General features: G+C 37.5%; 1 protein-coding gene across 1 annotated transcript; it reads left to right on the plus strand.

Annotated features, from left to right (window-relative positions):
* The first annotated feature begins 16,251 nt into the window (after positions 1-16,251).
* LOC131076287 (NADH dehydrogenase [ubiquinone] 1 alpha subcomplex subunit 8-A) lies at positions 16,252-93,514 on the plus strand. The gene is made up of 2 exons (XM_058013403.2): positions 16,252-16,773; positions 92,954-93,514. The coding sequence occupies exons 1-2, from the start codon at positions 16,583-16,585 to the stop codon at positions 93,087-93,089; spliced, it is 327 nt and encodes a 108-aa protein (XP_057869386.1). The 5' UTR covers positions 16,252-16,582; the 3' UTR covers positions 93,090-93,514.
* The last annotated feature ends 50,665 nt before the right edge of the window (positions 93,515-144,179 follow it).

Below are 144,179 nucleotides of genomic sequence, written 5' to 3' on the forward strand. Positions count from 1 at the left end.
TTTGGGAACAATTCATATGAAATCCAATCACCTTCAGACATAGGTATATACCCAATGTTTAATGTTGCATATCTGACACCATTCAAAGGTGCAAGACCAGAAGATGGTACATTCCCAGTGGAAGATGTTGCAAACATCCTGAAGGACATTCCAAGTCAGAGGCCACCCAAACTTGAAAGGATCTTGGATACAAAGGTTATGAAGAAAATTAGGAATAAGGTCTACAAACAATAACTTGTCAAGTGGCAAGGACTCCCTAAGATAGATGCAGTATGGATGGATGAAGACCAAATGAAGAAACATGGGACTACATTGCAGGAACTCGTCTCAAGTGGACTTGAGATTCAACCACCCAGGGAGTATGATGCAGGAGCACCCAAAGACACAAATGAAGCCTAAAGAGTCTAATATCACCCATGAGGTGAAAATATAATGACCTTTTCACATGGGCATCATATGTAGTAGGTTGATAGGTTTGTGAGTCAATAAGACCCGATTGATGTAAGGCATTGTCATGGTTGCATTTTATAAGCCACCATGGACAAATGACCATGTGGGTTAGTAGGATTCTAGGCGTGAGTCGGGCAATAAATAATGGTCTTAGAAACATTATACCAATCCTTGGAATAGGCCAAATATGCCTTGGAGTCGCCAAATTGGAAAGTTGCAAGTAGACAACTTTTGTTGTCATTGGAAAATGTTGTAAAAAGGGGTAACTAATACTCCAATGGTTCCAAAGTTTGAAAAGTGGTTGGAAACCATTAGGGAGGATATATTAGGCCCACTTGGATCGATTCTAGGGTTGTAATTTTTTTTGAATTCATTAAATTTGGTGATGTTTTAGAGTTTTGGAGTAATACAATATAATTGGAGTTTCCTGAAAATCTGTGTGTTCGATGTTCATTTCTAATCTCTATGGATTGGTAGATTCCTAAACCCAATTGGATAAGTTAGGGAATTCTCTTACCTTTCATTTAAATCAATTTTTAGGTCTTGTAACAATCAGGTTGTAGAGATCCATCAAAACCTATCCGGACTAGTCACAAACCTTGGCAGCACCCAGGGTTTTACTATAAAATGTCCTCAATCTGACATTTTCACCAAGGGACCATACAACTTGTGGGGAAATGTTAGAGGGTACATTTTACCATAATATTTTGGTGTTGGTTTTCAAGGAGGCTCCAAACCCGAGGAGATTGAATTGACCCTAGGCAGGCATCTCTATGTGATCGCTTGAACTATAGAAGTCAAAATCACTTACAGTAGGCAAAGGAGATGGGATCAAGTCTTGAAAACTTGGATTTGGTGGTTTTAAATCTTACCCCACCTTGTAGAAGTGTTTTTTTAGTCAGGGGACTAATACAAGGGGCACTTGCTTTGTAAATTAGACCTAATTGGCTTAATTAGGCCTGTAAGGACAGTAAGGGCACAAACCTTTAAAATTGGGGTTAGAACCTAAGCCTTTGGGGAATTGTGTAACTTAATAAAGGGTATCTGAATCTTCCCTTATTTTTTCTTTTCTTTTTGAATTTATTTAGTTGTGTGGGAAAAATTCAACCAGTAGGGCTACTAGACGAATAGGACAGTTGCAAGACAAGTACCCTTGGCGCATTTGACCGTCAGACCTGATGGATGTTTTGAGTTGGTTGGACCACAAATAGACAAAATACAATAGGTTTCCATCCCAACGGTACCAGAAGAACCATTCACACAAGGGTTGAGTGTTCCCATCCCATCGGTACCAGAAGATACAATTCCTTTGTGGATCTTGTCACACAATTTATTGTGTGAGTTGAGAAATTGGTAGGTATATTGTTTGACACCTTGAACCAAAAAAAAAACTTGGTTTGGATATATTAGTTGTGGGTGAGAGAAGATTATCACCCAGCTTGTTGCCTAGCTCTGCATCAAAGAGTTTTATGGAAAGGTTGAGAGTTGGCACAGTCCAAAATATCAAAACACAGAATAAAATTAGTAAAGTCTAAATAACATCAAAATCTACTCTAAATGGTGAACCTCCTGAAATAACCACCAAAATTCTCTTTTAAAGCCCCCTTGAATGTGGATGCAAATCTCGAGGTAATTGCCTTCCACTCCTAATCATGTGACTCATGATACTTTCTATTTTTTCTTTTTTTGCTCATGAGAAGTCATGGTGGCTTTATAATCGTTTCCACCAATGAATAGTTTCCCAAATGATCTCTGTCCCCAAAATTAATCTTCACAGTCAGTGGCCATCTCATATTTTTTGCATTCTTTGGCATCTTTCTCCCAAATATCTTTCATCACCGCGTGGCCACTAAATGATTCTTCAACTCCCCATTTCTTTCCTTTCTCAAATAGATTTTTTGGCTTAACACATGGTACCTGAGCAAGGCTATGGGCTTTGTCTTTCATTTTTCTAAAGGAATACCTGCTTGACGTGTGGCAACCCCGATCGACAATGAATAGGCCCATCACAATTAAAATACCGATGAAGAACACATGGCAACAAGATGGAGATTGACGCACATAAGAGGAAAGTGACTCCTCAAAAGTCCACCTGCTTGACGTGTGGCAGTATAGGAAAAGGATATGAGAATCATAAAAAAGGGGCTTGACAAAACAAGAGGGATCCACAGGAAAATAAGGGACTTATTCATAGTTTTTTGGTGATTCCTTAGGGTGATCTGCCTACAAATTAAGAACTCCATAACTTTGGTTCCATAGACTAGCTCTTGAACCCGTTGAGCAATTTAAAGTTGAGAAAGAGCTTTTTGCAAAGGAGCCCACTCCTCTAGTGATAGATGTGCTTGAGCACGAAAAAAATGCAAAAGCCTGATCCAAATAAAACATTTATCTGAAGGTAAGATTGCCCAACAATCCAAATGCCCACTCTAAAGAGAAGTTTAGATGTACCAAAGGATGAACAACATTTTCGATATCCGCAGTGTTAGGTACATCTCCTAGCATTTGAAGATACACTTGATCTTGTTGAATTTTCTCCATGAGTTGCAACATCTATTCTTCTGTTGTTGTTGATCCATCTACAAAAAATGGAGATGACAGACCAATCTGCACAAAATATTCAAACTATCTTTTCAGCTGAGAGGTGGCAATTGTTAATACACCCAGACAATCTTTGGTATGAGTGACTGCCATATTACAATTTATGAATTCATATGCTTTCTGAGTTGCAATTCTTCAGTTTGCCATACTTGTTGTAAGTATATCATCAGATGTCATGTACAATTTCTCAAGCAATTATTCAAACTCAGGTACACTATACACAATATCCTATAGTGTTTGTTCAATAGAAGCTTCTACCTCTAAACTCAAAAACTATGCAACTAACATAAACTTTAAAGATGGCGAAAGAGAAGTAACGACAACTTTAATCTTTTACCAATATGATAAGTGTAATTGTTGGATAATGGGAATTAGATCAGTTCCAGAAGCAACTGTCATGTTTGATGCTTGGAGCATACTGATCTGAGTATCCTTTGATCTCCCCTCAATGATTAAACCCTTGATCTTTCCTTCAAGGTTTAGTTTCTATTGTTGCAGCTTAGAAATTGTCTTCTGAAGGGTCTGCTCAGTTGCTACCTTGGCTTCCCGCTCCTTTTCAAATGCCATTCGAGCCTCATGGAGCTCCTTATCAAATTGAGATTGTTTATAGATCAGGTCCTATTATAACTGAACTTGAGCAACCAAAGAGGCAAAATGTTCTTGATGAACTCGAGAAATCTCAACCATCTGGTCACGTAGTTGGTCATCTAGCATTTGTTTGGCTTGCTTTTCCTCCGTTAGCCATATCTGATGTTTGTTAAATTCAACCTTGAACAAGTTCTTCTCGACTGTGACACTTTACAGTTCATTTTGGATGCGTGTTACATCCATGAGATTAGCTTTCAATAGGGAAATCTCCAGATCTTTGCTTTGTAATTCCTTGGTTAAATTTTCCCTCTCCAGTTGAATGTCCCTAAGCTAAGCTACTGAGTTATTAAGTTACTCTTGTAATCTGGCCTTTTCATCTTGACTTTGTTGAGATAAGGTTAGAGTCTTTTCTTGCAATTCCTTTGTTAACCAAGTAATATCCTTAGATAATTGAGTAATTCCCAGGTCTTTTTATTTTTCTTTCATTCTCAAGAGCTCCATGGTGTTTTTCATATTCTTTAATTTTGCCTCTTTTCTCAAGATGATGATAAATCTTCAAGAAATCTTGTCATTATCTCCGACGTTTCTTCCATAAACTCCGCCTTGTCTTGAGCATGAGCTTGACTCAGATTAATGCCCATAGTGTGAACTATATAATCTTCAGGCTACATCTAGCCCTCTAGCTTGATCACATTGGGCATTTTAGCAGCAAACATGATGGATCAATGAGTTTCATCATAAACAGTCTCAAATGTAGCTCTACGCATCTGACAACATCCTGATCTCTCCTCTTTTGCATGCACTTTTCTTGGGCCATTCTAGTAGCTTCCGCTTGAATCTTGAAATCAACAAGAGATGGAATATATTATGTTATGATGGGATATCTAGGGGGAAAAGCAAAAGGGATTGGAACCGCAAAGGGACTCAAATTGAGCATGTCCCAATAAGTTCAACACATATGGAAAAAAAGGACGGACACTTTGCATTTTCTCGGAAAATATAGATGGTGGCACAAGGCTTTGTTGAGATATAAAAAGCATTGGGTTAGATTGTTGGGTTTGAAAGGGTGCAGTAGGGGTATTTACATCTATAGAGGCGAGTGAAGAAATTGGGAGGGTGAAAGAAGGGATTGTCCTAGGAGTTATAAAAGATATACCTGTGATTGGGGTTGATGTTAGTGTTTGAGTAGTGGCCGCCATGGCAATAGGGGCTTGAGAAGGGGGCAGGAGATTGCACTGCAGGAATGTTATCTACTTGGGAAACAACAGGGCTTGGTATCGGGAACCCGACTAGAGACTAAGAAGGAAGGAAGGACGAAGTGACACATACTTGAGCTTCTACTATGGTCGGAGCTAGACTAGAGTCCACTATTTGTTTTGAAATCACATCATGTGGATCACTTGTCTTTTGTCTCTTATCTCTTGTTTGGTATCGAGTTACCAGTCTTGAAAATCTATTGAGAAGGTTGTGTGTCCCAGGAATTGCTTTTCGGTGCAAGAGTACATGGCTTGCAGACTGCAAGAAACTCCCCTTCAAAGCCGAGAGTAATACCAAATTCTATTACAATTTTCTTTCCTTCCACCTCCCAAAGCTCACTAGCCAGGTGTTCCTCTTCTTCTTCATCTTCTTCAGTATCACTATGTTAATGATTCTAGATGTCATCAAGCATATCATCTAGTGGATTGGCCTGAAACTCAGGAGTAAGATCCTTTATCTCCTACGGGAAGGTCCAAAAATCTGCAATTTTATTCTCCTGCCAACCATTCTACTCTAACTGTTTCGTAAGGGTTGCATTAATTTTCTTTTTAGGGTTCATTCATCTCATTATATCATAAAAAAGATAGCCACCTAGGCCTTACAAGGTGGGAAATGGTACTATTGGTAGGATCTATATGAACATCTGAGGAATCTACTAGTGGACTACAACACTCTTCCTAATAAGGTCTGGAAATATGGGTAACCTCGGTTTTCCTATCTGATAAATAGTCATCCAGGTCATAATGCCATTCATTCTTAATGCAGACTAAACCCAAATGTGCCAACTTAGCTATCAATACATATTCAACATTATCATTTCGCCTTGGGAGAGCGATAGTGCCCAAAGACTTAGGGACATCATACAAAATAGTTTGATGTTTACCTGACCCATATGCCTTATCGACAATTGCAAGTTGAGTGACTAATTCTATGGAAAGCATTCTCTCAGTTGGGTGGGTTGGAAGTTGGAAAGGTTGGTCATCAAATCCATGCACTCTTATCAATAGAAAGTTCACTCCCAAAAACTAGTCACAAGGGTTTTTTGACTTGGACATCCATTCCACTTGCTTAGGGGAAAAATGAGTATAAGGCTTATCATGACTCAAATCCTCTAAAATGGGGGCTAAAAAATAGTCACAAAAGGTATAATAGTCATAAGTGAAAGATAAAATGTGAGTCTGGGCTGACACCGTCTTTCTTCGCCTTTGCTCATCTATTACATACAATTGCATATGTTGGCTAAAGAAGTTCGGGTTTTGATATAAAAACACGTGGGCCAGAAAAGAAAGATGCCTGAATTTTCCTTGTGATTTATAGTCCCTGAACTCTTTAAGCATGCCCTTCTGTATGATGCATGTGAAATCAAAATGGAAAGGAACCTTTTGCTTCCTTAACTTAAAAGCTAATGTCATCTAGAATTCTTGGACATGTGGGTCCGTGTCAAGTCCAAACACAAAAGATAGCATAGAGAAAACATCATGTGCATCTCAATTAAAAGATCTAATGTTCAAAGGAAAATTTGGCAATTCCATTGATGTTGTATGCAACTCACCATTGTAGAACTTAAGACCATCCTTTCTCAAATCCCAATACTCTTCCATCTTTCTTTTCTTGAACCGCTCTACTCCTACTCCTTGAGTTGAGATACATAGCATTTCATTTATGCTGGCAGTATTAATAACCACTCACAGGGTCTTTCCTTGAATTACTCTAGTATCCACATGGAAATTCATGACACTTGCATGTAATAATTCCAGACAATAATGAACAAATGACACCATGTACTATGGGAGACCACAAAACCACAATGGATGCCCCAGGATTTCTAAGTCCTCTTCTTTTCTTTCTCTTGCATTCTTGTACAAGCACCTTCGTGGAGAGACTTTGGGTTTTCTTGCAATTTTGGGTCATGCACATTATCAAACTCATCATTTACGAGAGTTGCGTTCACTATGTTATTGTGGGTCACCTTTGAAACCATTTTGGTATGTGGGTATGTTGGTTTCTGCAGTATTCTTGCACAGGCATAAGAAATGGACCTGAATACATCCACAACAATTGTGGGAGTGCAAAGTCCTTCCCCTCCAGTTGAAGTTCTTTCTAACGCAATGACACCTTCTCATTGTAAATTATCCAGGTAAATTTTGCTCTGTTATACTCCGGCTACAATTAAACCTTGCTTGCAACGCTACACCAATTTCAAACACTTCTTATTTTTCATTAAACTCTTTTACCCTAGATATAACCTTGAATTAACCATGCAGTAAAGCATTACATCCAAAGCATTTTGATATTTAGGATTTTTGTGCAAAATTAATTCATGGTTGATGCAAGTATGCCACCTCACACTAGCACTTGATTAATTTCTATTCTTGGAAAGCTGATATTTGGAAATGAGAATTGCAAGTGGAGAGTATGACATTCATCCCAAACCTTTCATTTATTTTGGACAAATGAGTGATGAAAATCATTTATTACCTGATTTCTTGCAGATTTAAAACTTTATAGCAAGACGCGTGGCTTATGTTAGGACGACTTACGTTTTCCAAGGATGTCGCCACCGGCTCACAATCTTTCCTCCACCTTGGCTTTGCATGCGACCTCTCAACCTGAGTTGGATTTATTCTAACATGAACCTTGTACCATTGCAATTTGCAATTTTAGGCCTAACCTATAAATCAATTGTGTGTTTTAACCGAAAAACCAACAAAGGCAAGCTTTTAGGTAGAATACTTAATCAATTATCAACTTCTACTAGCTCTCTTCTTCTATAAGTAAAATGTTTCTAGATATGCCCATTAGGTTGGTTAGCTCCAAGCCACAATTGGCCTTTCTGGGGGAGATTATAGACAATAGGTTAATACACATGACCAAGCTGAAGCACACCCTAAGGATAGTTGCCATCAAGTGGGTTTTGGGTGATGACTTGATCACCGAGGAGGACAAGTATAAAGTAAATACTGAGATTGCTTCTTGATTTGTGGCCTCTTTATTGGACTTAGGGGAACAAAAGGATAAGATAATTTTGCTAACTAGGGAAATGTTCCCAATGCACTTGCTTGGTGGCTTAGAGGATGTTGTTCATTCCTTAATTATAGGTCTTGGAATTCCCACGACTATGGACTTGAGGCTCTACAATGACCTTGGAGAGGTTCTTTCGTGGCTTCAGTTTCCAGGAGGTGTTCGCACCACCAAAATAGAGTAGCATTGCGAAAAATCTGCTAGTGTTTGTCATTTTCTGATGTGGTATATGGGTGTAGAGCCCATCTTTAGCTTTATTGGTATGCAAATCTTCAGAGACTCATTGTGCCATATGCTCTTGTCGCTGCTTGTGCAAAATTTCCCCCACTCGAACCAATACCTCCTATAGTTGCTATGTCTTCTTCCAACAAAGATGAAGAGGAAGTGATAGATTAGGTTAATTTATTTTCATCTTCTGCTAGTATACTTACACTCGTAGGCCTAAGAGCCATTTTAGATTGTAATATGTAAATATTACCATACAGATAAATACAAATACTACTCTTTTGGCTTGCATTTTTCTTTGTTGTATCAAATGTATGGGGACTTTCCTTTTCTTTCAACTCAAGCTTAAGCACCACAATTGTACACAAATCTACATTTTACACACTATTTATAAAGTTAATTAAGTCACATTCTAATAGAAGGGTTTGAGATAAACCCCATTCACTGGGATTCCTAATGGTTTGCCTTCTAAGGTTTCCAATTCAAATGCATTTGATTGTTTACACATACTAATACGGTACAAGCACTCTCATAAAGAGTAAATTTTTGGGTGTTGTCCTAGCTTGGCATCAAGTTCATTGTACTTTAACACTAGATCTTTGCATTTAAAACCTGGGTCAGAACATTTCTTGTCAAACCATCTTTTAATCACTTGCTTCTTAGCATCAATCGCTTCTTGGACAATCTCTCTATGTTCTTGCAATTCAAGTAATTGTGTCATTCGGACTTCCATCACTCCATTCTCTTCTACTTCCAAAGCTTTAAGAAATTGTATCACTGAAATTTCTATGGAAATAGGGAGAATGACTTGCTTTTTCAGGATTTGCTTGGGTGTGATTTGGTCAGCCCAAAGTACGTCTGTGAGATGCTTGTGCCATTCTCTTTTATGCTTAGAGCCTATTCTTTTAATTAGCCTTATTGGGTTTTTGTTTGTTGATTTAGCAAGACCATTTCCCTGAGGATAATAATTTGAAGAAGTTTTGAGGAATATCCCATTATCCAGTGCAAGCTGGAAATTTTTAGAGCCTAAAAAGGTTCGAGCATTATCATAGATAATAGTTTTTGGGGAGCCGAACATTGCAATTGACTCTTTCAAGAATCTTAGGATCTCTGTTTCGGTAGCATTCTTTAAGGAGATCGCCTCTGCCCATCTAGTGAAATAATCAGTTGTTATTAAAATCCATTTATGCCTAACACTAGATGAGGGGTGAATCATGCCTATAAAATCTAATCTCCATTGTGCAAAAGGCTCATCCACTATGATAGGGCTAAGAGGCATAACTGAGTTTTTTCTTTTACCTACAAAGTATTGGCACTCCTTGCAGGTTCTAACCAGCGAATGGGCCCGATAAAACATGTTAGGCCAAAAATAACCAGCACACATAATTTGGGTAGTAGTAGTCTTTGCAAAAAAATGTCCGCTTGTCAGACCTTCATGAAATTCATTAGGAATCTTTTTAGCTTGCTTCTGGTTTACACACATTAAGAGGGCTCCATTGAAATTTCTCTTAAAAAGTACACCTTCCACCAGTGCATAACTGTTATTTTGTAACTTGTAGAATCTCCTTTTGTAAGGAGGGAGATTAGGAGGGTATCTCTCGATTTGCATAAATGTGATCCTATCTTGGACCCAATAATCTTTTGATTCTACTTCATTAATCAGAACATATTTATATTGCTCCTCCTCTTCTCTGGATAGGAGTTCCTACACCATATATTCACACAACCCCCATCCTCGGACTACCCTGGTGGGCCTAACTTCAATATTGTACTCTAAAATTTTAGTAATCCAATTTGCTCTTTTCTCTGTTATCTCCCCTTCCATGATATATTCGCACACACTAGGGTGTGCAACATAAACTATAGTTTTGTTACACGCGATTAAATGCTAGAATTTCTTTAATCCTTTGACAATGAAAAGGGCTTGTCTCTTTATGAAGTTGTACTTAACTTCAAAACTCTTTAGTGTGTGGGACTGAAATGCTATTGGGTGTTCCCCTTTTCCTTGATCATCTTTTTGGGCTAAAACCATGGCTATGCTAAACTCGCTACTGTAAACATACATAATGAAATCTTTAGAAAGATCCAGATTGATTAAAAGTGGGGTGGAGGATATAGCTTCCTTTACTTTCTCAAAGGCTTGCCTTGCTTGATCATTCCATTTAAAAGGTTGAACTTTCTTCAACATGAGGGTGATAGGTCAGATCATCCCAACAAAGTTAGGTATAAATCTACTGACAAAGTTTATCTTTCCTAAGAAAGATTAAATGCCTTTCTTGTTTATAGGTAGGGGTAGTCCTCTAATGGCCTCCACATGATCAGGGTCAATTGAAACTCCCTCCTTGGACACTACTTGTCCTAATAGTTTTCCCTGCGGAACCCCAAAGATACACTTCTTGGGATTTAAGGAGATGGAAAACTCCAAACATTTCTGAAAGACCAACTCTAGATGGTCAAAGTGATTCTCCTTATTCTTAGAAAATATAGTTAAATCATCAAGATAAATAAGGATAATCTTATTTATTAACTCCTGAAAGGCTATGTCCATGACTCTTTGAAAAGCAGCCCCTGCATTGGACAATCTGAAAGGCATTTTAGCATAACCAAATGTTCCCCACTTAGTGGTGAACGTGGTTTTGTGATGATCTTCTTCTTTAACAAACACTTTATTATATCTGGAGAAACCATCAAGCATGAGAACATCTTTGACCCAATCAGTTTTTGCAGGATCTACTCCATGGATGGGATAAGATAGTGGTCTTTTAAAGAAGCTCTATTCACGTCCTTTAAATCTATTCAGAGGTGGATGTCTCTATTCTTCTTGTGAACTGGAACCAAGCTAGAGACCCAGGTGCTATGTTTAATTGGGTACACTATTCGGGAGACAACTAAATTTTTCAACTCTTGAGCCATAATGGATTCAATCTTGGGATTGACCAGACTCTGTTTCTATCTGACAGGTTTGGCCCCTTCTGCTAGCTCAATTGTATGATGAATGATTGAGGGATTATATCCCCTGAGATCATCATATGACCATGCAATGACTCCTTTATACTTATCACATAAATGAATCAACCCTTATTTTTCTTGCTGAGAAACATTATTTCCCACTTTTAGTTTCTTCCCTTCACCTACTTTTAGCTCAGTATAATCTCCCCTGTTCGTCATAAACTTCCTCTTATCATTTCAGGCATCATCACAGTCAAATAAGTTCTCTAGAGTAATGAGCCCCCTTGGGAGCTTATTGGTCTTGAGTTGAATAATCTGATCTTCATATGCCTTAGACAATTTGGGTTGCAATTGTTCAACAAATTTACATGATTGTTGGATAAACATGTCTATTTGCTCATCATTTTCGAACACTTTCCAATTTTGATCATTGCTTGGAATTGCTAGTCTAATGATCACTCGAATGAAATGTTTATTTTCTAGCAACTCAAAAGCTGGATCAAACTAGGACCCTACCGTAGCCAGCTAGTTGGCCACCGTATTCTATTGTCTAGGGATTCCTATAATATTGAAAGTGTCAAAACTCTCTATAAGATCCCATTCTCTATGTTTGTATGAGCGCATGCAAATGTGCTTCGCTATGGATTGACCTCAGACTTGCTTAACCACAAGCTCAAAATCTCCAAGGACTCTCAACTGTTTGACACCCATACGTTTGGAAAGGCTCAACCCGTGCACTAATCCTTCATACTTCACTTCGTTATTAGAGCAGGGAAACTGAAAATAGAAAGATCTCAGGGTTTTCTCTTTAGGTGGGGAGGTTAGGAAAATGATAGCTCTGGATCCTAATTTACATCTCGCTCGATAAAAATGCAAGGTCTAGTGCTTAGAATCCAAGTCCTCTTCTTTTTTCTTATCATTCGACGGATCTTTGGAAACTTTAGGGATAACTTGATCTTTGTCGAAGATCACATATGTTCCAATGCCAATGGCATGATAATTACCAAAAGGATCTGAGTCGATAAAATTATTTAAGATAACTTCTTGCTCAGGTGTTTGATCACCAATTACTTCTTCATCTTCCAACAATTCTACACATCGCATCTCATCCTTAGTAATGGAAGTATGGGTCACCTCAAATTTCATCAAGGCTTTATCAACTATGTGCTTGGAATGCAATGGCTTAGACACAATCTTCAATTTAGCTCCATGCTTGGTTCTCAGTATGAGATGTGACCAGTCTAGAGAAAGGTATCTGCCAATCTTGGCTGTGAAATCCCTTGACAAGCAAAGACCAAAAATGGGAGGAATATCAATTATTACGACTTCCTGGGGAACCGTAAAGCTAGGGCAGGCATACTAGGTCAATAAAAGTTTCCTAAATTTGCCTATAACTTGGAATTTATTTCCATCTAGCTACATAACACCTCTATATAAAGGTTCATATTGTAGTTTTAGAACTTCTGCGCTTTGTTTTGGCATCACTGTGGTGCTAGCCCCAGAATCGATCATTGAATTATGGAGTAGTTTATCCCCAACAATTAGAGTTAAAAAGAAAGGAGTTGGCTTGGATTTATCCACATTTTCATCTATGGGTGCTTCTCCTTGATTTGTGAGTATTGTAGCTGAATGTGCCTAATCCCCAGAATCAGATGCTTTGTCTTTTAAATAGATACTAACTCGATTGCAAGTTTAGTTGGATTCTTCTTCATTTCGCCAAGCGCTTCTCGCAACAAAGATCTCTGTTTTGGAATTACGAGAATATCCCATAAGGACATGCTCATAAGAGCCTTTTTCAGCTTCTCTCTGCAACATTAAGGGTCATAGGGATATACACATTTAACTCCTTGGGTTTGTAGGATGTGAATTACTTAGGCTTTTGATAAGGAGGAACTGTGGTAGGGTGTTCTTGAGCCTTGTTCGAACTTGTCTTAGGCTATTGCAAGATCGACTCACCTATGAATATGTGTTTTGAGCAAAGGTTATAGTCAGACTACACCAGAGGAGTCTTTGAGGTGGAGGCGGTAACATCATTAGCAAATATTGCTTCTTTGCCTTCCATCCAAGAGAAAAGCGCATGGTTTGGGGCGATTTCACACTCTTTCTTTAAAGACATACCTTGCATCTGTGCAATGAGCACAACATTGTCCATCCTTGGGGATGCATATACCCCAACTTTAGGATTAATTACTTGCCTTCATTGCTTTGCCACCTTTTGCTGCAAATTTCCCTACGAGCAATTTCCTTGGCATATGAGCTTCATTCTAGGGAAAGAACCAAGAATTAGTATCGCCCACCAAGTTATTTTGTCCTATGACTAGCTCCTTACTTTGACTTGGCGTTATAGCTTGTAAAGGGGTTGGGACTGGAACAATCTAGATATTTGGTTGCGACTGAGTAGCTTTAGCACCTCCTTGGTACTGATTATGTTGATATGAAGGCTTCCTGACTTGATAATTTTGGAATGGGGGCCTTACGGGAACTGCTTGTTGCCACTTTATATTAATTATTTTATTTGAAAAGGTCCGCAATAAGTTCTTCTTGTCATTCACCTTAGCTGCTAAAGAAGATGATGCAACAACGTGGCTTTGTTGGGCACTAGGATATATATACATGGACTGTAGCTAAGATGATGTGTTTGGAGGTGCTTGCTCTGAGACTTGCCTTGATAATTCGAAGAAGACTAAGATGGGAGGTCTCAGAGGGAATTTCTCCGCATCGGGACTGCCAATTCATTTGCATCTGGGAGTGTGTTCCCGTCGAGGGATTGTATCATGATGGAAATATCATAATTGAATGCCTTGAGATAAAAGACAAAAGCCATATCCACAGGAGAACGAGTAGTGACAAGAATTCTTTGCCAAGTTCTATGGAACCTGGTATTGAAGTCAATAACAACCTCTTGAGGAGCTAGCTTTATGGTTATCAACTATTGCAACAAGGAAGTTCTATAACCTTTTTCCATGAATTGCATAAAAAAATGATCTCCCAGTTGATCCCAATCAACAATTGAATTAGATTGCAGGGATCAGTACCAATCCTGGGTTTCCTTTAAAGGAAGCCGCTGGTAGCCTTAACACCACATTCTATTGGGTGATGTTGTGCATGATACACACATCAGCTGCATCCTGTAAGTGTTCCACGAGAGTCTTGGAATCTTCTCCAGTGAATTTCGGCAAGGCTTTGAGTTTTGAGGATGGAATGAGATCCCATTGGTTTGGGGGAACATATGAAATAAGAGGACTCCCACTATTCCTTGTGACAAAATTTTGAGGAGGAATGACCATTTGCATAGGGATTTGGACTGGGATTTGTGCACCTCCTCTCAAGACTCTAGGTTGGACTGCTACCAGAGGTGGTACCAATAGACTCAGATTCAATGTAGTTTGACTTCTAGTAACATGCCTATGACTCATACACTCGCTTTATATAGAGGAAATTTCTAGTCCCACTTGACATGCCAAAAAAAGAACTGTTGATGCCTGAAATTACTTCCAAGACAACAACCTTATGGGAAATTCATTAAGCAGGGGACCTAATGCACCTTAATGAATGACCTCCGAGAGTTTTACTTTATTTTCATATTTTATTTTTCAATAAATAATTCTTATCTCTTATTTAATCTAAGAATTTTTCTTTCTACAAAAATAATAATTATTTTTACTTATAGTAAATGTATATTGACCTAAGAGTAATACCTAATGTTTATGTAACTATTCTTTTGTAAAAAAAGAAAAAAAGAAAAGAAAAAAGAAGATGAATAATTATATGATGATATAATGTATACTTTTGTGTATATAAATAAATATATATGTCATCGCATATGCTTTAGTCTTAAGATTTATTTATCTTATATTAAGGTTCTATATTTATTTATTTTTTCTTTACCTTCTCTCCAAGATATGATTAGGGTTTTATTTCCTCTTTCATTTTATATGTGTATCTCTTTCTAAGATTTAAAAAGTTAAATTTCAAATATCTTAAATAAAAAGATTGCGAGTCAAATGTTTTTACAATAAAATAAATATAAATATTATATTTTAAAAAGCTTGTTTTTATCTTAGTGCTTTAAAAGTGTTTGCCTCAAATGAACTGAAAAATGAAAGAATGTATTTTTATTTTTAAATATAAACATTTTTCTCCAATAGTTGATTCATTTAGAGGTAAGTATTCTTATTAAACTCTCATTTAATATTATTTTTTTAATTTGTTACCATTATCAATCTAATTAATAAATCTAGATTAATTGTGACAATAGATTTAAAAACTTGTTTTTATCTTAATGAACTTAAAAATAAAAGAATGTATTTTTTTATTTTTTAATGCTAATAATTGGTGCATTATTTGCTCTACTTGTGTACTAAACATTCATTCACAAATAGTTGGTGCATTTAGAGATGAATATCCCCTTTAAACTTTCTCATTTATTTTTTAATATCTATTACAATTATCAACCCAACTAATAAATCTAGATTAGTTGTGATTATAGATTGCATATATTTAATTAGTTTAGATTATTCAATGTAAAAAATTCTATTTTCTTACATAAAGTGGTGAACCTAATATGTCATTGAACCTAATATGTCATTTGTCATCACATAGGTTTGACCTTAAGATTTATTTATTCTATGTTAGGATTTTATATTTATTTTTTCTTCTTTACCTTCTCCAAGATTTGATTAGGGTTTTATTTCCTCTTTCATTTCATATATTTATTAGTTTCCAAGATTTGTAGCTTATAGAGTGACCTTACTTTCATCCATCCTATCCACCAGTGATTTGACTCTTAGGTTTTATTATATGTTTGATTATTATCTAAATTTGTGATTTATGTCAATCCCTACCTCACTCTTATATAAGCTCTTCATCTTTAGTAGGATTTAGACTTTCATTCTTAACATTCATCGAACCCCTTCATAATTTGTAATTACTAGACTTGTCTTTATCACCTTCTTCCTCTATCTCTAAACTAACAAAGTATTTTTCTATTTTCATGTTATGATTTATTTGAGTTTTTTCCTTATATAGCCATGCCTCCTTTATGATGACTGGTGATTTATTTGAGCTTTTTCCTTATATAGCCATGCCTGCGTTGTGATTTATTAGAAAATATTAGCCAAACAGACCAAATAAAAAGAGGAGGGTGAGGGGGTGCGGAAACCAAGGTGACACCAAAGAGGGTGGGTAAGGTGCCGATGCCATGTTCACCCTGCTCCCTAGATGCAACGTTTCTCTCTCGACAAATTAGTCGAATTAAAGTGTGAGTTAAGAAGTCGTTGGCATATCTGGGCACGAGGACAGTTTTGGGGCAAAGAAAAACGACGGAAAATATCGTGCACCTCTGATGATGTTAGGTGTGATCCGCGGTTCTCATAGCGAGACAAGGAGAGCAAAATCCTTAAAGGAATAGGAACGGATTTTACCAGCAGGTCTTCAAATTTAACAGTAGATTTTTTGTAAGAGCGATTTGGGTTATCGAATCAAATAATTTTCAATGGCAACTGAAATCAAGAATGCCACTGAAGAACCCATTCCAACATCTTCGCTTTTAATGGCGGCCTCAAAGCACATTGCTGCCAGCTGCAGGGCACAGAATAAAGCATTTTTAGATTGCAAGAAAGCTGATTCCAATCCCGAGAAGTGTTTGGATAAAGGACGGGACGTTACCAAATGCGTGTTCAGCCTGTGAGTCTCTTCAAGCATCATGGTTCTTTTTTGAGTTACTTGGATTAGTGCAAATCTGATTATAGATTATGCGTTGCCTTTCTAGTTAGAGCCCAGATAGAAATTTTACAGTAAGTGAAAGACAAGTTCCAGTTATGAATCCTTCATTTTATTTGATGTAAACCTATTTGGAAAATGTGCCCTTTCCCTTGTTCTCTTCAATGTTGTTTGTGCTGGTTTGGGGCTACGATTCTAGACATAAGTCTTTAAAAAAATGTTGCTTTGGATAATTTAAGCGAGGGCATAAACCGTAGATAACGTGATGTAGAGGAAACTTGTATCGCATTATGAAGATTTGTAAATGTGGGTTAAACTTATAACTCTTACACCACAGCTTATTACATGCCCCTGGAGTTATCCGACCCTTTATTGCTGGGAACCAGGCCATGGTTTTATGAGTTTCTTCTGGCCATTACTCTCCAATTCCTTTGATCCTACAAAAAAGTTTATTGAGCAATAGTTCATCCGGTGACACATTTTATTCCATTAATGAAATTAAATGAGTCATAGAGAAGCCAAGTCATCAGCCCTTAGAAATCTTTGGGATTATGTCAAATTATCTTGATTTGGTTCAATCCTGCCATTCACATTTCCATCAACTAGACAATGGTAAAAACAGTAGCTTTGAACATCTTGTTTGAGGGGGTTAATTTCTGCCCAATTTTGTGTAGATGTTTCAACCAGCCTTGCTAGATTTTGACCTATTTTAACATAGCTTTTGGAGATTATGCCCAGAAATGTAAAGAATATTTTGTTAAAATGAAACCGAGGTGTTTCATTTTATATCATTACTGAATGTTGATGAATCATTGCAGTTCAGGCAAATCAGGTTTTATAAACTGTTGGGATTATATGCTCGATTTTGTTTTGTTGGTTGTTGACTGTTTGAGAGGTTTCCATTTTCCTGAAATTCTTTCCGGGTTGAATTGGTTGGGGTCCACGGGTGCTTGGATCATGCATCCGGGTTTCTTTCCTGTTATATGGTTGATGCCCAAAGATAGCTGTTGATTTGCAATGCAAGAGTGTTTAGAAAAGGATTCCAACAAAAACAAAGTCGTACGGATTTTATTCCCACCATAATTTGGCGGGACCTGTAACCAGCCTCATCTAGGCATACCCCACTATAGCATCTGTGTTACAACATTGGGATCATGCTCATTTGGGCTTGAACATAGGTCATCATTATGACATTTGTTCCTCCTTTCCAGTAAACCATGACCTGTGACCTTGGGTTGTGAGTTCAAATTGATATTCTCAGAATTTTAATTTTTTTTTTTTTAACTAAGATTGTCAGTCTACATCAACATCCCACTTTTAAGGTATTCTTGATATAAGTGTCTAGGTTAAAATAAATGTTGGTAGCATGGCATTGACATATAATGTAATTGATACCTTGAATTTTTTGAGCTGTTTGTTATAACTGCTCATAAAGGATTTAGCTGTAGGATACGCAACTGTGGTAACTTCTTCAAAGTTTGAAAGACAATTCGGGCGATTCTCATGTTAAATTTGACACTTTTATGTTGTCTTTGTACTGTATGGGAAACAAGCCATAACGTATAAACTACTTTTTGTCTCAGATGGCAGGGTTTCAATACTGTCATTTGTCGGGGACTTATCCATTTTCATCTGAGTGTTGACCATATTAATGCCATGGCTTTAACACAAGGAGCATGCACACTGTGGATCTGAGTCATCATCAAAGCAATTGCTCTGCTTTGTCACTAGATCATTGTCCATTGATCTAGCAAGTCTGATTTTTGCTTCTAGTAGGGAGTTTTATTGATTTATGGCATTTTGAGGGCATTCCTACAATTTGTAATTTCTTTTAATGGGGGTTAATACATTGGCTATTTGATTTCCCTTGTTAAATTAGTTTTTGTTTCAGTTTAGAGTTGGAAATGAATTGATTGATACATATACTTTTTTCACATAAGGCATCTATTTCTAGCATGATTTGGAAGTTGTCCATTGGTTGGGTAACCTGTGGTAGCATTCTATTTACATGGTATCATAAAAGTATTAATGGAATTCAATCACCTAGGTTTTAGAATGGGGAAAACTTGGCTAAGACTCATGAATTGAATAGCAATGTATTAGTTATAAAAACAAACAAAAAAACGAATTTTGTTGTTTCATGTCAATTATGGTATGTATAGATAAAAAAAAATGTTATACCATTGTTCCACAGTGTCAAAATTATGGTATGTATAGATAAAAAAATACGTTATACCATTGTTCCACATAGTCTCAAAATGGTGGGAGGGGGTGGGTTTCAGGTATGGAGGTAACAAGGGCCTAGATTTGGGAATAGCAGCACAAATACATATAGTACTTAATTCTTTAAAAAAAAAAAAATAGGCAAGGAATAATATATGAAACTTTGAAGTAGTCAAACATATTTGATATTGGATTGAATGAACAATGAAAATGCCGAATGTCTATATATTTATATTATATTGAAAAGGATGATTACATTAAAAAATACAATTGGCCAATGGCTTAATGCCTCAAATCATCGTTCGTCCTTGAATTTTGTAGTAAAATCTTCATCTCTCATATTGCCAATCTCCTCAAGCTCAAGATCCTCCAAAGCAACACCAACCAACTTTGTTTGTGCTACATCTTCATCAACTTGCATTGGCTTCTTTGGTTGTACATCCCATTGGGGTGCTAGACTTACCTTGTGTTAAATATCCAGGCAACTGAGAGGGGGGTGAATCAGTTGACAACTTAAACTTTTTCTTCCATTCTTTTACTAGCTCTGTAGTTGCTACATATTCCTACACAGAAGGTATTGCAGGCATCAACTAGGAACTAATTCTTTCTTGATCATGTGAAGAAGGCTAGTCTCATTGATGATGCAATAAAGGTGATACATGAGGGCTTATCGAAGGTAAATTGATACAATAAATAATCTTGGTATATATATGTGAAGAGAGCTAAATATGAGATTAATGTTGTTGCAATCTATGTAGATGATTTACTTATTGCTGGGCCAAATATTGGGATGATCAGTGATTTAAAATCTGATCTTAAGGAGGCATTTAATATGAGTGATTTAAGAGAACTCAATTATTTTTTTTGACTACAATCATGTAGACTTCATGGTGGATTATTTAACTCACAATCAAAGTATCCTTTGAATATTTTAGAAAAAATAAACATGCTTGAATTTAAGTTGGCCACTACTCACTTTCAATCAAGATTCAAGTTTACTAAAGAATGTACTTCTAAAAGTGTAGATGCCACTTTATATAGATAGCTTGTTGGAAGCTTGGTGTATTTGAATCATTCAATATAGTATCTAAATTTATGCAAGCACCTAAAGAAAGTCATTGGTTGGCTACTAAGAGGATTTTGTGATACATTCGAGGAACTCTAGACTTTGACATCCACTATAGCTATATGTCCCCAATTTCACTGGTCGGATATACAGATTTAGATTGGTGAGGTGATATAGATGATAGAAAATTTACTAGTGGTTATATTTTTCAGCTTGGATGTCCAATTACATCGAGTAGCAAAAAGAAAACAACTACATCATTGTCTTCATGCGAAACCAAATATAGAGCAGCATAAGAAGTACGAAAAGAAGCAGCTGTTGCTGGAATATTTCTAGATCTGTTTGGTTTTCTTTTGCAGGCATTCAGTTCAGGTCTTTACATTGTTCTGGTTGCTTCTTCTCTTCCATTGGCAGATGAGTACATGCTTACAGCAGCAATCAAATAACGTTTTCTTGAAGTTTCAGGGCCAATGAGAAATGGAAAATAAAGTCAGCCCTGGAAAGTAAAGTTGCATAGCCTGTGGAACCAGCAGTTCCAGAACAATCTAAATAAATTCCATAACATAAATTGCTCAGGGTGTTAATTTAGTTGGTTCTTCTCTTCTATCGACAGATGACTGCATGCCTTATGACAGTGATCAAAGAATGTTTTCTTGTAGTTTTGGGGCCACCAAGAAATAAAATATTATATATATATTTGGCTCTGGAAAGTAAAGTCGAATTACATGTTTTATGGCAGCAGTCAAAGAATGTTTTTTAAAGTTTTGGGGCTACTCAGAAATAGAAAATATATTTGGCCCTGGAAAGTAAAGTCGCAAACCTCCTGGAATTAGGAGTTCCATAACATGGTTTTCTGAGTATTGATTTAGTTGATGGTTCTCTTCTATTGGCAGATGATTGCATGGATTATAACAGTAGTCAAAGAATGTTTTCTTGTAGTTTTGAGGCAATTGAGAAATGGTAAATAAATTCACTCCGGGTAAGTAAAGTTGCATAGCTACTGGACCTAGCAGTTCCAGAACAATCTGAATGAATTTCATAACATACCTGTTGAGCATAGGCATTGGCTAAAGCACAATATACACTCGCTGAAGGCTTCAGGCCTGCTATTTTCATAGCTTCCAAGATCTCTACAGCATCCTGAAACTTTCCAGCTTGGCCATATATATCCACTAGTGTTGTGTACAGTGTAAGTAATAATATTAGGCAGCAAACCCTCACTTCGCATTTTAGCGAGAGTGATTTTGATCTGGTCCCATTGTCCCTGCTGCCCCAATGATTTAAGCGTGATATTGTAAGTTTCTGCACAGGGAGAACACCCATGTTCCTGCATCAGCTGAAATATGTCCATTGCATGCTCATGTTGGCCAGCCCTGCAGTGACAGTCTATGAGGGTATTCCATGTGACGTCGTTTGGCTCAAAGCCCTCTGCCATCATTCTCTCGAATGCCTTCACTGCATGTTCCAGGTGGTTGTGCTTGCCAAAGGTGTCAATGATCACATTATAGACATGCCTATCAGGAGAAATTCCTGCATTCTTCATATCCTTGAGTAGCGGGAAAGCTTTCTGGCATTCGCCACAATCACGAAAAATAGTCAAGAGTTTCGCATAAATGAAAGCATTGGGTTTAATCTGAAGAGACTCCATTTCCTCCATCACCGCTCGGGCACTCTCAAGGCGCCCGGTGCTGGCGTATGCCCCCATCAGAAGACTGTAAGCAGAGTTGCTGGAAACTCCTTTGTCCCTCCCTAGGAACGCGTTTACCCGTATCCGTTCCCGTTTCTGAAACGGATACGTATCCGATACAGCCCAGATACACGTCGAATATTGTACCCACACATGCCCAAAAATACTTAATTTCCAACCATGCTAAATATTAATGTTATTTGATTTTTAAACAAAATTGACGTAAATCTTCCTAAATTTAATTTAAAAAAACTTCATTAACGCATTTAAAAAAAAAAGGGTATTAACAAAACGTACACCAAATGAGAAAGACAAATGAAATGTTTTTCTATTTTAGTGACCCATTTTTTGGGTTATCTCCCAATGCAACTCTTCTATTTTTGCATATTGTAAAATGTTAAATTTGTAATTTTATACCCTAGGTTTGTTAATCAGACTTATATCTTTTATTTATGCCCTAGATTGTAATTAGATTTGTCACAAATAAGCTAACATTCAGTAAAATCAGAAAATAAGTAATCAGTAGACAAACACACATACCTTGGGAAAACCTCCAAGGAGGAAAAACCCAGCATGAAAGACCCACAGGTCAGATTATATATTCTGCTCTTAAATGCACAAATACAATACTTAGCTTCTCTGTCAGATCTGATCTTTTTGTATAGCAGATTTGCTCTTTCTAAGTTCTCCAAGTTTGTACAACACCACCTATGTCCTCTTGAACAAATTCGCACAAGTCTGGATGAATTCGCTTTCTTCCTTATGAATTCGCACCTTATTAGCAGAGCTGTTTTCGCATTTGCTTGCAGAATGGATGAGTGTGTATTGACTTGCAAAATGTCTCTTATTTATATACATCTTTAATCCTTGATTGCAAGTCCGCCTCCTTTGAGTTTTGGCGCCAATATATTAGGTGGCGTGTATTTAGCATAGCGTGGATATTGGGCTGGGCATGTATTAGGGCCACTTTACCCTAGGATAGGGCCCGGACCTAAAGGGGTTCGGATGTTGCCTTAAGGCAATCTGAACCCATACATAACCCTAGTTACAAACAATACTCCCTCTTAACTAGGGAAGAGGAGAATACATAATCTGAACCTTTAAGTTCCATCTAGCACACAAGCATAGAATGGATCTAGCACACAAGCATAGAATTACATCTTCCACCTAGCATACAAGCATAGGATGGTTCTAGCACACAAGCATAGAAAGTGTAATACACCAGTGGGTCTTTACATTATTACAATTATCCATCTAGCACACAAGCATAGAATGGATATAATTCATTCTTGCACACAAGCAAAGAATGATTCAAAGTGCTACAGATAGAGTCACTGAGATTGAAGCTCCCTCTCAATCAGGGTTCCGTTTTCCACAACACCAAGTCTGTCTCTGAAGTATTCGAACTTCACTTTGGATAAAGGTTTGGTGAGGATGTCAGCAATCTGTTCATCTGTGTTGATAGACTTTAGATGAATGGCGCCTCTTTGCACCATATCCCGAATGAAATGATAGTGTGTTTCCACATGTTTGGACCGATCATGAAATATAGGATTTACCGACATCTTTATACAACTTTGATTATCGCAAGGAATGGTGGTAGGACCACTAGCTTGACCAAATAGTCCAACAAGGAGCTTACGAAGCCATACTGCTTCTCTGGATGCAACAGATGCAGCAATGTACTCAGCTTCTGCAGTGCTTAATGCTACCGAAGATTGCTTTCTACATGCCCAAGAGATCACTGCAGAGCCCAAGTTGAAGTAGATACCTGAAGTACTTTTCCTGTCCTTGACACTTCCTGCCCAATCTGAATCTGAGTAGCCTTCCAAGAGGATTGGGGTATTCAGTGAATACTTCAGCCCATAGCCAATCGTGCCACGCAGGTATCTTAGAATGTGCTTGGCAGCAACCAGGTGAACAAGTTTAGGTAAGCTCATGAACTGACTGAGAGCATTCATAGCATAACAGATATCTGGCCTAGTATTGACTAGGTACATCAGGGATCCAATCAATTGCCTGTACTTAGATGTATCTGCAAAACCAGAGTTAGTTGCAGAAACACTTAACTTCTTTAAGTTAGACTCCATAGGAGTATGCATAGGTTTACAATCTATCATCCTAAATCTTTTCAAAATATCAATAGTATATTTTCCTTGACTTAAAAAAATTTCATTGGATCTTTGCCATACTTCTAACCCTAGGAAGTAATGCATTAAACCGAAGTCCTTCATTTCAAATTCTGAGGCTAATTCCATCTTACATCTTATGATTAATTTACTTTCACCAGTGAGAGATAAATCATCCACATATAGAACTAAAATAAGCATCTCACCATTATAAACTTTCAAGTAAATGTTAGCATCAACATCATTCTTGCAAAATCCTAAGCTTATTAAGTATTTATCAATTCTTTCATACCAAGCACGAGGAGCCTGTTTGAGCCCATATAAGGCTTTCTTCAACCTGCAAACATGAGAATCTCTTTTATGGATTACATAACCTTTTGGTTGCTCAATATAGACTTCCTCTTCAATAACTCCATTGAGGAATGCTGTCTTAAAGTCCATTTGGTGCAGCTCCCAACCTTTGGCTGCAACAATAGCTATTACAGATCTAATAGAAGTATATCTAGCAACAGGGGCAAAGGTTTCTTCATAATCTATTCCTTCCTTTTGAGAAAATCCACAAGCTACAAACCTAGCTTTATATTTTTCAATACTACCATCAGCATTATGTTTAATTTTAAATAACCATTTAGAGGAAACAACAGACTTACCTTTGGGTCTGGGTACAATGTCCCAGACATCATTTTTGATGATAAACCCATACTCTTCATCCATGGCTAGTTTCCAAGCATGATGAGACATAGCTTCTTCGACATTGTGAGGTTCAAACTCAATGATATGGCACATCACAGAGATGTAGTTGGCGTGATTTTGGAATCTCTTGTAATCTCTAAAGGTTCCTCTGGGAGCAGCAAACCCTTCAACATCTTGAATTGTGTTTCTAACCCAAAGTGGTCTCTTCTTGGGGACCACAATATCCTGAGGTATATCGGTAGAGTGCATAGGTTCTGATGGGTCATTCTGAACTTCTTGATCTGAAAGGTCAACTGACTCCTCCTGTGTCTTAGGGTTAGCATTAACTATTGAATCTTGATTTTCAATCATCATATCATTATTGATGGTTAATGAACCTTTAGATCTTTTGAAAGCAATATCTTCTTCAAAAGTTACATCTCTGCTTACCTCAACATACCTTTGACCCGAAATGTAGATCCTGAAGGCTTTGGAAGATTCGCTGTAACCCACTAAGATGCCTTTCTTTCCAGATGGATCCAACTTGGTTCGTTTTTCTTTAGGTACATGAACATACACCGGACTCCCGAGAATCCTCAAGTGACTGATGTCAGGTTTGATTCCTGTAAAGGCTTCTTCAGGAGTCACATCCTTTAGGGTACGATGAGGACATCTATTCTGAATGTAAACTGCAGTTTTGGATGCTTCCGCCCATAGAAAAGGTTGTAGGTCTTGATCATGGATCATGGCCCTTGCAGCTTCAACAATGGTTCTGTTCTTTCTTTAGCAACTCCATTTTGCTGAGGATTGTAGGGAACGCAGAACGCCCTCTTAATTCTTGCTTTAACACAAAAGTCATAGAAACTACCTGAGGTGTATTCACCTCCATTGTCAGATCTCAAACATTTAATTCGATTTCCTGTAGTATTTTCAACTAAGGATTTGAATTCTTTAAATCTGTTTAGGACTTCTTCAAACTCTTTAGATTTAAGAAAATAGATCCATGTTTTTCTAGAAAAATCATCTATGAAGATAACATAATATAGGAAACCGCTAGGGGATGCTATAGACATAGGACCACATAAATCTGAATGAATAAGTTTTAACCTTTCTTTAGCCCTACTATTGCTTTTATGAAAGGGATTCTTTATATTTTTACCCATTGCACAACCTTTACAAGCATCATCATGAGATAAACTGAGTTTAGGCATACCTTTAACCATTTTACCGAGAGTGGGAAGAGCTTGGAAGTGTAAGTGACCCAATCTTCTATGCCATAGTTCGCATGATTCAGGGGTCTCATGAATGAGAGCTTGGATTGGGTTAGCTGCAAGCTTATATAAACTATCACATCTATTTCCAATAATACGAGCAGATTTGAAATTAGATTTCTTAGGCCAAGCGAGTACTTTCCCTTCAGAAAATGCTATTTGTAACCCCTTATCTTCTAAGGCAGAAATGGAAATCAGATTTCGTTTAATACTAGGTACAAAGAGAATATCACAGAGTTGTAAGGAAATACCAGAATCTAGATTTAAGGAGGTAGTGCCAGAACCTTTTACCGAGTATCGAGCATCATCACCGATTACTACATGAAGGTTGGTGTCTTTTTCAATCAGATCTGAGAGATGCTCACGAAATCCTGAGATGTGTCTGGATGCACCACTATCTGTTAGGGTTTCAAGCAGATCCGAAGCAAATATGAACTAACAATTATATGCAGATTTAAATACAAAAGATAAAGAAATAAAACAGGACACAGAGATTTAACGTGGTTCACCCATAATGGGTTACGTCCACCATACATAGCCGTCCAATCTTTCTTATTATCTAGCAAAAACAGTACATCAACCTTACAATGCCTTAAGCATCCCAGCTGCTTATAACATGCGTTTTTAGGGCAACAAACAAAGTCGGCCTTTTTAGGGTTTTATTACAATGTCGGTTTTCATCAACGAAAAATGGCAAAAAAAAAAAAAAAAATTTCTCGAGGGCTGCCGCCCCCGAACCCCTGCTCGGGGCCCAGCCTGGCCCTAGACCCCGGTGAGGATACATGCTGAGTGTACAATACTTTACTGATCAGTCGCCACATTTCAACACTATCAAGTATCCACGTATTGCTGTCCGTAGGAACATTGCTAGATAGAGCAGAGATAAGAAGATAATCTTCACTTTGTTCGGCAACTTCATTTAAGTTGGCTTCCCTTTCCTTTGGGTCATTCTGACAATCTCTGGCATAGTGACCATACTTATCACATCTGAAGCAGTGAATGTGAGAGGAATCTCTTGACTTTTTCCTTGGATCATAGGATGAGGATCTAAAATCTTTGCTTCTCTTTTCTTTCTTCCAATGTCCACTTTTCCTAGATTTAGCCAAGAGAACATGATTATCTTTGTGAGAGTTCTTGAGTTTTCCTCTTACCTCAGTTCGAGATTCCTCTTCGATGCAATCAGATTGAAGACGTTCAAAGTTGGGACGATTGGCTCTTCCACCAATGCTACGAATGAATGGTTCCCATTCATCAGGTAGACCATTTAATGCAATCATAACAAGATCTTTATCCGAGATTTGGCAATCAAGAGTGCTTAGCTTGTCCTTTAGTTTATTAATCTTCATGAAGTAGGCTATGATTGAGTCGTCTTCTTTCATTTTCATATGAAGAAGCTGTTGTCTTAGAGCAAGAGCCCTGTTGAGGTTGTTGACCTCATACATCCCTTCCAAGTGTTTGATCATTTCCCTGGCAGATACGAACTTTGATATGACAGCGACAAGATGATTCTTGACAGACTCAATTATGATTCTTCTAGCCTTGAGGGAATCTTTCTTGAACTGTTTCAGCTCTTCAGCATCTTTTGGAGGAGACAGACTTTCTTCTTCTACAAATTTCAGCATATCATTCTCTTCAAGGATCAATAGAATACGGACTTTCCAAGCAGCAAAATCAATGGCTCCCTCAAGTCTATCTTCAGCCTTCAAACCTGACATTTTAATCTGAAAACAAATAGCAGCTATATGCAACAATTGATTTGCTAAAAATCAGATGTTAGTGAAACCTTAGCTCTGATACCATGTAATTTTATACCCTAGGTTTGTTAATCAGACTCATATCTTTTATTTATGCCCTAGATTGTAATTAGATTTGTCACAAATAAGTTAACATTCAGTAAAATCAGAAAATAAGTAATTAGTAGACAAACACACATACCCTGGGAAAACCTCCAAGGAGGAAAAAACCAGCATGAAAGACCCACAGGTCAGATTATTTATTCTCCTCTTAAATGCACAAATACAATACTTAGCTTCTCTGTCAGATCTGATCTTTTTGTATAGCAGATCTGCTCTTTCTAAGTTCTCCAAGTTTGTACAACACCACCTATGTCCTCTTGAACAAATTCGCACAAGTCTGGATGAATTCGCTTTCTTCCTTATGAATTCGCACCTTATTAGCAGAGCTGTTTTCGCATTTGCTTGCAGAATGGATGAGTGTGTATTGACCTGCAAAATGTCTCTTATTTATACACATCTTTAATCCTTGATTGCAAGTCGACCTCCTTTGAGTTTTGGTGCCAATATATTAGGTGGTGTGTATTTAGCATAGCGTGGATATTGGGCTAGGCATATATTAGGGTCACTTTACCCTAAGATAGGGCCCGGACCTAAAGGGGTTCGGATGTTGCCTTAAGGCAATCCGAACCCATACATAACCCTAGTTACAAACAACAAAATCTACTTATCATTATTTATGTAGCAACTATGTGTCTATATTGCTTTTGAAGTAATGAAAATCTCCTCTAATAACTTAGAAAATTGTGTTAAATATATGTGTATGTGTTTTTTATGAATGACATGTCCAGCCGTATCCATATTAGGGGTCTTAAAAAATAGCCGTATCCGTATCCGATACCATATCCATATCGGATACCGTATCCGTGTCCATGCAACTTTGATTGTAAGTTGTCTCATCCACCTTTACTCCATTCTTTTCCATTTCTACTAAAATTGCCTTTGCTTCATCCAAAGTGCCCACTTTTAAATATCCTTTTAGCAAAGCATTATAGGTTTTCACTTTCGGCTGCAACCCAGTCCTCTTCATTTCCTCAAAAATGGCGTCTGCTTCGGCTATTTTTCCACTTTGCCCCAAAGCAGATATAACATGAGTGTAAATACTACTGCTTGGCCTTAACCCCTACTTCTATTTAAAGAGGGGACATTACAGTCCACCCCGCCCAAGATTGCTTGTCTTCAAGCAATGTCCATTTTTATTTTCTCAAACTGAGTCATCTACCAATATGAGGATCCCCCAAATCAACCTTTGGGAATTTGTAATCTTTCTTGTAATGTAATTGGCTTCTTTTGTACACTCTAAGATAATTTAGGAATTGGATGTTCTACACCAAGTGATGTTTCTTTCATTATCTTAGTTATGCCAACTTGTGCTAACATGCTAGACATGCTGGAAATACATCAAGTCTAAACTAAACACAAATCATACACATGAAAACTCAAAGCATACACTGGATATATCCAAACACGGAGCATACACACAAATACACATATTGTTAGATTCATTCTCATTAACTAGAATGATTCCTTGATTCATCTTTACCTTGCAAGATGGTAGGATCATGCTCTAATACCATTTGTAATGTCCCCTTCCTAATTTTGCCCTAGAATTTGTGCTAGAATCACAATTGCAACAAATTAGGGATAGGGTTACATCTTACCAAGTAAATATTTCTTTAAATAATGTGATCCTGGATTTGAATCCTGCAATCGTAACATAAGCAACATATATATATATATATATATATATATATATATATATATATATACAATTGATATTTTCCAAGATTATGACCAAATATTGGGACGGTTAGTGATTTAAAATTTGATCTTAAGGAGGCATTTTATGCAGATGTAACATGAAAGCACACACAAAATTATTTAATGCAGATATAACATGAAAGCACACACAAAAATAGAGCACACAATGAACACCAGATATGACATGGAAAATCCAAGAACGGAAAAATCACGGAGAATGTTAGTTTTCAATATATAACATCGATTAAGGTGATTTTTACAAAAGGTGGCTCATTGCCGGAGGGCTCACTGTCGAGGAAAGAAGAAAAAAGAGAATCCACCACATAATTTGCAAAGCCAGAACTGCTTTTGGTGTTGCTCAGCAACAACACATTTCACACATCAACAACAATCCTTTTCAGTCTCGCACATCTTCCATATATCAAAATTTCTTCTTCTATCATCATATCTTTCATTCGAAGTCAACCTCTTACTTATATTGTCTCCAAAGAACATAATCTTCTAAGTCAGTCAAACAGAGATCCAAAAATAGGTCAGCACTAAACATTTCAGTGGTGGGAAGGAATGAGAAGTAGACCATACCACAATGCACATCATCGGGTAGATCAACACGTTACATCCATCACAAATATCAGACCCAAATCATGACACATCCGCTACACAAATGTGGTTACATATCCTCGAGTTTTGGATCGAACTGGACCCAAAATAGCATTACCCAACTAAGCAAAAATAAGAATGGAACCAAGATACTCATGAATATAATCAATCAATACTATATCAAATAAGAAGAGAAATCCGGATCACTATCAACTCAATCAAGTGCACTGAATATTAACTGTAACACATCTTTCGGAGCACCATTCAAACATAAGAAACCAATCTTAGAACAATATGTTGACATCAATGACAACCATTAGGCTCATGCATATTCTATTATAGAATTGGATCCTTGTGTGCAAGTCTTGCTATCCATCTTGCCTCTTTTGAATATCCCCTGAGAGTAATAAATTTTGTCCACCCAATATATGATGTTGGCATATGTAGAATTATGCATCTTTTGAATGTCCATGAACCCTACCTTCACCTTAGCATGTGGAAGGGAGAAATTCTGTCTAGCTTTGCATGTACCATTTAGGTTCAATGTATGGGCAATTGTGTGCAAGGGAGTGTTGAACTTCTCCAATTGGTGATTAATGATTGCTTGAATGTGTTTGTTGTAGAACGTTAATGTGGGTTCTGGGTTCTTTCTCTTCTATGATGGCTTATATCTGGCCAAGCATGCTACCAATGCACTCATACTCCTCTCCAAGGTTAGAAGCATTTGTGTCCCTATAATATCTAATGACCCTAAAAAGTGGAGTAATAATGGCAACATTGTCTTTTGCATTAACTCAAAAAGTAGCACCCTTCACCACCTTCTTCACCCTTCCCTACTCTGACTTAGATTTGGGCCACCAATTCCACTTTGCTGTCATGAGCATTAGTTGTAATACCTCTTGCGATCCATGCGTCCTCTCCAAGAGAATGAACTATCATGCATAGCTCAAACTCTTTAGAGAAGTTCCTAAAGAGTGCAAGTGAAGTATGGTTGTTGCAAATAAATAATTTCACATCTCTAGCATCACTAACCAAATTTTTGATCCATCTAATTTTGCCTATGCCCTTGAGTGCATTATTCATGGCATGTACACAACAAGGAGTCCACTAAATATCCTTGTAGGCTGCCTCATTTGATTTCTCTACAACTTTGCACATGTATGCAACATTTGTCACTCCATGCATCACATTGTACGACCAATCCCCACAATGAAGTCTATAAGGATTTGGAATTGAAAATCAACATAAATAATCAATAGTCCTAAGGAAGCAAGGGTCCTTTATACATGTCACCATAATGCTGATTAGTGGATGAAGCCTATTATCTATCCACTCATCCATAATAATGGTGCATCCACTAGTGACCTAGGTGGTTTTCATTAACTAATTAGTGTATTAATCTTGGAATAGTTCTTGTCCAAGGTTGGTGCCCTCAAATTTGTCTCCCTTGATGGCATGTATGATGGTCTTGCTTTGATTTTTTTTGCTACAAACCCCTTATAGTAAGGAGAGAAAGCCACATGGAATAGAATACCATTGGCAAAGAAGAATCTGCAAATGGCATCATTTGCCTCATCTCTATTCTACACATTTTGCCATTGTGTTTGCAACATTACTAGTGGTCATTTTATGTTTCCCCTTAGGCTCTCTTATGGCTGCTTGTGAACTAGATGGAAATGTTTATTGCTCTATCCAATAAAAATTAAAATAAATACATGAATTAATAATTGAGATGACAATGTATACTAGATATAGGAGTAAAATATATCTTTATTTGCACATAGAATGATTACAAAAGAAGACCAGAGATTGTTAGCCAAGGATCAGAGTTGATTCGACCAGATCATCTTGCTTTCCTTGATGATACACGATCTATTTAAAAGACTTAACGATTGCCAAGAGGACCACAATTGTCAACCAATCAACTCTTATAATACTTGAAGGCGACAAACATTTAATACGAACAATTAATACGTAGCCGGATAACTAATATTATTGAAACATACTAATAGACATCATACACTGACTATATCACCCCCTGGATAAACAATTATTATTTACACAATTAGGGAAGACTTTCCAAATTGATGACAATATTGTAGACAAGGATCTATAAACAAGCTTGGAAGTGAAGGAGCAATGCCCCTAGCAGAGTTGAGGGGCACATCTTTAGCCACCCATATCTTCACGGTGCACCTCATTTTTGTGATTTTTGAAGAGGTAAAAGAAATGTTGACAAAGCTAGAAAATAGAGATTTTGGAGTGTTTAGCCAACATATGATGTCAACCAGGAATTGAATCGCTTGTTGTATGCTCTCCCCCAATATGATGTATGGTGTGATTGACCACCTATGAACGTTGTGTTAATGTGTGTGAATGTCTGTGTAATGAAGGATTGTAGTTGCTTGATGATGCCACCAAGTTGTGCGATGTAAACAATTTGTCTTTTGAAAACAATGAGGAAATTATGATGTATGCTATGAGGATGTAGATGTTGTACGCTGAAAAGGGATGCCCACTATTGTATGCTTTGCTGAATATTGTCGATGTAATTAGGCCGCAAAATAAAGGAATGCCGCCGTTATACTGTGAGAAGAAATGTTGGTTGTATGGTGAAACAAAATGCCTAATGCCTAATTCTGTGAGGAGGGTGATGCCATATAGTGAAATAATGTTGCCATTGAAAAACTCATCTCAAGTGTCATACTGTTTGTAGGGGATATTATGCGATTTGCAATTGGTGCTTGGCAATCTCCCTTGCTTGTCGTGTGTTGATCTTTTATTGATGTATGCTAGTAGTTGCCCTTCGCTTAATGGTGAGGAAATTACAATGTTGTTGTATGTGACGAAAAAGATTAGGTCATGCGGTGATCCCTTGTCGTACAATGTGTTGTGGAGGGAATCTTTGCTGTATGATGAATAAAATTTGCCACCAAGTTGTATACAGTTGTACATTTTGAGGGTTGAGACTCGCTAGCCCTATGGTAGGGAGTAGAGGCCATATGTTGTGAATAAAATGCTACCAAGGGCAAGAAGGCTATATTGTGTGAATAATAATTATAGCCATTGTATGATGGAGGAATAAAAGTGCCCTATGGTGTGCCATATGGTGAAGGGAAACACTTGATGTCATATGCTATGACCAACCAATCTCACTAGCTGCACGACAAATTTATAAACACAAGGTTGTACGATGTGAAAAATTGTTGCTTTAACTTTCGTATGATATCAAGAGAATGCCAATCATTACATTGCTATACTGCAAAAGAGACTTGCCACATGACAAGAAGAGAAGTTGGCTGTATGATGTAAAAAGTGGCTTGTTGTATGATGTATTCTAAAGGAGACAAATGGTTTGGCCATACAATATGTTGAGGGAGTAATTGTTTTGGCTGTATGAATTGAAAGTTGTACAATGTGGAGCAAGATGCTAGCCGTATGATGCACATTGATTGAAAATGATTGCTGCTGTAGTACTAAGCTTGGCCATACGACATAATGTACCATTCAATATTATTGTCCCCTTCATTTGTTGAATAATATTTTTGCCTCTTCCTTAACACTGTTTCTTTATTTTCTAATTTTCTTTTTCTTTTTCTATAATTTTTTTGCGAAGTTGATTTGACTTGATCGATATTTGTATGCTCCACATTAATATTTTACTCTTTGTACTCTTAGATGTACCATTGTAGTTTTAGATGCTTTCATTATATTTGTAGATTCGAGAAATTGACAAGCCAATGGATATACTTCATGATCCTCCATTTGCTAATGAAATATGCCATGGAGAGAATTTGTTCAATCCTTCAAACATGATCGTAACTCTAGAATTCCCTCATCATTTGGTTCCATCGGACCTTGATTCTCCATCCTTCTATAGAATCTAAATCTGACGAATCCGAGGAAGCTGCTTTCTGATTGACTATTTGTTTCTTCAAATCAATTATGTATTGCCGACCCTTGTTCTCAATTGAGATTTTTTTTTTCCAGCTATGATTGGCATTAGTTGGTCTTGACCCAATGATGCACTGTAAGAATTTTTTTTTCCTTAAACAATTCAACAAAAATGCTTGGGTTCTAGTAATTACCTCTTGTCCCATCAAAACTCAAAGTACCTTAATAACTTGTCAATTTGCACCCACTATTTGAAAAGTTGGGGTCGAAACGCTCGGTTTACCAAGACTTCTTCAAGTGTTCTTTGGAAGTGTGTTCATGCCAGACCCGCCATCAACAATTGTATTTGTGAGATTCCTTCCAAGGATTTAAAATGGCAAAGGTCTCCTGATAGTCAATGCCCTCTCTCTATGAGAACCCTTTAGTCACCAATTGAGCTTTGTAAATATCCAAAGTTCCATCATCTTCGTATTTCACTTTGTAGACCCATTTGTAGCCAATGGGTTTCTTCCCTGGTGGAAGATTTGACAAAACCCAAGTGTTGTTTTCAAAAGACTATGATGTTCAAGTTTTGTAGCCTTCTCCCAGTTAGGTTTATCTCTTACCTTTGAATAATCTTAAGGCTCATAAATATTTCAAAAGTTTGCTATAAGAGAAAGTTCACAGTATTATTTTTGCTCTTGCCTCTAATTGATCTACCCTCGACAAGTTCACTATCTTGAACATCACTGATAAGCTTCTCCCGCCACTTAGGTCGGAGAGTAGAACCATCTTCTTCCAAATCAAGATGATCACCATGACTTGTGTTGCCTGGAATGAAGTCATCTGGATGCTGATCCAGGTTATCCTTAGGGAAATGTGCAGGTATAGGATCATGCCTAAGAGATTCCACAATTGCAGTTGCATCAGAATCCTCCCTTTAGGTGAAGCCAATGGAAGCTTAACACCCAAATCCTTAACCTTTAGAGGTTGATCTTCAAGGCTCATGATGGGAGAAGAGAGCTGAAAGGGCCCACCTTCTTCATCAAACACAACATCTCTATTGAATGTGAGATGGTCAGTGTCCACATCAATCAGTTGATAGGCCTTTATCATTGTCATTGTAGCCTGTAAACAACAATTTTTTGCTCTTGGAATCCAGTTTGGTCTTTTTGGCATCAGAAATCCATGTTAGTTTATTGTAACTTAGTGAGGAAAATAAATAAGGATTTGAATCCTTATAGGGCTGGGCCCTTCTTCTTAATGTAACGTGAAGACTCAGCTGGGCCCTTCTTCTAGATGTAACGTGGAGACTCAGCTGTTTCCTATTCCCATGTAACGTGTAGATTAAGCAATTGATGTCTATAGGGCTGGGTCCTATTCCCATGTAATGTGTAGATTAAGCAATTGATGCCTATAGGGCTGGGCCCAAATGTAACGTGTGGACAAGCAATAGTGTTGGGTCCAAAAGGTAACGTGGCACATATTGCAAGTTATGTAGGCCCCAAATTGGGCGCCAAAGTGCAAAGTAGAATATGTAAAATAAAGAGAATTGGTTAAGGCCAACTTAGAAGACTTAAACATGAATCTTGTATATAAACAAGATTCATTCTACACAATGGACATATATATTATTCATTGCTAGCCTTATGTGAGTCAGCCTTAAAAAAGGCAGCGAACTATCCTCTTGTGTCAGCGATTCAGTCCTAGGAACAGCGAACTATCTTCCTGTGTCAGCGATTCATTCCTAGGAACAGCGAATTGTCTCAGTGGCAGCGAATCATATCCACAGTCAGCAAATTCACTCCTATGCTTTGTGAATGATCTGCATGACAGCAAACAGCAAATCTCGATAGTGCAGATAAGTCTATCAAGCTATTCCTTGTGCCCTAGTTTGGAATCTTCAGTCTGCTGTTCCTATTTATATGTTGCTTCAAGTGCAGTAAGCAAAGTTGTATGCTGATATTGTCTAATATAAACTTGGATCTTGTTGCTGGGTTTTTCACCTCCAAGAGGGAGGTTTTCCTAGGGTAAACTTGTGTTGTGTGCCCTTCCTATTTGTGTGCTTTGATTCTTGTGACTGCATTATTATTTCCTGCTCATTATTGTTAATCTGATCACGAAAATCAACACCAAACATATGTTGTCAAACCAAAAACCTTCAGGTTGTTGATTTTTGGTTTCCTTTGAGACCATGCTTCCTTGGGGGTCATCTTCTTGACGACTTGTGATGGAGACCGGTTCAAAAGGTACACTGTCTCAGCTCAAAACTTCTTAGGAACATTGCTATGCTCCAACGTAGATCGGGCCATCTTCGTGATTGTACGGTTCCTCTGCTCAACAACACCGTTCTATTAAGGGGTATAGGGTGTAGTAAGCTGACGCTTAATGCTGTGTTTAGCACAAAATTTGGCGAATTCATTTGAACAAAATTCCCCCCATTATCTGACCTAAGAGTTAGAATCTGACATCTTTACTCCTTTTCAACATGCTTTAAAATTCTAAACACATCTAATTTTGCTTTTAGAAAAAGCACCCACATTTTCTTACTAGAATCATCTATAGAAAGATTTACATGGCGCCAATGATCAATGCAGTATTCATTGGTCCACATACATTCGCATGATTTACGTGGCACAAGTGACCAATGCAATATTCATTGGTCCACATACATTTGAATGAACTAGTTGCAAGAGCTTGGATGCTCTCTAAGTGTCTCCATTTGATAAAGGAGTGCAATGCTGCTTCCCTACCCAACAAACTCCACATACACCATGTGACTATGACTGAATCTTGAAAAATAAATTGAATGAATGATTCAATAATCGGATGATTACATTGAATGATATACACACGTATATATAGAGGTTACAAGACGATAGAACTAGAACATAACGTTAAAGTAAAAGATTAAAGAGCTAAATGCTAAATTAAGCGTGAAAGCTAAATTAAGCTTAAAAGCTAATTAACTAAAAAGAAAAAGCTAAATGTTAAATAAAGCTCAAAAGCTAATTAACTAAAAAGAAAAAGCTAAAGGCTAAATAAAGCTTAAAAGCTAATTAACTAAAAAGCTAAATGACCATTAAACAAGGAACTAAATATAGGTGACCAAAATATAATTAAATATTCTAATACCCTCCCTTAATGGTCATGCTATCTATCTCACCAAGCTGCCCTCTAAAATTGAGAAGCTTTGCCGGGCTCAAGGACTTGGTGAGGATATCTGCAGTTTGATCTTCTGTAGGAATGTACTGTAGTATCACTGATCCATCTTCAACATGCTGGCGGATGAAATGACAATGAAGCTCCACATGCTTTGTCTGCTCATGGAAGACTGGATTTTTGGCTACTTTTAGAACCCCTTGATTATCACAAAACAAGGGAGTAGGTCCTGGTTGAGACATTTGCATGTTTGCAAGCATCCTACGTAGCCAAATTGCCTCACATGCTGCCTTAACAGTTCCCCGATACTCTGCTTCAGTCAAGGAAAGAGCTATTGCTTGTTGCTTCTTGTTGGTCCATGTGACTGCACCTGTACCGAAGCTGAAAACATACCCTGAAGTTGACTTTCTGTCATCAACACAACCTGCCCAATCTGAGTCGATGAAACCAACCAGCCTAGGATCGTTGCTTCTGCTGTATAGAATGCCAAAATTAGGAGTGCCCTTTACATATCTAAGCACACGCTTCGCTGCAACCCAATGTTCAACTTTTGGGGCTGACATGAAGCGAGAAATATAGCTCACAGCATAACTGATGTCAGGTCTAGTGGCGGTGAGATAGATGAGGTTGCCCACTAGTTGCCTGAATGAAGACTCATCCACTACAGGTGAATCTGATTTGGCTGATAATTTGAGCCCTATCTCCATAGGTGTAGATGCAAGTTTACAATCTTGCATTCAAAACTTATCTAGTAGGCTCTTGGCATACTTTGACTGAGAAATGAATATGTGGCTATCAGTCTGCCAAACTTCTACACCGAGACAATAATGGAGAAGTCCCAAATCTGTCATGTCAAAATGCTAACACAAATTCTGTTTGACCTGCATGATCAGATGTGCCGAATTGCCAGTAATGATGAGATCATCAATATAGGCTACTAGAAATAGAATATCATCACTAGTATGTTTGACATACAAATTGGGATCTGAAGGACTCCTCTGAAAGCCTTGATCAATCAAGTACTTATCAATTTTGATGTACCATGCACGAGGAGCCTATTTGAGGCCATAGAGTGCTTTGACTAGTCTACATACCTGGTGTTCCTTACCGACAACCTTGAAACTTGGAGGCTACCTCATGTAGACTTCTTCTTGCAAATCACCATTGAGAAAGGCACTCTTGACGTCCATTTGATGGACTTTCCATCCAAATTGAGCCGAGGGAGCAAGGACAAGCCTAATGGTACTCATCTTGGTTGTGGGAGCAAATGTCTCCTCATAGTCGATGTCCTCCTTGTGTGAAAACCCTTTTGCCACCAACCAAGCCTTGTACTTATCAAGACTTCCATCAGCTTTATACTTGACTTTAAACACCCATTTGCAGCCAATGGGCTTCTTTCCTGGAGGAAGATTGGACAACCCAAGTGTTGTTTTTTAAAAGACTATGTTGCTCCGCTGCCATAGCCTTTTCCCATCCAGGTACACCTTTAGCCTCTGTATATGTTTGAGGCTCATAAATACTGTGAATGTTGGCCATAAGAGCAAAATTAACTGTGTGTTGCTGGCTCTTACCTCTAACGGATCTACCCTCAATGAGCTCATCATCATGAAGATCACCAATGGTCTTGGCCCACCACTTAGGCCGGAGAGTAGAAGTACCAACATCTGCTGCATGATGAAGAGTGCCTGGAATATCTGGAGCAAGCTCCTCTGGATGTGGATCGAGAAGATCCTGAGGAAAGTTAGGGGGTGCAATGTCATGCTTGGGAGACCCCACAACTTCAGAGTCAACTAAATCCCTCCCATCAGGTGGAGCTAAGGGAAGACGAATACCCATACTTACAGCTTTTGGAGGGTGATCCTCAGTGCTCAAATCAGGAGAGGAAGGCTGAAAAGGCCCTCTTTCGTCATCAAATACTACATCTCGACCGAATATGAGGTGATTAGTGTCTATATCAACCAGCCAATATGCCTTGTGGTTGTCACTGTAGCCGATGAACATCAATCTCTGACTCTTTGGATCCAGTTTGGTGCGTTTGGCATCTGGAATCCAAACATAAGCTGTAGAGCCAAAAACTTTCAAATGATTGATTTTGGGATTCTTCCAGACCAAGCTTCCTCTGGAGCCATCTTCTTAACGGCCTTTGTGGGAGACCGGTTCAGAAGGTAGACTGCAGTGAAGACTGCTTCCGCCCAAAAGTGTTTTGGAACATTTCTATGCTCCAACATAGACCGAGCCATCTCAGTGACTGTACGGTTCCTGCGCTCAACAACACCGTTCTGCTGTGGGGTGTAAGGTGTGGTAAGCTGGTGCTTAATGCCATGTGATGCACAAAAGTTGGTGAACTCTGTAGAACAAAATTCCCCTCCATTGTCGAACCGAAGAGTGACTATCTGACAGCTAGACTCTTTTTCCACTAAGGCCTTAAACGTTTGAAACATGGTGAACACCTCTGATTTCTGCTTAAGCAAATAAACCCACATGTGTCTGCTGAAATTATCAACAAATAATAGGAAATACCTGCATCCAGTGACTGATGGATTGTTCATGGGACCACAAATGTCTGCATGAACGAGTTGCAAGACCTTGGATGCTCTCCTAGCGTCTCCATCTGAAAACTGAGTCCTATGCTGCTTTCTAGCTTGACACGCTCCGCAAACTCCATGATTCTGAGTTTGAATCTCAGGTAATCCTACGACTAGATCCTCTCGAACCAACTGAGAGAGATAGTGGACATTGAGATGCCCATATCGCTGATGCCAAAGAGTGCTGATGGAAGTACTCCTAGCTGCCATGGTGAGCTCCTGAGAACTAGTAGAATCAACAAGTCTATAAAGACCATGATCCTCAATACCAACTGCAACTGTAGTGTGAGTCTCCCTATCAACAATGTGTTGAGACATGGACCAGCTAGGACTCAAACCTAGGACCTTCCATATGCTGTTGGAGTGCTCTACCACTGAGCTACTGGCCCCTCTTGGACCAGTCCATCGTCAGTCCGGGTGTGGCTTATTTCCAACACCAACACCCCCCTTTAAGCCACACCTCTCGTGTGCTTGGGGCTTCTAGCCTGGAGCTGGCTCTGATACCATGTTGAGACATGGACCAGCTAGGACTCGAACCTAGGACCTTCCATATGCTGCTGGAGTGCTCTACCATTGAGCTACTGGCCCCTCTTGGACCAGTCCATCGTCAGTCCGGGTGTGGCTTATTTCCAACACCAACACAATGCTGCACTTGTGCAACCCAAAGATGACATCCAGTTGTGGTGAATGCTGCATAATCTGACTGATTGACAGTAGATTGGGCTTCATACCAGGTACAAAGTATACATTGAGGAATATTAAATCCCTCAAAAAGCCTTCAAAAAAGCAAAATCGTTTTTTTATAAAAAAAAAACAAAAAAAATCTAGAAAATATTCCAGAAAGAAGGCCATGAATTTTTATTAAAAAATTCGCCAAACTTTGAAGAATCCCATCAACCCGCTTTGATACCATGAAAAATAAATTGAATGAATGATTCAATAATCGGATGATTACATTGAACGATATACACACGTATATATAAAGGTTACAAGATGATGTTCTATAATTAGAACATAATGTTAAAATAAAAGATTAAAGAGCTAAACGCTAAATTAAGTGTGAAAGCTAAATTAAGCTTAAAAGCTAATTGACTAAAAAGAAAAAGCTAAATGTTAAACAAAGCTTAAAAGCTAATTAACTAAAAAGAAAAAGCTAAATGCTAAATAAAGCTTAAAAGCTAATTAACTAAAAAGCTAAATGACCATTAAACAAGGAACTAAATATAGTTGACTAAAATATAATTAAATATTCTAATAAATCTTAGGTGAATTTCTACCAGATTCTCTCGACCCAACTAAGAGAGATAGGATAGGTTGAGATGCCCATACCAAAGAAGCAAACATTTGGAAAAAATCGCGGTTATACTCGATTAATTGGGAGTCGGGGGTTTTGCCAATTTCCCCCCCCCAAAAACTGGAATTAATCGGTAAACGATTTTTCCAAAAAAAAGTCAAAAAACGTGAAAAAATGCGATTTAAACGCGTAAAAAATTGCGGAAAAACACACATAACTTAAACGGCACAAATACCCTAAACAACGCTTGTTTTTTTGTTTAACAGAGTTGAGGGCAGACGGAAATTTCTCTGTGCAAGTCGAGGGCAGACGGAAATTTCTCTGTGCAAGTCAAGGGCAGACGCAGGGATTCACAAATTTACCAGAGCTGACTGCAAGCTACGATTCTCAAATTTCCCGAGTAGAGCTGCATTTACTTGGAGCCAAGCCAGGTATTTGCTGGGTTACCCTATATTATAGACTAAATTCATTTTTTGTAATATAGTCTCACATTTTTTGTGACATTACAGAAAATGAATATAGTCTATCACAAATAAAATATATATTTACAAATTAATAACTAAATTAATTTTCTGTAATATATGTATTATTTATTACAGTATCATTATCAATATAATAGATAATACATATATTACAGAAAATTAATAGTTTTTGATTGTTTTTCAGCAATTTTTTATGTTTTTTTGTAAATCTGATTTTTTCCCGACTTTTTCAAAAAATCTTATACTTTTGTTTTGTCGATTAATTCCCCAAACGATTAATGCTTCCTTGGTCCATACCACTAATGCCAAAGAGAATTGATGGATGAACTCTTCGTAGCCATTGCATGCATTGGAGAATCTTTGGTGTCAACTAGTCTATATAATCCCTGATCTTCGAGGCCAACAACAGTTGTCTTCTTAGACTCTTTGTCAACAATGTTGCACTTGTGTGCATTGAAGATGACATCGAACTTCGAACAGTGTCGCATAATCTAACTTACAGACGATGGATTGACTGCTTTGCCTAGAACATAGTAGACGTTGAGAAATATGAAAATTTTCCCATTAGATGTAATTTGAATGTTGCCCTTGTCGACAATTGTATACTCTTCACCTCCTCGAAAGATCATAGAATCAAAGCAAGCCTTGTACTTTGTGAACTAATCTCTGTGTATAAAATGACGCAAAGCGCTAGAATCAATGTACCACGTAGATGATTTGACATGATATGTTGGTCTTTTGGACATAACATATGCCAACCTGTTGTGACGTTCTCACACATCGCTCCATTGCAAATGGGGACCCCTAGTTTTTGCTTGCTAGTCCTAGGTGTTTTTGTTAGGCTTTGTGTTTTGTTATCTTGGCGATTGGTGATGGTTTTTGTCTCCCAATCCTGGCAATTGAGGAAAGGTAAATCGTCCTGACAAACCTAGGAATGCGATGGTCAATGCATAAAATGGTGACAGTCTAGAGATTTTTCAACAAAAGAGTGATCAATTTGAGAATCTAATTCATGAGTGAGCTCTGTAATTGAATTGAAGGTGAAATTGTAAGTGAGTTTGCTTGGAATGTCAAAATTGTAAAAATTGTAAAATGTTGTCAAAATTGCACAAGTTGTCAAAATGTCAATGTTGTCAAAATTTGTCAAGGTGGTAAAACATTGTCAAGATATTGGTATGATGTTTATGTGTGATGAGGTTGAATTTCCGCCTTGTATGGGGTAATCTATTTGTGAGTGAGGTGAATTTCCACAATTGAAGGTGAAGTTTGGATGAAGAATGTATGGGCAAGTGTAAGTTTGTTTGTTCAATGCATGCATAAGGTGAATTTCCGCCTTGCATTAGTCCATTTATGTATGCACTATGAGAATTTTCGCTATTCAATGCGTAGGCACTCTCAATCTTTACTATGCTATGCATGTGCACTTGAAAATTCTGCCATGTATTGCATGCATTGGGTGTATGTTCACAAGGTTGTGCAAGGCGAGCCTCAAGTTCCGATAGGCAATACATAAGCTCTTTGAATTTTCAATTTCTAATGCATGAATGTGGGAGAATTTTGATTTGTAATGCACAAGGTTAGCTTCAGCTTGAAATTCTAATGATGAGTTTGGATTTTACTTGGAAATATGGACTAGGGATCGAAGTTCTCTTGAAAATAATGTTAAAATCCTTGTGATTTCCAATTCAAAATAGTGCAATATTGTAAACTCTGCCTAAAGGATGCGATTATAAGATCAAGTTTGCTTGACAATGCAAGGAAAGAGGTAATATCTACCCCTTAAATGCATGCACAATACAAATCTCTGCCCTTGCAATGCAATACACAAGCATAAGGAATATCCGCTTATCAATGCACAAGCATAAGGAATCTTCGCTCATTAATGCATAAGCATAAGCAATTTCTGCCCATCCATACATAGGCACTATCAAAACCCGTTTTTGTGCATGATTAGGTGGAAGTCTGATTTGATGGCATGATGAGGTGTTTAAGACATGAGAAAGGGAGTAAAAGGCTTTCTTTGTTTGTCATGAATCTTTCTTAAATTATCAATTTCCTTGCAATTTGCTTAATTAAGGCTTATTTATCATGATTCATTAAGTTTCCTTTTCCTTGTCACGGGATACTCGAAAGGATGATGGAGAAGGAAGGTATCAAGTTAGGAAGTTAACAATGAAGGTGGAGGAAGAGCTACTCGATGAAGGACCTGACAACTCCAATGTTTCAACCACAACAACAAGGAGGCTACATTTGCAACAACTATACATGAAGATTGAGCATTGACACAATGAAGGCGATGAAGGAAGAAGATGAATAGCAAGGAATGCATCTTTCAAGCAGATAGTTTCAGAAGAATTAATCAAAGATGATGCAATTTGGGAATATGAACTATCACAATTAGTCAAAAACCACTTGATGATGTTGAGTATCAAGAGATAGTGACGAGGTATCAAGTCTACATGGTGTGCAAGTAGCTGAGGTGGTGACGACTCACTTTCATCCACCAATCAAATGATTCCAAGTGAAAGCATCCAAATTCATTGAACTGGACTCATCCCAAGAAGACAACTGTACATGTGAAAGGCACAAACTTTGATGTAACAACTCCTATTTTCCAATTGGTCCACATTCAATGTAGGACATTATCCAAAATGTTGTAATGATCTTATTGGTTGAAGAGGATTTAGTTATAACTAACCTTGATTAGGGTTTTATTGTCAAATCTTGGCCATTGAGTTCAAATCAATCTTGGCCCTTAAATTGTAATTGGGATCTCTATAAAAGGCTTTGCCTTTTCATTTGTAAGGTTTAATAGTTCAGAGTTAGAGAATAGAATAGTTAGCAATAGAGTAGGAGGGAAGATAGAAATTGTTACCAAGACTTGATGGAATAAACATACCATTTTCATTGAAGATATGATGGACTTTGTGTGTCATTTCAACATGTTGCATGGTTTCTACTTCTCAAGTTTCGATTCAAGTTTTAGTTAAAGTTCATTGATCTTAATGGAGAAATGCTATGATATATGATAAATTCCTTGGTTCATACTTTTTGTGGTTTGTTGATTGTAAGCTACAATGTAAAGTTAGCCCGAACCTTGTTATTGCGGTTAAGTTCGATTGTGAATACTTGTTCAAGTTCCGTTGTGGTTTTTTGGATAAATGTTTGCAATAATGAAAATCATTCACTTCCTTAGGAGATGCATCAATTTTGTGTAGTTGTTGTTATCATGATTTAGCAAAGCTTGGTTTGAAGGAGTTTGTCTATCAAAGCATTATTTGTTATTATCATTGTCCTTAGGATTAGATTAGTTTCTTTCCCTTTTGATATTTCTTTGTTTGAGTAAGTTAGTTTGCAAGTTCCAACTACGATTCATAAACATAAGCCCCTTTGTGATACTAGCATATCACATCATACAATTGAGTGTATCCATTGCAAAGTACAATGTATTGAGTACAAATCGCTAGGCGTTGCTCAAGAAATGAATACCCTCAATTTTATTTCAAAAAATTGGTCAAAAAGCCAAAACCCAACAATTTTTTAAAAAATCGTAAAAAACAGGTCTGCTAAAAATTAAAATGCTTGCAAATACCATAGACCATGATTTTGAAAACCCTAGGCATGAAAACAGACCCCATGATTTTGAAACAAAAATCTTCAAAAATTTGCCTAGAAAATTGGTGCCAAAATCCTAGTTTTGGCTAAAGGTAGACTCAAATAATTGCGTTTTGCAGTTTCAATAGAATTAGATGAAACTCGTCAAAAACCACAATTTCTAACAAATATCTGCAACCTGCACAGAAGAAGAAAGGTGCACAGAAAACAACCTTGATTGCATGGAAAAACGCTTGAAAATCCCAGCCATTTTCAAGTAGAAAGAAATCACAATTCTCTGAAACACAAGCACTAGGAAGAAATCACAAATTCTAGCCTGCAATTTTTCACCTCAAAAACCCTTCTGCAAATTTACCTTAACGGCGATTACTAGCATTAAAAAATCTCCGATTTGTAGAAATATAGAATCCTAGTTGTGATTATAATTGCAAAAAAAACTAACATTTTTTCCATTAAAAAAATGATTAAAAAAACTTTTGGAAAAAAATTTCAGGTAAAAAAAAGTCCATCAAAAAATCTTTCCCTTCTTTGATACCATAAAATGGTAATTCATTATTTACAAAGGAGCGAGGGACTTCTTAAATAAAGATTACAAACGATGTTTCTAAAATGGAAACAATTCTGAATGAAAGATAGAAAGGAAACTAAAATACATAAATGACCATTATATGCTTAATATTAACAATATTTCTTTAATATGATCTCCATGTTCACCATTGCTAATTTCTTTGCCATTTTAAACGTCAATAACATTGGATAAATCACTTCATCCCCCAATAGTGGAGGTTCGGTTTTTGAATCTTCATTCTCACTAGATTCCAATTGGGTCATAGCATGCACCATCTCATTCTCCCTCAATACAATAGCATTTTGAAGTTAAGGAACACTTTGTAATAAATCCACCTTCTTTAACTGGTATGGTAATTTGAAGTGCTTGCCTTGTAATATTTTTTTAGATTTTAGTTGACTTGTTACCTTGCATTTGCATTTGAGTGGTGGCATTTGTTATCCATAGCATTCTCCACTTTGGCCCTTGCTTCATGGAGCCTTTCTTTCTTTATATGTGGGCTTGGATACATAGCCTTCTTTGCTTGGGCACAAATAATGGCTAAAACTTCATTTTTCCTGTCGACATCAATTAGATTGATGCTAGCCTTTTGCTTTGGACGTCCCATGTCTTCATGGTCTCTAGAGCCACACCATTTGCACAAGAATTTTAATTTGTCTTGCTTGTTTCAACAATCTCTTACAAAGTGTCTCCATTCACTAGATTTTCGGCATTGCATGATAGGATGTCCTTTGGAGTCTTACCGTATTTAATTTTTCCCTCCACTTTGATTTCAATAACCACTTGGAGATGCATTAGTGGTTTCAATGGAGTGGAGTGCTCTCATTGTGTAAAGAGTACTTGTGTACTTTTCAAATTGTATGGGCACTTATTTATTGAATGATTAATAACCTGGCAAATCTCACAAAACATCTTTTTAGGACAGTTATCTTTTGTGTGCTTTTCAATTTTGTACTCAATACACCATAGTTTGTTAATTTCTTTCTTTGCCCTTAATTCTTTCATCATTTGGTGCATGTCTTTTCGGAGTGCTTGTATTGTTCTTTATTCATTGTCATTGTTGTCATCTGAACTTCCATCTTTCTCTGTTTTCTTTTACTGTGTGACTACATTTTATCTTCACTTTCCATGTCCATTTCTCAATTCTAGGCTTCAGAATAGGATGAGGGTGGTACTACCTTCATCTTTTTTCTTAATTATAGAAGCAAACCTTCAATGAACCACAGTTTTTTTAGACTGTCAATTGGTTTTGTTTCCAACTTTACAAGCAATTCTTTAAGCTTATGATTTTAAGCTAGTATGTTTTCATTCTTACCTAGTTTTGTATTGTAAATTTCTGCTACTATTTCATTATCATCAAGAAGCAATTTAAACTCTTCTTCGAAGGCCTTCGATAATCTTTTCGATGTATTTATGGAGGCTTGGTCAATTTTTGTAGGCTAGTCAATTGCAACACCTCGTGAGGTAGGTGGCTGGAAAAGATCGTAGCCAAATTGTTTTATCATGTTGCCCATTTGTTGTCCAAATTGTTTCACAAGTCTAATAGTGTCTAATGGGATCTTTTGATCCATTGCTTGCAAACTTGGGCAACTTTTTCTTTTCTCCACAAGGGGTTGCTATGGTTTTATTTTGATGCAAACCTAGCGCTTGGAATTTGTTTTCTTGGGAGTTTTGATTCAGACATTTTGGTGCTTCTCTCACACTCTTGGCCACGTAAGAATCCTCAACTCTTCCCCTGGATTCAACCTTCGTTGCACTTGTTTCGTCTTCAAATTTTCTTTAATACAACCGTGGCTTGACTTCTTCTCCTTTGATTGACAACCTTCTAATGCTTCGAAGGATATTCTCGTACAATTTTGTTAAGGAACGTGACTTCGTCTCTCAACTGCCCTCGTCTAAAGAAGGTTGTCTTGACTTTCCAACTTGATTACCTTCTTGGGAAGGGCTTCGACTTAGGAATTAGTCAGTTGTATTTTCCTCAAATGTTTCTTGTAATCTTCTCCTTCATTCCCCTTGCTCAATTATCCTTTAAGATCACTCGAGCTTATGGTCTTAACCACCTTGTGGCTTCTTCTTGCCTTTATTGGGATCTAAGGGCATGAATCGCTCAAATCTGATCTGATTTATTTTAAAGAAACAACACCAAATGTTTACTGCTCTTAGTGCTCTATTTGATAAAATAATAACATGAATTAATGATAGAGATGACGGTGCATTCTAGAGACATGAGTAAAATATATCCTTTTTTGCACATGAAATTATCATAGAAGAAGACTAGAGATGGTCAGCCAGGAAGCGGAGTTGTTGCAACTAGATCATCCTGCTTTCCTTGATGGTACACAATCTATTTAAAAGACTCGACTGTTGCCAAGAGGAACACACCTGCTAACCAAGTAACACTTATAACTACTCGACACTTACAAACACTTAATACGAACAATTAATACATAGTTGGATAACAAATATTATTGAAACATAATAATAGACATTGTACGCTGATTATAGAAAAATCATAAGTAGAACAATTTGAAACTCATGGATTTGGGGTATTCCTAGTACTACTAAGAATCGGAGTAGAAGCCCTCAATGTCAAAGTGGTAGTACAGGACTTTGGTCGCCAACACGAGCCCACAATTTATTATTTCAATTCTTTTCTCAAGTTACGATCTTGCTCAAGCTTCTACACCTTTTCCAGTGACATAAAGGAGGTGTGCATTAACTCTTAAAATGCTGTCTTGAAATTCAAGTTGACAAAAATAACATCTCCATAGACTAGTGTCTCCCCATTGATGACCTAGGTTTTGCTTGCAATTTAGTGGCAATTGTTTTAATAGGTGACTTCTTATTAAGGGAAGGACTCATGGCAAAATCCTTTAGTAATTTGGAAGGGCAACCAAAATGTGCTCTACTAATAAAATTAATTGCCTCCCCCCCTCCCTCTCCCCACAACATTTGTACTCGAAGTATATGATGAAATGAGGCTTATGAATGACAAAAGAGTTTTTTGTGGATTGGTAAGAATTGTGGACTCTTAGTCAAATCAGTCACCTCCATCCAAGTCTGCCATTTCGCAACAGAATGAATCAACTCATTTTTAATGGTTTATGAAAACATGCTAGCCACCTTTGGAGAGGTTTAGAACAAGTTTAAGACAGCACCCAAAGGGAGATAATTAATATTATGCAAAAGTGGAATTAATTAAATATTAAGCTGTTAAGAATGGTCAACCAGCATATGTGGGGTTGTCTTTTGAGCAAGACAAGATTTATAAGGAAGGTAGATCTAGAAGGTTAGACATCAATTGGAAGAAACATGAAGTGACTTTGCAATTAAATAATTACAGCCAAAGAGGATGTAAACCCTTCAAGGAAAAATAAGAGATTTAAGGAGAAAAGCCCTTAATTTCTCCTATGAAGTAATTGGACAAAAACCCATAACTTGTCTAGTTATGAAGGACAAACATTTAAGGAAATAGCTGCAAGTTGGAATAAGAAACATAGCAGAAAATCAAGATAAGATTATTTTCAGAATTATTTGAATATTATAATCAAACTCATGATTTTTATTTAAGTTATATTTATAAATATAAATACAATTATCATTGTATAATTAGAAGTATTGTTTTAAGGCTAAAATAAGAAATGTTCTAGAAACAGGACATTACAAAACCAAATCAATTTCCCTCCTCAAACTAAGTTTCTGCAAAAAATGCGCATTGAGTTTATGTATGACCTGGACATTGTATAATTGACTTAATAGCCACTCTAGAATTAGGCAGAACATATCTGAATAGAGAATCCTTTCTTCTTGTTATTCATGTTGTAAAATTTAATCTTTTTGCCTTTTTAAGAGAGTAATGACACATAGACTAAGCATGAAGTCATGTTAAATTTCTTTGTTTTCCAGACCTGTTGCAGTTTCTTGTCAAGGATGCTCCTCATAACAAGAGAATATCCTGCTCTGAGTCTGACTCCCAACCACCATAAATTTGCAGCAAAAGCTTTTCCTGCTTGGAAGTGGTTACTAAAGCACCAAATTGATCCAAGAAAGCCATATCACACAGTATAAGATACTGCACTATTTTGCAATGCTTTTTTGACTGTTCTTATGCATTGAATTCCCAAATGTCTGACTTGTGGATGTTTTGTGGATTTTGGGATTTAGTAGCACTTAAGTATTTAGACATTTTATCTATCGTTTTAGTTTATTTGGGGAATTGGGACTCAAGATTTGTGGTGCATGTAGTTGGGCTTGCAATTCAAGTTTTATTCATTGGCTGGACTATGGTGACTTGGTCATTTTGGTTCACATGAGACTTTTGGACATGTTGTGACCTTTTTCACACATCGCCCCATTGCAAATGGGGACCCTCTCTTTTCCTGCTTCTAGGTTTTTTGTTAGTGTCCTATGACCTTTTGCTGCAGTTTCACCAAGCCTTGTCCAGTTCAGAGCATTTTAGGCCTGACGATTGAAAGTTAGTTTTTGCAAGTTATGTGATTCCGAAATGCGAACACCACCAGAGTGCTTAGAGAGGCCAAAGGACGAAGATCGCAATTGATTTGGACGAATTTGGACAACTTTCTATTTTGCTTTTTTGCTTTTTCCTATTTTTTAGGAAGTTTCGTTTTTGGCCTTTTTAGCCCAATCCCCGGTATAGCTATTTTTAGAAAGTTTTTCCTATTTTTTAGGGATGTCTGCTTTTTTACTTTTTCGGGATGCAAACCTAGGGTTTACACTTACACCACTGACCTGCTTCGACCGGAACTCGAAAATTCCAAGTTTTGATGTAAAAAGCTAAATCCCTAGATTTTAGGCTTTTTGCTTTTTTGGGATGCAAACCTAGGGTTTACACTTGCACCACTGACCTCCTTCGACTGGAACTCGAAAATTCCAAGTTTTGATCTAAAAAAGCTAAATCCCTAGATTTTAGGCTTTTTGCTTTTTCGGGATGCAAACCTAGGGTTTACACTTGCACAACTGACCTGCTTCGATCGGAACTCGAAAATTCCAAGTTTTGATCTAAAAAAGCTAAATCCCTAGATTTTAGGCTTTTTGCTTTTTCGGGATGCAAACCTAGGGTTTACACTTGTACCACTGACCTGCTTCGACTGTGATCCAAAATTTTCAAGTTTTGACCCAAAAAGCTAAGTTCCTATATTTTAGGGGGTCATGGCACCTTCAAAGGATAATCAGCTCGAAAAATCATCCTGATCCTCAAATGTCCTGAAATTTGGCTGTCTGGAATGTTATCTTGATTCTGAAATTTGACTAAGTCTGGAAAATTGGAGAATCCTCCAAAAACTATATTTTGCATTATTAGTCCTAGAGGCCCGAAACCACTCTCAAACATCTTGACAATATATATGAAATATAACTTAAAGTATAAGAAAGAGACTTATACTTAAATGTTATATTTCATATATAGTCCGCCCTCTTGAGAGCCTCCAAAAGTCTGCCTTGAAGAGCAAAGGTCTAGACGTCCGCCCATGTTGGAGATGTCTAAAAGTCCGCAATGTTGGGAGGTAGACCAAAACTCCGCCAAGATGGGAGAGATGCTTGAAGTCCACCCAAGAGGAGGGATGCCTAAAGTCCGCCCTAGGAGGTGTCTCCAAAGTTCACTCAAGGTGGGAGAGATGCCTAAAGTCCGCCCTAGGAGGTGTCTCCAAAGTCCGCTCAAGGTGGGAGTGTTACCTAAAGTCCGCCTTGCATGGAGCAACTCCAAAGTCCGCCATAGGTTGAAGAGGCCATGGTGGCCAACACTCAAAGTCCGCCATGCCTAAGGGAGCCTATGTGGGAGCCTTGCCTAAAGTCCGCCCCACCTAAAGAGGTCATGGAAGAGCATGGGTTGAAGTCCGCCCAAGGCTTAGGAGACCAAGGAGGAGCAAGGGTTAAAGTCCGCCCCACCTAAAGAGGTCATGGAAGAACATGGGTTGAAGTCCGCCCAAGGTTTAGGAGATCAAGGAGGAGCAAGGGTTGAAGTCCGCCCAAGATCAAAGGAGGTCACATGGGTGCAAGGCTTGAAGTCCGCCCAAGGCATAAGGGAGGTCACATGTGGGTGCCTTACTCCAAAGTCCGCCATAAGTTTGAAGAGGCCATGAAGAGACCAAGCCAAAGTCCGCCAAAGGATGAAGAGGCCATCAAAGGAGGTCACATGGGTGCCAAGGCTTGAAGTCTGCGCAAGGAGGAAGGAGACCATGAAGGTGTCAAGGCCCAAGTCCGCCAAAGGTAAAGGAGCCATCAAGGAGGTCATGTGGGTGCTAGGCCCAAAGTCCGCCCCACCTAGAGAAACCATGGAGGAGTCAACACCAAAGTCCGCCAAGGTGAAGGAGACCTTGAAGGTGCTAAGGCTAAAGTCTGCCAAGGTGAAGAGGTCATGTGGGAGCAAAGGTTCAAAGTCTGCCCCAATGCCTTAGCCAAAATTTTTGCCATAATGGAGGCCAAGGAAGAGCTCTAGCCAAAGTCCGCCATACCTTGGAGGAAAATATCTAAAAGTGCCCCAAAATTGAAGTAAATTGGAAATTCAAAATTCAAAATTTCACCAAGGCATTGAAAAGTCAGAAATGATCAATATGATGTCATAAAAAACTTATCTAAAATTTCGAATTCGAAGACCAAAATAGAAAGTTTTTCAAAATGGAATATTGGAAGATTAATAAGGTTTTCGAACTCCAAAGCCAGAATAGAAAGCTTCTAAAAAGAAAATTCATGGATTGTCAGATATTTTCCAACCTCAACCAAAATAGAAAGTTTCCAAAGAAGAATATTGGAGGATTAATTAATATTTCGAACTTATAAACCAAAATAGAAACTTTTGGAAGATATTTTCAAAATTGGAAACATGGCAAAAAAACTTTCTGAAAGAACTGGAGATGAGATTAGAAGTATTATCTTAAAGATTTCTACTTGAGAATTTGACCTTGCTTACAAATACTTCATTTTAACTTCATTATAACTTCATTATTACATCAAAGAGTTCGAAATTACTAAGGAAAGCTTGGTAAAAGTTCAGTTCGAAGAACATTTGGACAAGAATTTTGACATTTTTTGGAAGCTGGATAATCGCTTTAGACCAGATTTTTCGCGGATTTTTGGAAAATAATCAAGCGCGAGAAGATTATAAAACCTTCGTAAAATTTTCTGAATATTTTCGAGAGGATTTCTAGCCTTGTTTCTGCACATTCAAAGGTAAAATCCAATTCAAAATGCAGATTTAATGGATTTTTCTGAATATTTTCAAGAACTTGGGAAATTTTTCAAAAAAAAATATTTTTTTTTGGTTAAGTATGAAAATTTTCAAAAGTTTTAACACTTGATGGTGACTTCAACCAGCCTCAAGGCTGAGGGTCTTGAGGTGAAAATTCAATTTTTATGGCTAAGTATGAGAGTGAAAAATGGAAAATTTTCCAACACTTAGCCATTTCGTGGCCCCGATATTTTTTTCGAAATTTTGTGGAAATTTTTTAACTTAATTTTTTTTTTTTTTGGTTTTATAGGTCGCAAGAGGAAGTAGAGGCGGGATCATCATCATAGAGATTGCAGCCGGATAAATTTCAACATGGGCTTGCCCATCATTCCTCCTCAACCAGGTAGGGAACCTCAGCCAGTGCTTCAGCCTGACTTGGATTTCAGCGATGAACAAGAACACGTTATGATTGAGCTATATAGCCTGGCCTGGTCTGTGAGAAGAAACACTCCTGATTGGTATCGCATGAGTTTTATCCTTGACGAGGAGTTAGACATCGCCGCACGTATTGATGCACAAAATTAGAGGGAACAACAAGAAGTTAATCCACCTCCCATACCCGCTCCTGCACCGCCTCAGCAAGATTAGGAGTGGCTTATGTTGAGATGGCGTCTCGTCATCTTTTCCAGCCAATCAGATCGCTCCAAGTTAGCATGTCCAGATTCAATGAACCTGACTCATCCAGAAGCTTCTAGAAGGGCACACGTCACAATGTAACAACCTTCTATTTTCATAAAAGATTTATTTTTAGCAAGAAGGACAAGTGTCCCAAATGTAATTGGTCGAAAGTAGTATTTTGGGGAAACCCTAATTAGGGTTTGTGATTATCGATCTTGGCCCTTGATCATTGTTCGATCTCGACCATTCATTGATTTTCAAGAAACTATATAAGGTTGCCTCCTCTCATTTGAAAAGGGTGAGGTTTTTGATGTATTGTTGCTTAAGGTCATTTCCAGATAATATATTGCATGTGCGCTGTTTTGTAATCTCTATTATTTGAATGATTTGCATGGTTTCAATTGCCTCAACACTTAGTTAGAATTAATTTAGATTTGCTTTCATTGTTGTTAATTTGAATGAAGGATTTGATAAGTGTCAACTGATGGTGTATTTCCGCTCATACTTTTGGTAAATGGATGATTTCCATTCTACCATGCAAAGTTAGTTTGAGCCCATCCCCTGTGCATCCCAACATCTCGATCATAAGCACAACCCATTGAAGATTGCACCGGCCTTGTGTAGTTGTCCCTAGTGTGGCGAAGCAAGGTTTGGTTTCTCAGAAGCATTCAGTTGATACCGTCTCCAGAATTCGTAGGATTAGGTTAGCCTTCCTGAACCCTATCTCTTTTTCCCTTTCTTTTGAAAGTCTAAATCCCAGAAAATCCCCCCCCCAAAAAAGAAGAGCCTAAAATTGCTAAATCCATCTAAGTCCAGCAATTCAAGATACTTGTCAAATGTAAGTCCCCCTTGAAATTTCAGCATACACTACCCAAGAAGCTATTCCACTAAAGTCGCTTGTTCGCACATATAGACCTTGGAATCAGTAGTGATTTTTTAGGAGAGGATAGGATACCTGAATGTTTGGTAGATGATAAAATAGACACCAACAGGATACTAGGCCACTTTTGTGGATTTAGCCATTAGTTGCTTGTTTGGGACTTCACACAATTTACAATCTTGACATGCTCATGTAGCTTTGTGGGGACTTAAAAAAATAATACTTAGCGGTCTTTGGGATTATGAGACACTGGGACGTTTTGCTACTTAAGCATCTTCATTTCTGGCACATTTATCCATTGTGGCATTTTGAAAGTATGCAAACTCAGTTCAACTTCCCTCATTGCCAAGCTTGGTATTTAATTACTTTCTTTAAAATTCATTTGGTGCAACCCTGACTTCCTCAAATCTAGGTATCTATCTTTTTAGCTCATTTTCGGGGTTCAAAACTGGTATTATGTGTAATTGCTGACTTGGTTTGCTTTAAGTGAGTGGCTTGTGGAATCCTTGGGATTGAATAAACTCAAAAGTCAACTTTTATTGGCTTTAAGTAGTGACTAGATAATAAAAATTATATGTATTCACAGGGATATCTCATACCCCAAATAAAATAATAATAGTCTAGTGGAGAAATAGAATCAATAGTGAGCGAGTAGATTATACCCTATTCTATATGTTGGATTATAATTGGTTAATGTTTGATTTTAAATTTTTAATGTTCAATGCCAAGTAACCAGTTCACCCCCTAGGATGCTTAGATCCGGGTATGATTCTTACTTGGAATGGATTCAGGGCTGATTTGTTAGGGGATTCCATTAGGGTGAATGCAGATGACTATGGGTTCATGTTGGACACTCCTGCACAAACCCATGGAGAACCCAACAGAAAATTGCATGCCCTACCCCCTCTGCAAATTGCTTTTTAAAAATAAAATAAAATTCAGATTTTTGTTTTTGTTTTGACATTTCATGAAAGAATAATGACAGCGGCTGGTTACTCAACATTCACACCATTGAGCAGGGCAGGCAAGTGGAAGGTACAATCTGCACAACTACTTTTCATCCATGTAGCTTCTCCTTTCTATCCATCTACTTGATTTGCTGCCAGACCCATTACCTTCATTCTATTAGAATAACATCTTTCTCTTTGTGTTATTAATGGTCATTTAAGTTGTTTCTAACTTCGCCTCTAATTAACGATTGTTTCTTTTAGAAACATCATCTTTGTAACTCTATTTAAATGAGTTTTGTCTCCTTGATTAATTGAACAACATCGATTCTTTGAAATCCATATGCTTTTGCATCTGTATTATGGTATCAGAGCAGAGAATTAATTTTTTTGAAATTTCTTTGTTATTCTAAAAATTTTTGAAAGGAATTTTTTAGAAAAAATTTGAAAAGTTTTTGAAGTGGTTTGCTTCCAGTTCATGGATTTTTTGCTGCAATTTGCGTCACTTGTCTTTGCCCTTGATCCACATCTATTCTTCGCGTGTTTTTGCTCAATCTGGTTCATTCATGGGTGCCTAAGGGTTTTGCAATTTTCGACTAGGGTTTTGACCCTTCAGTTCAAGTCGAAAATTTATTCTGGTTGCAGATTCTTGGTGGGTCTTTTGAGACCTCAAATAGGTCGTCGTCAAATTTTTCTGGGTGCATCGTTTTCTGTGCCTCGATTTTTGAGCCGTCAAGTCTGCATTTTGATTTCAGATTTTTGGTGGGTTTTTCAAGAGCTTTTTTGGGTGCCTCATTTTCAGTGCCAACGAATTTGCCTTGGAATTTGTGCTTGTACTTATTTCAGTGCATTGATCTTCGTACCTTGGGTTTTGTTCATTCAACATCTTCTTAGTATCTCGTTTTTCGTGCATCGAAAAGCGTGAAGATGGCTTATGGGCATCAATGTTTGTTTCGGTTTTTAATATTTTTTTACCTAAAACAATTCTGATGGGTCTTGATATTTTTTTCCCTTAAAAAAACTTGTGGGTTTTAATAAGTTTGTCCTCAAAAATTATCTGTGGGTTTTTAAATATTGTCCCTAAAAAAATTCATGGGAGGGTTTATGATTTTTCCTCAAAAATTGTACTTTGCTACAGTCTGTTTTTAGTCGCACCTGGAGTTGTTGTGCGAACATCTGCACTAGTCTTTTGTTTGCAGTCTATTTTCAAGCATCTTGCTCATCTGCGATAGTTTGGAGTGTTTGCCGATTTTTTCCTCAAAATCGTGACAACTGTTCTTGGTGTGTCTTTGGTTACAGGGAGGGACAGTTCTCCAAGATCAGGTTGGTGTTGTTTTGGGTACCTCCAGAAGTTCTGCAGTTTCTGGGAGGGTTGGTGGCAGAGTCAGTGGCGGGCTCTTGTCTTCTGTTCCAGCGTGTTCTGAGAAGAAGGGGGCAACCTTCTCTGTTATTTCTCTTGGTTGTTAGAACGATGACCATTAAGGGAGAGTATTAGAATAATATCTTTCTCATTGTGTTATTAATGGTCATTTAAGTTATTTCTAACTTCGCCTCTAGTTAACGATTGTTTCTTTTAGAAAGATTGTCTTTGTAACTCTATTTAAAGGAGCTTTGTCTCCTTGATTAATTGAACAATATCGATTCTTTGAAATCCATATGCTTTTGCATCTGTATTCCATTATATTTGTTAGGATAACCGATGGACAACGGAGAGGAGAGGGGGGGGGGGGGGTAAATCACTTGTCAATAGATTATAAAACTTTAAGCACACAAAACCTTTTACCAGAATGCATAAACAACATACCAGAATAGCAGGTATATCAATTAAGTATAAACATAAACCATAAACCAAATACCATGGATTCACAACACATAACACCAAGATTTGTACGTGGAAAACCCAGTAAAGGGAAAAACCATGGTGGGAAGCCTACCCATAGTCAGATGATACTTCTGTAGAAGTATGTGATTACAATAAAGGGGCCTGCACATGCAGGAAGGCCAACAACCTAGAGCGCATTGTTCATCACAAAGGAGCCTCACTGACTACAAAAGAAATCAAGACTACAATCCGGAAATAAGATTTAACTGCAAGAATAACATCTCCTATGCCTGAGTACAGTTCCGGTTAAGCTCAATACTAGAGGTCTTAAACCTCTTACACAAACCCAATTTGATCACCTATGATCGACCAAAACCTCTGCATATGATTACAACCTTATTCGCACACAAATAATTCCATAACCCATGACCATCCATGATCTACAAAGAGATCTTACATCATATATATACCAACCCGGGACTTAAACAATTAGGTTGGCCACCAAAAAGATGATACAATAAGTCCGTTACATAAACCCGAAAACCAATGATAAACCAAGTCGGCCTGAGACGGAAACAACATTAACCAATGAATAAATCCAACCGGTAATGCATCGGGAGCATCCACCAACACATTACATAAACCGGTCCATAACCTAGCAAAATAGCGCTGGACCTAAAATAGGTCGCCATAAGACAAATGCAACACCACCGATCAATTGGAACACAAACTTGATAACCATCAGCATCCTGATAACCTTCTAGAAGCCGCACCAACACCACTTATCGAATCCATCAAAAGATCTTCAATAAATCTTTGCCGGTAACAAAAAAGCTTACTAGAACATATGATAGCTTCCGGATCATCAAATCCCAAACCAACTGAATGAGATACGCATTTGAATGACATGAATAACCAAACCAAACCATTTCCACCAAACAAAACATACCGGAGAATACCAGAGACAAATCTCCTGATCATTATCAAAGTCCAACCACTCTACTGGAACCCGGTAGACAACCAAAGAAGCTAGTGTTGACATCAATGACAAACATCAATGCAACACATAATCAATTCCTCCAAATTGCCAACAATCTCCCCCTTTGGCATTGATGGCAACATTAGATGTGAAAAACATCCAAGTGCCAAGAGATGCCAAACAAGTCCTCCCCAATGGAAGACATCCAACCAAATGATATAACAATGAAGTTCTTAACCAATAGACCGAACTCCCCCTGTGAAAGATATCTCTGTTAAGCTCTGTTTTTCACATAAATATCTCTCCCCCTTTAACATCAATGCCAGAAATCTGACATAAACATCAAAGAAAAATCTTCTGAACCGCACAACTGACTACTCCCACTAAGTAGTAGCACCAACACATCAATCCAGAATGAATAATAGCTCCGATAAATGCATACTGGACTAATGCCAATCAACATCACTCAAGTTTCTACCAAAGGGGTAGAGACCCCCAATCTGTCTCTAAAGTACTCAAATGATTCCTTGGGCAAAGGTTTAGTGAAGATATTTGCAATTTGCTCTTTAGTGTTCACATAAACCAATTTCACTTCATTTGCTTCCACCTTTTCCTTCAAAAAGTTATACTTGATTGATATGTGCTTTGTCTTAGAATGAAATACTAGATTCTTTGATATGTCAATAGCAACAAAGTTATCACAGTGAATAACTACCGGTTCATTACAATCTACCCTTATATCCTTCAACATTTGCTTCATCCATAGCACTTGTGTACAATTAGCAGCAACAACAACATACTCAGCTTCAGCAGTAGATAAAAAAGTACATGACTGCTTCTTGCTGACCCATGAAACAAGTTTCTTTCCAAAAAAGAAAGCTCCACCGGATGTGCTTTTTCAGTCATCAACATCTCCAACGCAATCTGCATTTGTATATGCACATAGTGTAAAGTCATCATCTTTAGGATACCACAAACCATACTCAATTGTTCCTTGTAAATATTTGAAAATTCTTTTCACTACACTCATGATTCTCTCTAGGATCACTCTGATAGCTTGAGACAATACAAACTGCATTCATTATATCCGGTCTAGTCTGAGTCAAATATAGCAAACCTCCAATCATAGATTTGTACCTTGTAGGATTTATCGGAGCTGATACATCTTTCTTTGTCAATTTCTCACTTGTAACCATAGGAGTACCAACTGGTTTAGAATTTTCCATACCAAATTTCTTCAACTCTCTAGCATACTTAGTTTGACAGATGAATATGTCTGTATCAATCTGAGTAATATGCAAACTTAAGAAAAAATTCATTTCTCCATCATAGACATCTCAAATTTATTCTTCATATTATGAGAGAATTCCATACATAACTTTTCCTCACCTCCAAAAATGATATCATCAACAAAAACCTCAACAATCAATATGTCATCATCAGTGATCTTATAATACAAGTTACTATCAGCATTACCTTTAGTGAAACCAAGCTTCAAAAGATATTTGTCCGATCTAGCATACCATGCTCTAGGGGCTTGTTTCAAACCATATAAAGCTTTCCTTAACCTGCAAACCATGTTTTTGTCATTTGAAAGTGAAAATCTGTTAGGTTGCTCAATGTAAACATCCTCTTCAATATCTCCATTTAGAAATGCACACTTAACATCCATCTGATAAACATTGTATTTCTTATGAGCATCATAAGCAAGAAATAATCTTACAGCTTCAATTCTAGCTACCGGAGCAAAAGTTTCATCATAATCAATTGCTTCCTTCTGAGAATATCCTTTACATACCAATCTAGCCTTATTCCTTCCAACTTGTCCATCTTCATTCAATTTATTCCTAAAAACCCATTTAGTTCCAATAACATTCTTATTTTTTAGGCCGGGGAACTAAAGTCCATGTGTTGTTCTTTTCTATTTGATCTTCATTCCTCTTCCATAGCTTTCATCCAACATTCATCCTTACATGCTTCAGCTACTGATGCCGGTTCAATTTGAGAAATTAAACATACCTCTTTAGCTGCCAACCTTCTTTTTGTCATCACTCCTTTGCTCTTGTTTCCAATGATCTGATCTTTTGAATGATTTAACCTTACATACCTAGGAGTCTTCTGACTTTTTGTTTCCCTGCTCTGATCTTCAGTTACTGTTGAATTTTCGGATACTACCGGGGTAACTAGTTCAACATTTTGTTCCGGTACAGGTGCTACCGGTTCAGTTATAATCATCTCTACTTCCGGTTCTCTTTCATAAGTTCTGATTTGACCTTTGTACTCTCATCCACCTTGACATTAGCACTATCCACAATTTTTTGCTATCTTTTGTTATAACATCTATATGCTTTGCTTTCATTAGAATAACCAAGAAATATTCCTTCATCACATCTTAGGATCAAATTTTTCAATGGAATTATCTCTTTTAATATAGGATTTACTACTAAAGATTCTGAAATACTTAATTGTAGGTGTATGACCAAACCATAACTCATAAGGTGTCTTACCGTTGTCTCCTTTGATATGAACTCTGTTGAATGTGCATACCGTCGTGCTCACAGCTTCTCTCCAATAGATATGAGGCAGATTAATTTCCATCATCATAGTTCTAGCTGCATCCAAGATTGTTCCATTCTTTCTTTCCACAACACCATTCCACTGAGGTGTCCAGGGTGCAGACAACTGTCTCCTTATCCCATTTTTTTCACAATAACTGTTAAATTCACCACCCTAATCGAATCTTAAGCATTTAATCTTCAACCTTGTTTTTGTCTCAACCATAGCTTTAAAAATTTTGAACTTTTCAAAGGCTTCAGATTTCTCCCTTAGAAAAGTAACCCACATCATTCTAGAATAGTCATCAATGATTAGCATGAAATATCTATCACCCTGAAAACTTTTTGGTCTAGCAGGACCACACAAATCAGTATGAATAAGATAAAGAATATCATTAGATTTGTCTTGTATACTCTTAAAAAAAATTCTGACTTGTTTACCCATTTGATATTCCTTACATATCGGATTATAGGGCTTCACAATCTTAGGTATATCTCTAACTGCCTTAGTTGAACTGATCTTTACAATGCAATCAAAATTCATATGACACAACCTTTTATGCCATAGCCAACTCTCATCAATTTGTGCAATCAAACATGTCTTCTCACCGGAGTTCAAATGAAAGATGTTACCTTTAGTTTGTGTACCAGTTGCAATCCAGATTTGTTGATGATTTTGCATTTTCCATCCTTTAATTGTAATTGAAATCCCTTATCCACCAATTGTCCTACACTCAAAAGATTATGTTTTAAACCTTCAACATAATAAACATTATCAGTGTTATGCTTACCATCCAATGATATAGTTCCTCTTCCTCTAATCATGCATGCTTTGTTATCTCCAAATCTAACTAGACCACCATCAAATTCTTGCAAAGATAGAAACTTCATTTTATTTCTAGTCATATGATGTGAACATCCACTGTCTATCACCCATTCATCCTTGTCTTCAACTTTAGTAGCAAGGGCCTTCTCTTCATTATGAATGATAGGTTCTGAAGCACATCTTCCTTGATAGCTAAGAATACCCATTCCTCTCCATTGCTGGACCCACTTAGCTGAATCTTTTGCCGGTTCATCATCAGAATCATCAGTCACACCTTCCTCATCCGCATAGTAGCATGATTTGTCTTTGTTCCTCCTGTACTTATGCTTATTCTGATATTCATGGTTAGGCCTAAAAGATCTTCTAGCTTTCTCTTCAAATCTTGAATTCCTCTCCGGACATCTAGATGCAAAATGACCTATCTTATTAGATGCAAAACATTTGAAAGGTGATTTTCCTTCATACTTCCTGTCGGACCTTTAGGTACTCTTCTAGCAAATAGGGCTTCAAGTTGCTCAAGCTCTTCATCTTCTTTCTTCATTTCCTCCAGTTCCTTCGCATATAATACTTTCCAATCACTCTTGCCAGTTGATGATGTAGATGCATGAAAAGTAGATTCTGTCTTTGTAGCTCCTTGAGGATCAAATTCTTCAAGCTCAAAAGAAGATAACTTTCCAACCAAAATATCCCTATTAACATAAGTGTTAGACATTGTTCTTAGCTCATTAATTGCAGTAGCCTTCATCTTGTAAGCCGGTAGCAAAGCTCTCAATACTTTAGAAACAATCTCATCTTCACTTAGAGATCCACCACAACATTGAATTCCCATGACAATTTCATTGACTCTTTCCATAAAAGTAGCAATTCTTTCATTTTCCTCTATCTTCAGGTTCTCATATCTCACTCGGTAACCAACAAGTTTAACAATTTTAACCATAGGGTCACCTTCATTCAGAGTTTCCAACTTATCCCATATAGCTTTTGTAGATGATTTGTCCGTTAATCCTATTACTTGCTGAATCTGTAAAGGGCGCTCAAAAGGGCTTATCTAGCTCTACAATCATTTTCAATGTTCTTATTCAAGTTTGCCAGAGGAGGATTGCCAGATGCCGCATCGTAAGGAGTATATCCTTTCTCAGTGATCTCCCAAATCTCCTTGCTAAAACATCTTAGATGAGTCTCCATCCGAAGCTTCCATACTCTGTAATTTGTTCCTTCAAGCCTAGGGCTGTCCTTCCAATAAGCAATTGAAGTTGAATGATTATTCACCATAGGATCTTCTTCAAGCGGTTAAGCTTCTGCAGAGAGGACCAACCTTTGATACCAATTGTTAGGATAACCAGTGGACAACTGAGAGGGGGGGTTGAATCAGTTGTCAACATATTATAAAACTTTAAGCACACAAAACCTTTTACTGGAATGCATAAACCAAATACCGGAATAGCAGATATATCAATTAAGTATAAACATAAACCATAAACCAAATACCATGCATCCACAACACAACACCAAGATTTGTACGTGGAAAACTCGATAAAGGGAAAAACCACGGTGGGAAGCCTACCCATAGTCAGATGATACTTTTGCAGTAAGTATGTGATTACAATAAAGGGGCTTGCACATGCAGGAAGGCCAACATCCTAGAGCGCATTGCTCACCACAAAGGAGCCTCACTGACTACAAAAGAAATCCGGACTACAATTCGGAAATAAGAATGAACTACAAGAATAGCATCTCCTATGCCTGAGTACAATTTCGGTTAAGCTCAATACCGAAGGTCTTAAACCTCTTACACAAACCCAATTCGATCACCTATGATCGACCAAAACCTTTGCATATGATTATAACCTTATTCGCACACAGATAATCCCATAACCCATGACCATCCATGATCTACAAAGAGATCTTACATCATATATATACCAACCCGAGACCTAAACAATTAGGTCGGCCACCAAAAAGATAATACAATAAGTCTGTTACATAAACCCGAAAACCAATGATAAACCAAGTCGGCCTGAGACGGAAACAACATTAACCAATGAATAAATCCAACCGGTAATGCATCGGGAGCATCCACCAACACGTTACATAAACCGGTCCATAACCTAGCAGAATAGCACCAAACCTAAAATAGGTCGCCATAAGCCAAATGCAACACCACAGATCAATTGGAACATGAACTTGATAACCATTAGCATTCTGATAACCTTCTAGAAGCCGCACCAACACCACTTATCGAATCCATTAAAAAATCTTCAATAAAGCTCTGTCGGTAAAATCCTTACCGGTAACAAAAAGGCTTACTAGAACATATGATAGGTTCTAGATCATCAAATCCCGAACCAACTGAATGAGATACGCATCTGAATGACATGAATAACCAAACCAAACCAAACCATTTCCACCAATCGGAACATATCGAAGACAAATCTCTTGATCATTGTCAAAGTCCAACCACTCTACTGGAACCCGGTAGACAACCAAAGAATCTAGTGTTGACATCAATGACAAACATCAATGCAACACATAATCAATTCCTCCAAATTGCCAACAATATTTACACTCTGCTTGTATCTGTGTTCTCCCCACAGCAGACCTATGGAAACAAGATAATTATGGAATCCTGCTAGAGAAATGTTATTGATGTGCATTGTGATGGTTTTTTATTTTTGATATACTATTTGATATTTTTAATTAATAAGGTATCTTTTGCTCGAATTTGCCTTTAATTAGTTTTATCTTTCATTAATTAATAATAGAGGCTTACATGTAGTTGTTTATTCATTTATTTAATTTTAGCTTTTGTCCATTTTTAGGTATGATCGTTTTAATTAATAAATTGTGAGGAAGGCTATTTATTTATTAATTAAGGAAAGGCCTTTTATAGTTTAAAAAATTAAATATAGACGTTTGAAGGATATGGTGGGAATTCAGATTGAATGAAGGTCATATGTATAAGATTTTTTTCTTTTTGTATGGACAAACTCAAAATGAGCCCTGCCCCCAAATTGTTTTTTTACCAAAAGCCACAAACACAAATCTGAACCCGAACCTAAATCGTCTACTTAGTTTTAATGTAATAGTCAATTATATGTGCTATTATGGCATATCAAATAACCATGAAATTTATTCTGACATTAAAGCTGGAGAAACTTGTGGTGAGATCTTGAAGAACAGTTCGATCGATTGTAAAGAGAAGAAGAATGTAAGAAAGGCCACAACCAAGCTAAGAATTGTGATTTAAATTAGAAGAATTGAAGGTTTGAACATGTAGTAGCTCTAATGGTCCATTGTGCTGTGGTATGTATTTGTGTAAACTTTTTTGGCAGCCAATTTTTTTCTTGCAATATCTCTCGCAACAACTTCAACACTTCTGACAAGCTCTTAAGTCGTACACTTGAAGTAGTTGCATCTATTTTCTGAGCATTGGGTGAGTGTACAGGACTTTAGCTGGTACAGCATATTTTTCTGTGACAGTGCATATTTGAAGCTGTGGAATAGCAGGACTAAATGATTGTGAGTCTCATATGGGTCTTGTTTGAGGACCAGAGTTTCTTTCACATTGAAGAAAGATGTAGCTTGCATAGGTGTCTTTTCATATTTGGCACACTTTATGTAGGGATTGCATGTGATTTCTGTGATTGCTACAATTGTGGGACTCATCCAATCCCCTGTTTATGCCTTGACCATTAAAAAGACATAGTTCTTCATGCCAACTAGAGTAGTTAAGCTTGTTTGGAATGTATATCACATGATGATAGCATTGAGAATGGTTTTCCATTAGGTTGGGTGTGATGGTTGAGATGGGGCACCGTTATGCAAACCAACCAGTTTCAAACCCCAAGGGGCCAAGAGCACCCTTATTACCCCAAGTCAAATTTAAAGAGGGGAATTTTGTGCTTGTATATTGATTTGTGTTTCCAAGGGTTGCTGATATCTGACATCCTGGTAAATGCTTAATTTGTTTACAATTTTTTGTGACCCAATTTCAATATTAAGGGTAGATGCTAGTGTTTATAAATGTTGATATCCTTGGGATGTGTTGATGTGGTTTTATGCACTTCATACACAGAATAAAATACCAAGGTATCTTATCCTCTCAACAAAATCCTCTCAAATGCTGAACTAAGAGATCACTTGAGGTGAATCCAAGTTTCCAAATGCCAGTTCTTGATTTGTGGATGAGCTCGATGATTGATGTGATTTTGCTGGAATCACAAGGGGGACTTACGTTGAACTTGAATGCTTGAATGCTGCTGTAACGTGGAATTTTACTTGATTTGAAAAAGAAGGAAAAAAGAGATGAAGCGTTTAGAGAGATCTAATCGGCTTCTAAGATCAATGACAATAATGGATCATGCTTGGATGGACCCATTCCTTCAACCAAGCTTTGCTTCACCATGCTACCAACAACTACACAAACCGATGCAATCTTTCGAGGGAAACGAAAGGTTTTCATATCGTGAATCATTCACCCAAATACCTAATACATTGGCACAACTTGAATAAACTCATCCACAATTGAACTTAGCACATTTTAATGTTCAGGCTAACTATGCACAGCAATTGAAAACCATCCAACTGCAAATAGCTAAGTCACAAGGTTTGAATTCGAATTCGAATTTGACAGCCATGAAATTCGGATGAAATTTGACAAGGGAAAAATTCAAAAAAAAATTCGGATAAAATTCGCCTTTATAATTTTGTTTATTTTTAAATATATGTATACTTCTAATATATTATCGGAATAGCGACCCTTGTTGGAGAAAATCCGAGGGTGACCCAGCAGTTGCAGACACCCATGACCCAATAGATACAAAGCATATACAAAGAATACCCATGACCAGCTGAGTTGTGTTTAGAGGCAGATAGCAGTGTTTTATAGAGGAAATTCGATTAAATTCGATTTTTTTAATAGAAGTTTGAAATTCGATTAAATTCGAACCTCATCCATGAAAATCGCCGTATCCTGTGACTTAGGCAAATAGTATGAACTAAGGAATTATCAACATCCACACATTACTCCATCACAATCAAAGAACTTCATCTAACATGAGGATCCAACAAGAAACCATGCAATTATGTAGAAGAAACAAGACATTCCACCATAACTTCAATTAAGAAGGATGCTCATTTACATAGCTTGGCAACGATTTCTGCCTTTGCCTACTCTATTCTACTCTACTTGCTACTTGCTGCTCCCTATTAACTATTAACCTTTACAAATGAGGAGAGCAAGCCTTATATATTGCTCTCAATACAATTGAATGGCCAAGATTTAAAGATAGAAACCCTAATTAGGGTTTGTTACACCCATTACATAACATTTAATGCTTGATTAATGATAAAATTACAATAACATGTCCTAACTTGAAGTTTGACCAATGAATGATGAGGTTAGGTACATTGAACTTTGTGCCTCCACATGTGTTAGTTTATCCTCTTTGATGAATGAGTCAAGTGCATTGAATCTGGATGCCTTGACTTGGAATGATATGATTGGTTTGAAGATGACTGGGCACCACCTTAGCTTGCTCCTTGTAACTCACATCATAGTGTTTGTGATTTAGGCAATATCTCTTGATGCTCAACATTTCCAAGTGCCTAATGTGATGATGGTGGTTGTGTTGATGTGTTTTTTATGCACATGCGAACACAGAATAAAATACCAAGGTATCTTATCCTCTCTTGAACAAAGTCTCTCATATGCTATGCTTCGCGATCAAATGAGACAACTCCAAGGTTACGAAATGTTAGGTCTTGACGTGTGGATAAGTTCAGTGGTTTGATATGATAATACTGGAATCACAAGGGGACTTACGTTGTACATGAATGCTCAATCTTATAATAGATCAGGATAGGTATGCCAATAACTTAGGATTTGACAATGAAGCTCCAAACTTAATTCTTACTAAAAAATGGGCAACAGGAATAGGGTTCAGGAAATCTATTCTAAGCCAAGGAATGTAGGAAATGATGAACAAATCTAGTGGAATCAAACTAGGCAAGGTCTCACAAACAGGTTCAAACACAAGCTTAGTGCAATCGTCTAAGATATACTCAAGGATTTTTCAGACTATCAGCATCAAACGTTGACACCATCCAAGTTGATGCTTGTCAACGGACACGTAATAGTTGAAGTTAAGCTTAAATTTCTAGTTGACCACACAAGGCGCACTTACCAGGGGCAAGCGGCTAGTGGTATGGATTAAGGATTCCACACAAATATATTCGACAAATCTTTCACTCAATCTAACATACATGAAAATAAATTCTAAACTAAAATTCTAATCTAACTTGGAGGAATTGAGAACCATGAATGCAAATACAACACTTGAAGAGAAAAATCACCAACAATTGAACAATGATTATGATTCAAATAGCTGCAACATATACCAACAATTCTACAAAAACTCTCTCTTACAAATGAGAGACAATGAGGTTTATATAGAGCCTCAAAAGAAATGAATGGCTCAGATTGATTTGAGATCAACGACCAAGATTACAAGATAAAACCCTAATTAGGGTTTGTACAACCACCATTACATTGGCCAATAAGAAATGAGGGTAGGTAAGATAAATAATATTTGATGTAGCGCCATGTGTCACTTATTCCCTCCTTGAATGAATGTTGACTTGGCATCCTTTAATTGAACGGATGGTGACTAGGATGCCACCTCAGCTTGCCTTGCACACTTAATCAATTTGCCTTGTACATTCTTCATCTTCACAATGTTTGGAATCCTTTATGATACTTTGCTTTCCATCCTTATGTTAAGGAATTCCATGAACTGTTCCCTCCTTATGTTTGGAAAATTTCCCAATCTTGGAATCCTGGAATATTTCCTTCCTTCACGCACTTTGATATTAGAATTCCTTGATGTAGTTCTGGATTTCTTGATATGAAATCCCTTGTGCTCATATCTTGAACTTGATTTCCTTCATTTGTTCACCATCAAAGTGAAGTCTTCTTCATGATTGATCTAGTCCTCATTTTCACCTTTTGGAATCTCTATCCGGAAATCCCCATCCAATCTTTGAAGTATTGATCTTCCTCATCCGCATTGCGCATCTTCCTTCACCTCAAGCCTTGATCATCGCGCTTCCTTTCCTCGTAAGAATCCTGCAAAACAAACAAGCATTGAATCAAACACCCATGTGATAAACTTGATTTCAACCATGGTGGGAAATCCATCCGCATATGGATTGATCATTCCTCACTTGGTGGAAATTTGATGTCTATCTGGACAACTTCCTTCCTTTGTAATTCTGCCCTGTAGTGGAAATCCGACCCTCATCCGGACTCATTGTCCTTTAAAATTTTGTGTTGACTGGATCACCATTCCATGGAGTGGAAATCCAGACACCATCAGGACTTTGTTCTTGATATTTGTCCCAACATTTGATAGGTAGTCTTAGAAAATTGTAACACCGACTTTGGAAAATATGAAGGTCCGGATTGAAATATGGAAAATTCTCCTCAAGAAAACCTGATTTTTCAGACTTAGGATAAGTCTGATCGCAATTGCTAAGTCTGAAGACACCCATGTAAACTCAGAAAATCAAGTACTTGGAGTCCAAAAATGAATGTCCAGGTTGGAGTATTGAAGTCTGATTTTCTGATTCTTAAGTTTGAATACACCCTCTAAAAGTCTGAAAATGGCTCCAAAAAGTCTGAAGACACTCTGAAAATGATGAATATCAATGGCCGGAAGTGGTCACAGCCATGTCACATGCTTGCGTTTGAATTATTTTGACCTTCAAAACTTAGAAATGGTCACATCGGGGCACAACTATGTGGCTGGAAATGAAGTTTCAGTCCGAAGACAACCTGGTATACTCAAAAAAATATCAAAATTAGTGCCAATAAGTATACCACAATTCTAAAAATGCTTGGAAACGGGTGTGGAAAAGTCTGATTTTTAGTTGGAAAAGTCTAAAGACACCCTTCCAAGGTCCAACAATGGCTGCTCAATGTCTGAAGACAACCTGCAACTTCAATAAATCAGTCATTTAAATTTGTCGCATTCATAGGAAACACCTGTATTTGATGAATTTCACCTTCCCAAAGTGAAGTTTGTCAAATCTGGGCACAAACAAAGGGCTGGTAAAAAATATCTAAGTCTGAAGACAAATCTGAAAATGGAGTTTCAGACTTAGATCAGCAATGGAAGCTCCACCAAATGCCCAAAAAACCCATAAGAAATGATGCCCAAGTAAAATTTTCCAAGTTGGCAAGTGGCTGGAAATGAAAATCAGTCTGAAGACAACCTGCAACTATGGAGTTTCAGACTGTAACAACAATGGCAGCCCTTGAAAATGCACTGAAAACTCCTCCAAACAGCCCTTAACCAAAATCGCCTTAGTGTGGATGAGCTGGGCAATGAAGAATAATTCTGAAAATGTGCTCCCAGCCAACAATGGAGGTCAAATCATTCCCAGCAATGGCGCCCAGCAAGGTCTGAAAGTAATGGCAGCCCCGTAACACTCAAAAATATCACCAAAATTCATCAAGATATGGAGGATTCGGCCTCCCAAATAAAATCGCCCAACTTCAGCCATGGCGCCACCTCCCAAATCTGAAAATTACTCTCAAAAACTTGCTCCAATGGCTGCCAAGAAATATTGCCTAGCTGGGAATAGGCAGAAAATGAACAACAAAACTAACTTTCAGCTCCAAATGTGTCAAGTAGACACTTCACCAAAATCGCTCAGTTGGAGAAAATCACCCAAATCAGCAACTTAGCAATCACACTCAGCAAATATAATGATATTTTAATGCTGGTCACCTCTCTTTAAACATGTTTTCATCTTGAGTTTTCACCCCACAAGCAATGTGGGATAAAACTTTTGCTCTTTTACACTTCTTGTGGGAAAATCAACTTGCCTGGGAAATAATATTTTTTAATTTTTTAAAACATTTCAAGTCATTAAATAATTGTTTTTAATTTTTAAATAATCGTCAACACTTGTAAAAACAATTAAATTTGGGGTCAATTTATTGTAAATATTCCAAAATTTAGATCAAAATTAACCCTTGGGGGAAAACTGTCCCATGTTGGGATAAAAATCCCAATAAAAATTCATTAAAAATCATTATAATGCTCTTGGGGGAAAATCAACCCCTGTTTGGATAAAAATACGGATTCAAAATTCATCATATTGCTCTTAGTGGAAAATTGACTTGGGTATGGACTGAGAGTCTGCACAAAAATGCGCACTACCTTGTCACAAAACAGCTTGGTGGAAAATCGACCCAGGCATGGAATCATCCTCAACGTCATCCGCACTCCAGTCCGCACTTCAGGTGGAAAATCGATGGCAATTTGGAAAAATCCTGACACTTAACCAAATTTCAAGGCTTCCAGGGGAAAAACGACCAAGGCATGGATAAATAGTGGTGGAAAATCATAGCCAGTATGGATTTCAAGGGAAACCTATGTGTAGTGTGGATTTTGAGTGGGGGAAAAGGGTGGGTAATCTGGAATATGAGGGGAAAAGCACCTCTAGCATGGAATTTGACCTTTAACCCTTGGACTATGGATTTCCCTTAGGAATTTGACATTTTAACCACTCAAAATCACTTAGAAACTTCAAAATTAGACCGGACTTAGGCAAATTTTCCAAAAAATGAGTGAAACACTAGGAAATTATCGGGATAAAATGCGAAATCAATTTGAATAATACCTTAGGAGCGAGAAAACAACTCCAAAAGGTCTGGGAATGCCTTGGCACTTTAAATTCACCGATATGCGTGTTTAAAACACGTTAACGCTCAAAAAGGTCAACACTTAGCAAGAATAAATCAAAACCCTAAGGCAACCCCTAGACTTAGGCAAAAATCAGGATCACTCCAACATTTTGACATTTTAAACACATGATCCTATTCAAAATTCAAAAACCCTCTCATCGGCAAAGGCAAACACTAGGAAACTAAGCAAAACTTCTTCTCTAAAAAGCGAAAAGTGGGGGTCTCCATTTGCAATGGGGCGATGTGTGAAGACGTCACAACAGGTAGATATTCCCAAGTTGCATCATCCTCTTTGATCCGATCTCCTTCACTTGAAGCCTCCATCTTGGATTACTCTCTTGCTATACTGACAATGATTCTTGGATTTCCGAAGGAAATTCAAGATATTTGTAAAATTCCTTTCTTTAGCACCTTCACTCTCATGCTTGCTCTTTCAGGACATTCATCTTTACTTTGTGATGATGAGTCCTTATGCTTCCTTTGCAATGTTGATGAATGTTGGTGTGTTTATCATGTGGAGCTCTCTCCCATTGTGAAGTCTTCTCTCCTCTGAGCTGCTTCCATGTGTCCTATCCGCTGATGAAGTCCTTTCTCTTACATTGTTGCCTTCCTTGATGTTCTAAGTGTGATCTCTCCATGTGATTGAATCTCCTCGACCCCTTCATTGCTATAGCATCCTCACTTGCTCCCTTTCATATGCTTTGCTTCTAGTTTCAACCTGAAAAGAGCACGAATAAAAATCAAGACCAATGTAAATAAAATGTTTCAATGTAAATAAAATGTTTCATACTGTCCTAAACCTTGCCTTCAATCCTTCACTTAGATCTAGAAATGACTGATTTTTACTTGGGAAATGGTGTTCTCAGTTTTGATCTCATGTCTGATTTTTACGTTTTAAGGTCTGATTCATTGATATTTTGTAGTCTGATTGCTCATGCTTTCAGTCTGAGATTCCACCTCTTCGAGGTTCTGATTGATGTTCTCACTAAGTGGTAGACAGAGTTCTGAGGCTCATTACCCACCTAGGCCGTGGATTTGGGAGGCCACTAGAAATGTGCTAAGGAAGGCTGGGCTTTTGAGGGGTCATTGGAAGTGCTTTCAAGCTGGCTGGGCTTTTCATGGCTAAGTGGAAGTGAGCAAAAGGAGTTTGGGCTTTTGATAGGTAAGTGGCAGTTGGTAAGGTAGGCTGGGCTTTTGATGGCCAAGTGGCAGTTGAAAGAAGATGGTTGAAGATTTTGATGCTAATTGGAAGTAAAGTAAATCTGGCCGGACTTTTTTTTTGGTGGGGGGGGACCAGAAGTCCGTGGATTTGACTAGCAAGTGGAAGTGAGCAAGGTAGTCCGTGGATTTCAAGGGGTAAAGGAAGTCTCTACCTTGTTGCTAAAACTTGCTGATTTCAAGCACTCTTCAAAGCATCTTAGATTGAGCAATTTCAACATTTATTCTTCATATCAATGATTAATCTTGCCAACTTCATGCATGGCCGGGATTTTGAGGTGCAACTGGAATGAATGAATGAATGAAGATTTTTAAGGACGTCCACAAAACCAAGTAGGCTATGGGACCAAAAATTGAGAACAACACAATGATCTAAAAAGAACCAACTGACAGACCAACCCAAGAAGCAGTCTAAGGGTGACCACTAATCCTTGCTGATCAGATTTCAACTATTGTGGATTTTGAGGGTCACTGGAAGTCGAGCAAGCTGGCCAGGCTTTTGGAGCGTCACTAGAAGTGACTCAAAATGGTCAGGCTTTTTGTCCCCAAGTGGATGTAGTGACTTCTTCTTCCACATTAATATTTTTTGTTCAATCAATCATTTCAAGGCATCTTTATCTCCCTTGCTAAGTAAATTTCCTTGACGTCACTCAACATTGTCCTTTAAATTTTTTTAAGTATTCAACTTCTACCGAGTGTGGATCTCAACAAGTGGAGGGGTAATTGCATCTAAGATGGAATTTTGAGTATGAAGTGGAAATGGAAGGAAGTGGGGAAGGGGGTGGAAGTGGAAGTGGAAGTGGCAGTGGAAGGGCGTGGAAGTGAAAGTGGAAGTCAAGGGGTAACTCACTCATTGCCACCTCTAGTCGACATCATCATCATCAAAATCTAGGTTGCTACTCATCAAACACTTCTCAGTTGATTGCTCATTACTTCCATGCTCCAACCTAAAGATGTCCACGTGCTTGCTTGACTACTCATCACACTTAAGACTCATACCTTGACCTAACCTAGAAGTCGCACTGCATCCCCTCTCAAGCAAAGAGGCTAATAGCTAAAGAAACTCTTGCCAAGCTACACAACTAAACTAAGACAACTAGCCTACAAGCAAAACGTGGGGGTCCTGTTGTGACCTTTTTCACACAACACCCCATTGCAAATGGGGACCCCTTGTTTTTGCTTTTTAGGGTTTTGCTTTGGTGTCGCAACTGCTAATCACCAGTCTTTTTACAATGAGGAGTTAGAGTTTTTGAGAATTCATCCCAAGCCAAGTTGAGAAATCATGCTCAAAATCATGCATGAATGTTGTCAAAGTGCTCAGAAGGTTCGAAGGACGAGGATTGCAATTGCTTTGGGTCATTTCTGACAGCCTGCTCTTTTTGAAAAATTGTTTGATCAAAATAATTCGATAATTACATTGAACGATATACACACGTATATAAAGAGGTTACAAGACGACGTTCTAAATTAAGAACTAGTTGTTAAAGTGAAATCAAATAAGCTAAAAAACTTTAAAAAACTAAATATAGCTTAAAAAGCTAAATAATAAAAAGCTAACTAAACAAGCTAAATAAGTCGACTAAAAAGCTAAATAGCTTAAATAAGTCGACAACTAAGATGACTTCTAAAAATAGAAGATGACCATTATAGAAGATATTAATATTATTTTAACGCCCTCCCTAATGGTCATCGTACTCAATACCCTTCAGAAGACACTGCAGGTGTTATGATCACAAATGCAAAGACCATCTGTTGCTACAAAGACCGTCCCAGGATCTGCAGAATGTAAATGACCAAGAGTACCAAAAGCCATCCAAGCTAATGTAGCCTTCACACGCGAATTAGAGATCTGGCACACACGAATTACTGAAACTTGAAACCATGATTTTGAGGAAAAAAATCAGCAAACCCTTTTGCAGAAGAGTACCAACTCCAAAACTGACTGCAAGATACCACGGTTGCAGATGTTCGCCCTGGTAGGTGTGGCCCAAATTGATTGCAACAAAGCTCAATTTTTGAGGAGAAAAATCGATCAAAACCAGAGAACTTCGCGAGTCACAAATCCCACGCGAACTTTGTGTATAGATGATTTTTGAGTAAAAAAAATTGTAAAAACCAAGAAATCTGAGGTTACAAATCATCATTTTTGTGGAAAAAAAGGGTAAAACCCAGATAACTAAAATCTTATGCGAACATCGCGAATTACAGATGAGATAATTTTTAAGGGAAAATTATAAACCCTACGAACAATTTTTTAGGAAAAAAAATGTGAAAACCCTGGGACCTATAGGACGAGGTCTGCCCTAAATCAATTTGATCAAGGCAACGATATTCAGATATCGTGAACATGCACTGTTTCTAGGTGTTGTGGCAATTGTTGAACTTTTGCCTGTGTTCCAACATGATGCTGGTCAAAGATGCCATCACGGAAACCAAGGTTGAACGAGGTCAACCTAGTGAAGGTATGAGACAAAAATTTGATTAAAAATCAGAATAGAAATAGTTGCACAAAGAATTTGAAACTTTGGAATGAAATTCGAGGCACAAATCCCAATGCACAAATTTCAAGGTTTAAACCCAAAAATTAATAATAATTTTTGTGGAAAAAATTAATAAAACCCAGAAAGATAATTTTTGTGGAAAAAATTAACAAAACCCAACACTATTTTTTTTTAAAGGGGGAAAATTGTTGTTTATTTTAATCGGATTCTAATTAGAATCCGAATGGGGTTGGGCAATCATAAGGAAACGTTTGCATTCGAAGTCTAAATAGGGCTGGGCCCTTCTCTCCATCAACATGCCAAACACAAACTTAACGTGTGCACACTCCAATAGGGCCGACCCTATATCAGCAACATGAAGCTTGGGAAAAGAAAATAATAAAAAGAAAGAGGTTGGCGCCAAAACTAATATTGGGCCGACCCAATATTAGTTCCCCTTCCACATATAAATAAGGATTCATTTGTATGCTTTCATTATTCATTTTTATATCAACACATATGTGAACTACCTCTGCAATTTTGGTGCGAAATCTGATTCAAGGTGAAATACATCTGCTGCTAGTAGGTGAAGTATACTTGCTGCTGAGTGAATTAACTTCAGTCACTAGGGCAAGTCTACCATACAAGTATAATGCGAAATATACTTCTAAAGGTGCGAACTGTGTGTGCACTTGGAGCTTCCCAAGTGTGAAGAAGTGCAGACCTTAGTACAAAAGATGGTGTGCAAATTAGTACATAGAGAGTGCAGATGCAAGTATGTAGGGCAGATTGGTGCGCACCTTGGTGCGGGCTGGTCAGTACACAGACGGTGCAGTGCAGATGCAAGTATGAAAGAAAGATCTAGGGCTGTTTATGTACTGACCTAGACATCTGGATCTTGTTGTTGTTCATCCTTATCAGCCTAACAGATAAGTGTGTAATCCGCCTATTTGTGAATAACTCATTATCAGATCCGAGAATCTATTCTAGCTGGGTTTTTCCTCCTAGGAGGTTTTCCCAGGGCAATGGTGTTTTGTCTTATGGTTGTTCATTTTGCCTACTTATTGTTTATTACTAATCTGTAACTACTTAACCAACTGCAAACAATCTGAAAGTAGATATTAATTTCTGAATTCTAAACTTACTGTTAATCTGAAAGTGGAAAAACTCAACAAAAATTAGAAAAACCCAAAATAATTTTTTATAGTGGGAAAATTAATAAAACCCAGCCAAATAATTTTTAAGGAAAAATTAAAAAACCCGAGGCAAATTGCTGGAACAAGCCCATGAACTACAGAAGCACAGTCGTGACCTTGAGAATTGCAAAAAATTGCGAAAAAATTCTGAAAAATCTGATGAAAACCCTGCAGAAACAAACACTGCTGCATAGAACACTACCGCTTAAAGATGGAATAAGCGACCCAAAGAAAAAAAATCGCGCCGTCCTTACGTGAAATCTCGAAAGAACGTGAGACCTTTGGCGCCTAGAAAGACGACGCAAGGTCGGGCCGAAAATCGCGCCGAACATGCATAGAGAAGCATGAAAAAAAACCCATGGAAGAAATGCTAGCCATAAACATAAAATCGTGGGCCAAAAAATTGAGAATCGCGAGAAATGTGAATAACCCTAGTCGCATTGCAAAAAAATAAATCCGGAAGAAGAAAACGCGAGGTCAGGAATGTAGACAGAACCCGCGTATGAAGATGCGCGAAATCGCTGAAAGGGGTTAACCATACCTGAGCTTTTATTAAATAATTTTTCAACCCTCCAAGGGCACGTGATGGATTTCGTGGGCAATTACGACTGTGTTTTCCATCTGTAGTGGTCGCGTGCTTCACGTTTTTATAATGGCGCGTTTTTTCTGTGTTTTGCGTTTTTACAGCGGCCTATTTTTCTGTGTTCGTGTTCAGAGGCTGCGTGAGGAGGAAATAATTTTTCGGCAACGACATTTTTTTCGACCGCGTTTTTCTACAGATTCTAGTTTCATGGTGGTGAAGTTTTGGGCATCCTCCTGGGTTTTTCGGCGCATCATCAACAACCCATTCTTTACATCGAGATTCTCCTTTTTTTTCTGAGATTTTTAGAGTTTTTCATGATTTTAAGTTTTTTTTAACGGTGCCGGGAATTTTTTCTAGTTTTCACGAATCTCGTGATTTTATGAGTCGTGGTTGTGTGTGGCTAGGGCATTGCCGCAATATAGGGTTTTACCCTATTTTTTTAATTGTTTTTTAACAAAAAAATCATCATGGGTGTTCCTATTTTTGGATTTTTATAAGTTTTTCCTACCCCAAAAAAATTAGTTGGAGGTTTTTAAAGAGGTTTCAAGACGACGTTCAAAATTAAGAACTACTCGGTAAAGTGAAATCAAGTAAGCTAAATATAGCTTAAAAAGCTAAATAATAAAAAGCTAACTAAACAAGCTAAATAAGTCGACTAAAAAGCTAAATAGCTTAAATAAGTCGACAACTAAGATGACTGCTTAAAATAGAAGATATTAATATTATTTTAACAATTTTTAGAAATTTTTGCTTTTTCAGCTTTTTTCAGCTTTTTTGAAAGTAGATTATGTGTTTGTTCCTTAGGTCATTTCATCTTTGCCCATGTTCTCGAAATTTGAAAATCTTGTCTCTAAGTATAAAAAGCAGGGCTTCAAAATTTTTGCTCTTTTTTCGAGTTTAGGGTTTTGTTCTTTAGGCCATATCAGTCTTGCCCATGTCTTCAGATTCAAATTTTTTTACTTCAAGTATAAAAAGCAAGGCTTTGAAATTTTTGCTTTTTTCTGAGATTAGGGTTTTGTTCTTTATGCCATATTATTACTACCCATGTTCTTGGATTTTGAAAATTACGTCTTTAAGGTTAAATAGCAAAATGCAAACCCTAATTAGGGTTTTGTTTCAGAAGATCAGCCATATCATCAGTGCCCGTGTTCTCGGATTTGGAAAATAAGGTCTCCAAGTGCAAAAAGCAAAGTGGAAACCCAAATTAGGGTTTTGTTCCAGATGATCAGTCAAATTCGCCCAAGGATGTCAAGTATGAAAGATGTTTAGGCAAGATCAATGTCCGTTAGAGCATAAGAAAGTTGTCCAAGACTCAGTCGGGCTCACCTTATGATTAAGCAAAAATGTCCGACACTCGGTAAACTCCTACCAATGGTTAATTAACTCTTGGCAAGAGTTAGTTAAACTCCTACTTGAGGTCAGACGACGTTGGAAGAAAAAATAAAATAAAATAAGGCATGGAAGTGTAAAGCAAGATGGAAAACAAATTTGTCACATAAAAAGTTTTAAATTATTTTCAAAAATTAAGATTATTTTCAAGGATTATTTTTCAACACTTAGAATTATTTAAAAAAAAAAACTTCGAGAATTTTGGAAATTAAAAGAAAGTTCTAAAAGATTTCTTGATAAAGATGAATTTGAGAGAGAAAATATCTTTCCATTTTGGACAAAGATTAAAACAAAAAAAGAAAAGAAAAAATTATTAAAAAAAAACAAAACAATAAAACAAAAACAAAACTTTTAAGTTAAGGAATTCTAGATTCTATATCACAATTCATTATTGAGGTTGAGAATTTGGAGAGCAATTGAGAAGAAGTTTTCTCTCAAAATTTGTGAATTTGAATTTTTGAAGAGAAATTTTCCAGAATAAAATTCTTTGGAGTGTTGAAATCAAGAAATTAGGTGCTTTTTTTTAGATTTTAAGACAGAATTTCAGAGTGGAATGTAAATTTCAGCCATTCAAAGATTCAATTTGAGTGGATTTTCTTACCTTTCTGTCTTATTTCTTTCAATTTATCAATTTCTTGATCAATTCCTTCACTTTCAGTTTGCTTTTTCGCAGAAAATTAACCTTTTAATAGGCTGAAAGTGAAATTTTCATAAAAGAGGATTAAAAATCAGAGTTAAAACCTGAAAATAATATGGAATTTTCATGTGTTTTTGCAGGAATGGCAGACAAAGGATTCGCCTTGTCTAGAAGCATGGAAGATGGCACATGGCTGTCCAAATGAAAAATTTGCCCAAGGAAAGGAATGGCAGACAAAGGTTGTCTAGAAGTTTGGAAGATTGCACATCAACTAGAATGGCGAAGCCATCCTCAAGTCCGCCCATGGCATGTAAACATTCAAGTTTTCCTAAGCATGTTGAAAGGATGGCTAAGACTCTTCAAACTCCGCCTATGTGCAAACAAAGTTGGCATGCTCATGGCGAACTCCTACCTTCAGTCAAGTAACCCATGTCAGAGGTTCATCAAACTCCTACCTTGGAGAATCAAATTTCGAAATTTGGTTAAGTGTCAAGGAAAATTCCCTAAGCAAGAAGCAAATCCGCCTCGAGAAACATGTCCAAGGAGAGACAAAGTCCGCCCTTGGCTAATGCACTCCAAAGTCCGCCTGGGTTGGATGATAATAAAACATGTCCGACAATCTTCCAAGTCTGCCTTGGCATGGAGTCTTCCAAGTTGGCTTGACAAAGAGAAGATGAATTCCTTCTAAGCATGATCAAAGTCTGCCTAGGCAAGTAAAATGGTTAGACACATGGTAAACTCCTACCATTGGTTAATTAAATCTTGGCAAGAGTTAGTCAAACTCCTACAGGAGGTCAAGCAAGCAAAAGTAAGTTGAAAATAAACCAAGGCACAGACGAGGTCAAGAAAGTTGGAAGGTGATTGTCCAAAGTTCGTCCAAGGCAACAAAGCATGAGCACATGGCCAAGTCTGCTTAGACATGTTCAAATTCTCATCCAAATCTGCCTTCCAAGTTGGCAATGAACATGTCAAGACATCATCCAAGTTCGCCAAAGTTGGAGCATAAGCCTATGTCCAAAATTCGCCAAGGATGAGCAAAGTAAGCAGCTTCCAAACATGATAGAACTTGATCAGATTATTAGACTTCAGACATAGACAACAAAATTCGCATGGAGATAGGAAAAAAAGCATTCCAAAAAGTTGAAGGAAGCACTCAATAAGTTTGACATGTCCAAGACCCATCCAAGTTCATCATAGATAGCGAATTAAAAGATAGCAGATTGGAAGTTTGATGAGCACAAAGACACAAAGTAATATGCCTTAGCATATTCCAATCCGCCTACAAAGAAGAAAATCTCTTGTCTTCTAAGTCCGCTTGAGAAGGAATGATTGATGATCTTCCAAGAACAAATCATTCATGTTCAAGATTCAAGAAAGTCCGCCCTACCAAGATTAAGGAAGAATGTTATTCAAATTTGCTGAGGAATAAAGCAAAACAAACTGTCTAAACTTCCAAGCATTTAGGTTGGATAATAAAAAGAGAAGGCTTGGAGAATGATCTTCCAAGCACATGACATGGAAAGAATAAATAAAACCTAGTGATCGGACCTCCAATTCTGATCCATGAAGACAGGGAAATCCAAGTTCGCCTTGGAAGGAAAAGATTAGCCAAGCTTTGTCCAATAAAATAAGACACAAATTGAAACTTGTCCAAGGATGTGTAAATTTCGCCTTGCCAAGAAGAAATTTTACTAAGCAAGCATAAGGATGGCATGTATTCTTCCAAGATCGCCATAAATCAAGATCAGGGAAAATTGGAAAACAAATTGTCTGATCATATTTCCAAATCTGCCAAAGACAAGAAGGCTCATGACTATCCAAACTTTTCCAAATCCACCAAACACAAGGAGGTCCGGACTCTTTCCAAGGCATAAAACAGATTAAGGCAAATTGAAGGATGATTTTTCAAGAACATTCCAAGTCCAAGGGCAAACAAATTGACACGAAGTATGCCCAAGGCATGGAAGAAAGATTAAATCATAAAGAAGACAAGCACATGAATCAAATTCTTCTCCAAATTCAAGGCACCTGAAAGAGTCTCCAGGCATCAAAAAGGAAAAGTCTTCAGACTTGGCAAAAGTATGGAAAGAAATTTTAGATTTCTTGAAGGATTTCATTTCTGAAGAGTCAAAGACAAGCTCCCATGCGCAACATAAATTGGTGGCAAGAAGGGTATTCTAGACAAATTTCCATAGGTAGGCAAATTTTTCGGCACAAATTGGGGAATTCAAGTCAACATGTCCAGGTTCATTGGACACACTACCTCTCAGCAGAAGAAGGGGGTGCAATCCTAAAAAGTAGCATCTTGTGCCACTTGTCTCTCATCCGACGGATATTTGACCTATTTTGGGAAACTTTGATTAGGGTTAGGTTGTTTTAATCTCGACCGTTAATTGGAAATCAATCTTGGCCATTAAACTATAATTGGGGAGTCTATAAATTGAGCTCACCCCTCTTTTGTAAATCATGGGAGCATGTTGCAAAACATGTTGAGATAAGCAATTGTTGCTTAGGATTGCCAAAATAATAAGTAATACATTGTTCGAATTGATGGTGATTATTTCCTTTACTTTGGAGTCTGCATGGTTCTTATCCCTCATCATAGTTGAGATTCTATTTCATGTATGCTAGATGAATGAAGGATTTGATAGTTTAGATTGGTGAAACTTTTGTTCATACTTTTGTTGGATGGATGATTTTCATTCAATGTGTAAAGTTAGCCTGAGCTTTTGATGTGGATGCTTAACTTCTACTTTGAGTAATATTGTTCAATTGTTGGTATTATTCATAAGTGTTAAAATCTTGAGCAGAACCTTAGAAGATTGCACATGCTTTGCGTAGTTGTCCTAAGTGTGGCGAAACAAAGTGTTGTTATTAGTTTCACCCAGTCTTTACCGTCTCATGCATTCTTAGGAATAGATTAGAATTTCTAAACCTTATCTCCTTTTTAGTTTTCTTGAAGCCTATGATCCAAAACCTCAATGATAAATCTCCATCGCGAATTGAACAAGCCAAGCGTAAGTCCTTCTTGTATTTCAACATGCATAACCAAGGAAGCTATCCAACATAAAGTCGCTTGTGTGCACATATAGACCTTGGAGTCGCCTTGTGGTCTTTCTCGCAATCTTGGCACAAGTAGTGATTTTGTTCAGGAGAGGATAGAGTATCCTCATGGTATTTTATTCTAATGTTTGGTAGATGATAAAATAGACACCAACAGGTCCCCATTGGCAATGGGGCGATGTGTGAAAATGCCACAATAGCATGGACTAAGTTCCATGTTTCCTAAGTCAGATTTGTAAATAGGGACTAGGGATGTACTTTCCAAAAATACTTTGTTAAGGTTGGTAGAGAAATATAATTTATAACCTAGGCCATTGGTTTGGGTTTAGGTATGGTGGGGCAGCAATTATTTTCTTTGGGTTGGATTTGTTTATTAAAAATCTTAAAGAATTATTAATGTATACATACTTGCAGCCTAAAAATATTAAGGTCAAAATACTATATAGTTCACATATAATGAAGAAAAGCACCATCAAAATAAAAAATACTACTCAATATCAATGTGTCAAACTTGAATGTCATGTTGCATATACATTGTTCAATATTAAAATAATAAAATTAGCAACCAGCCTCATATGGATCTTTATAAAAATCATTATCATTGTTGACATTAGATGATGTTGGTAGATTATTAGTACTTCAAGGACTGCCCCTGATACTAGCTCTACAAGTATAATGGTTATTTGACGACTTAGAAAATAAAAATTAATTTGAAGGACCATTCAAGCTAGTATACTTGGCTCCACATCCAACTGCTTTGCATTAAATAATGTAATGGTTCTTTAATGGTCATCTTAGTTGATGCAAGAGCATCCCTGGTTCTTGGCAATCTTGCATCAACCAAAAATATTTCTTTTCTGTTTGTTTCCTGTTTTTGTAGTTTTAACCATAGTTTTAAAACTCGTGGACTCGCCACGGACTCTCGAGTCCATGGGAGCCACGAGTCGACTCGCGCAGGACTCGCGAGGCGAGTCCTGGCGAGTCCATCTGAAGGACTCGCGAGTCTTTTGCAAGGACTCGCGAGTCTTTCAGATGGACTCGCGCGACCCAGAAAAAAGTCATGCAAGCTTTAAAATTGAGTTTTTTTTTTTTAAATTTGCCTTCATTTGGCATAACTGAGGGAGTGAAAAATAAAAGAAAAATAACACCCGACGCCTTTATAAAAATTCGGGTAGACTAAAAAAGAGGCCGAAACATGTGAAAAAATTTGGTCTCTCTGTCAGGATTCATATGTGGAATATAACATTTAAGTACTGTTAGGATGTTTGAGAGTGGTTTCGGACCTCCAGGAGTTATAATGCAAAATCTAGTTTTTGGAGGATTCTTCAATTTTCCAGACTTAGTCAAATTTCAAGATCCTTCGGCGATGCCCCTTGACCCCAACTTGGAGGCGCTGCCCCCAAACCCCCGTCAAAAAATATAGGGGGAAATTGCACCGATGGAAGTAGGGAAAATTTAACCTCCGAGTCTGATTAGGCTCCATATAAAAGCATAATTAGCATTGAAGAAATCTTGGTATTATACATTTTAGAGTTGAAAGTTTGAAACTATGAGTATGTGACATGTGCAATGTTTCAATTATGGCTCTTATGTTCTCTAAATGCATTAATTTCTTTATGTTTTTTTGTAAAACTACGGTTTTTTTTTTTGCCGAGTCCTTGCCGAGTCTTTCACGAGTCTGAGTCCGAGTCCAAATTTTTGGTTTGCCGAGTCTGAGTTTTTCAACTATGGTTTCAACATTTCATTTTGCATTTTCTTGCACTGGCTCACCGGATCTCGTGGAGTTGGATTTTGCTTGAGGACATGATCATCTACCTTATTCCTAAACCGCAGAGCATTTGGATCATTTTCCGACAAGTTATTGATTCCGGTTTCCGAGACAATTTTCTGGCACCGCAACCGGTTGGACCTATTTGCATTGGTGAATCCACCAGATTTTTTTCATAGCTTGCAGAGCCTTGAGCATTGATTCCGATGTTCCTTGGCGTATGGCCAACCTTCCCTTTAATCTGCACTTCATCCTTTGGATTTTTCGGAGGAATCTCTTTGGCGGAGGCCGACCTTGTTGGTTTTACACGTTTGGTCTTGTTCTTCGGCATTTGATCCCTTTTTGGGCCGACTGGATCCCCTGGGATCATATAAATCATTGTAATTGAGCATTAGAATGTATTCAAGGTGGTAGATGGAACATAGAAGCTAGATCTAAGTTTTGAGGTCTCAGTAGTGACCTGTTCTAGTAATTGACCATGTTTGTAGCAAGCCAGTGAGCCAGATCTTGTAACCCGGCTGTTACCGGTTGCTTGTAATCAGTTTTCATGATCTAATTCATTCAGTTCTGCATTGCCTCCATCATATCTTTTTGTTTCTGTTGTGTTTACTCTTGCTGACTGGTTCAGATTGATCTCTTTGAGGTCCCTCCTAACCGGTGATTGCACCAAGTGGTATCAGAGCGAGACTTCGTTCCGAAGATTGCGTTGTCCTAAGAATTTTGTTGTGGGGCGACGGATTGTGGATCCGACCTGCAGTTGTAGAGGACTGGCGTAAAGATGGCGCGAGGAGGATATAGCAATGGTGGAGCGCGTGCGAATGCAGACCCGATTGTGATGGAAATGTTGCGAGGAATCTCAGCCCGGTCGGAAGCCGTTGAGATAGCCCAGAGAAGAGGTTGACATATTGAAGATGTGAGTGAAGATGAAGCAGAAGAAGCACCGACAGAACAAGAAAATCCACCGGCGATTGATCTGGATGAAGAGGTTCTTGAGGGTTTTGAGTAGGGCGAATACCAAACCACATTTTACTCCACCGGAATATGATGGAAAGTTGGATTCAGATGAATTGATGGATTGGATCTCGGAGATGGAGAAGTATTTTGATTTTGAGAACACCGTAGAGGAAAGGAAGGTGAAGTATGCCTGTATCTGGTTGAAAGGTCATGCATATCTTTAGTGGGAACATTTGCAGGTTGATAGACAGAGAAGAGGTTAAGAGAAGATCAAAACATGGGAGCGGATGGTTGCCAAATTAAAATCAAAGTTTATGCCAACTAATTATCAAGTAAATCTATTCCGGAAGTTCCAAAACTTGAAGCAAAAAGAATCTAGTGTGAAGGAGTACACCGAAGCATTTTACAAGTTGAATATTAGATCCGAACATGTTGATGATGAGGTTGAACAAGTTGTGAGATATTTGAATGGATTGCGGATGTCTATACAAGATGAACTCAATTTGATCAAGTTGCAGAGTGTTGAAAAAGCTTACCAGTATGCCCTAAGAGCAGAAGAGAAGCTGAACAAAAGACATGAGCAGAGACATAGGGGTATAGGTGGAAGGTTTATCGGAGGAAGATTTCAAGGAGGAAGAGTATATACTGGAGGAAGGGGATCCTGTATAGATCAGAACAAAGACAAGGAAGTAAGCAAAGAAGGCAATTCATAGCGGAAGGATGACATAAATTCCTATTGGGGAAGAGAACTTGTTGGTTACCAGAATGAGAATTTTGGAAAGGATGACAGAAGACAAGATAAGAGAGTGTTTAGAGGTACTTGCTTTAAGTGTGGAGAAGGACATCGTGCTTTCGAGTGTAAGAAGACAGAGAACACCGGAAGAACAATAGTGGTGGAAGAAAGCCCCACCAGATCAGCTAACAAACCGAAAAATGGAGAACTGTTGATGATAAGGAGAGTTTTGTGTCATACCGGAGGAGATGAAGAGCCCTTGCAAAGGAAAAATTTGTTCAAGACCAAATGTAAGGCATCTGGTAAGTGTTGTAAAGTTGTTATTGATAGTGGTAGTTCAGATAACCTTGTTTCGGAGGATATGGTGACTAAGTTGAATTTGGAAAGATTGAAACACCCTTAAGCCATATCAGATAGCATGGATTCAGGATCAACATAAGTTGTTAGTAAGTGACCAATGTTTGGTGAAATTGACAATTGGGAATTATCATGATGAAGTCTTGTGTGATATTATGCCTATGGATATTTGTCACCTTTTGTTGGGTAGACCTTGGCAGTTTGATAGACAGACAATACATGATGGGAGAAGGAACATATACACTATTGTGGCAAATGGGATGAAGTAAACCTTGTTACCCTTGGAGGAGCCTTTGAAGAGTGAAGTTTGTATGAATGCTAGAATCTGTTTGGTGTATGGAAGGAAATTCCTGGATGGGACGAGACAAGAGAATGCGTGTTTTGCCTTAGTTCCTAAGAAGATTGAGAATCCGGAGCATAAAGAAGAACAACCGGAAGAGATAAAGGAGTTGCTGATAGAGTATGGAGACATCATTTAAGATAATGTGCCTGATGGATTACCAGCTGTGAAAAGTATCAATCATTGTATGGACCTGATTCCCGGAGCTAGTTTGCCTAACAAAGCTACACACCAGATGACACCGACAGAGAATGAAGAGTTGAATAGACAAGTGCAGGAATTGTTGAAGAAAGGTTTGATCACAGAAAGTTTGAGTCCTTGTGCAATACCAACAATGTTAGCACCTAAGAAGAATGGAGAATGGAGGATGTGTATCGATTCCAGAGCAATAAACAAGATCACAGTGAAATATCGGTTTCATTTGCCTAGGATGGATGACATAATGGACTGTTTGAGTGGAGCCAAATACTTCACAAAGATAGACTTGAAGAGTGGATACCATCAGATCAAACTCAAAGAAGGAGATGAGTGGAAGACAACATTCAAGACAAATGAAGGACTGTATGAATGGTTGGTGATGCCTCTTGGGTTGACTAATGCATCAAGTACTTTCATGAGGTTAATGAATGAGGTATTAAAGAAATTCTTGGGTAAGTTTGTTATTGTATATTTGGATGACATTCTGATTTTCAGTAAGACAAAAGAAGAGCATTTTTGCATTTAAGACAAGTTTTGCAGAGGTTGAGAGAAGAAAAGTTGTTGATTAACCTAAAGAAGTGTACTTTCATGAAGGAAGAGCTAGTCTATTTGGGATTTGTGATATCTGCGGATGGTTTGAAAATGGACCTTGAGAAAGTAAAAGCAATTGTTGAATAGCCTACACTGGAAAGCATTGGAGAGGTAAGATCATTTCATGGATTGGCTAGTTTGTGCCGAAAGTTTATCAGACATTTCAGTTCTGTTTGTAGTCCTATGACTGAGACAATGAGGGGAGATGGAAAGGAATTCAAGTGGACCACCGAAGCAAACAAAAGTTTTGAATTATTGAAACAGAAAGTGACTGAACGACTTGTGTTAGCTTTATCAAATTTCAACAAGGTATTTCAAGTAGATTGTGATGCAATTGGAGCCGCAATTGGAGCAGTCTTGAGTCAGGAAGGGTGAGCAGTAGCCTATTTTAGTGAGAAGTTGAGTGATGCCCGGAGGAGATATTCAATGTATGATCAGGTATTTTATGCTATAATCAAGCCTTGAAGAAATAGAGACATTACTTGTTGCCTAAGGAGTTTGTGTTGTATACTGATCATCAAGCCTTGCAGTATTTGAACAATCAGAGTAAGTTGAATCGGAGACATATGAGATGGGTAGAATTTTTGCAAAGTTACACCTTTGTGTTGAAGCTTAGGAGTGGAAAGTAAAACAAAGTTGCTGATGCATTGAGTAGGAGGAATTTGCTGATAGAGATGAGGGTGACAATGTTAGGATTTGAAGAATTGAAGACCTTGTATGATGATGACCCGGATTTTGCAGAACCTTGGTGAGCATGTAGAGAACCGGTTATGATAGAAGTCAATAGTTAGATTATTTCATTCAGGATGAGATGTTATTCAAAAGAATTCAATTGTGTATACCTAAGAGTTCTATGAGTATTTAAGTTTTGAGGTCTCCTTAGTGACTTGTTTTGTAATTGAGCATGTTTGTAGCACGCCAGTGAACTAGATCTTGTAACCCTGTTGTTACCGGTTGCTTGTAATCAGTTTTCATGATCTAATTCATTCAGTTTTGCATTGCCTCCATCATATCCTCTTGTTTCTGTTGTGTTTACTCTTGCTGACCAGTTCGGATTGATCTCTTTGAGGTCCCTCCTAACCGGTGACTACACCATTAGTTTGCTTAGGAAGTTTCCTTTTTTGCCTTCAGTTCACAATTCTTTCGTTTAGAAACATCGTCTTGTACTTTTCTATTTAAGGAGACTTTGTTTCTAGAGTGGGTCGATGGGGTTTCATAAGGTTTGGAGAATTTTTTAATAAAAAATCGTGGAGCCACTACCTGGAATTTATTTCTAGAAAATTTTTTAATCAATTTTTTATGAAAAAAATTATTGGAGTTTTTCGGCGAAGGATTTTCGAAGGTTTTTGTGTCAATTTTTTAAATTTTTGCTCCCGTGGCTGATTGCAGAATCCACATGATCCTTTTGGCATCTTTGTTTGCTCGTGAGACTTTTTTGCGACCCGACTAGGGTTTTGTTCCGCTGCCTATGCACTAGTTTTGTTTTTGGTTGTGTTTTTTTGTTTTTCGCCGTGATTTTCCACAGTTTTGGCATTTTTCTTGTGTGATTTCTCCCATTTTTGGCATCGTGCAATGGGGTTTGTGGTTTGCTATCTTCCTAAGCCGCAACTGTGTTCTTCTTTAGATGTGTTTTTTCTGGTTGTATGTGTGTGACAAGATTTTGTTGTGTGGCTTGCGCGATTTTTGGGTGTATTCTTCGGCGACAAAAGGACTTTCTATCTCATGGGTTTCTTTTTGCAACCCCAAGTTCTTTTTTTTGTGCAGCTCGCGCCTAAGGTTTTATGGGTTCATTTTGCAAGGATTCATATTTTTTTCCGAAAAAATGATTTCATGGGTTTTAATAATTTTTCTTCAAAAATTATTTGATTAAAAAAATAATTTTGTTGGATTTTGCCTGATTTTATCCTAAAAAATCAGGGGTATTCCTGTTTTTAGGGTTTTTACCATCTTTTCTGAAAAAAAGGATGATTTGCAACTTCATTTTTCAAGTTTTGTACGAGTTTTTCCACGAAAAATCGTTTTGTACAAGGGTTTTACCGTTTTTCCTCAAAAATGAAATTTTGTATGTTGATTCGTGTTTCGGATTTTGTGCCAACTACTTGCTGATGTTTCAGTTATGGGTTTTGATCGATTTTTCTCCTAAAAATTCGTTGTTTCTTGCAGCTATTTTGGATCGCACCTAGAGTTGCTAGGGCAACGGTCTACACAAGGGTTTGTCTATTTTTCCTTAAAATTGTGGTTTTAGTTTGAGAAGCTGTTCTCGGTGTCTCTGGCAATAGGTAGGGACAGTTTTTTGTTTTCCCAACATCAGGTTGGAATATTTCTGGTTATCTTGGTCATTAACATTCTGCGGATCCAAGGAGGGTCTTGTTGGTGTACATTTTATCATATACCGAACATTAGAATAAAATATCCAAGGATTTTCTATCCTCTCTTGAACAAAATCACTACTTGTGCCAAGATTGCGAGAAAGACCACAAGGCGACTCCAAGGTCTATATGTGCGAACGGGTGACTTTATGTTGGATAGCTATCTTGGTTATGTATGCTGAAATACAAGGGGGATTTACGCTTGGCTCGTTCAATTCACAGTGGAGATTTATCATTTTGGGTTTTGGATCATGGATTTCAACAACACTGAAAAGGAGGTAAGGGTTTAGAAATTCTAATCTATTCCTAAGAATTCAAGAGACGGTAAAGACTAGGTGAAACTAATAAACAACACTTTGTTTCACCACTCTTGGACAACTACGCAAAGCATGTGCAATCTTCTAAGGTTGTGCTCAAGATTTTCACACTTATGAATAATACCAACAATTGAACAATATTACTCAAAGTAGAAGTTAAGCATCCACATCAAAAGCTCAGGCTAACTTTACACATTGAATGAAAATCATCCATCCAAAAAAAGTATGAGCAAAAGTTTCACCAATCTAAACTATCAAATCCTCCATTCATCTAACGTACATAAAATAAAATCTAAACTACGATGAGGGATAAGAACCATGCAGACTCCAAAATAAGGGAAATAATCACCATCAATTCGAACAAATATGGGATGCTTGAAAGATTTTGGTGAAGTATAGATTATTTATAGATCAGTTATCAACACTGATGAATATGGAGTACTCAAGAATACAGTGTCAGTAATGAAAATTTTGGTAGCAATTTGACAGGAGGTCAATTTTCATCAGCAAGGAACAAAATAGAAGATTGTAGCAGAGGGATGCAACACAGTATAAGTAGCACAAAGATGTTTTAACATGGAAATTTTGGATGCATGGAAAGTAATTATTTTCACTTCCAAAGTGTAGGCAAGCAATAGTGTCATTATTTTATACAAGAGAAAATAATTTCATATGGATATTTCTGCAACAAAAGAGGTAAAGTGTTATGATGTAGCATTTGTCGCTGGGATTAAAATGTTTTTACTGAAGATGAAAAATAAATAGTCACAAGCGGAAGCGTGAGGGTTAAAAATATTTCCAAGGAGCAAAAATGTAATTGTAGAGTTCTTATTTTTGCTCAGTTGAAAGCATCTTTGGGTAAAGGTAATGTACAGATGCAAGTTAACTGTTTCCATTCAAGGGTGAAAATGCAGAAATAAAGTGTTTTCATCAAGTAAAGTATTCTTACATGATGTGCAGTAGCAAAATGTGTGTTTTTCCAAAGAGGAGTTATTTTACCAGTAAGGGTAAAATGCAGCAGAGTGAAATATTTTCACCTAATGAAGTGTTTTCATGAGAAGGGATGTTTTTAATGATTAAGGGGCCTTGTTCGATTGAAATGAAGGCAAGATGCAGAAAGTTATAAATATTTTCAGTTGCAAAAAAATAGAGGGAAAATGCTGGAGTTCTCAAAATGCCAAATGTCACAATGGGAGAAAAGACAAGAATTTTCAGTTTCAATCAAGATGAATGCAGATCAAAAGGCTAAAGAGGGAAATATTTTGCAAATCAGATTGAGAGGAAGAAAGTGCCAGATGTCTACAGTAGATTGGATTTTAGGCTTCTCTCTTGTCTATATATTCTCTTTTTCTCTTCATTGTTAGGGGTTTTGAACTTCTGATTCAAGCGGATAGAATACAAAATGTATAGCCTAGAATTGGATGATTTTCACAAGGAACGAGTTTACAAGCTCCTGTATCAGTGTTAGTTTATGAGCAGTAAATCAAACTGTAGCAAAAATTGTCTCCAAATTGTATTTTCTGATTTGTAAGTATGATTGTGCAACAACATGAGGGGCTGCATTAATGTCAAAAGGCCTACTAATTTGAAATGATCTGCTATTTGAATTTGCATTCATAGCCTGAGATTTGACTCCATATCCTAGGGATTAGGCACTGGTCTATGATACTACCCAGATCTGGTTTAGAAACATTCAGTCTTTTAAATCTCTTTTGCTTCTGTTGTTGTTTTTGCTTTCTAGTTTAAATTATCTCAGTTCCACATATCTTCATGATGTTTAAAGAGTATAGAAGTTGAATCTGAGAGAGTTTTTTCTATTATTCCTCTATGTGTTTAAGATTAAGATATTTAAGCTATGTGTTCTCAGTGATGTTCAGTGCAAGTGGGATTAAGCTTGAAATCTGATGGACTATAAGAGATCCATTACTCCTATTTTTGAGAATTATCCACTTTCATAGGTCTGTAGCTTGTTGCTTGGCATAGGTTTCTCATATGCTCAGACCTACAATTAGGAACACCCTCTTGAGTCTTCTGGAGCTTAAAATGCAGAAAGCTTAAGAGCCTTGTTCGTTGGCTTTTCTTCTCCTTGGTCTGTTGTTAGTGCAAGATCATAGCCTGAAACAATTTATCCCATTGTTTAGGCATTGTGTTTTTCTTTAGGACTGAGGGTTGCAAGAAAAAACACCAACGGATTGTACAACAAAAAAATTGTTGTCCAAATTTCTTGAGTAAGACATGACCATCTTAATAATTGTTTTAATTCCTGCATTTGGCCATCTAAATTTTTTAAGACATATGTAGAGCAATATGCTCACTAGTTGAGAGTGTTGATAAACTTGCCATGTTTTGCTCTCTTTGACAAAATTTTAATTATCTTCGATTTTCTTAAGTACTTATGTTTATAATTTACAAACTAAATGCAAATATGTTTAAAAAAATCATTAATGAAAGTGAGATCATATTTTAAACCTGCAAGAGATGCTTTGTCCAATCGTTCCACAGGGTTGTTACAGACGCTTCAAAAATTGCAAGCGATTGAATTTTGTTTTTGTTGAAGCTTTCATCAACAGCAACTTCTGAGTCGGTTGGAGACCTAGGTGAATATTTCAATAAAAGGATCGACAGAGTTAGCTCCTGTCTGTCTAGTATTGATAACAATCGTCTTCTTACAAAGAGGCTATTGGCATGCATTACACCAGAGGAAAGGCAGGTATTGCCTGAGCATGGGTGATCAATTGCGAAGTTTGGAGGATGAGGAAAGAAAGGAGAGTGCACACGTATGACTGGCCAAATATGGGGATTGTACATCTTCCCAGCCTACAAATAAATTGTCTCTCTCGTGTAAGAAATTAGCAGTTAGAGTTGAAAGGATACAGATAAAGTCGTGGTTGAAAGTCAACCGGATCAGCTTGAATGCCAGCTGGTAAGCTTTCAACACTGGCCTGACACATGGCACCAATTTCTGCCTGAATAGTTTCACCTTCACTAGTTATCTGCAATTTTCTTGACTATATTTATGGAAAATTGCCATCCTTCAAATGTGGTCTTGTTAAATTTAGCAATCTAGTAATATTAGGATGTTAATTTAGTAGGTTTCCATATTGGTCATTGTGAAATTAGTGTGGTCTCTTTGTTGCATCTTTCTAGTTAGATCAAGTTTTTTTTATGTTATAGTGTATTTTTGTCTTAAAAACTAATTTTATTGTGATCAATAGAGCTAATTTTACCTATGGTCTACTGCTCTCTAAATTACAAAAATATTGGGCAAATATAATCCTCTTTTCCTATCCAAAAATAACGTCATCTTGCTATTATGCAATGCTAGTCAGTCACTGTTATCGTGAGTGTTATGCTTGCACTGCTTTTGACTCTATTGAGTATTTACAGACTTTCTTTTCTATATTGTAATTCATCTATTTTCAGATGTATTCAAGTCTTCAATCCCATATTTAATAAATATTAAGATTTGGCTCATTCTTTACTAGTGGACTAGGATTCACCATGTATTTGATAAACATGTAACCTTTGAAGAAATTTTTGTTGCAGGTTGAAAGATCTTTATGAGAAGTGCCCAAAGGAGATAAATGCTTACTCAGGTTGCATGTACTATTATACTAATGAGTTTGAGTTATGTCGGAAAGAGCAGGAGCAATTCGAGCGAGCATGCCCTCTGCATAAATGATTGAAGGTAACCTTCAAGCATTAATTCCACTGGGTCAAGCCACAACAAACCATAGACTGATTTTGATTGTTGAGCAAAGAGGAGAATCTCTCTTGGCACGCTACAAAATTTTCACCAATAAATTGATACAAGATGATTTTTAGGTTTGACAAAGACATTCTATTTGTTGTTTCTTCTGCAATTTTATTCTTTGCATGTGTGCGATAAATTGGACCCATGCTTTAATTAGTTTTGACCTTTGAATTTTTAGATGTTTTTCATCCAACCTAATGCAGTAGGACAATATCCTCGGTTGGCAGACTTTTTTTATTTGAAGATTGCTTCGTCACCATGCTACAGTCAAGCTGATACCATATAACAATTTAAGTTCTATTTTCTACAAGCAAATTGGAAGCTTTTAATCGTGGTCATGTTAGTTCAGTTTACCAGTAGAGGTCAAAATGTGATAAAAAATATGCATAAAATCTTCATCGTGAAACATGTATGCCTTGTTCTCTTTCATTACAATTTCCATCGCAAAATTAACTTTAGTCACACAAATAGTATTTATATTTAGGAATTATCTAATTGTTTGGATTGATCAAGCATAAATGTATGTATTTCATCTAAATGCTATCAGCTATATGCTATTTTGTTCTCTAGGTGTTTCATTTGTCCGAATGTGATGTGGGTGCAAGTGTGGGAGGCCATGTATATTGAGAAGTACAGATTTTTAACGATGCAATCCTTAGATTATATATTTTCGATGGCACAACTGTTCAACCTACAGAAAGGGTTATAAAAGGGTTCTGGTATTGCTTGTCAAGTCCAGGATATACAGAGGATAAATTTATAGGGTAAATACACTTAAGAGACATACTAGAAGGGTAAGTAGTTTCCTAAATGTCCTGTATATTAACACAGACTCATAATAGATTTGGGTTATTTTGTTAAATCTATTACTTACTATCAGTCACCTTCAGTACTACGAATGATTTTGACCCAGAATAAATTTCTAATGTATCTTCATGAATTGCTCGATTCACTTTCGTCAACTTCCTCATTTCACAACTTTAGTAGTCACTATGACTAGTTATTCTCTGGTATAGACCCAATTAATCTTGATTAATTTTTTATTTTGTTGTCATAATCCAAAGACACAACTTGTCGCCTTGTGTGAAAGGAATAAAAGTCTTTTCACATGATCTTATGATAAATTAAGCAAATATAGCAACAATCGAGAAATACCTTAGATCATGTAGTTGAGACAACAACACTAAATTCAATTTTTGAAATGACAAAAGTTGGAACAAGGACTTAGCTTCAAATGTGATACTGGAGTAATTTGTTGAAGAATGTGCTTAGATGATACAGATTGGTAGTCTGTAACAAGATCTCTGACTGGTATGCTTTGATAGACTGTTAAATGATCTGCTTTTAGTTTTGAGTCACTTTCGTGTGGAAATGTTTTGGAATTTAAGCATGATCCACATATTTGACCTTTGATGTCAGGAATTACCTGCACTCTCTTGGTTCATGCTATCTATTTGCCTTGGTACTATACCTACAATGAAAACTGGTGGTTTTGATGAACACATTATGTAGTCTGTCATTAATGATTCAGATGCTGGTGTAAGTTGATGCAATGTGATGCATTTGGATGGATGTATGGATGAGACTTGGCTTTTCTTGGATGCAAAACCAAGATTAGTATCTTTTTATACTTCTTAGAGTGCAAATCACATATTTTGTGTTGAAGTTAACAAGTAATCACTAATATGAATGGAGTTAGCTCGGGTTCATAATGAAATTGGAATTTGAAAAAGGGTCAAATGTGCATCCAATCATGTTAATTTTTGTGCCAATGGATTTCATTTATGTAACAAAAGGATAAAACTATAGGCCGGGCCCTGTCCTCAAAGATCTAAGGTGTGATCAAATTAGCTTCAGGTTGATTGCTAACTTTTACATATACATTGCATCAAGACAAATAAGTTGAGGTGAGCCATAGACCAATTTTCTCGTGGAAAACCCTTTTGTGTAGAAAACCATGGCACAAAAACTTTAATTTAAGAAGTGGGCACCAACCCATTTAAATAAGTGAGCTACAACTCATACATAGAGCATCGACACAAAATAACTGAGGCACTGACCTCAAGTAGAGCATCGACTCAGTAATCTGTTTTTAAAACTGGGCTGGTAAAAGTTATCATCTTTGCACCTCTTTCCCTTCCTTTTTGTTGACAAATGAGATGGATTTCACATAACCCTTTGGTAAGGCACCTTTGATTATATATATATATATGCATGTATGTATATAATTAAGACTTTTTGACAATGCATGTAATAGTGTCCTTTTTGGCTTCAATATTGTTCAATTAATATATCATATTTTGCAACTAACACAATAAAAAATTGTATATCCCCCCAGAAAACTCATATCACTTCTACCACTCAATGTGTGTTCGGTTTGGGTTCACCTTTCGAATCTTCTTCTTCATTTTTGGTAGCACTCTTGCTACGAGGCCATCAACAACTCTATTGGCCGATTCTTGATGGTTGACGATGCCATGTCTTCCATGGGCCATGCGACCTTTGCTCGCATCCTTGTGGATATTGACATCTCCTCACCTTCTCTAGGGATGTGCTCCTTGTGGTTAGGGACAAGCCTTGGACTCAACTGTTGGATTTTGAGGGCCTCCCCTTTTGTTGTAGAAAATTCTTTGCCACTGTTATGTAATGGTGGGAAAATGGTGAATAATAAATCAAGAAGGAAACTACCCTTTCCCTCAAAGAGAGATGAGAGTTTCGCCATCGATTACCATTCAAACACTTTTCACCATCACATTAGAAAGAGGAGAGGATAATTCACTAGATTAAATCTCTCCACACAAAGATGGTAGATTGAATTCTGAATGAATGGGGAATGCTAAGTTGATCCCCTCTTTCTTGTTTGATTTGGAAAGGAATTGATTGAATTATGTAGTGTAAAGCGATAAAGAATCGATTATAACTTGAGATCGGAATATGGGATGAAGCTGTGGACCTGGATCTGGTAGTAAAATGTCGAGATGAAGTTGTTCTGCGAATTTAAGGAAAAGTTGTTCGGATCGCGGCGGGAATGTACACGGTCATTTGAAAAATCTGCGAAACGAAGAGGGTTTTTTTGCCTCTGCAAATGGAGCCCAAATTCGAAATTATAGTTGCGCACCTGCAACCTACACACATAAAAGAGAGGAAAATGGGTTGGGATTGGGGGTTTGCCTTTAGGTCAAACCCCAATTTTGGAATTAACCAAGTAATGTAATAAAATACTTGCAAGTGGATGTAAATGGAAGACTGAATTGTAAATCACCTCAAGGGAGGTTGTAGTAGCAATGTTGATAGAAATGTTTGTGTGGAATTAAATGTTGAAATCAATCTCCTCTTCAATGGTTGAGTTGTCGACTTGAATGCAACACCTAGCCTTGAAGGGAGACTTGAGAATGCTCAATGCTGGAAACAAATGCTTGAATGTTTTTGAATGCTTGATCGCTTGTGAATTTCCCACTCATCCAACTTATTGAACTTCACTTATGCAAATGAGAGGACAAATGCCCCTTAAAGACATGTTAGTGGATTTGAATTTCGTCACGGGCTAACATTGGGGGAGTTTCCCGCCCGAGGCACAACCAAGAATGTAACCCTAGGAAGGGTCCTGCCCCAAAATAGGGCAGGGACGGGGGCACCACACTCCTATCCTGGGAGGACAAGGGCGTGGATAGGAGGACAAGGGCGCCACGCCCTTGTCCAAGGGGGGACAGTGGCGCCACGCCCCTGCCCTACCCCTTTCTCCAGGGTAGAGTGTAGACGGGGTGATGTAGAGGCCAAGGAAGAAGCTATTTTTGCAAGTTGAGCAATCTCCGGTCTCCGATCAAGCTAAAGGATTCGAACTCGCATGTGTGAGGACCCTAATGCAGTAAAAAATTGATAAGGTCATAATTTTATGACACTATAAGGTCATTTAGTGTTGGATTGTTCCCTCCCGTGTTACAATGGTGCAAATACTTGGTGGAAGGATGCTACTAACTTGGTCAACGATTAGCTCACGATTGATAATGCTACTGTTGATGCCCATGAGGTTGCTCCTAATTTGCATCCTCGTTCCACTCCTACCGAACTTGCCTCTGATGCCGCTACTTCTATCATCTTTGCTCCTGATCCTCCTCTACAACAGTTTGTCGCTATTTCACAACAACCTATTGCGGTTCTTCAGCAACAGTCAACCACTGCTCTTGATTACAACCCCATGAAGTCACTCTTGATTGACCTCGCTTTTGATGGTCTTAATGATTGTATCACCTAGATTGTGGTTCATCATGGGCGGAAGGGGAAGTCCTCCCCCTTGCTCAAACTTCTCCTTGTTAAGGTTTGGGGGTCTCTATCCCTCCTTGAGTTGAGCCTGGTTAGTTTTTTGGTTTGACAGGATTTCATGTTTGCTTGCTTGACCTAGTTGTTTGGGGGCTTGCTCCCATGGTTGTTATTTTTCTCATTGCTTGCTGGCTGTTGTATTAATGGTCAACACCCTCGTTTTTGCTGCTTTAAATATAAAATCAATAACTCAAAAAGTCTTCAAAAATTGAGTTAATAACATGATAGTCCGAAAACAAATCTTATCAACACCACGAAAAACTCTAACTAAGTCTTGAATGCAAAAACGTTACTAGTAGTGGAATTACCTTTACACAAAAGTAGGCTTAAGTTGCCCCATACACGTTCGACATGAGCGAATAATTCCTTTGCATTGAAGACGTACTCCCTGTTCAACAACACTACACACTTTTACAAAAACTTAGGTGACTGAAATGTCTAAAAAATACCCCCACTAAGGTCGAATACCAATTGTATAAGCATTGAATACGATATACCCAAATAAATCCACACGTACCATCATATCTTTGATGGGTTGACCAATGGTTGTGCTTTTTTGAAAAAGGAGGAAAGGCAAAATGATGCCCAGAATAACATCCTTATTCCAACATTTGTATTTGGCGCAGACCTTCAGTTTTAAACAAAATTGGCGATGTGAAATATTTGGACAACACATTTAAAAAAATTTAAGGCAATAAAAACCACAATTTACCATATGCACTAACTATAGTCAAACAGTTTCCATTTAAAACAATTCCATTATCTACCATATGCACCAACAATAGTCTATCGGTTCTAATACAACGACTTTTGTAATAAAAGCCCAACGATGTACAAATTTGAACTTAGACAACTCAATATGAATTTGCCGGCAAGGAAATAAACACCCAAAATACACTCGTTCTTCGCAATCAATACAACAAACACCTTTGATAGTTCAACTAATGATGTGGCACATATTTCGACTAAACAACTAATAATAAGACAAATAAGCACACAACTAGCTCAAGTAGACACTCACACAACTCAACTAAATAAGTAGGCAACTCAACCAACCAACTAAGCACCTCAACCACCCAAGCAGACAAGTAGAGAGCTCAAGCAGCTTAAGCACACGTCTAAGTTGCTCAATCAAAACTTATCTAATTTTGTATCTCGAACACATTCTAACTGATCCTTGACATCAATGACAAAATCTGCAACAAACTCCCCCTTTGTCATTGATGGCAACTCCATCTGCAACAACCTGAAACCAAAAGAATGCTACTCGCTCTGAGATATTGCGCCCCCTTTGACATTAAGGACTTATTTCAACCTACAAAAAACTGAAATGGGGTATAAAATAGAGCAATAAACACTCCCCCTAAGTTAGAACAACTCTTCAATAGTGGGATGAAATTGCTCCTAACTTCTGTCTCAGACGCTCAAATGCATCCCTTGGCAAAGGCTTAGTGAACAAATCTACAAGTCTCTGGCACATCAAACTTCAACAACAACCTACTTGATTAACAAGCGTAATGACCACTTTGTCACTTCAAACTCTCTGACCATAGAAGATCAACTCCAGAAACTCTAGAATCTAATAAAACAAGTGCAAACATACTCTCCTTCCAAACCATATATCAAAACACTTGAAGAAGGTAGACTGTGAAGCATAACAATCTGCCAATGTTAATTTATTTGAGAAATAAACCTCATAGACATCTAGGTCAAACTTTTGGATCACCCACAACACTAGGAATCGATGCAAGATGACATTACAATCACATACTAATTGACATTACAACTTGACACTATAATTAGTAATCCCACCAATTAAAAACTTTCTCAAAAACTATACCTCTTATGTATCAAACTCATGAATTAAGCATATTAAACATGAAACAACAAATGCAAAATAAACATGAGAACACAACGACAAATGGAACACCGGATTTTATACTTGGAAAATCCAAATGGGAAAAACCTCAGAGAGTGCTAACTTTCAGGAGAATATAACTAGTTAAATGGTGTTCACAAAATGTGGTTCATTGTCGAATGATTCACCGTGGGAAGGTCACTGCAAGATTACAAAAGTGGCTTAGTGCCAGAATGCTCATTGCAACAAGTATAATTGAACTAAGAAAGTTACATCTCCAAATGCATAAGATCAGTTCCAAGGTAAACTCAGATCACAATTCACAAACCTTGCAGCAGATCCGGTGAAAGACCTCTGTACTACTATCCACAAACACCTACAACAAATCCGGTGAAGGATTACTGCAACACTATCTACACTCTTACTTTGCATCAACTGCCTATGCTATTCGCAACTCGCACTTCACGTCCTGCTATTTGCTTCACTATATCATCACCATTATATACTCATATCACATACTTCTATATATATATATATAAACTCACACATTGGGATATATGTTGGCCTAGTTCAACACGTTATCCAATAGAGACTTACACATAATGATGATAACCAAGTCGAGATCTGCAATATCTCTATATGCTTACCTTTACAGAATTCATTCACTGATGCATATACCTTAATTACCGGAATGGGACAAGGGTCAATTGGACCCATGGATACTGATCCATAAACACAAAACTCCAAATATAACAACTCCAACTTCCAAAATACAAATTCCACCTTACCATAGATATCGAACCACGAGACATGAAAAGATATAAATGAAATGGCTGATAACGGAACACACATCTGATATTGGGACCGGTGTAAATACAACTTAGAATTTCAGAGATAAGGATCTTCCGAAAATAACTCTAGCAGATCAATTACTTATTACTATATCACATCCCATAGCAATACCAAAACTTGCATCACTTGCTCATAGCAAAAACTGCACACACATACTGCATATACCATCCGGGCCAAATTAGATGATTGGTTTGACATTGTGAGATTTTGCCAAGATCAAGAGCTCAATGAAATGTACAAAATAGAGATACAATATAGGACAAGAATAAACTGTATTCTCATCAATAGAAAATGATCAATGATAAAATTACATACAATGTAGATGAGCTTGCTTATATAGGCAAGGCTAGGGATATGTGAGCACACAAACATGACATGTGGCTCAATAAGAAACAAGGGTAGGTAGGAAATAGGTGTGGGTAGGTAGGAGAAATAATATAATAGTTCACATGAGGTGGATCACCCACTGAATGTGGAGTGTAACAACAAGATCAACACCATAAAAGGTGGAATTTTTCCTACACACACTATCCCAATGTGACACGAACACCCAAGTGTCTCATACCCAAACTACTATGAGATGCATTTCCTAAGTAAACTTAAGTAAGGTGTAATAATATCCAAGATGAATAATTATTTATACCAACACCCCCCCTTAAGTGCAACTTAGAGGAATGCACTTAAGTCTACAATGCAACTAAGCAATGCAAGATGGGTCCCGACTACTAGGCCATGTTAGGTACCCATGTACAAATGCAAATGCATGCAAACCAATGCAATGAAAACTCTCACAAAGTGGGGAAAGAGAGAAAAACCCAATGGGAAAAAACCCTCCCCCAAAAGAGAGATGAAAAACATACAAGAGAACTCTCATAGAAGAATGTGAAGGACAAAACCCCATGTGAGTAAAAAGTTCCCCCCATATGAGAGAAGAAGAGAAGCTATGAAGCCCCCCCTCAATGTGGAATCTGCACCAATGATAGAAGCTCGATGTATGAAGAAACTGCTCCACGAACGTCGAACAACATTCCTCCCCTTAGGAAGAAACAAAACCAAAGGTGTATCCATGAAGTCTCCCCAATCATGAAGGGAAGATGTATGAAGAAAACTCATGATGAAAGGAATCTCTGAAAACTGCTCAAGTGTCCCCATGTCGATGCTGAAAGATACCCCCTCCAAAGGTGGTAAACTGTGCCACACTGCTGAAAAAGGCACTCCAAGATCTAGTGGAGATGGATGTAGAACATGTCCCAAAGACTCATATGTCTCCTCAAAACATAAAGAGACCTCCTCCAACTACTGTACATAAGTATTCACAATCATGTCAACCTCGAAAGAATGATCATGGAGAGAATGAACAAGAGGGTCAGAGTGTGCCCTCGCAACAATCGAAGAAGGATCACCTTCATCAAAGAGAAGATGAATGTCATCAATGATGTCTCCCAAATCTGCAATGTACGATTCCATAAATAAACCTGCAATGTCTGTCAAGTAATTATCCCATGAATTTGAAGCTGGAAGACAATGAATATCCTGCTGCACTGAATCACATGAAGGCAAAACTGTCGCACTATCCGCATCATCAAGTGCAATAGGTGATGTGATATCAATATGAGGAGATGAAATACAAGACTCAGGAACGGGGTCACATGTGAGAATCCCCATGTTCAAGTGTCCAAAGTTCTCCTCAAAATCTGAACTATCACAAGAAGTGTGATAATCATGTGTAGAATCATCAAATGTGAAATCATCATCATCAACAAAATCTGAAAAGGAGTATAACCGAGATGCATGATCAACCACTCCAGTCGCAATGATAGCTCTAGTCTCCAAGTCTCTAATGAAAACTGAGTCAGGTGTGAACTCCACAACTCTCTTAGTTGCGCCATGTGTGATTTGATAGATAGAAAGGAGATTGTTTGTCAAGTGGGGTACACACAACACATCATTGAAGGAGTTATCCCCAATGTCAATAGATCCTTTCCCAATCACATCCATGTATGTATGATTGCCCATCAAAATCTGTGGCATGGTGCAAGGCTCAAATGTAGAGAACATAGACTGCGAAGATGCCATATGATGAGAAGCCCCTGAATCTAGAAGCCATCTCTCTAAATCATGACTGATAGTAGCACATAGAGCTTTTCCTTTTCTTGTTCCAAAAGAGTGAGTCTTTCCACTTGTAGAAGCCATGAATGCTTGCCCTTTTCCTTTTGAATGTGAGGAAGTGGAAGTTGATGAATCATTCTCCTTGTAGACTTTAGGCAAATCAATGTTATGCTTTTTGATGATATGTGTGAGCTCATCAATCTTCTTAGAATGGCAACGATGTTCCTCATGACCACTCTTTTTACAATAAGCACAAGTAGGTCTCTCCCTCTTTGGTGAATTATCTCTCTTGGAAGAGGATGAATCTCCTTCTTGTGGAGAAGATGGTGCTTTTTCTTTAGGCTTTGATTGCCATTTCTTCTTGTTTGAGTTGTCCTTTCCTTGATTTCCTTTGTTCCCTTGATTTGCCACTAATGGTTGAGACTTAGAAGCCTTAAGAATGCCCATGCTTATCAACTTAGTTTGTTCCATCATCAACATTTCATTGAAAGCATCAAATGTAGGCATTTTGTAGCTTGAACCCATTGTCATCCTATGGGTTTGGAAACTAGAAACAAATGTTGCATATTCTTGTGGAAGCTTGCCTATAAAGTTGAATATCAATTGAGTATCCTTTTTATCAATGCCACAATCTTTGAGTTGTGCCCTCAACTCATTTGCTTTAGTGACATAATCTTGTATAGTATCAAAGTTCTTGGGATCTAACATGGTGAGATCACTATCAATTTGATATCCCCTAATCTCATCAACTTGACCATACAAGTCTTGAAACTTTTGCTAAACATCCTTGATTAGAGTACATTTCTCAATATGAAAAATGAGATCCTTTGATACATACTTTCTTAAGGTACCAACTACCATGATATTTTTAGTGAGCCAATCCAAGTGACCAACTGGATCAACCTTAGGATAAGCGGGAGCAACAATAGTTCCATCAATGTAATGAGTGAGTCCTTTTTCCATAAGTTTACTCCATGCATCAATTTTCCAAGTAGCATAATTATGAGGAGTTAAGAGAGGAAACTTAGAAGAACCCATAGCAGCAGAAAGAAAGGAACACGAGCACAAAAACACAAGAGACACCCCCCAAATTCAATTAATCAAAGTACCCCCCCAAAGTGATAATTTTGGCACTTTATACTTAGTGCGATTACAATGAGCCACTTGCAAAACAAGACAAAGTGGACTTATGATGCAAATTTTACAACTTCTCAAATGAGATACAAGATACTTCAATCAATAGTGCAATGAATCTAACTAAGATTCAAGCAAATATACAAGTACCAAGAGAGCAAAAAATGGCCAAAATCTGAAAGTACAATTTCTACTTACAATGGCATCAATCTGATAGCATCATGTGAAAGTAGACGAAAAAATACGCACTTTCAAAAAAAACGACACCTGAAAAGGAGGTCGTATGACCCTAAACAAAGCCTCTGAAGTTGCAAAAACTGGGATTACTCAGGTACAATCACCAAAAACTGCATTTTTTGAAAAAACAGTGCATCAAAATCAAAAAAATTTATTCACCACTGCGGAGAGCACGAAATTCTAGCCCATTTCAAAAAAAATTGCTTGAAAAAAGGAGCAAAAATGAGCAAGATATGGCCATTTGAAGTTGAACTGCAAAATCAAAAAGCTCAATGAGAGGGGCTTGCAAAATTTTTGAAAAATGATGATGTGGCGCTGACGTCAACAAGTCACTGTGTTAAATTTGATGACCGTATGACCGTCGCAAAAACTTCGCCTTCCTGCTGACTGGGCGTCCGTACTGTACAGACTGCTGACGTGGCAAATGCCTGTGCAGTACGGAAATCTGACGTGGCACCGTACGGAAGGACTGCGTGGTGCGGTGACTGTGTGTACGGATTGCTGACTGTGTGAGCCACGTGGCTGCCGGAGGTGTTTTGGCTGTCGTCGGAGAGGAGGCGACGACCGGCACGGAGGGCGAAGATCGGTGTCGAGAGGAGCCGGCGCGGCGGCGGGCGAGTGTGCGAAGCCGGGAGGACGTCGCCGGTGGTGGAGTTCTCGGGGGGACCGGTGGGGACTTGCGGGCAGCGGCGGCGGCACGGCTCTCGGCGCGGGCGGAAGGTACACTGTAGCGGCGGCGGGAGGACAAAACGACGTCGGCGGCGGGTACAGGTAGACGACCTGCACACACAGACGGCGGGTACAGGGGGTCTGCGGACCCCCAAAAATTGCTTTTTTTTTGACTTTTTGATTTTTTGAGAAGTTTTTTTTTTTGATTTTTGATTTTTCGAAATTTTTTTTCAGAAAATGATTTATTTATTTTTTTCAAAAAATTAATAAAAAATTTGGAAATCCGTACAATACTAGCAAAATTGGCGAAAAAATTTTTCTCACCAAAATAGGCCGACTTTATAACCAAAATTCATGGAAACGACCTTCTGGACGCAATGGCGGGGTCGGATCTGGTCTAGGATGCCTCCAAAAGATGCTGCTCCTCAGATCTGCCTCTTGACGTCGCAATAATGCCTCTTCAAGACGAATCAATGAAGCCCAAATGGCTCTGATACCATGTGAGATTTTGCCAAGATCAAGAGCTCAATGAAATGTACAAAATAGAGACACAATATAGGAGAAGAATAAACTGTATTCTCATCAATAGAAAATGATCAATAATAAAATTACATACAATGTAGATGAGCTTGCGTATATAGGCAAGGCTAGGGATATGTGAGCACACAAACATGACTTGTGGTTCAATAAGAAACAAGGGTAGGTAGGAAATAGGTGTGGGTAGGTAGGAGATAATATAATAGTCCACATGAGGTGAATCACCCACTGAATGTGGAGTGTAACAACAAGATCAACACCATAAAAGGTGGAATTTCTCCTACACACTATCGCAATGTGGCACAAACACCCAAGTGTCTCATACCCAAACTACTATGAGATGCATTTCCTAAGTAAACTTAAGTAAGGTGTAATAATATCCAAGATGAATAATTATTTACACCAACAGACATCAATGGCAGAATTCACACGTTTAACAATCTTCCCCTTTGTCATTGATGGCAAAACATCTCAATTTCAAAAACATATCTGCATACAACTCAACTCCCCCTAACTCGTATATCTCTTTAACTTCAAAATCTATCTTGCTTCAAATGCATCTCTCCCTTTGACATCAAGTACAAATGGTGCCTTTGATGGAAAAAATGGAAAGAAAGAAAACGAGATACATATAACCGCAAAAAGAATATCAAAAATTGAGTACCAACCCAAAATAACTCTCACCTGCTCTTCTTCAGAAGTATAAGCTTGTACTTCTCCTTCAGTTCCAAAAGAAGAACCTCCTAAGAATTTACAACCAATTTAATGCTATCTAAAATACTCCTGCACTCCAATAGAAAATCAACAACATGGGGAAAACTGTTTGGACTAGATTATTTCTGCTCATACTCAACTACATTGCCAAGCAATGCTGAGAAACATTCAAAAGTTGCCTCAACAATCTCTTTCACTTTCCAGAACACACTCACAAAGTCTTCTCTCTTCCTCTGCAAGTATAAGAGTTGAGCTTGAAGAGAATTTATTCTTTTTCTCTGCTCACGATCCTTGTCATCCAGAAAATCAAAGGATTTACCCAATGAACTCAATTCATCTTTAATGACATCAATTTTATCTTTATGCTTTATTGTAGTTGCCGACCATTAGATACAATACTTGTAGACTCTATTGGCAATATGGATGCAATCTCTCATTTTCTTTATGCATACAAATAGAGCTTTCTTTGCATTATCACATTCCTTCAATAAACTTTGCATATCAACACCTTTCTCTTCTGAAACCTCAACTTCAATAGATTGCTTAGATAATTTCTCCTTAAGAACTTCACACAGAGATTTCAGAAGCACATTACTGATGTTTTCAATGCTGATACTATTCTAGACCAAATGGTTCATCAGAATACTTTCAATTCTATCTTACTCAATAGAAGTCAACCACATTTTACGAACTTTTTTGATTCTATCTATGCTGCCAACAATCTCCAACAAATTTGACTCATCATCTGATTCTCTAACTTCCTCTCCAACAACAACCAATTCTCATTCAGCTACAGGAGACTCTAGATCCTCAATTACTACAATATTTTCCTCTTTTTGATCCTTCTTGCTTTTCTTTGATTCTAGGATACTTGTAGGTATAAAGTTTCTTCTTTTTCTCTTTCCGGAGGAGGAGGCTTCTTTAGCAAAACTAGTAGCAGGGGATACCAGACTGATACTCCACATATCCAAGAAAGTTCTGAAATATACATTGTATGCCTCCTCTTTGCTGTTTAAACTGTTTAGGTATCTAAAGATGTTTCTTGCAACTAGAACATTAGTCTCCCATATTACATTTTCTTTGGTTGGAGGGGTCCTAGACAATACATGACCAAATAAACAAGCAATGATCCAAACCGGAAGGGGTAATTCTGCTCTTTTGACATTTTAATGTTTTCCAATAATAATTCCTTCAATAATTCACACAAGTAGAATGATTTGTCTTCCATCACAAGCATATTTGCCATATACATAGCAATTGCCAAAGTTACACCTTCCCTATTTCTAAACTAGACCTTATAAGAAATGTCGTAAGCAACATACCTTACAACAAGATTAATGATCTCATCAATGATTAATGCTCGTTGATCACCTTTTACGCCAGTTAGGGTTTCCAATTCTTTGTTCTTAATCGATTTCTTAGCCGAAACATCTCCATTGTCACATAAGCCAATGATAACCAAGATAATCTCCTTCGTGATTGGATAGGGTTTATCCAACATGATGCTGTTATTCCGCACACGGCTAAGGATCACTTCGATAACCTTTTCATCATCAAACCAAGGGAATTCAGTCAACAAATTTAGTCCTTTGTGCTCTAACTCTTTGACCCTCTGCAACTCTGCATAATTCAAATTGATTTCTACATTTCTAATCTTCTTCGGGTCGAATTCATCCAAGAACACTCTTTCCAAAACTTGAAACTCTGCACTACTTGATTCGCCGACGATCATTTTGCTTTCCCTGATTGCGTGCTCTGCTCTCTTACTTTGTTGTTTTTCTAATGTTCACAATACTCTTATGCACAAATGATTCAAATACCGATACTTATCTTGCCAAAAATCTTCTTCAGGGTTTTGCCGCCAAAAAGTGTCTTATCGATGAGGTCAGCAAGAACCTTTGATTATCGGATAGCCTCTTTAACTTAGTCATGCTAAATTAACAACATGATCTACTCAGACAGAGAGGGATACAAGATTTTTCCTTTAAAAGAGAACCCCCCCTGAGACGAAACAATATGCTCAGTTACCAGAGGAAGAGGTGCTTGCACCAAATTCTGGTATACCAAGCTCACTTCCTTCTTTCTCCAAACGAAATTCTCTTTCTACTTTGATTCATCATTCTTCGTTACATTCTTCTTAGTGGTTTTTTTCTCAATTCCATTATTGCATTGATTAGCATAATGTTTGGACTGCTTATACTGGAAACAACTGATGATATTCCTTGTAGAATTTATCAGATGAGATCTAGCTCTGCATTGATTAGCTTTATGACCATAGCCATCACAAATATAACAATATCCATGAAAGTTGTAATTCACCTTACTTGCTCCAATCAGATTATGATTTTGACTCATAGCATGGTTTTCTACAGTGATATGCTTTATGACCAAACCTCTTGCAATTATAACACTGAATGCTTCTACAGTTTACAACCAATGGCCTTCTAGCACTAATATTTTGATTTTGGATCTTCCCTGCATTTTCTGATTTCTTCTCAGTTTTTGCCTTAACTTTTTTGTTTTTGTCTGTCTTTTTGATCTCAACACACACTAGGCTGAAATCCAAGTCTAGTCTTGTCCGAATGAGCTTTCTGCATGTTGATCAATTCTTCCAGGAGCTTCCTATTGTCAAGAACCTTATTCTCTGCCTTCAACTTCTTCACTTCTTGCTTTAGCTTCTCACAATCCTCAGACTTTAGCTTGATTGTTTCTTTCAGGGTTTCTTCTATCTTATTCTTCTCCTCCATCTTCTACATCGAATCTTTAACAATCTCATTTGCCTACTTCAATTGATTGTTAACCTCCTTATGTCTCAATTTGAATTTCTGGATTTTTTCTCTCAGCTTCTACACACATTCATTTGCTACTTTCACATTCTCTTTCAATTCCTCATTCTGTGATTCAACACTTTCCAGATCTTCAAGAGCTGATGCAAGTCTTCATCTAATTGAAATTCTCCAGTCATGCACATAGGTGCCACGATTCAACGAACAAGGATCTCCCTAAGTGGTTAAGCTTTTCAAGCAAGGGACCAAAGCTCAGATACCAATTGATGGATTGGTTGAAGGTACCAGAATTCTGAGTGTGGGGTGAATCAGTATTCCCACCAATTAAAAACTTTTTTCAAAACTAGACGTCTTATGTATCAAACTCATCAATTAAGCATATCAAACACATCAATTAAGTATATTAAACATGAAACAAGAAATGCAAAATAAACATGAAAACACCACCACAAATGGAACACTAGATTTTATACGTGGAAAACCAAAACTGGAAAAACCATGAAGAGTGTTAACTGTCAAGAGAATATAACTAGTTATATAGTGTATACAAAAGGTTGCTCATTGCTAGATTACAAAAATGACTCACTGTTGGAATGCTCACTCCAAGATTACAAAACCAACCTACTGTCGGAATGCTTACTGCAACATGTATAATTGAATTGAAGAAAGTTGCATGTCCGAATGCATGAGATCGATTCTAAGTTAAGTTCAGATAACAATTCACAAACTCTACATCACATTTGGTGAAAGATCTTTGTACTATTATCCACAAACACTTGCAACAGATCCAGTGAAAGATTACTGCAACACTGTCTACACTCTGAGTTTGCATCAACTGCCTATTTTGTCCGCAACTTGCACTTCATGTTCTGCTACTTGCTTCACTATATCATCACAATTACACACTCATATCACATACTTCTATATATATATATCGGAAAGCTCACACATCGGGATAATATGTCGGCGTAACTCAAAATGTTATCCAATAGAGCCTTAAACATAATCATGATAACCAAGTCGGCCTCCGCAAGATCTCTACATGCTTCCATTTACACAATTCATTCACCGATGCATATACCTTAATTATCGGAATGAGACAGGGGTCAACTAGACCCATAGATAGTGACCCATAAACACAAAAATCCAAAAATAACAACTCCAACCTCCAAAATACAAATTCCTCACTTACCATAGATACCTAACCATGAGACATGAAAATATACAATTGAAATGGTTGATACTAAAACTCACTACTGATACTGGGACTCGTGTAAACACAACTCAGAATTCCAGAGATAAGGATCTTCGAGAAATAACTGTAATAGATCAATTACTTTTTACTGCATCACATCCCATAGCAATATCAGAACTTGCATCACCTGCTCATAGCAAAAACTGCACACACCAATTGCGATGACTAGTTTGACATCAAGACAACAATGAGAGAATTCACAAAGTCTATTAAACTTATTTCCAATACATATTCTATAACTATGCTTGCTAAGGAGTCTTAGGAGTTGAGTACTATCTTCAGTTTCGATGCATTGCACAAAATTATTCATATTTGTTAGTGTAGACACCTAAAATTGTCATGTCTAATTGAATAAATATTTTATTTATTTAATTACTTTAGCCTAATTCTTCTATTAATTAAATAAATCTTTATTTATTTAATTAATTCATTTATCCTTTTCTAGCCTTATTTCTCATTTAAATAAATACATTTATTTATTTAAATTATCCTTTTCTTAAATTAAATAAATATCTTATTTATTTAATTGATCTCACTTCTTCTATTAATTAAAATAAATCTTTATTTATTTAATTAATTCATTAACCTTTTCTACCCATGACACATGTCATTCATCTCTTAATTCATACACTACCTACCCCTTTCATTATTTTATTATTTCTTTTACCTACCCTCTAATCATAGCCGACCTTCTTTTACACCTTTCAATCTTATCTCTCCATTTCATATTGTGTCTTCTATATAAGGAGATACTTCCTTCATTATCAAATCCTAACTACCCGACTACTTGACTATACTACGCTTTTGAACATAGGCGATCCTACTTGCAACCACATTCCGTTCTTTATTGAGTTCTTGTGCACATAAAATATGAGAGCAAATATATCAAGCAAGATCAATGGAGATAGGAAGAATGGAGATCCAAACCCTATTGGACATGTGATGGTATAATCTTTGTGATTTCATTTGATTTGCATTGTCTTAGGTAATCGTCATATGTTATGGTGGATCTTTGTTGTTGTTAGGCTAGGGTTTTTGTGGTTGAATTCATTTAGTCTTTCAATATCGTTATTATTATTTATCCATTTTCACCATAAACATTTTGGCACGCCCGGTGGGACTCTTGTCCCTTTTGCATTTAACATCCTTGTTGCAGATTTTGTGTTTTGAAGTTGCAGATCTGACATTTTCGACAACATTTTGATATTTTCGCGTCTGTGTACTTTCGGATCGCGTTTTTGATTTTCTGCCGTGTCTGTGACATATGGAATCGTTTCTATATCCTCGACAGTATTTTATTTTGCAGATCCTGAAAACTGCGTCTGTGTTCCTCAGTCGCGTCTGCGGTGTTTTTAGACGCGTCTGTGTCCAGAAGTCGCGTCTGGGTTCTGGAGCCGCGTTTGTGTCTCACAGAAGCGTGTTTGCGTCAGAGAGTCGCGTCTGTGTCGAAGGTAACCGCGTCTATGTGCATTGGTTTCATTTTTTGAGTTTATTGATTTAGTTTTGGGTCTTGCATTTATGTTTCAAATCCGGTTTATTTTGAGCTAACATTTTCAGATCTAGCTAACGAAATTGGTGCAGCTTGTCTTGAAAGCAAAATCGTTTGGTTGAAGGCCCCTATTTTCACAGTGTCTTTTGGATTTAAAATTTACCTAACTTGTGTTCTTGCAGGAAGGGGTGATTATTTCAAACAATCCAAACTACTAATAAATCTTTGTTGCAGGTCCTTGGCAAGGGTTTTTGGATTTTTATTGTGTGCCTTGTTTTCATAGACTAGCAAACACTTCAATTGGTGTACTAAAGTTGAATCATTACCTTTTGTGTCTTAAGCAATAAACTCTTTTTGTTTAATCTTTAGAGGGCCCGTCTTCCCGTGTGGTCATTAGGACTACGAGTGAGAAGAGAACGACCCAAGTGGTAGCAAAAGAAAAGCCATCTTCTTCCAAACCACTATAAATAACTGTATTCATGGTGAAAACTATGAATAACGTGTGCTGATTAGTTCATACCGACACTATGTCTCCCTATACACCCGTTTGATCAAATTTATTTGATCAGTTGTAGGGCGTAACCCCTTCCGGCTGGGAGCCTTCTGTATTTACAGAGCTGAAAGTGCCGCATGTATGGCCACACGAGCAGATGCCCTTACTAGCACCTTTTTGTTTTAGAAGCCCAAATCCTTCTAGTTGTTGAGGCAGGAGGTCGGACCTCTGGTAGGGGCCCACACACATACGGTTCTTAGTAGAGATACAAAGTTCACCACGGGGAGTTTTCGTGGGGACTGATGCTTGGCTGACACGAGAAGTGAGTGCCAAGGGTGGAGCCAGTGAGGTCAAGCATCTAAGTATCCGCTCTGAATAGCGTAGCCTCGGGGGTAAAACCCCATGTGGGATCACAAACTATTGTCTTGGCCAGCCATAAGAATTGTGCTTGACTTATTTTAAAACATTCAAAACATTCAAGACCAAACAGCGAAACATTGTGTCTTTTGTGTCTTCAAGTGTATGCAAAACAAATTGTTTTTTTCAAACAACACACTTTTTGGAGTCATTTTGAGTTTAGACACTTGCAAACATTGAGTCTTCATCAACACTGTGTCCTCTTGTCACGAAAAATAGTCAAACAGTCAGATTTGGTCACAACAAAAATGACTTCACAGATTGGAAAAAATTGCACAAATTTTGCAGAAACGCGTCTGTGTCTGATATAATAGCGTCTGTGTTGTATAACCGCGTCTGTGAAGGGCAGAAACGCGTCTGTGTTAAACAGAACCACGTCTATGTCAGGAAATCGCGTCTGTGCAGTATACAGGCGCGTCTGTGTTCAGAATTGAAAAAACTTTTACAGTCCAGCAAACAAACACAGTTAGTTTCGGAATTCTTGAGCTTCCTAGGTCATTTCTCCAGGGTTCATTAGCATTCAACCTGTCTTTGGGTCTCACAAAGTCCATCATTGCTTTGCACCTCACATTACATTCACATTTGTCTAAACTTGAGTCAAAAGGTCACTTGCTTGTCCTCATCATACTTTGTCAACACACTACATACAACAACACTTTGCTAAGTGGTCTCTCATCAAGGTCTATCACCTTTGGGTCTCATTTGGTTTTACTTAGAGTCAAGGTCAACTTACCTCATCAAGAGAAACTATCCTCTCTTTGGAAGTCACACCTACTCTACTACATACATACTTGGTCTTACACTTTGGACATTGCAAATACATCTCAGATTCATTTACATTCCATTCACCTCTTGGTCTTCCATACTTTTTCCATTTTCATCTAGTCTAACACATCTTGGTCAATACCTAGTTCATGGTTGAAACCCGTCTTCAAAAATCTAGGAGAGAAACTAAAGAGGCTCAAGAGTCCACAAACATGAGTGTCTATGAGTATGACAATGACGTCTTTTTCAATACCGATCATAACACATTACCTGACATAGATGCCTATAGAAACATTCCAAGTGTTGAGCACATGGACATTACAAACAACAATGATACACACAATGACAATATGGACAACTTTTCCGTACATTCAACAGATGTGGAAGAATCCATTATGGACCCTCGCTTCAATCGATTGATTGAGGAAATAATGAGGAGAGATAGACAATACTTCTTACAAATGATGGCACAAAGTGGAGCCAAGATCCCTCATGATTTTGACATGTTTCAAATAATGGAAAATAGACCTTTGCAACAAACTTACTCCAACATGGATCAAAGGAGGCCTAATAGTGGAGGCAATAGAGGACCACATATGGTAGTTGAATCACCATCATCCTTGTTTCAAAAACCAGAGGTCCCACATACACATGGTCAAGCATATGATACTCACCTTCGCAAACCATTATGGAAGTCTTATGCAGAAAGATATGCTCAATCACATACCAATGCTAAAGATCAACCACCAAAGCAATTGGATATTCAAAGGCATGCTCAAAATTTGGACACAAGGAAACCCCGTGTCAAATTTGGGGGTAACACATTAGAACATGACATACCTGTAGAGTATGGTATACATGGACAAAATAGATACGACGTTCCTCAACATGAATCTATACCAAGTGGTCCATATATGCAACATCACTATAGACCTCCTCCATATGAACATGTGTATGATCAATATCATCAATATATGCAACATGCTCCTCCTCCAATTGGTGCCTCAAGCATGGGGTATGGTCCAAGAAGTCGATCTCCACCTAAGAGCAATTTGGAGCAACAAATCAGGGACTTACAAAAGAAAATGGAGGACATAAATACACCGAAACCAACTTACAGAATGAGAGACATATGTCTTTATCCATTTGACACGAGCATTCCAATGCCTCCTTTTCCTACACACTTTGTGACGCCTAAATTTGATAAGTATAGAGGAAAAGGGGATCCTAAGGCACACATAAGACAATTTTTCACAGCTTGCATTGAGGTAGCAACAGAAGAGACATATTTGATGAGATTATTCCCACAGAGCCTAGGCGATCAAGCTATGGAATGGTTCTCCCAACTTCCACCTGGAATTAAGTCATATTAAGTCATGGGGTGACTTAGCAGAGACATTTATTCAACATTTCTCCTACAATATAGAGACAGAATTATCTAACTTTTTCTTCCAAACCTTCCTGAAATGATTGGTTTGACTCACTAAGTTATTTCCTTTAGCATCCAACATAAGAAGACTCACAAAATGGTTTCTATCATTCTTTGCAATATGTTTATTGTTGTATTTATGACAAATGATATTGAAATCAAACAATGGAGCAAACATGTTTTTGTTAACAAAGTTATTTCTTTTTACTACACCCTTTCGACAATCCACAACCTTATGACCAAAATGATTGCAATTAAAACAATAACAAAAAAAAAGAGATCAAACCTAGTATTGAATCCTTGTCCTCTTGATGCTTGTCTTTCGAATCTCCTTTTCTATCTATGCACTTCAATGAATCCATCATCCGTCTTCTTTCTCTATTTAGTTGTCACAATTTGTTTAGATCTTGAACTTCCAAATCCTTTTCCTTCTAGATCATTTGCATTTGACTTCATTAACTGTTCAACCATCTTTCTCTTCTAATCTTCTATAAAACCAATGCTAGTTTTGATATGTGGTGATCTTTGACTTTCAATTATCTGATCAAACATCTCAATGCTTTTCATAAACTTCAACTTTAACTGACTATTTTCTTTTTTCACATCTCTTCTCAATGCTATTATCTCTACCTTTGGTTTTTCATAGTGCTTGTCTTTGGTTAGCAGTCTCTCTATCATAACTTATTCAATCCTCTTTGCTTCTTCCATTTGAATCTTTAAATAAATGACTATCTTTTTTGCCTTCTCAATATTATTAAATAGTTTGCCTTTATCTTTCACTTCTTTAGTGATCCTCTTCTTTAATCTCTATATGGACAAGTGCAAGAAGATGAGTATCAATTCTCATTTTTTAGAAAATACGCACTCATTATGCTTCGGGCGCTCGAGCAAAAAATGGGCCCCCATTATTTTAAGTACATATTTTTTAAATAATGAGGCCTCATTATGTAAAAAATAGGGCGTCTTTATTGAAAAAACATGTCCACATTTTGTAAATGTATTTTTTTAAAAAAATTCCCACAAACGCATTTTTGTACTTTAAATAACAGTCACCCATGACAGTTAAATAACAGGGACCCATTCTAGAACAACTTCCCGTTATTTAAGATTTGAAAGTTAAGTCTGTCTTGTGCATTGGGTTTTGGGTTGAGATAGGCATGGAAAGCCCAACCCTTAGCCTTAGACCTACAAGTAGAAGGTTGGATCAATATGACATAACAAAATACAAACTTTTGGCATATGTCTAATGCCCTTTCTTAAAGAGTTCTTTTATAAAATTAAAACCCATTATATATTACATTGTGTAGATTTCAACTATGTAATTCTTTTTAGGATTTGATTTTCTTCTTCTATTTTTCAATTAATTTGCATTGAAATTGGTCAAAAAACTTGAAATGTGAGGTTTACTTATTTATCGAATGACTTTTTTTTATTTTTTGAAAAAAAATATGACATCAATCTACAAAGAAATCTATTTAAAATGAAAAAAAATATGATAAGTTTAAGTCTAATTATGGCGATCATACATGAGGGGTTTTTAAAATAACAATTAGGGTCAATAAAAAATTAATTAAAAAAACAATATTTTGTAAAAAATTACAAAAAAATATCATCCTAAATCTTCAGTGTCGTACAAATCTTTTCACGAAAGTTTTTTTTTTTAGGTCAAAATATGGTGGTCATAAGCGTTAATGGTATGGTCCTGAAACATGTATTTTTAAATAGTGGTTTTTAGAAACCCCTTTTGAATTGTCAATTTCTATCATCTGGGTATTAAAATAAATCATATATTTGGTAAAATATGCCATGAATGCTGCATTTCATATTATTAACTTCTTCTAAGATTCAATCTCTAAATTTTAAATTTTTTTAGGTCAAATGTGACAATTTTTGAAAATTAGGGAAAACACTTCCACTTTTTGGCTAGAAAGTGGACTCAACTTCTTGCACACACCCATATATAAATTTCAATTTGATTAACCATTAATTACCATTATCAACTTCTTCAAATCTAAAGCTCAAATCGTTAAAGTATCATTTACTAATCTTTCCTAAAAGATAAAGCAATTAGTCAACACACAAGAACACATCTACACAATGAACACTAAACTTACATGGAAATACATAATGAAAAACCACGATGAGAACAACTACTTGGATCTACTGCCCAAATTCAACCTAAAAAAATAACAAATTAGTTACAATATAAAGTAGGCACCAACCTACCAAAGACATGAATCTCCTTTTACATTTGTAAGCACTAACCTACACGAGACACAAATTCCCTACTCTAAGACTTGAACACCAACTCAATAGGTGAGACACTAAGCCCACCAGAATACAATGATATGAGTTGTGGACCTTCAAACTAAAAACTTAGCTTGTACTTGATCTGATTAATATGTATAACTATAATGCCCGCGAAAATACCCTAGAGAAACTAAGCATCTAACATACTAATGGAGATAATATTATTTTTTAACATCTATAATCAACTAATGTAACACATATCATCTCCATCTAATTACATTCGTTAACCAATTAACCATTATGAACATGCATCATTACAAATTTCATAAATTTACACGAGCGGAAATTAAACACAAACAATATTAATCTTCCCCTAGGGTACTTCAACGCCATTACTTAATTAACTATCATAATAACATCCTACTCACATGCTAATCACACCTCATTTAAGCTTAATGCATCTTATTCAATTCCTAACCATGAGATATGCAACCTACCAGATTATTTATCCAATATGAAACACATACTATTCTATCTTTCAACTAGCATGATAAATTCTTCTTTTAAATGCAAGACAACCCCTTTATCCTACATTCATTCTATGCACCAAATCCAAATGTGTCTTAACCCAACAATTCCTATCTACATGCTCTTTATCTTTTTCCATGATAATGCAAACCTAATGCATAGGTATATTCCATCTTTACTAATTCATTTAAACATACTTCGATTGCATCTAATTCCCTAACATGACCATTTATTTTAACATTAATTCCAAATGCATAATGCAAGAATCTTAATGCAATCTTCTTACTTAACAATGCCTTACATGCAATGCATAATTCCCTTTCTACCAATGCATCTACATGAATCATTCATCTAATCATATTATCTAACATTCTCATTAATACTAACCCATTCATTAAGGTTCCTTCACATTTCAATTACATCCTAATCATTTCATAGAATTCCATTTCAACTAATATAATTAAGCCATAATATAACTCCATTCCATTTTATTTACCAATATAGTTGAGGACATTTCTTCCATTCTATAAGTACGTGATACATCATATAGTCTTATTGTAATCCATGACATAATCCTAAATTCCACCTACTACCTTCTTACAATTACAATTACATAAGATACATCATGAGCATAGCTCTTCCAATTACAAGATCTCAACTACTACATATAAGAATATTACATTACATGAATTCCATCATTATCATTACATAAATCTGCTACAAGGTACATCCATATTCATCATGAAGAAGAATCCACATCCACGCAAAAAAATCCAAGAGAACATCCCAATGGCTAAAAAACATCAACCACCCGACCATGTAGAACCAAAGGAACCATCCCCCGTGCTAGGAGATGACACAAGGTCCCAACGCACACTCTAAACCTAAGCTAGCACCTATAACCGAAGAGACTAATCACACAAGGAATCTCGTGCAAGAACCAACACAATACCACAAGAATAAACTCCCTGAGGCTTCAACTCAACAAGACATAAATGCAACCAATAAAGCATACTCATGAATCATCAAGGGACACATGTAGGAGTGGAGTGTCATCACAGGCCATCCTCAAAACATAACAAGATAAGGCACTAGCCTGATGAACATGTGGAGCCATCTCAACCTATGAGAGAACAAGGGAGATTGACTTGCCACAACAATAACCTTCTCATGCTTATCCTAAAACATCCTCCCTATAATCAAGTCATGAGGCTCACATCAATTTTATCTTTATTAATGAATCTAACTACCCATCCCATTAATTATTAGGTTATCACTTATTTACAAATCATAGTAAACTCCCAATGTGCCCTGGCGGTCTAGACTTCATGCATCCTTACAAGGAACCTCATGCAAGCCTATCTCTCATGACCTCGATCATCACAAGAAAGCCCACTCCCCTTAACATGCCCAACAATAAATCACAAGAGGCTCTAAACCATAATGAAATATGAAAAATATAACATTCATATGAGCCAAGAACATCCACACATACTATTGCAACATACACAAGGCGATAACAACATCAACTATAATGAGAGAGCCTCTTGACCAACAATAAACAAAGACATATCAAGCCATCAAATCTGCTATCAATCATGAAAATAAGTCCACAGCAAGGCCAACTCACTTGCTGGTCCAAAACAACAATAAAAAATCTACTCATCAATCCATGGCACATCAACATGGAGAGAGTCCAAAACATCCACAATGACGTAGAGAAGTAAATATATATAAACCATCAAAATATATTGAAACTCATCAAAGTTAAATCTGGAAAATATCAGCAGACCTCAAAAAAAGCCTTTGGTACAAAAATTCAATCGGGAAAATACCACAGAAATGAGCAAAACTGACCAAAACACAGAAAGCAGGCAAAACAATGCTGTTGTTCACTAGAACAACTCTTTTGTTAAGTTCTACAAAGCTTTTACATTATGAAACAACACTTTTACATCCTACTACAATGTTTCTACCTGTTATGACAACGCTTTTATTTTAAAACAACGCATTCAACCTCTAAAACAACACATTCATTGCGCAAGATAGCACACATAAGAAATAAAACAATGCAAATACTTGCTAAAACAATGCAAATACATTAGTTTGACAAAAACTTAGGAAACTTTAAGTAGAAATACAAAATCAACCCTTTAACGAAATTGATTGTAACTTATATGACTAAAGTCGCCCGAAAATAAGGAATAAAAAAGGCATAAACGAAATAGATCAAACTAACTTAAAAATCATGACCTAGATAAGTTTTTCCTTCACGGCAATACTGACAAAGAAAACCAAAGAAATCTCAGCAAATCTCCAAACAATCCAACAACACTCTCACAAAAAAATCACGCTCAGGGAGGGCACTGTAAAAACATTCTCAAACAACTCAAATAGAATCCACAAGAGGGAACAATCACAAAGAATAAATTTTGCAGAGCCGAATGACATTCTCAGGAAGCCAAAATATAATTCTCCAGCAACTATATAAAACACCATATAATATAAAGTTTTTCCCCCAAATATTATTTTTGAAACTATATTAAAACTATAAAGGATGCAAATATTATTTAACCCATCTCCCACAAACAATGTGCAGACACAAAGCAAACACAAAGAATCCATTCAAAATTAAAATGCAAAGGCTCAAGCTCCAACCCGCAACCCATGTGAAGGAATATAGCTGAAGAAGAGCTCCACACAAAGCCAAGCCAAAATCCAATCAAGCTTCAGCCAAAATCCAAGTGCAAAATTGATAGCCAAAGGAAAATACTTGCAGAAATTTTTTTTAGAGAATAGTCAACCCGAAAAACATCACGAGAATGAAAATAAAAAGCAAACATTAACCAAAACCCTAGCCTCAATCTCAACCAATCAAAATATTCCGTTTTGAATATATTTAACCAACCCCAACATATAATATAATTTTACCTCCCATTTCAAATTCAACCAATAAGAGTAAAGGGTAGGTAAGGTAAATATAAAATGTATTTATCCAGCCAAGTGAGAATGTTTTATTATTATTTTAATTTAATGTGTTTATAAACCCACTTAGAAATAAAAGTCAAACTATTAGATAAACATAAGCTATAAATATAATTAATCAAATGACGATTAAATAAACCAAAAGCTTATAAAATAAATTAAAGAACCAAGTAAATATTAAATATCAAATAAATACTAAACCATAGGAAATCAAATAAATAATTAAATAATCAAATACCAATAAAGGTTAAATCACAAATATTAAATAAATATTAAACAACAATAAAGATTACCAACAAATATTAAATAATCATAAAATCAATAAACATTAATTATCAAATAAGTATAAATACCAAATAATTAAATACTCAAAACTAATAAATCAAATACATTAAAATAAACATTATTAAATATAAAACCACACATCAAGAGTCACATAATTAATCTAAAAATACTCAAATAAATCAACCATCTCTAACATGCTCACAACATCAAAAAGACTAAGCTTACTAACTGACATGACGAATTACGCCAAGACGCTGACGACTCACAGTGAACAACTTAGACCTAGAGTATGTGAAGGGAACTCATGTTATCTCCGGACCACATAAGCCATTGGAATTAAAGACATACTTAGACCTGTGAAGCCAGGTGGAGTCGATGTCTGGTACCTACAAAATCTTGCAACCACAAACAATGATTACACATGCATGTATCTCATAATAGACAAGTGATAGAGAATCACGACGACACATCCCACTTGCAATGGGTGATGTGGCATCATCCCTCTCACAAAGACAGTCATACAATAGTTAAACACACCTCATAAACATCTCATCATATGCAATCATGAAACAGGGTTAGTGAAATCATAATCATCATCAAAACCATGATAAATCTAATCTGTCAATAATCCATCACATAGTAAGCATATGGAATCCATCGAGCACATATATCCATCAAATCATATGATCAATAATGATAGTATCAACATCCATATAGATCATCAAAATAGCATATTTCCAATAGTGTCTAACATCAATAATAAGTAACTGAAGCACATGAGTAATCATCATCCAAATCATCAAATATAGTCTAAATAAGTCTATCAAGCATGAAATAAAATCAACTCTAATCAAATAAGTCAAGTCAAGGGTGGACACTACAAGAACACTTTCACAAATTGAATATGATCTTCTAATGAAAGCACAAAATGATTGGAATGCAACTCACATAACATCACCCTCAAATTTGCACATCAAATAATTATATCGAAGCCCAAATTACATAACTTGTCAATATTCCAAGATAGATCCTAGAACAATATATATATTCTTTACAATTACAACTACATTCGCATGCTAGCCTAAAATTAAGATTATTACATTTTCAATTTCGCTGCAAACATAACTCTTAACCAAACGTGTAATAAGCTAGGTCCAACAACCCACACACTACTCTAGAAGAAAGAACACATTATGCATTTCTCAATGTAGTCTTATCTTATCCCAACAATCATCCACATGCTACCTTTAGTGAGCACATGCTACAAGCCTCTAGTGCATCAACCAAAACAACAATCCACTTGATTAACAAGCATAATGAGAACTCTATCACTTCAAACTCTCTAACCACACATGATCAACTCTAGAAAACTCTAGAATTTGATAGAAAAAGTGTAGACATACTCTCCTTCCAAATCATAAACCAAAAAAATTCAAGATAGGCATAATGCAAAGCATAACAATCTACCAGTGTTAACACACTATCTAAGAAACAAACATCTAAGCAGGATCAATTCTCCAGATCACCAACAACATCGGAAATGAATGCAAGTTTTCATTACATTCATATACCAGCTGATACTATGACTTATACAGTTCTTCCAAAATTCAAATAATGACAGGAAAATATTATGATAGTTGTAGCAATACAATTACATGTTGATTTGACCTCACATTAGGATCCTCACAATCTGTTATCTCCTTTATGACATCCCTGATACTCCTTTGACATCAATGACAACATATATATTCAACAAACCCTACCCTTTTCATGATTTGAATAAAATTGGTTTAGCCTCTTTCCATATAAATTTGAGACTTGTTTCAAGAGAGAAGTTAACAACTTTAACTTCATGCAACAATACCACATCCTTATTTCTATTCTAATTCAAGAATCTCCTTACAATGTATTTTTTGTTAGGGGATTCTAATTACTTGAAATTTCATCTAGTGCAATTCATGATCATCATAGGGGGTAGATTGAGTGTCATCTCTATTATTTCTAAATTTATCAAAGCACTTATGCATCTTTTCCTCTTTTCCCTTCTATTTAGAAATAGACTCAAGGTCATTCTTACTATATGGCTACCTCTTTTTCTTATCTCATTTCCACCAACCCCAAGGGGTGGTAAGGGGTCACCCTCCCTAAAATATTCTTCATCACAGATCAAGAGAGAGCCTTCTAGAATATGGTTAGCACGTTTCCCCTCTTCAAGCTCCTCATTAGCCAAGGACTCCATGACTCCCATTGGTTCCAATTCTTTATCCCAGTTTTGCATGGCTTCATTTCTAATGTTTGAAACTCTCTATTTAATCTTGTTTAAGATCAATTCTTGGGTATTCCGTTTGTGCCTAGGGTTGGTATTAGGCAAAAATAATAAATTTCTAGAGTCGTTCACATTCCTTTGTCTCTCTTTAGTAGGGACACTAGCAGAGAGTGCTAGTTTCTTGTTCTACTACTTTAGTGGTCTCAACTCTATCTATGATAACAAGGATAGCAATTACATCTACACAAAGACTTCCACTTTTTAAGACTTCAGTTTTAGGTTATTTAGGGTTAGAATCAAAAGCTTTAGGTTGATTTTGAGGATCACCCAAGTTTCTATTCTTGAAATTAGAGAATGTTTTCCTTTGATGTCCTTCCTTTTAGAATAGGAAGCATACATTCAAACCTCCCAAAACCTCTATACTGCAAGTTAACAAGTGTTCACCAAACTCAACCCCAATTTTATCAGGGATTTCTATCCTGGGGTGCATAGAGACCAACAATATAGCATCCATACGAAGAAGAGTTGCTCTTATTTCTTTAATTTGGAGAACTTTGACTATTGATGAAAGAAGATATGGTAGAAAGAACCAAAGATGAGGTAGGTTAATTTTTACAATAATCCACCTAGGAGTTTAAAAAAGAAAGACTTCTTTGTTTAACACATTATTGACCCAACAAGAACCCTCAATATTGAGTTACATACATTTCAAAATTGATTTGAAGTAGCTCTATCTTGCATTGTCTAGTTTAAAAAAAAACAAGAAGTAAAACTTTCTAAACTATTCTAACAAAAGCTTACATGAATTCCTACTTTCTTTCCTTACACGTTAACAATCCATTCATCCAAAAAGTTTCTTGTAGGAATTTTATTACAATCAAGAGCCAAATGTAAAATAGCCACATTTTTCAATCTACCCTTTTCTATATATAGAGTATAAATCATATAAGAATTTGGAACAACTACAACAATTATAATGTTAGAGAGAGGGCCTATCATCTTCTTCACTAGCATGTCAACCTCCACAAAGCCTTCCATCATATTTCACCTCAAACATTGCAAAATCCAACATTCTTTCTACCTTGTTACTCGCTAAAATATCTCTAAAGGACTTTTTGTTCTCATTATGATTATTTCCATTCAATGATTTTGTTAATATTCTTTCAAAGTTGTTTGCAAGCTGCATTTTGGTTAAGTGTTTAGCATCTTCCTTTTCTTTTCGGACCGCTCTTTCGTTTGTTCACACATGCCACGTGGTGTCACGACGCTGCTCTAAGTGGCTCACCTTTCTCACCTTTCTCGCTTTGTGTTGAGAAAGCGTGAAACTGCCACGTGGCACAAGTTTTTTCCTCGGCAAAGGTTTTCCTGACCCCACCATTCTCCGTGTGTTGGCAGTGACACTTGGCATGTCCGCGCTTCATGTCCCGGTCCCCTTTTTGCGCTCAACTTTGAGTCTCCTTTGATTTTCCGCGTGTCCCTTCGATGATTCATGAGCCAAAATGGTGTTGGCGTCATGGTTTTATTGTTTTGGCAAGTTCCGTGGTCAGCATGATGCAGTTATCATAATGACATCGAAAGGTCATTTTCGCCTTTTTGATTGCATGTGTCTCTATGGACGCCACACAAAGATTTCCTAATAGGGAGCGGTTGTTGGGATTTTTCTTGTGCTTTCCTGCTGTTGGTTGAAGGCCGAGGGCTATTTATTGGCCTTCCCTCTGTTGTTTTAGGGGTTCAAAATTTGAGAAAAGATTATTAGACTTTGGTTCTATGAAGCAAGCCTTTATATTAATTATATTTTGTGGATGATAAACATATCAGACTATGCCTATGGCCTTTATGGTTATTTTTGTTTGAAGCTTAATAGATGAACTTTTGTGCTATGTTCTAATTCAATAACTTCTATGATATATGATGTGAGACTCTATGGATTAAACTATGTCATTTAACTTGTTATCTCTCAAATGAATGGTGTATGTCATATTATGTTGAATGAACCTTGTTTGATTATCTTTTCAAATTGTATTGGGCATGTAGATTGTTGAATGGGCCTTAAAACTACAAATACTTGGGTTTTCTGTGCTGCAAATGTTCTAAAAATATTCTGGTGCATCACCTAACTAGTGTAGCCTTTAAATTTTTCTTTCTCCTTTTTCTCCCCCCATTGTATGAAGAGCCGACTTCTCAAACCCAAAGGTTATTCAGTGAAATTTGCGCGAAGGTCCCCAATCATTGAATTTCCCATAAGGCTGTTAGCATTTAATGCAAAATTAGTAGTTAATAGTTCTTTTTCTGGCATGCCCGGTGGGACCTAATTTGAGCAAGCCTAAGTAGGTTTATGAGCCACAAGCCCGTTACCAAGAATCAAACAACTTCGAATCCTTGTTTGTTTCTACCATCCCTGGTAAACGTCCAGTCGTCCATAGCTGCTTCTTCTCAGAATTCACCTATTATCCTTGCGTTACTTGTTCTCGTAGTAATGGCTCAAGTTCCTCCTAGAAATTTTGTGACTTAGAATAGCGGTAGTCTCCTCATTCCTCTTGTTCCACCTGCAGTATGGGGCCCAATTCCTACCTCTGCGCTAAAAGCTGTCCGTAAATTCATCGGAGAAGATTCCAAGACGTTGGGGGAACACCTACAAGATGTGGCTGATGTTTGCACGATCCATAATGTTAGAGAGAAAAATGTATCTCTATGATTGCTTGCAGCTTCATTTAAAGGAAGAGCTTTAGATTGGTATAGATCTCTTGCTCCTAATTCTATAACCGGTTGGGATTAGCTTGGCGATTGCTTCTTCAAGAGATTTTCAAATAAGGCAGCTAGATCATCTCTGATGCAGCAGCTGATTAATATCAAGAGAGCTCCTCATGAAGCGGCGATAGAATTCAATATGAGGTTTCAAAGAACCTAGCAGATGATTCCTTTTCCCACTCGTCCACCTGCAGATATGGCATTCATCTTTTATTCGAAAGCTTTCAATTTGGATATATCTATGATGATCCAATTTCTCAGAGACAACACTCTCCTGGATGCATATGACTTCGCAGTCCGAGCAGAGATCAATCTAATTGATGCTGGGAAGCTTGCACCATGACCACTCATGCCGGTCTTCCTTCAAATATCAAATCAAGTTCCTGAGCCTGTCACACCTAAGAATTTTGCACCCCAATCCATGTAAGTATACCCTAGATCCCAACAATCTAGTACGTCCTCTTCTTCAACTTTGGCTGCAAAAGTCAATGATATGAAAAATTTGCTGAGATCTTTTTCTAATGAGATCATTAACCTAAAAAGATCCCAAATCACCTCTGCTAGACCTCCTTTACAACAAAAATTCCAAGAGAATAGACTCCCATATCAATAAAACTAATATGCGAATAACCAAGGTTTGTCGAGTTAGACAAATGGCCAGATAGTTCCAGTGCCCAATTCGCTGCAAACCATCTATCCTTGTACCAATAAAGAATTGACTGTAGGACAAAATAATTTGACGGAGGACACCAATTATTGGTGTTTCCCATGTAACAATGCCCACGCCCCAAGAAACTATTCGAGAGGTAATTTGCAACAAAAAATTGCAGATCAGTGAAGTCATGGTGCTACCTCAGATGCAGGGGTTTATGCTTCCCCTGGCATGGACAATGCAACCCTCATCGCTCAGATGAAATGCATGTCGATGGAGAAAGAAACTAAGATAGCCCCGGATCATGCTTTATTTTCTTGGATGGAAGATGAGGATGCCATACTCACAAATGATGCAATTGCATCAAGTTCGGGAGCTCCCCAAGTACAATCAAACTACAATCTTTGTTTGAAAAGATAGTTCATGGGAGAACCTGTAGGCGTACAAGGGAAGTTCAACTTAGAAAAGGCTCCCAAGCAATCTGCGGCTACTACCGCATATCAGAGGAATTTTTTTATCCTCTATAAGCCAAGAGAAGCAAAAGCGTCTGTGCCATCAGTATTAGACGTGGTTGAACAACTAAAGAAAACCCCAACTAATGTCTCTTTAAGAGATTTAATTAGCATCCCAGAGTAGAAGGATCGGTTAAAAGAAGCTCTAGTAGAGGTGGAGAGACTTGCCATTAGGAATGCTGCAAATTCTTTGCGGGCTAATGAGGAAAGATCTGCGACTCTTGCAACGCAATCGCACCTGCCAACTGTGCTAACGAATAAGGCCGAACCACCCAAGTCCTAAGCAGAGGGTAAGCCTAAACCAAATCCATTTTATTTGACTCTCATCATAGGAGACAAGCTTTTGCATAATTCCATGATAGACTTTGGCGCTAGCACCACCGTCATGCCAAAGTAGATTGCCAAAGTTTTGAACATAAAATATGAACCTCTAAGTAGGGGCGTTATGCAATTAGACAGAAACAAAGTTCAGACCGTGGGTCTTATAAACAATCTTCCATTGACATTGTTCACATGTCCTAGTGTCATTGTATCCCAGGAGGTAGTAGTCATCGACATCCCCCTGTTTTCAGCCTTTGCCTCTCCCGCGACTTTACTGCTAAGATAAGAGGTTACCTATCCCTAGATTGGTCCCATCTCATCCTCCGAACCCAACATGATGCCAAACTTAAAATCCTTTTAGAGCCCCTACATACCAAGCATATAGCTGATCAAATTATGATCAACTTTGAGCTAACCCATACTTCCATCTCTAATGAGGAGAGAAAAAATATAGAGCTTCTAGAGGATGAAGAGGTGACTGGTGACATTACACCCAAAAAATAAGTCGTCCTTAATGAGTTCATAAACTCTGACCCATATGCCCATTACCATGCTACAGGTCTTGGTACCTATTGTATTTTTGATGAGGATCAGATTATTCCAAAATTGACTAAAGAACCACTAACCTAGAAAGTGCTCTCTTCTATGCTCTAGACCTTGCACTTTGATGGTGCCAGATGTAAAGTAGGTTTAGGCGCTGAAATTTTCCTTATGTCACCCTCTGGCGAACAAGTCTTGAGATCTTTCTGCCTGTAGTTTTCTTGATTAAACAATGAAGCGGATTATGAGGGACCAATTCAAGGCCCGATCTTAGTAGAGCGGATGGGGATTAAACAGTTGAAAGTCTTAGGAGATTCCTAGCTAATAGTGCACCAAGTTTGAGGGATCTCAAGTGCCAATCATGTCCGCATGAGGTCATATCACCATAGAATATGGGATTTGTTTGAAAGCTTTGATGCTTTCAACATCCAGAGGATTCCCTACAAGGAAAATTCAACCGCTGATCAAATGACCACTATTGGGTCACAATTCGACCCTACTGCAGATTTTCTTACCAATCCTCAGGCAGTCCACGTGGTCATTTGACTAGCTATTCTAGACAATGACACCCATTGGAAAGTATTTGAAAGTGATGAACAAATTTCTATATTCATCCAACACTCTGGTGGATTTGTTGATCAAATGCAGCCTAAATTAAAGGAGGCTTATGGAGATCAAATCATTCAATTGAAAACCAATAAACTCCCAAATGGACTGATCACCCTTGAGAATTTATTTGATCATGATGATGCTAAAAATGACAAACGGAAATTCACAATTGACAAGGGTGACTACATTGAAATGTTAGTAGGAAATGGGAGAACACTTAAGGTTGGAAATGAGGTTTCTCCAAAAGACAAAGAAATGTTGGCTCACTATTGTGATGAATACCTTGGCGTGATTGCATGGTTAGATGAGGATTTGAAAGGTTATACTCTAGCATGATCCATCATACCATTGAACGCATTGATGGTGCCAAGCCAGTCTACCATAAACAAAGGCCTGTTAATCCAAAGATTGAGACTCTGATGGTGCAAGAATTAAAAAAGTTACTAGAGTCCAAGATTTTCTATCCCATTAAGCACAGTACATGGGTATCAAATTTGGTACCAATCAGGAAGAAGAATGGAGATATCCGACTCTGTGTGGATTTTTGTGACTTAAATCAAGCCTCTTTGAAAGATCACTACTCTTTGCCACCAATGGAACAGTTGTTAAGCACTGTGGCTGGGTCTGAAATGTTCTCAATGTTGGATGGATTCTCGGGCTATAACCAAGTGTTAGTCAAGCCAGAAGACCAACATAAGACCACGTTCACCACCAAATGGGGAACATTTACTTACCAAAAAATGCCATTTGGATTGTCAAACGCGGGTGCGACCTTTTAGAGAGACATGGATTTGGATTTTAAGGAGATCAATAAAATCATCCTTATCTACTTGGATGATTTGACTGTGTTCTCAAAACACAAGGAAGATCAATTTGATCATCTTGAGCTAGTCTTCCAAATGTGCTTGGAATTTGGTATTTCCTTGAACCCAAAGAAATGTATCGTTGGATTCCTGTAAGGAAAATTGCTGGGGCATGTAGTATCTAAAGAAGGAGTCTCGATTGATCCCGATCATGTGAAAGCAATAAAGGAGATCCCTCTTCCTGTCAATAAGAAAGGTGTTCAATCATTCGTGGGAAAGGTTAATTTTGTTAGCCGTTTCATCTCTGACTTTTTTGGAATGGTAAGGCCTATCACACTTATGCTCAAGAAGAACATGCATTTTAAATGGACCCCTGAAGAAAAAGAGGTGTTCAAGAAAATCAAAGATGCCATTTCATCAACCCCAATCCTTTCAAATCTTGAAATGTCTAGGGATTTCATAATGTATGTCTTCTCCAACAATTATAACATTTCCATGGTTTTAACCCAAAAGGATGCAGATGAAAAGGGTGAACACCCAATAGCCTTAAAAAATTATGGTATTTCATTGCCTATAAATAAAATACTGTATATGTCGCTCATCCTTCAGTCTGAGAGTATATAATGGAAGGTGACATTATGGAAAACAAAGCTAACCGGATTATCAAAATCCTAGAGTATGACATTGATGTCACGCCTACTAAGGTAATATACAGAAAGAGCCTTTGTGAATACATAGCCCATGAGTCAAGCCCTCAAGAAGCTGAGACTATAGCGGAGGAAGTTGTGATGGCCATCTTCGAGCTGACGAAATCATGCTAGGTCGTGGACCGAAAGAATTTCATGATGACTAGGATCTTCCCAGCTCACATTTCCCCTGACAAGAGGAGGTTCTACAAAATGCAAAATAGCGGATACTGCTTGGTCAAAGGGGTGCTTTTCAACATAACGTTTGATGAAATTTTACTCTGTTGTGTGGACAAAGACCAAGCCCATAAGATCTTGCATGAATTTGATCACGGACTCTCAGGAGGCCACTATTTAGCACAAACCACTATCATTAAGATCACCTGTGTTGGGTATTTCTGGCCCTCAATGTTTAAAGATGCACATGATCTAGTAAGGAAATGTAAGGAATGCCAATATTATAGTGGCAGACGTAGGAATGTAGGAATGCCGCTTAGAACAATAGTGGTTGAAGAGCCCTTCGCTCAGTGGGGTCTAGATTTCATAAGGATGGTTAATCCGCCAAGCTCAGTTGGACACAAATGGACCTCACTAGCACTGATTACTTCACCGGATGGTCTGAAGCTATACCCCTAAGAAATGCAACAGAAACTGAAATCCTAACATTTTTGGAGGAGCTAGTATGTCGGTATGGCCCGTCGAAGACCATAATATTAGATAATGCATGAGCATTCATAGGTTTTTGAGTAACCCAATTCGCTCTCAGCCAAGGTATTTACCTAAAAGCTTCCTCAAACTATTATCCATAGGGAAATGGCCTGGTTGAGTTCACTAACAAGAACCTGATAAGACTCATCAAAAGGATCGAATTAGAATACAAAAGGGAGTGACATCATCACCTAAGAAGCACATTATGGGCAAACCAGATCACACCTAAGAAAGTCCTCAGGAAATCTCTGTACAAGCTGGTTTATGGTAAAGATGCCTTATTTCCTATATCAATGGAAATTCCAGCCTTGCAGCTCCTCAAATCCATTGAAGTGGAGGAAAATGAGGCAATGGAAGTAAGGTTAGAAGAACTCATGAGATTATAGGAGGCAAGAGAAGAAACGTTTGAATTGCTTCAAAACCGTCAACAAACTGTGAAGAAGTGGTTTGATGGTAAGAAGAGTTCTGACCTAGGATTGAAGTAGGGAGATCTTGTCTTGAAATATAATGAGAGGACAGCTAGGCCAGGTCAGCATGCAAAATTTGGTGGCTTATGGGAAGGGCCTTTCCACATAACCGATTGCAAGGGGTTTAACACATTCGACCTTGAAAACATATAAGAAGAGTCCCTCACAATCATGGTCAACGGGTTTCACGTTAAACATTTCTACTAAAGCATTTGTATTCTCATGTGAATAGTGTATTTTTAGTGTGCCTTTATTTATTTAATAATGATTCTTCATGCATTGTAAGGAACAAAAAGTAAACCATAAGATACGCTATGAACAAGCAAAAGAGAGTCATTAATATATATTGTAGTATCTTTTTGTACAATGCATCAAAAAGGCTCATAGGTTGTAAGTTTGTCAAAACAGGGTGGTAGGTTGTAAAGGCAGGATGTACAGTTCTTTAGTCATTCTCTTTGTCCTCTTCCTCTTCCACAAGGAATTCAAAGTCATCATCCTCATCATCTTATTTCTCCATCCATTCATAGCCTCAGTTGTTGTCCAACTCCTGGAATATTGAGACATGCACCATATGTGGAAGAATGTGTGGTGTCAGGATCCGTGGGAAAATATAGTCCTAGAAATCGGTGTACCAAGATATGCTAGCTAGAGCAGGCACTATCATATGGACTCAGAGGATAAACTTAGCAGCACGCTCTACATGAAAGCAATGAGTAGACAACGACATAGTCTTTAAACCACCTATAAGCGGATACCAATCCACATCTTCTCCAAAGGCTATGAAGTGTTACAGGTTTGAGGCCAAGGGAAGACCTCTGAAAGGAACAAAATATTACACTACATCCTCCAAACCACCTAGATACTCTAATGGGAAGAGTGTCTGAGTCAGCTCCATTGCCAAATAATCATTTGTCCCAATGTGCAACAATGAAGCCATTAAGTGTGAGCAAATGTCCGTGTTGACACGATACCTATGTACATCATCGATAAAGTCCTCCCCAAGCACCCATTTAATAGAAACAATAATCAAATGGTTTTTTCGTTGCTTCATACTCTGTAACCTCTGGTTTGAAATGTTGCCTAGGAAAGCGACTTGCACCATGCTGCTGGTGAGCCTAACAGGAGTATTTATAACTCTAGAAACTCTACTGTTAAGCTAGCTACTATGCAAAAGGATGTCTGAAAAGACATTTATAGCTGATTTCAAACCTTGAGTAATAAATAAAATTAAGAACCATCGCCCTCGATCTTCGATGTGGATATCCCTTCTCATTAATCACGCAAGTGAATGAAGTTGGGCCTGAGAATTGCATATGTTTTGTTCAGAGCCTCGAAAGGAGAAGCAACGTATGCAAACACCACACATATCTTCAAGCATGTCTTGCCAAAACCCAGTAAACCACAGGACTATTTTGGCTTGTGTACGCTTTGCTAGCAGTGAATGTTCTCTTTAATAAGGAGATCTATCTCGACAAGTAGATCATCTCAAGTGGATCAGAATGATGACGTAGTGGGCTGGTATCTTTTCAAAAACACAAATGGCAATGCTTCTTCATATTTTAGCATTAATGTCGCTTGGAAAATAAGGTGGCATACGTACCAACAAACACTTATCATAAATGCACCCTTTTCGCACATAAATCTAGGCATGCAAGGCATTTAAGGAAGGAAGCCTCAAAAGTGTATGCAAGATTTGCATTTTGCAACTCAAGCACCAAAGTCCTCCAGAAGTGTCAGGAGGCTTTCTGCATAGAAATGGAGATGGAAGTAGGGACCTCTAATCCTTCCCAGGGTGAGATGTGGGTCGATGTGTATGGATAAATCTCATTTGCATCTCACGCTATGCCTTTGAGGTTGGAGTACCCCAAAACTAAGCCCAAGTTGAAGACACACACCTACACCCCCATGGCAGTAATCGACTCATTTGAAGATGTCGTTGAGCTGGATCTGCACAAACAACCAAAAGGCATTAGGGAGGCCGCTTGTGCAAGAATGTTAAACCATGGGAATGAGCTGCAGTCTACGACCTTTAAATTATGGAATAGCGACATCCCCCAATTCTTGATCCCCATGGTTCCACATTGTCCATAATTTGTTGTAGTGTGTGCAGACAGATTTGTGCTAGACCCTCCTTCAATACAGGGCTCTTCTTTGTGGGTTATCATAACCCCAAACACCATTAGAGACATGCTATATTGCCCCAGAATTGACATTGCAGAGATTTTTGACAAAGATGCTATGGAAGATTATTGGTACTACAGGCAAGACATCGTCCCCTTTTGTCAAACCGCGCTAAATCGAAGCTCAGTGGTTGAACCTCCCAAGTTCCCAGTGCCCTACAACGACCTAAAGTAAGATGAGCTTAAGGACATCACTTCTACCATCATGACAGTGATTGGGAGATCACAGCTCCCATGATGGGGTTTCTTTTCAAATTCCGGAAATAGAAAGAGCGATTTCATTTTGAATTCTTAGTATTGATAGCCAAAGAAATGATAAGGTAGTTGGTCGAGTTTGAGCAATCGCGACAGTTCAAGTTTGCCTCATTCTTAGTTCATCTGTTTGTAGACCAGAATTGCCCTTTCTTTAGTCAGTACATGTGATTGGCTACCCATGATGAACAAGGAAGCAAGATGCTTATGTCCACCTAGACACCTCTCTTGTCAGCCACCTATGACGCATATCAATTTTCAGACTGTTTCTTGCCTCTCGCCTTTTAAGATTTTGGTATTATTCCTCAAGAGCGACTTGCCCGATTTTCCCAAATTTAGGTGAATTGGATGAGTAACGAACACCCTCGTCGTGACTGGTTCTTGGGTATTGATTTTCTTTTTATCCGGGTACATGGATTTTTTGAGGAACCATTCCACCTTCCTACATATGTCACTGAAAGAACCTTGGCCCTTGAAATGTTCAGGAAACTGGTGGATGTTGAGAAGGCTATAGGGTCAGGGAAGCATGATACATCAACATCTGAAGACCAGAAGGCTATTGGCCCCATCATTCTTGAATGAAAGATTATCGTGGAGAAGGTCTTTATCTCCAAGCTGGTGTAATTTGGCTTGGTAGTAATTGACGATGTATGGAGTTATGACCTGGATGGGTGCCTGTGCAGCAAATATAGAAGAAATTCTATTAAGCATGTGCCATAGAGGTTGTGGGAAGGCCACACCAATCCTCAAGTGGATGAACCAAGCCTCTATGTTGATCCTAGTGATTTTCTAGTAGTTGAGCACCCCCCATGGTTGAGTTTTTAGACTCCCACGCAAAGGCATAACCCGGCTAAGTCTACTCCCCAGAACATGTTGCCGACCATGAAAGACAATTTTTGGCCTAGAAAGAAGAGAGAGGATTTCTGGATCTACCGTCAAGAAATTCAACAACCCAGGGCTAACGTGGGAAATACTCCCTTGGACAAGTATTTTGAGGATGAATGGCAAAAGAACTGTGATGATGAGGAAGAGGCGAGTGATGAATCCCCACATGACGAATCATCTCCGAAGGAGGCTCAACAAGAAGAAGTGGAGATTGTAAGTGTAGAGGAGCAAGGTGTCAAGGTTGACATTTGAGTCCCTTTCACCAGCTCAGTTCGGAAACCACACTCCCAATCTTCAAAAAGACTAGCTAATAAGTAGATCTCCGACCTTCCATCTAGAAAGAAACAATACATAGGTTTTGCAAAGGGTTCATTTTATCGAGTTCTTGCGTTTCCTCCAACTTGGCAGCAAGCGGTGACTTTTACGGTTCAGGTACGCACTACTCCTTCCCTCCACTCTTCCTAGTCTTTAGTTTCCTTAGCGCCCCAAGTTGCACCCATGTCTGCTCAAGTCCTTACTACTCTTACATTAGCACCCACTAGATCACTGGTTGAGCCTCAGGTTGCGTCGTTGCAGGTCGCTTCCTCATTCCCTGCCCCTAATGTCATTTTCCTTGCAACGTTCTTCCCGCAGACTTCCACTACAACCTTAGTTGCTCATGTGCTAGGTTTTGGAGAGTCCACTCTTCCCCCCTATGTCGGCTCAACCTCCATGGATCCATATTTTTAGGAGCATCTCCCTTTGTACCACTTTTATCCTCGACCATGCTTTCCCAACCCATTCAAACAATGTTTGGTGGCTCCATTTCCTCTTTTCCCTATGTTGTTCCTCTTGGTTCAATGTTTACGGGTCAAGCTATTTCCACCCCGGATACTTTAATATTAGCAAGTCACCTTCTGTAAGATTGCGTGTCTTAATCAGGATCGCAAAAGGAAGGAGAAGGATGGACAAAAGACAACTCGACCACATGTGTATACACATTTCAGTGAGGAGAATCAAAGTCTCTTCTTTGCAACCCTGTTCCCAAAGGTCAATAAGCTGGAAGCCCAAATAAAGCTAGATAATTACTCCCTGCATGCTATCGGGGTTGATCTCATGAATGCCATTGCGATGGATAAGGTGGAAATGATGGAAGAAACCTTAAAGGCTGTGTCTTCGGATTTCATCAAGAAGAGCCATCGTATGGACAAAATGCAAGAAGAGAATAGTCGCCTTAGAGAATCCTTGGACTGATAGAGGAAGGAAGACAAAGCTAGAAGTGCTGAAATCAACCATTTGTAAGGCTTGTTATCTCAAGAAAATTCTGAAAAAGAAAAGTTGCAATCCACCTTGAATAACGTGAGTTCTCAGTTGAAGGGGCAAGAGGCGAAAAGGAATGTAGCATTGAATGAATTGCAAGAGAAAGAAAAAGAAGTGTAGCATTTGAAAGCAACTTCCAGAGATGCTACCCAGATTCAAGCTCAGTTCCAGGAAGAGGTTCACCTAAAAGAAGAATACGCTCAATATTTGAGAAATGCACAAAAGAGAGAAGTTTGAAACAACTATGCGCAAAATGCAGAGTAGCCTAGAGCAAACTGAGAAGGAACTCTAGAATACAAAGGGATTATTAAAGCAAGAGTAGGATCTCATAGCGCGGCTTCAAAATTTTTTTTAGGATAGAGGCACCAAGATCCTCGCTTTGGAGCATCAAGCCACTCATGAACAGGATAAAAATAAAGATCTACAAAATGAGATAAGAGCGAAGGACAATGAAATCACACACTTATCTTAGCTTCCCCTTCGTTTGGAAGTTCCTCAAGATCTCTCCTTGGCTGTGGAAAAATTGTATGTTTCTCATTGGGAGAAGAATAAGCAGTATTGCCCTTCACTGTAGCTCGTGCTGAGGTTCCAAGGTGAAGCACAATATCTTTGTGTTGAAGCAGGTGTTCTCATTGATAGAGTTACACTCTTAATTGGTCCTAAGCTTCCCATAGCTCAAAGGTTGATTCAGTGGCTATATGCCGCTTTTGATGAGAATTTGATAGCAAAGGGAGTTGCAGATCATAAATAGTTGATCAAAAGGGCCAATCTTTTCATCAATCATCACAAAGTAGCCATGTAAGCATTGACAACACTTAATTCCTTGAGGATTTTGGTCCCAAATATCAAGCGACATGTGGAGAGATTTGTGTACCTTGGCCTGCCTTCACCTTTTCCTATAGATGGCTCTGTTTTGGGGATTGAGTAAATTATGAGCCAAATTGAGAAGCTGCAACAAGATTGAACTTTCCTACAGTACCCTAGTAGTTTTATTTCAACAAAGGAAGTCGAGCAACTTTTACACCCCCTGGCTCAGCTCTATGCGCTTTTGAAGATGGTCCATGAAGTACTAGAAAGCTTTCCATTTGATGAAGTTATCTATTTGGACCAGAGTTGCTAGATCCTGGAAGCTCAGGTGTTTCCCTCTGAAGACAAGAACAGAAGAAAAGCTGAAGATTTGGTAAAGGACAAGGAGCATGAGATGTCTAAATTGAAGCAAGAAATCGGTACCATTACCGCCTATCTGCAAGAGGGTAAAGAAGAGAAAGAAGAAATACAACCTAAAATGAATGCAACTATTTCTTAAAATGAAACCTTGATGGAGACCAATGATGCTCCTTCCAAGGAACTTGCTGAGACAAAGGAGATACTTGCTAAGTTCAACTGGAGTGCTGCTAAGTTAGAACAAAATCTAGAATTGGCAAAGCCATCTAATGATACGGCTGGACTTGGTTTCTCTGGATATGAGGAAGGTGAGACCTTTGGAACCAAGAGTGATGCATTGAAGAAGCAATCAACACCTAAGAATAACAACAGAAGTAAAGGTAAGCAAAATTTTAAACCTGTTTGCTTTAACTATCTTAAGGAAGGACATACTACCAATGTATGTAGGAGCAAGGCTTACAATAACTTTCATTACTTTCAAAACAATATGGCTAGACCTGGTAGATTTAATGGTCACTGCTATGCATGCAACAAGTTTGGGCATAGAGATTTTGAGTGCAGGTCGGTTATGAACAACTCTGGAAGTTATCCACCAAGATCTAAAGAAGTGGTCCCAAAACTTCCTATGAATCGGAACACAAACTGGTACAGAACTCTTGACCATCGGTCAAATGATTATGGAGCGGCAACTAGTTGGAGAGAAACCTGTTTGATCTGTCATGGTAGCGGCCACATTGCTGCAACATGTAGAAGGAAGAATGAAAATGTGAACACCGGACCATGAAGAACACCTAGAATGGTATGCTATCATTGCAACAAACCGAGACACATTGCTAGAGCATGTAGACTGAGAAAGAATCCATCAGGAGACATATTGGTCAACCCAGAAGGGAAGATTGATGTTGAAACCGTTCAGGCAGATATGGATAAAACATGGAAAAATAAATCTGAAGGGAAGCCACAAGATGTACCAGTTTCTGCACCTAGTGTGGAAATCTCTAAACCATCAAACTGAGATTCGAAAAGCTTAGGGGGTACATATTGGTAATTTTTTTTGAACCCCCAAAGTATATCGATAAATCACCTTTATCAGTATTTGTTACCTATCAACCGACAAAAGAAATGAAGTGGTAAAAGAAGAATTAGGGTTTGGACCCTAATAGTGATGCATTTATTATGGTAGGTGGGAGCATATTTAAAAGTGACTTTTGTCATCATTTTTACTTACCTATTTTTAGAGAAGAATTTTTCTAGCCTGAGCAACGCAACCAAAGTGATTCTTCTTGCATTCAAAAGAATTCAAAAAGGAATCTTGCACAATATTTTGCAGCCACTTCAAGCTATCAATGTGGAAGTCAAAGCGGTAAACAAATGTCTAAAGAAGTGCAATGTGCTCGACATCGACAAACCCTAAGTTCGGAGAGTAAAGGTATTTCTCATTGGAACATTCTTATTATTTGGAATCTTTTAGATATGACATCTACATCTAAAATCCCCTCTAGTTCTACTGAACCCGAGGATGCACCCGAGTTTCTTAAAAGGAAGATGAAATATAATGCCCTATCTCAAATTCCCATCGAAGTCATTATCGAAGGCGATATTTTAGGATATATTGATTGTAAACTAGAAGACCTAGGGTCCTTAGTGATTCACTCCCAGCTAGGTTTGATCTGTGGAGACGATAAGAAGATTAAACCTGAATACAACATAATAGAGAAGAAGAAATTACATAATGCAGTATACTTTCTCAAAGAATTTACAGAAGAACACATTAGGATTATCCTTAGTAGGGTTCATGGTGATAAGATGTACCTTGAGCAAACCCATGATATAACACCGAAGGCAATTCATGCTGTGACCAGATTCTGCAATGTTGGGGAAGTTCCCGTTCTTCGAAAGATCACCAAAACCAAAATGACAGAGCTCACCGGTTCTATGAGTGATCAACGGGCAATGACGGTCAACACCATTAGAGATGATTTGGTGAAATATGCATGCATGGTAATCAGGTATAGAATATTCTATGCTAGCAGAATGAATTTTGTTCCTTCAGCTACGATGCATGCCGCTTACAGGATGATAAAGGAAAATGCAAAATGTGACTTATGTACTTGTATGCAGAAACAACTCATAGATAATTTGAAGTCGATCAAATCGGACAAAATCTAGAGGTTTAAGTTTGGTCAATTACTTGTTGGTTTATTTTTCTACTTTCAAGGATATTTTCCTGGAGTCGGTGATGTTCAATGGTTAATTGACCTACCGGTTACCAGGAAAATAAAGGAGAGTATGCAAGTAGTGGGAACCACATATCTAGAGACTCTAAACAAATATTTGGATGAGTTCAAACTAAAGATGAATCAGAGAATGAGAATATCTGGTGATATAGTTAAGAAATATGAAAATGAAATCTATTTTACAATCAGAATAGATCACTGCATAATGGAAGCGGTCGAACCCAGAAAAGATGTAGTTGAGCCTATGGGGTACAAAGTGGTAAATGATATATTCACAGGGTATACCTCTACCCTACTTGACTCTCCATTAGATCCCAAGAAGAAGAGGACCGATACTTACTTAGAAAGGATCAAATCTACTGAGGTACCGAAGCAGAAAAAGAATAAAGTAGTGCCATCGACATCGACATTGGTTACATCTACTGCTAGTCCTAAAGTGCCCAAGAGGTCACTAGCCAAAAAGAAACCGGAGGCTATTCTAGCAAAGGTATTCGAAAGAAAGAGGAAAACCAGGAATAACTCACCGGATTCAGAAGACACTGAACCAGAGGTAGAAATGAAGAAGAAAAGGCAACCAAGTAAGAAGACGAAGTGAACCAGTAATGTACTTGTAGACCTATAAAAATGACCATATTCCTAAATGAATATTTTATGTTCATTTCTCTATTTAATTAAATCTAATTTAATTAAATCACCCACATTCCTCTATTTAAATTAAGTAAATTACTCAATTTATTTAAATTAAATTCACTAGGCGTCTTTTAACATTTAATGAATAAATCATTTTATTCAATTAAATCCCTTCTATCCACTTTTAATTAAATTCAAATTTAATTAATTAGTTTATCCTAAATTGAATAAATCTAATTTATTTGATTTCCCCAAATTACAACCAAATTGAATTAAATTCATTTTATTCAATTAAATCCTATTATCCCTTCATCCACTTGAAAAATCCTACACCTCCCACTTGCTTCCTAAACCCTATTCCTAACCCCTTCTAGACTCTTTTAATCGCTTCTAAATTAGCCTAACCCATCTTCTAAAAAAATGTCACATCCCTAAGCAAGGGGAAGTCACTTCTCAAACCGTCAAAGTCTTGAAAAACCCGTGAAGGCTTCAACCAATTAACTTTGAAAGTCTTCCAAACCATTAATGGTTAACTCAACCCTCTAGCATGATTAAAGAATTTCCCTAAACTCAACCTCCATGTAACCCAAGGGTCTCATCAAGCATTTATTGCTTTGACCATGGTTATCCTTAATCTTTTTCACAAGAGTTTATCCTTTGGATAAAACCTTTATCCATTGGATAACCTTAACCTAACCTTAACCCTTACTCGCTAAGATAACCATGAGGTCTTCTCAAGCATTTAATGATTCTTACATCTTCTCTCAACCAACCCTATGTTGCCAATTGTCACCATTTCATTGGTGAAAATTGTGAACATGGATTCTCAACTTTCAAACTCAACCCTTGACTACCTCTTTCAATCCTGGCCATTCATTGCCCTATTTTTGCTATAAATAAAGCTCTCATTCTTCCATTTTCATCATCCAAGTCTTTAGCATCACACTTATACTCAAATCTATGCAAGCTTAAATATCTCATTTTATCCTCATCATTTAGCCTCTCTTTTAAATAGGAATTAATCTAAATATGCATGTTTAGAGTATTTTCCTTATCATTTAGCTTAATCATAGACTAATATAGCATGCTAGGATAGTCTTGTTACTAATCTTGTCATCTTATAAACTAGTTTATTGCATTTATAGGATCATGCATAGCTTAGGATGCATTTCATCTTAAAATCAACCAAATCATCCCTCGTTCTTGCATTTGTCATCCCTAAACCACTTTGCTCAGTGATCTGAGAGCAGAGAAATTGGTTTGAGGGACCTTGTGAGATAGAGAACCATGGAACCAACCTTGGGAAGCTGAGCCATACTTCATGACTCCATAGCTTGCACCAAGAAGTCCTGTGGGTGTGTGAGCAAGGCTCCTTAGGCTTCATTTTTCACATTTTAAGTTCTATTGACCCGCTTTTCCCGCATACATTTCTGGCACCCACCGTGGGCCCCGAACCCATATATCAAATCGGTTTTTAAATTTAACCACTTTTGCAGGTCCACGGGAAACAAGAATCAGCGCGTGGGAAACATTTCCTAGCACATCCGGTTAATAGTCTAGCGCATCCCGCTTTCTGTTCAGCGCGTGGGGTTCATCATCTAGTGCGTGACATCCTTAGCTTAGCACATCATCCTCACTAACATTTTCTTGTAGGTCTCGGTGTGGGAGGAAAACATAGTAGCGCATCTGGAAAACAGAGTAGCGCATCAGAAATACAGAACAACGCATTAGAGAAACAGAGTAGCGCATCACAATCATCTTGTAGCGCGCACAATATGTTTTGTAGCACATCACAGATAGAAAACAGAGAGCTAATTTGTAACAGAAATTAAAATTTAGACTTGTAGAAGTCCCCAGAATTCACCTTTTTGCTAACTAATTAACTAGTTTTCTACAGGTTACTAACATTTGATTGTAGGTTTTGAATCTATTTAGGCTAGAATTAAAGTAGTTTAAATTTTTACTAACTTTTTTAAGTTAGGCAAAATTCAAATTTCTTTCTTTTCTTGTTTAAATAAAACTGAGCTCACTTTTATTTTGGGCAAGTAAAATGAACAACAAATCAAAATTTTTCTTGCTTTTCTAGGAGAAAATTTCTCAATTTGGGCTCTAAAAAGAACAAAATAAATTCTCATTTTTGCAAAGGGCTTAAAAGGAACTTCACCATCCTTTGGTGCATAAAAGGATTCATTTTAATTTGGGCAAAGTAAAGAATCACACTAAGTCACAAAAAATCAATTGCAATCAAAGAGGGAAGTTCTTCCCCTTTTGATTGCTTTATTTTGTTGACCACATGTCGCTTTTGTTTTGTTGACCAAATCGAAGTTTTGCTTTGTTGACCAGGTTCTTTTCCTAGATTAGATAATCACTGATTTGAGGAAATAATATAAACATCATGTTTTTGTGGAACAACATCTCCATATAGATCTTAGAAAATCACTGATTGGAAAGGTAAAAAGAACAACTTGATTGCCTTGTCTCGAAAGTAGAAGGTATATGCTCTCCCCTTAATTGGGTGATAAAAAAAACTAGACTACTCTTATGCTTTCATTATTTCAAGTAAATAAACCCTTTAGCAGGCCTGCCTTCTCGAGGGGTTGAAATCAACTCTTAAAGCCATTTATGGGCGGTGTGAAGGGAACAACCTAAGTGGGAAACAACTTTGACACCAAGTGTTCCAACCCATTATAATCAAAAGTGGAAAGTGACGAAAGTCCTTTTCAACAGTTGCGCGCAACGATTAGCCTTCCCCCAGTATCCTCGAGATATGTAAAGCCTTTGTTCTAAAGATTGGGAAGCCTCCTGAGGGAGTTTATCACTGATTGCCGAATAGGAAGCCTAATTACGAACTTTAGAAATAGAAACCTTGAGCCAAGTCAGTAACCAGACATTTGTAATATCTTAGTGCAAGGGTGGGGAAGAATCCGCCCCCAAGATCGCTCACCATATATCTCCCAAGATAACTAATCAATTGTGAAGCAATTCACTTTGAGTTAATTTCTGGCAAAAGGCAAAAAAATGGGCGCCCTCTAGGGGGTGACACGACTGTTTGAGCTGATGGAGTATCGAGACTAGTGGGCTATGGTATTACTTATGACCCTTGAATTAAGAGTCTTTTTGGAAGTGTATTCATAGTAATCAAACCTGTTAAAACATTGGGGATTTGAACACATCCTCCCAGAATATACACTTACTGTTTAGATTAGGCAAAAATGGGTATGTATTTTGTGCTGTGTTTGCATTTGTTACTTCAGAAAATCATCCATCAAACATTGAAAACCTAGGGCAAAACACCAAAATCATAGAAAATAGTCAAAACAGGGCAGTTTAGCATGTAAGAGCAACTTCTTAGCACTTAGGAACCATCCTTTAGCGCATCAAAGCCTATCTTTAGCGCATAAAGTATTCATAGTAGCGCTTCATCAAAATTTAGAAATAGTCAGAAACAGTTAGCGCATCCGAAAAACAGTCTAGCGCGTCAAAGCATCAGCTTAGCACATGGAAGTCAATCTCTAGTGCATCAGGTTTATCAGTTAGCGTGTGGAAGGCCCATACTAGCGCATGATCTTTTAAGCAAAAATAGAAAACAAATTTTAACAGTCTCAACCAATTAGCGTGTAGATCGGGGCAGCCTAGCGCGTGGGGTCTTTTCCCTAGTGCATCAAGAAATTTCTGTAGTGCATTCGGTCTCTGTTTTAGCGCATGATAAAACCCAGAAAAATAGGGGGCAAAACAGTGGAGAATTTTGAAAATTTTGAAAGCATTTTTGAGAGCATCCTTTCATCAGCTTCATCTTCATCAAACCAGAGTATCAAAAACAAAGCTTTAAAAACTATTTCTTGAGCAAATTTCGTGTCAAAACAAAAGTTGTCCAGAATCCAAAACTGATCACACGATAAACATATCTATCCTATCAAAATTGGGAAACATCATCGCACATGACAAATAGGTCCTTTATCATCTTACGGATTATATCTCAAAAACACTTGTTCAAAATCTCAGGTTGTCAAATCAAGTTTCCATATCGGGAGACTTTATCCATATCATTTGACACACTTTGTCGTGAGGGGGCATCTAAACCTTCACTTTGATAAAGTAAAACTTGAGTTTTCAAAACAAGATCAAATAAATTCAAAACAGTATAAAGGAAACCATTGAATCACTTATGCATGACTAATCCTCATATTCTAAGAAGAAAGAATATTTATCGGAACACCACGTTGAAGAAACAACAACCAAGTTTTTCCAAATTTGTCAAAAGAAATAAATTTTTATACATCAATTGTCAACTCTTCAAATCTCATCGAACATTCCTTCATCACGTCAAACTTTATATCTAGAACAAATCAAACGAATTTGACAAAGAGCCTTTGAAGACTAGGGCATATTGTCAAAAATCCACATTCAGTCAAATCATAAACCGTGGAGGAAAGATCAATCTAGCATTCTTTCCCGACGAGTGCATCACTTACAACACACCCTGATTTGAACCACCAACCTCAAAGCAACATATCGAAGAGGATTTTGTCCCCTTTGTCACAAAAAGTTTCTATTAAAATGCCTATTACCCGCTCTTAACAAAACAAACGAAGCGAGGTACAAGCAGAATCTAGTATGAATTAGAGGTTATCAAATCCTTTTGAAGGTCCACATCTAGAGGATATTGAAATTTCTTAAGAACCTCTTCAGGAATGCCAAGAAAGTGCTTCATTCCAAAAACTTGTGGAAAGACTCATGGAAAATGACAAGGAAAAATACTTACTCATGCTCACAAGCAAAGGGGTTAAACTCCCTGAAGACTTTGACACACACATGTTTAGAACAAGATCCCAACATTACGAATATCAAGAACAACAACGAGAAGGGGAAGCACGCGACCCTGAATAAGATATTCCTAAACAAAACATATCGAAACAACATACACCAGGGCAAAACATCCCTGAGCAACAC

Source organism: Cryptomeria japonica, chromosome 4, assembly GCF_030272615.1.
Source record: "Cryptomeria japonica chromosome 4, Sugi_1.0, whole genome shotgun sequence".
Classification (NCBI taxonomy): domain Eukaryota; kingdom Viridiplantae; phylum Streptophyta; class Pinopsida; order Cupressales; family Cupressaceae; genus Cryptomeria; species Cryptomeria japonica.

Excerpts from the sequence above, each read along its gene's own strand:
- LOC131076287 (XM_058013403.2), top strand. The coding sequence starts at position 16,583 with ATGGCAACTGAAATCAAGAATGCCACTGAAGAACCCATTCCAACATCT. Across the intron at positions 16,774-92,953 it reads ACCAAATGCGTGTTCAGCCT|GTTGAAAGATCTTTATGAGA; the intron begins GTGAGTCTCTTC and ends TTTTTGTTGCAG.